Here is a 144,179-nt window from a genome sequence, read left to right on the forward strand (position 1 = left end):
AAGACCTGCAGTGGGTAGCTCCGATCTGCAGGCAGGTTGTTCACACATCCCAACATCTGTGTGAGTCTGGCTGAATATGGGGGTTTTATGGGCTCAGAAGGGAGGAAGTGCATGCTGATTGGCCCATGGGTGGCCCAGAAAAAGCACCATCTGCGCCACAGACTCCACCCAGAACTGGCAGCCCAGCCCCCAGGCTTCAGGCCCTCCCTGGCTTGAAGGTGTTTCACCAAAGATCCACCCCTTTCTGCCCAGGAACCTATCTGCCTCCTGCCATCAACATGCTGTCCAAAGCACCCAGGCTGTTCCTGCCAAGGGGCACCTGCAGGCCCACACAGAGCTGCCCTCAGTCCCCCACCTCAGCCTCCCTCCCATGCTCATGGGTGCCCAAAGTCCACAAGGGGCCAAGGCAACAGAGGGTTGGTGTATCAGCACCACCCCTAGTATGCACACACCCAGCAGGGTTGTGACAGCACTCGGGCTTGGCCACAACTTTGCTTCACCCCAGGGTGGGCACCAGGAGCAGGGAGAGACCAGGCAGTGGGAGCAGGCACTTTCAAGCCTGTGGGGGAAAGAAGCTTCCTGGGCCCCCAAGAGCACAGGGATGCCCAGGTCTGTAGCATGCACCCAGGGAGCACGGGGCTCCCACCCCACCCACTCAGCAGCGGGGCAGGGCTCCCACCAGTTCCCGGCTCCTGCTGGCTCTTTCGCACGGACTCTTTCACACAGAGTCCACAGCCCCAGCCGCACCTCCCCCACTGCAGCTGGTGTCTTCGCAGCGGCCACTACAGATAGGCCACTGCTGCCATCACTTTAGAGCCATGCCTGGCACACAGTAGTTACTCGATACCTGAAAGCAAGAGCCATATCTGGGATCGAACATAGGCAATCTGGCCTCACAGCCCATACGTTTAACACAATGTAAGATTTTTTTCTGAGATTCCATCAATGGAGTGCTGAATTCATTGGATAATAATCATAGGTGACATCAGAGGAATTCTTGAGATGCAATTCTCTCACTCTCTCTGCATGTATACACACTCACACAAACACATACATATACAGAGAGAGATAATCAGAGATATGGAGCCCAAAACTGGGTAATTTATAAAGAGAAGAGGTTTAATTGACTCACAGTTTCACATGGCTGGGGAGGCCTCAGAAAATTTATAATCATGGTGGAAGGTGAAGGAGAAGCAAGCACCTTCTTCATAAGGCAGCAGGAGAGAGAGCATGCAGGGGAAACTGCCCTTTTTAAAACCATCAGATCTCGTGAGAACTCTCTCACTATCATGAGAACAGCATGGAGGAAACCACCCTCATGATCCAATTACCTCCCACCAGGTCCCTCCCTTGACATGAGGGTATTACAATTTGAGATGAGATTTGAGTGGGGACACAGAGCCAAACCATATGACCAGGCGCCAATTAGAAGCTCTGATTGGCTATCGGGGCCATCATAAGAAATTCTAAAATGTAATTTTATTGCATAATCAAACATATCTGAATCATAAATAGCAGAAAAATAACAGTAGTCATTAGCAAATGATATATTCAGAAGATAATGTCTTTGAAAACATGGATAGAAAAGGAATAAGAGGTCAGGCATGCTGGCTCATGCTTGTAATCGCAGCACTTTGGGAGACCGAGGCAGGAGGATCACTTGAGGCCAGGAGTTTGAGACCAGCCTGGGCAACATAGCAAAATCTCATCTCTACTAAAAATAAAAGATAAAAATTTGAAAATTAGCCCAGCACGGTGGTGCATGCCTGTAGTCCAGCCTACTTTAAGGCTGAGGTGGGATAATTGCTTGAGCCCAGGAGTTTGAGGTTACGGTGAGCTATGATTACACCACTGTACTCAGCCTAGGCAGCAGAGCAAGATTGTCTCAAGAAAATAAAGGCCCAGGCATTGAAAAGTGTGGGACACTGCTGCAGCCCAAACTAGTTGCTTTTAACAGAGGTGAGAAATGACGGGAGCCTAATTAGATAAAACCACAAAAGGAGAAACTCGATTTCTCTAAATTCTCATCAGAAATTCATAGTCCTGAGGACAAAACCAGAGGATGATGTACCCATCCAACTATATTTCTTTTTCTCTAACTGCATGTGGATTGAGCTTTCCAAAGAACTTATTAACATGGCAGACTAGTTGGCCAACATTTCTAGATGTGGAAACATTCCCACAAAGCCTTATAAAATGAGCCTGTGACCAGCAGAGGAATCTGGTGAAGCAAAAGAGCAAAATTACTCTTCATCCTGTTCAGACTTGGCCAAGAGTCAGAAGAAAGGCTGGCTTGGCCACTTCACACAGACCACCCACGTGACATATGCACACTTGCAGATGGAGATACACAAATCTTGCCTGTTGCTATTTGATTATTTACTGATCTCCCAGCTCCACACCTTAAGACTATAATCTCCTCCTTATATCTCCAGTACCCAGAACCTTTCTTGCTGTACAGTGAGCACTCCATAAATGTTTGTTGAATTAATTCATTTTTATTGAATATGACATTAGTCAACAATGATTAATGCAGACTGAAGGATCAAGGTTCAAATCTTGGCTCTTACTGGCTAAATTTATGATCCATCTAGGCCACACTGCCTTATCTGTAACATGAGTAAATTTGAAGTAAAAATTCTTATGCCATGTTGGTGGAAGGGTAGACGGTTACAGATATTTCAGAAACATCTGTCAGCCCTGAGTGAAATTAAATGTGCAAATGTCCTCCTAGATGCATATCCCAGAGAAATTATCTCTCCCCATGTTTTATGGTAATGGTTTATGGTAATGGAAGATGCTAGGAAAAATAACCAAGTTAAAGTTATATGTAATGAATGTAGTCTATGGAATGCAATGGAGCAAAAGGCAAAACAAACCATATATCCACAGAGCAATGTGGATAGATTTCAAAGGTACAGTATTAACATGCAAAACAAGCAAGCAATCCAGAAACACATGAAAAGATGTACCACCTCTCTCGTAACGAGAAAAAAATGCAAATTAAATCTGTACTGAAATACTATTTCTCACCTATTCAATTGTTAAAAATATAAAAGTTCAACTTCACTGTTGGCAGGACTATGGATTAACAGGCATCTTATACATTGCTGAGGAGATGCAAATGACACATCCCCTATAGAGGGGAATTTGAAAATATCTCTGTATTAGTCCATTCTCATGCTGCTATGAAGAAATATCCAAGACTGGGTAATTTATAAAGAAAAGAGGTTTAATTGACTCACAGTTCCATATGGCTGGGGAGGCCTCAGGAAACTTACAGGCGGAAGATACCTCTTCACAGGGCAGCAGGAGAGAGAATGAGTGCCAGCAGGGGAAATGCCAGACGCCTATAAAACCATCAGATCTTGTGAGAACTCACTCACTATCATGAGAACAGCACAGGGGAAACATCCCCATGATTCAGTTGCCTCCCACCATGCCCCTCCCACGACACGTGGGGATTACAGGGATTAAGATTCAAGATGAGATTGGATGGGGACACAACAAAACCATATTAATTTCATAAAGTGAGGTAGCATTTGTGCTTTGACCCTGCAAGTCCATTACCAGGAATCCGCCCTGGAAATGCATCTCCACAAATACAACATGCATCCAGGGTTATCCACAATGGTATTGTCTGTAATAAAAGAATGGAAGCAACTTAAATTTCAAACAATAGGAAATTAGTTGAAGAAACTATTGTACATTGTCACAATGGAGTACCATGCAAATGTAAAAAGAATTTTAAAAATTTCTATTTACTGATTTGGAATAATTTCAGCATATATTCTGGGTAATAATTCCAGCATATATGTTTGGAATAACTCCAGCATATATATGCCCAGGTATAGAACACTGTTTATATGTGCACTATATTTCATGAAATAAGAAAGAGAAATGAGAATATGTATGTGCTTACTTTTGATCCAAAAAAAGCCAGAAAGATAAACCAGAATCCAGTAATAATGATTATGTTTCTGGTTATGAGGGGAAAGAAATAGGAAGGAGGGGTAGGGATGGGAAGAAGCCATCTCTGAGTAGAATTTTTAATTTAGTTTTGTCTTTTGAACTATGTTTATTTATGTTTATTTAATTTATTTAAAATAAATTAAACCAAAAAGAGGGGAGAAAAGACTAACTCCAAAATTAAAAACAAATGTTTGAACACAGTATCCTAACTATTCATCCTTAGTGGGATATACTCTACAAACCAACACAACAAAAATTTTTGCAGAGAAATCTTAAACTTCATTCAGTAGTTTTATTGTTAGTAATATATTTGTATTAGAAAAATAGTATTAAGTGAAAAAAATTAAAAAGAATTAGGTTTATAGCATATTATCATTTGTGAAAATTACAGACTTATAGACTGTTAATATTTTACAAGAACACAACTTATTGTTTATATGTGTGTGTGTGTGTGTGTGTATGTACAATATATACACTTTAGGGTTAGTACTTATTGTAGGGAGAGAGGGACACAGAAGTCAGAAAAAAGGGAAAAAATAAAATGAGAAAGAGCCTTTACAGGGACTAATGATGACTATGTGCTATGAGCTGAGAAAAATGACTTACAAAATTTTCTGAGGCAAAAAGCAGTACAGATATTAAATATATAAAATGAATGAATTGATTTGAGAAGTTGCTGAGGTTGCTCCTGGCTCTGATCTAAATTTTAAATAAAGAAAGTTTGAAAAGACCTTGAGCTACATAATGGCATTCTTTTACTTCCACAATCCATTACAATGTCTGGCTTATAATAGGTACACATGAAATATTTACTGGATAATGCATATCAGTTATGAATTACATTTGACTGCTACTAACAGAGATCAGACTTCATAAGAAGAAGGCTGTTTCTGTCATGCACAAAAGATGTCTAGAGATAGGCAGTCCCTGGCAAGGATAGTGGATCCATGGTCATTAGGAAGGGATACAGGCATCTGTCTTTCTGCTTCACTGACCTCATGCAATGGCTTCATCCTCAAGGTCAACTTATGGTCCAAGATGACTGGCCAGATGCCAGTCATTCCATGTACATTACATTACAGGCAAGATAAAGGGAGAAATGGGAAAGACCAAAAGAAGGAAGACAAGTTTGTCCCCTCCCTTTTAAGGAAACTTTCTAACTTTCTAAAAGCTTTCTGAACTTTCTAAAACTCTAAGTCACACTTGTGATTGCATTTCATTTAAAATAACTTAGTCACTTGGCTGCACCTAGTTATAAGGAAGCAATAAGGGCGGCTGGTAAACATAATCAAAGGATGTACCCGGCTGGAAATAAGGATTTTATATTGAAGAGTCATAGATATCAGAGTTGGGTAGGAACTAGCAGTCTGACATAAGAGAAGGAAATGAGGCTTTTTGAACACCAACTATGTGCCTGGTGTTTAACGGACTCTACACACGTTATCACATGGCCATGTCTCATGGGAGACTCTTATACTAAAAAAATTACTTGTCACTTATGTAAATCCAAGTTTAATTAGGCATTCTATACTTTTATGAGTGAAGTCTAGCAATCCTACACATTTGCTGAAATGTGACTAAGGCTGGTGGTAGAGCAATGAGCTCATTGGCTTAGTGATAAAGCCAGCAGGCTCCGAAGTCTGCCAGGGTGCAAATCTCCATTGACTATATGAACTTGAACAACTGCCTACTCTTTTTCTCCAGGTCAATTTCTTCCATTGTAAAAGAAGAATGATTGTCTCTATCTCTTATGGCAGTTGTAGGATCAGATGAGTTATACGAGCAAAACACCTAGGACTGAGTGTGCCTAAATAGATACAGGGAGTGAGTTTTGGTCTCACTTGGACAGGAATGACCCTGTCCTTCAACTTTCAGTCCCTCCTGACTGACACCCTGGTTGGCTGTGGCCTAGTAACATGGGTTAACATCAACCCTCTCTATTTCAGTAATTATTAAAACTAATAATAATGATTAATCATAATAGCAGTAATTGTAGTCAACCATCCCACTGTGCTTTATAATGTATGAAAACAATCTCCCTTACATTATCTCTGCTATTATTTTCCATTTTGCTACCTGTAAAATATCAGTGATATTCACAATGATATCCTCTTCGGAGAATGATGGGAACACTAAGTGAGATCATGTGTGTCAGATGCCTAGCACACAGCAGGTGATCAAGAGTTCACGTGCCTAATTCCTAAACTCTACTGCATAGGCCTACATGTGTGCAAAACTAGTGAATATTTATATATCGAATATTTATTTTCTATATTTGAATATTGAATGTATATCTATATTGAGTATACGTATATACTGCATATTTATCATAAATAATGTCTAAATGAACCAATTCTTGTCAGTGCTCATAAGTCACCCTCACAGATGGTTTTTGTTGGAGGTCATCCCAGGGAACTTTTGAATTGGGGTTTCCTCTCTGTGGAGCCTGAGCTTGGCTTGTTTCCATTTAGCCTGGTCCTCACACCAGTGACAGTAACTAAACCACTTTTAATCAGTGGCCTATGACTGGACCTGCTCCAGATATCTCAAATCAGGAAATAGATTACAAACGAGGTCTTCTTTTTGTTCTTTCTGTCACTGGCCTGGCTCAGAGCTGGGAGGATAATGGGGCAGGAGAAGGAAGAGAGCTGTGTCAAGGATGCTAGATAGGGCTCAGAATACTGGGTGCACTGGGTGGAGCCCCTAGCCCACAGACTGATCTCTATGATTAGCGTCCATAATACCCAGGCAGAGTCCCCGGTGGGTGGGATTCCGTCTCATTTCCTTTGCAATGCTTGGTGGAGAAGGACAGTAAAGAGGGAAAGGAGAGGCAAGACAGAAGATGAGGTTCCCCAGTGGTGGTCTCATCAGCAGAGCCTCAACGTCCCTTGTCTAAATTTCAAGTTGAGAGAGAGTAGGCCATGCCACACAATATATACTAACAAAAGGGGACCAACTCAGAACAGATGTCTGAAAGCATATTTCACTAAAAAGGGAAAAATAATTAAAGTTCTGCCATGCCCAAGCCTCAAAAGCAAATGGGTCAGAGCTGTTTGGCCAGCTACTGCTCCCATTCAACCTGTCTCCCCAGAGTTCTCTGAACCACGCACCAGATAGAATCCACCTGCCTCTTCTTTCCTCAAAAAGGATCTGAACCTTGACTGTCACTGCAAGAAGAGGCCACAGGATGTGCATATAAAGTAGGTGACCTGAGTTCAAGTTTTAGCTCTGCCCTGTACAAGCTCAGGATCTTGGGAAAGGAGCTTCACCTCCCTGGCAGCCTTGGTTTCCTTATCTATTAAGTGGGGATAATAGTAGTTCCCTGCTGGGTTGTTTTTGGATTAAATGAGATGGTACAGGATGATTTGCCATTTTCTGTGAGTCATTTTTTGGCTGCACAGCAGTTGAACCTTCTAAGCCTGTGACCCAGCCAGACTCACCTGCTCAGAGTGTCAAAGTAACTATCCACAGACGCAGGGACGAGGCAGGATCCATTTTGGCAATACTGTATTCACCAGAACCATCCCATTTTCTAGAGCAGTGGTACCCCTAGCAATGCCCAATGGCCAAAGGCCAGAGCTGGCTGTGGTAGCAAAGCAGCCACAATGCCAGGGGACAGCCAGGGTAGCTGTGGTCTACCCAACACCCTGACTCTATGGTCCAATTTTGGCTGAGTTCTGGCCACCTTGCTTCCTTTATATTCCCAACTATTTCCCAAGCCTTGTTTTCCAGCCTTCTTGGAGTTTCTGGGAGATGCCTTATATTCTTTCATAAATTTTCTTTCTGGCTTAGATTAGCCAAAGACCCTTTCTATTCCTTACAACTCAGATCCCGGTCTGGTATAGCAGTCAAAGGACTTGGCATGGTGTCTGGTCCGCAGCAAATGTTCAGTGTATGCTAATTTCCCTGTGTGTCAGTGATGTCTCCTTCCTATTTCTGTCCCCTCATAACCATAAACATAATCATTAGTATTGGTTTCTGATTTATCTTTCTGGCTTTTTTGTGTGTGTTAGTTTTCTATTTGTATTAGTTTGTATTGGGGCTGCCACAACAAAGTACCACTAATTTAGGGGCTTACAAACAAAAACCATTCATTATATCAGGGTTCTGTAGCTCAGATGTCTGGCACGGCATGGCTGAACTCTGCTCAGGATCTAACAAGGCTGAAAAGGTGCCTGCAGAGCTGCATTCTCTTCCAGAGGCTCTAGGCTGAAGCCCCTTCCAAGCTCATTCGGGTTGCTGAAAGAATTCAGCTCCTTCCAGCTGTAGCACTGAGGTTCCCATTTCCTTGACCTGGGACCCCCTCCATCTTCAAGCCAGCAACAGAGCTTTGAATCCTTCCCATTCTTAAAATCTCTCTGACTTTCCCTTCTGCATTCCCCTTCTGCAATTAAGGGCTTGCGTGATTACACTGAGCCTACCTGGCTAATCCAGGATAATGTCCCTATCTTAAGTCAACTCATTGCTAACCTAGATTTCCTCTGCAAAGTCCCTTTTGCCATGGAAGTAACTAACATGCAATGCCCCCAGAATTAGGGCTGGAGTCTTGTGGGGGCTGTGAGCCTGCCCACTATACCCTCCTTCCCAAATGCACCTGGAAAATGCCTCCATTTTCTCTTCTTGCTAAAACTGTTAGTATCACCTGGACAATGTTTTCAAGTGATATTGTGGCAATGTGCTGGAGGAAGCAGAGAAGAGACCAAGCAGTCGGGGACTCGGCTCCAAAAATATCTAAAGAGCTTCGGTGAAAGATGAAGAGGGTGGAAACCAGGCAGAGGAAGCAGAAGGGGCACCAAGAGCGATGGGGAAACCAACTGGAGATGGAGGGAGGGAAAGGAGAGGGGAGGCAGGAAGCAAAGCTGGCTCTTCCCAGCTTTCCATCCGGGCATCCGGTGCCAGAAGGCAAAATGCAAAACCAGCAACGAGGAGAGGCAGATTTGCTAAGTGAGAAGAAAGGGATCTTTACTTGAACACATTGAATTTGAGAGGCCTGAAGAACAAAGTGAAGATGTGTCTCCATGTCCAGGAAAGAGGCAGAGGAAACTTGAGAAAACTCAGGCTAAAATAAAATTTAAAAATATATAAAATAAAATTTTAATAGTGAAAGCAAAGGAGAGAGAGGGAGGAGAAACTCAGAGTGGAAAGGACAGGCAGGGGAGGAAGGACGAGAAGCAGTGTCTCAGACATACTGACAGCACCGCATGGGAGTCAGAGCTCCTGGCTCTGGCTGCTCACAACACGTGATTTCAAATTCCCATCTGCTGCAGAATGCCTTTATGCTTTCATGTGAATCTGCGGCCCAGCACAGGCCTGCAGATAGAAAGGCTGCTTAGGGATGTTCTGGAACTCCAGATGGCACTCTGGGATTCCTGCCTACATGCCTTATGCTTCCTGGGCCCAAGAAAGATGCTGCCACCTGAATTCTCCCCCGTTCCTACCCACCATCTTGAAATGACTCGCACAACAGCCTCTCCCTCCCTCCCTCTCCTTTCCCCTTTCTGCTCCTTAGGTTTCTGCCCCAGGATATAATGGAAAGATCATGGATTCTGGAATCTGACCTCTGGAACCTAGGTCAGTATCTTCACCAGCTGTGTACCCTTGAGCAAGTTACTTAGCCTCTCTGAGGCTCAGATTGTTCACATATAGAATGGAATCAGCAACACCTATCTCAATAGGCCTGTTGTGGGTTAAATGCCTAGCACTGTGCCTGGCAAGAAGGAGAAGCCCAATTAATGTCCGTCCCCATCCTCCAGCCTGGCACACAGGCCTGTGGGTCTCTTTTCAGAGGCAAACAGGTCCAGCCAAAAGCCCCAGGGCCAGGATGACTGCAGTGAGCACAGCTTTATGGTCAGGGGAACTGAGTTGCCGCCTGTCTTTGCCACTGATTGATACAATCTTTGCCCCGTTATCACTGTGGCCTCACTGAGGCCTGATTTCCTCATCTATAATATAGGGACAGTGACAGCATGCACCTCCACTGAGGATCTCTTATTTGCCCTCTATTAGTCTGTTCTCATGCTGCTAATAAGGACATACCCATGACTGTTTAATTTATAAAGGAAAGAGGTTTAATTGACTCACAGTTCCATATGGCCGTGGAGGTCTCACAATCATGGCAGAAGGCAAGGAGGAGTAAGGTCTCATCTCACATGGTGGCAGGCAAGAAGAGAGCGTACGCAGGGGAACTCCCCTTTATAAAACCATCAGCTCAGCTCTCGTGAGACTTACTCACTATCACCAGAACATCATGGGAAAAACCTGTGCCCATTATTCAATTACCTTCCACCAAGTTCCTCCCAGACATGTGAGAACTATAAGAGCTACAATTCAAGATGAGATTTGGGTGGAGACACAGCCAAACCATATCATGCCCCTTCAGGTGCATTCTCCACCTGCTCTGAGCCTTGGAAGCTGACCCGTGTCAACTACAGGAAGGGATATCCTCCCTCTGACTTCAGCAGAGGTTCAGCAGTCATTTCCCAGGCTCCCTCCCTGCAAGGTCACCTCTGGCTGGCTGCTTTCCCTGGTGACAGCTCCTCTAGACAGAGCTCTCTCCTTCTAGAGTCCAGCAACTGCTGCCTTCATCACACTGTCATTACTATCTGTGTAGGGAAAAACTCTCTCAAACTTTGCTTTTCTTCTGCTTTCACACCACCACAACAATCATCAACACAGAAGACTTTTGTAACAAAGATGTGGAGATTTGTCCCCACACACCAAGCAGCAGACACCAGTTGGGCATCCCCCAATTCAATTCCAACACTATCTACCTGGAGATAGGGTCAGTCCCCAAGACGCCCTTTCTCTCCTGCACCAAGACACCAGTCAGAAGTCTGGACCTCTAGAAGTTCTGACCAAGCGGCTTCAAGTTGGGGTTCCCACGACCCCTGTTTTGGGTTTAATTAATTTGTTAAGGCAGCTCCTAGAACTCAGGGAAATAACTTAAGTTGACTGGTTTATTATAAAGGATATTGCAAAGGATACAGATGTAGAGATACTAGGGTGAGGAATGACGGGAAGGGGTGCAGAGTTTCCATGCTTTCTCCTGCTTGGAACATGTGGAAGTTCCTGGGTGCACCACCCTCCAGGAACTTCCACATGTTCAGGTATCCAGAAGCTGTTCTTCTGTTGCAAGTGGCAGAAACCCAAATCAAACTAATGCAGCCCAAAAAAGGAGAGTAACTCTCATCACTGTGAAGTCTCAGGTTAGTGTTTGCTTTGGGGGCAACCTGGCTCAGAAGATCAAATGATGCTACAATACACATTTCACTTACTCTCTTAGTTCTGTGGTGCTCTTTCTTGGCTTCATTCTCAGGCCATCTCTGTTATCACTTGGTGATAAAATTGGCCACCAGTAGTATCTCTAGGTTTACATCATCCTCATGGTGATTCCAGAAGAAAAAAAAAAAAAGAGAAAGAAAGAGAAGATGATGACAACAGTCATCACAAATCCCTCCCCCTCAACATCCATACTTGATCACCCAAATGGCATTGATTGGTCCTGTCTGGGCTTTAGAATGAACACTGAACCAATTATTAGGTCCAGAAGAAAAAAAAAATTGAACTAGTCAGAGTGAGTGAACAGCTTGTCCCTATAGTGTGAAAGGTAATTACAGCCAGGTGAGGTCCCACTGAATCACATTGGGCCTTGGGAGAAACAGAATCCCAAAAGAAGTGATGGAGAACTGACACAAAGCAGATTTCCATACAGGATCATATAGATTTCCACTACAGGACCATTGGGGCACAGACTATATAGTCAATAAATGCTATCAGAATGGAAACTAAGAGTTCTATGAGATTAATACTTTCTCCTCTCTCTGCCCCCTCACCCCCATATCTTTCTCCCTCTCCCCCGAGTTTTCTCTGTCTCACATATATATTCACACACACACACAAAGAAGTAGTTTCAAATAGTCCCTGGGGCACTAACAGAGGAAAATGGCCATAAGGATGAATTCCAGTATTACTCACAGGATAAATTCTCTCGTTACATCAAGAGGAAAAGAAAAACCATTAACTGAGGCATAAACTTCCTAATTGTGAAGACCATGATTGGCAGGCAGTGAATACCTCATCGTTATCAAATAGACCATAAGCTTCAGGAAGCCTTCAATAATAACCTATTATATTGACATGAATAAGGTTGAGATGGAGCAGGCTATGCTGAAGTGGTAGAGGCTGAAAGAGAAAGAGAGAAAAAAAGATTGTTCCTGATGTCCCTTTGTATCTCACCCTTATCCAGATACTGAAATTGAACCACCATAATGAGCCAAGTATCATATTCCAAAAAATCTGCCAGACATTCTTGCCATTTCAGCTTTATTGAATTACTATGTAGTGCAGCCTTAGAAATATAAATCATGGAGAAGCAGGAAATGCATTTATTTCATTAACCCATCTAGACTTCATTGAATGCCTGCTAGTGCCTCTCTTGAAAATAGCCTTAGAGTCTCACCCTGCAAATACATTTGAATTCTGTTTACCAGCAGCAGTAAACCTGATGATAGACTATTGTTTAATTCCTATTTCTCCCCAAAAGCCCTTTCATTCCCATTTAGTTGGCCACATGTTGTACAGAGCTTTAAAGAAGAACATCCTTGTGTCCTTTGTCATTTCTTGGTCTTCCACGAAGTAGCTGGCCAGACTTGCTTTTTTGCTCCCATTCCAATCAACCAGCCACAAAGAGGAAGAAATAGTTCCTGAGGTTGGCAACAGATATCTGGATGCATGCAAAAAGCCCAAATCACCTTGGACACCAAACTTGGTGCTCTGTGAAGGAGTTGCACAGGAAAATGCTGAACTGATAGAACCAGTAATGAAGACAGAGATGATTTGGGCATAGCAAGCAGCTTCGCAAGCTTAGATGGCAGAGCAGAATTAGGACCAGAAGCTCTGGAGTTAGATGGCCTGGGTTCAAATTCAGACCAGAGCACTTATCAGCTGAGCAACTTGAGCCAGTGAATTTCCTTCTTCCAATTTCCATTTCATCAACAGTACTAATGTTTACCTCCAAGAGCTATTGAGAGGTGGCTTCAAGAAAAACAAATGAGTGGGCAGGGGGGACCTGTAACCTACAAAGCATCACTCAACTTTGTTATCATTATGACACTCAGACCAAAGAAGACAAGGGACATGTATGTCTCAGCTTGAGACAAAAGATGTAAAGAAACTTCTGGCCCGGCACAGTGGCTCATGCCTGTAATCCCAGCATTTTGAGAGGCCAAGAGGTGGGTGGATAACCTGAGGTCAGGAGTTCGAGATCAGCCTGGCCATCATGGTGAAACCCCATCTCTACTAAAAATACAAAAATTAGCTGGGCGTATTGGTGGGCCCCTGTAATCCCAGCTGCTTGGGAGCCTGAGGCAGGAGAATCCCTTGACCCCAGGAGGTGGAGGTTTCAGTGAGCCAAGATCTCACCACTGCACTCCAGCCTGGGTGACAGAGCCAGACTCCGTTTCGAAAAGAAAAGAAACTTCCTCTACTTGGTAGAAGACATTTATAACTAACATTATACATAATCGTGAAAGACTGAATATTTCTCACTAAGTTCAGAATGAGGAAAGACATTTGCCCATTCTAGGTCTATTCAACATCATACTGGATATCCTAGCGCTAGGTGTGTTTTGTTGTAATGAGGCGAGGAAAAGAAATGCAAACATACAAATTAAAAAGGAAGATGTAGAACAGATTTTATACACAGAGAACCTAAAATGGAAAATCCACACACATGGAAAGTCCTACTAGATCTTTAAAAACAACTACTAGGTAGGACTACTAAGTGAATTTAACCAATTCATAAAATTCAACTATATTTCTAAATACTAGCCACAAAAAAACTTGGAAAATAAATTTGTAAAGAATTCCATTTATAATAGTTCAAAAGTATAACATACATAGGAATAAATTTAACAAAAACTGTGTAATTCCTGCATACTGAAAATAAAAAATAGTGCTGAGAGAAATAAAAGAAGACCTAAATAAATACATACACTCTGTCCATGAGTTGGGAGACTTAGTATTGTTAACATGTCAGTTCTCCCCAGATGATTTATAGATTTATTGTAATTGCAATCAAAATCTTAGCAGTCTGCTTTGTTGAAATGCACAACTGATTCTAAAATTTATTTGGAAATGCAAAGGACCCAAAATATCCAAAATAATTTTTAAAATAGGAACAAAGTTATATGATTTCAAAAGTTACTAAAAGCTACAATAATCAAGGCAGTGCGATTTTGGCAAAATGATTGACCAATTAATGGGAAGGAATACAGGGTCAGAAATAGATCCACACATCCATAATTAATTTTTTTACAAGAGTGCTATGTCAATTTAACAGAGAAAGAATGATGTTTTCAATAAATAGCATTCCAACAACTAACATCTCATACAGAAAAAAATAAGTAAAATTCAATCTTTCCCCACATAGTAAACAAAAATTACCTTAAAATAGATCATACACCTAAATGCAAAAACTTAAACATAAAGCTTTTAAAAGTCAACATAAAGAAAATATTTGCAACGCGAACGTAGGCAAAAATTTCTGAGATAGGACACAAAAAGCTTAACCATTAAAAAATTTATAAAATTGACTTTATCAAAATTCAAAGCCTCTGCTTTTCAAAGCACTCTATTAATCAAAAATAAAAGGCAAATTCAACAACTGGGGAAATATTTATAAAAATGTATCTCACGAAATCCCTGTGTCTGGTATATACAAAAAACTCTTGGAACTCAATAATGTGAAGATGACTATCTTAGTCCATTTTCTGTTGCTATAATTGAATATAGCAACACTATATTCAATGAGTGAATATATTATATTACCCAGTCTCAGTGTAATTCAATATTACACTGAGACTGGGTAACTTACAACAAAAATAAATGTATTTCTTACTCTTCTGGGGCAAGAATAGGAAAAATCTCAGATGAAACTAGTCAAAGCACTGACATGCCATGACTGCACTGCAAACTTGAAGGATAACTCACCTCTTTCAATCTGTTTCTTCACTTTGAAATCCCCTTCTCAATAGGGAGCACTCCTATTAGCTCCAACGCAGCTTCATGGGCAACATGATCCCACCACTCTAGATCCCCAAAGGACCTGAGAATGTGATTGTAAGTTATTTCTCTAAAATGGGAGGCAACTTTTCCCCAGCCAGCCATGTCTCTCTCCTTCATCAAAATAGTGCTCAGCTACACGTGTTTATAAGAAGCCAGTCTAAGCAGAGCCCATTTCCAGGGACCATCTGTACTTCCTAGCAACTGAACCCACAACCATGCCTTTGGAGATGACCAGCAGGACTGGGTAAGAGGTCTGCATCTGGCTTTCTGCTCCGCACACATGCTTTTGTCCGGACTCCAAAGCCTGACAGCTGAAACTTCTGGAACGCCCTAGGCACTGCTGAATCAGATGTTTTTCAGCTTCAGTGATTCACAACTTCCAACTTGCAGAACATTCTCAAGCTAGCTATTTGTTGGAGTCCCTTTTCTCCAGCTGCCTCCAAAATGAACTGTCCCCAACCCTGAATTTCACTGACACTGAGGTATTTCTCTGAAAGTCTGGTTGGGGGCCATGCCAGTGTCATCGCCCTGTACTGGGCTTTGAAGACATGATGACCCACAGATTTTTATGTGATGAAGTTGTTCTTGTGGTGCCTGACCCCAGGCAAGTCCTTGCAACATAGCCTGGCATCCTGTGTTTCAATATAGCCCCAACCAGGTTGCTTTGAGCTCTCAGTCCTCTAGAAGCAGGGTCCCCTGAGGCACCACAACACAGAAGAGACCATATTGAGCCCTGTTGGAATATGTGTATGCACAGTTTTGGACAGCCACTGGAGGTCTGCTGTCTCCTTTACTGAATTCTGAGCCATTGCACGTGCTCAGGATGGAGTCACCTCCATCCCATCCCACAGTAGAGTAGTTAAGAAACATGAATCATTCTATTAATCCCATCTGCTGAGACTGGAGCTTCTAGAACTTCACATCAATGGGGAATTGGGGACAGTTGCTCTCTTCTCCATGTTTGTTTGGAGAATGCATTGATTTGGGAAACTGTCTTTGTTCCTGATATCTGCTCAGCTCCTGCAGGAAAATGCTGTTTGTATCAACAGAGATGGCAATAGACTGGGCTTACTATCAAGGAGACTGAGTTGCAGAATCATCATCCCTGATTCCCAACAGAGCAACTAAGAGCTTGGGCTTGAAAATCAGTCACCCAGGCCCATATTTGAATCCAGATGCATATTTAGCAGTTGGTTGACTTGGGCAAGTTACTGCACTTTTCCAAAAGTGTTTCCTCATCTGTAAAAATGGAGATAAAGGAACATGAGGAACATTCAAACAGATATGCAAAGGGTAGGCACACAGACTGCTGCCTGGTAAGCACTTGGTTAATACTAACAATAATTATTTTTCTTAATGATGAGAGTTCCCCTGGGGAAGCAAAAATAAGCTGTGGCAGAAACATTGCTAAGTGTTCATCTGATTCCATCTTACTTTTCACTTTTTATAGACTTGAGGACTGTCTATGATTAGGTCGAGGTCAGATGGCTGAGTTCTGACCAATGGGAGGTGGGCACAAATGATTCACACCACATCTAAGCCTGATCTTTAAAAGGTTCCAACTTCTGCTCTCTCCTTCATTTGCACAGCTAGAAATGAAGAACCTGAAGATGTCAGAACCACAGAATAGAAGAAGCTCAGGTGTTTGAGCACCTGCTTGAAGGTGACATGAAAAGAGAACAGCCCTGTACTGGACTTAGTGGGAATGAGAAATTGTTGTTTATTATATTGAGCCATTGACATTTCAGGGTTTATTTGTTACTTCAGCATAACATAGTATCTCCAGACTAATTCACAAACAAACACTAGTACAGGGAGTGGATGGGGAACCAGCTGGTCAAGATACAATGGATATTCCCAGTCAGGTAGAGAAGCTCAGTGTAAATTTTTCATCAGGATGAAAATAACTCACGACTTTACAACAAAGTTGATTGCAAATTTCCCAGGCAACCCCCCACTGGAACCAGACAGTTGTGCCAGAAGGAGACAAGCCTTGTGACGTGAAAACCCTTTCGTCTGCACTTTCTGGTCTTCATATAGCAACACTGCTGTTCCACTTCCATACCCCAAACTTTGCATGATTCTGTAGATTAAAAACATCCTCTCCATAAATTTCAATAAATTGGCAGTGAATTTCTGCAGCGGAAACACATTCTTATTTGAAACTGCACATCATGACGTGTATATTTGTCTAGGAACCACCTGTCGAAGGAAGCAGCCATCTGTACACAAAGTCACAAATGATCACATTCAGTCCATGTTAGAATGTGGCCACACATGTTTAACAAAACCTCACGTTCCCTGGATCATGGCTGTCCTATGCCAATGGAACCAGAAACTAATCCTGTAAAGCTCTCATGTGAAGACCCCAGGGCCTTTGCAGATACTGTTCTTTCTGCCCAGAATGCTCACTTTACATATGGCTAGTCTTCGTCTTCAGATCTCTGCCCAAAAGTCACCTCTTTAGAGATGCCTTCCCTGAATGCTCTTTCTGCAGGAGGTAGCTCCCACCCTTACTTCTCTATCTCTGCACCATATCCATTTCTTCCACAGAACTTACTATATGTAATTGTGGGGGGTGTATATGTAACTTCTTTCACTAGACCCAAGTAACTGGGAAACTCCCCAACCTCTAGAATTCCAAGTGTATGAGCTGATAAAGCCCTTGTAGTGTTTAAGCCAATTTCAGCTGAATTTTCTGATATTATAGCTGATTTTACATCTAAAATCTTCCTAACAAATATATCTGCTCTCTAATGTATTACTATTGTTGTCTTTCCTGAGATTATCTGTATAAATTAAAAATCCACTATATGCCAGGCACCGCATTAGGTACTTTATTTCATTTAATCTTCACAATAACTCTGAAAATTAGCGATTATTTAATGCTGTTATATGGGTGAGGGAATTGAAGCCCAAAAAGTGTAACTAACATCGTTGGCTCTGCATTCCTTCCTTTGGGGAGCTGTCCTCCCACATTCTGTGTGATTCCGTGTCATTCAAATATACCACAAGGTGCATACATGATCCAGGCTGGCCAATCAGAGCACTTCTCCACCCAGACTCTGTGATGGGCCGGAAGGAGACACATGATCTAAACAAAGCCAATCACAGTCCTTCCTTGTTACATAAATGCTAGGACATTAAGAAACTTTCTGGTTCGAGGATCACACTCTAAAATAACATCATAACCCTGCTTTGGCCAGGAGCTATCTTGCTGCCATGTGGAGAGGGCCTGCCTAAGAATAAAGCCTCATCCAGGGAAAGTGAGTGAAAAAGAGGCCAATGAGATCCCTTGAACTCCTGGATCCTACTGTGCCTGAGACACACACTTGGGCTTCTCAGTTCCATGAAGCAGTAGATTAATCATTACTTAACATAGTCTGAGTGGATTTCTGCCATTTGCTACTGAATAAAGATGGAGCGGGCATTATGTAGAAGTTAAATACGTGTTAGTTCTCTCAGCTTTCCTCCTTAAAGTGACCACTGCCCATTAACCCCACAATAGTTGACAACATGTCAATTGCTGCCACTACAGGCACCCCTATTTTTTCACTACCCTTACTATGTCACATTTGGTCCAGCCTCTAGGCCACGCACAGGCTATTCTTTCTGCCTGGATACAGAATTATGTCTTTTCCAAGGGCCACACTTATAACCAAATGCACTCCACAAATGACCTACAGCCCCTCTAACTGCAACTTACTGCCCATTTCCTAGCGGTGGCAGGGGCTGTAGCAAGAATTAAAAGCCCACAGGCCTTTAAATGTCCTACTTTAAGTCAGTGAATATTGCCCAGCACAGAAAGAACTATTGTTTCTCATTCATATTGAGTTTTATACTTAAGGTAACTTCACAGAATTTCTCTCATTCCTTCTTTTTCGTAGCCATGTTAGAGTTGGATAAGACAGCAATTAATATACCCATTAGACAGCTGAGAAAGCTGAGTTCCAAAAAGGTGTAGCAACTTAATTGCAATTATCAAGTCCAGACTGAACTTGGAATTCTTCCCACCTCAGCCCAACCTGAGAGGCACCAACATGTTCTAATTTGGCAAGCCACAATTATAAGCATCCATTCCCCAACCTCCTACTTTACCGAGCACCTGGTCAATTTGGACAACTAAGCCCTATCAGATTAGGTTGCCAGATAGTATACAGTATGCCCAGCTCAATTTGAATTTCAAATTTTTTTTTTTTAGTATAAGCATGACCCAAATATTGTCTGGAACACACTTACATTGAAAAATTATTCATAGTATATGTGAAGTTCAAATGTAACTAGGCATTCTACAGTTTTTTTTGCTAAATGTGACAGTGCTACATCAGATGTTCTTCCTGTAAACTAGAAAAGCAGTGCAAGTTGTAATTTCTTTGGAAAGTCATACTTTTCTGGCATGGATCCTGTAACACTACTATTCTGTGCATAGCATCACTCTCTAATGTTTGATACTAGGGTAGGGTTTGATGTCACTTGATATTATGGCCAGGATCCAGGAACTCTTCAATCTTGCTCTATGATGCACCTCTCCTTCCAAGAGCTTCCTGGAGGGTCTATTCGTACAAGAAACAGTGGCAAAATGGGACTCAAGATACTGTCATTCTAGGCAGAGCCGTGAGTGGCCTTCCCCATTAGGAAATCATGACCCACTGATTTCGGACTCAGATTAATCCCAATCAGATTAGCAACTTCCTGCCCTTGGGATAGAGGGGAGTGCCTAGGCAAAGGGCAGGCACAGGAAACTGCTATGTGGGGAAAGAGCGTGGCTGAGTGTTAGCCTTTGATGACGTCTCCAGTTCAGAACTAAGGAACCTGGTGAGTAGTCTCTTTTGGAAACCAAGACCGAGAACATGTAAATTTGGAAGCTACGGGATAAGCCAAGGTAGGTTCCACAGTCAGGGAGAGGAAAGCCAGGCTATGAAAGGAGAAGAAAGCTGATATGCAAAGAGAAGCAGAAAAGAGGGTATACTGTCCTCGTCAATCCACCACTCCAATTCTTAATTCCAGCTGCACTGCAAGCTGCATTTCCTCTTCTGAGAACTTCGAATAAATTCCTTTTGTGCTTAAGCTCATTTGGGTAGGTCTCTGTTAACTTACATTGATTCTGTCACTTACTTGACTAAGAAAAACCACCAAATAAAGAAGCAAGGTCTCTGGTTCAGTTCATTGCAATTTATTTAATTTAAAAATAAAAACAGAAACAAAAACCAAAATGAAACAAAAATCAGTTTCCAACGAAAATACAAACACTTTGGGTGGTTATCCAGCTTGTTTTTCCCCTGTAGGCTGTTCTGGGCTCAAACCAATCAAATGAGTGAAAACCAATTTTGACAGGAGCCATAAAGCATGTTGCACCAATTAAATTACACCAATATATTATTATAATACCTTTGAAATGCCTTTCAGACCAATAAATAAAAAAGACAAATTCAAATAAAAAAGTCAACTTTTTATTACCAAAAAAAAAATAGAAATTAAATAAAAGTCACAACATGGATTTTTTTTTTTTTAAATGTGCAGTCAAGTTTCTCTCTTTTTTTCTTCTAGGAATGATACCATGCCAGTAAATCCCTACAGAACATTTCCAGTTTGGCAACAAGCAGTTAGTCGATCATTCACATTTGTACTCAAGACAGCAGGCCTGGGCAAAACTCACCTGAATTTCACCCTGAAAAGTGCTCCCCATCATCTGAAGAAGCAGCACCTGGTAACAGGGATGGCAATTCAGAGGGTACTTAGCATTTTCATTTCACCTGGGGTCTTGAAGCACTTCCTGAAAACTGATTGTGCCTTGAAATTTACCTGTAAAAAGAAATGTAATTCTACCCCTTTGGCAGATGTGTAAACTAAGACGGTGCAAGGCCCACAGAAGCAAGGAGAGGACCAGGAAAGCTGACAGTGAATCTCCTGCTTTGTCGATCAGGTCCTAAAAGTGTCTCTCACTTGTAATTCCACAGAAGCGAATAAAGCATAACTTCTTTGACTGGGATTGGCTGGTAGGGATGACAGGACTTAATGATGAAGCAGGGAGCTGCTTTAACGGCTTTTCCCTCTATTGCAAGTTTTTCCTTGAAAGGACAGACAACATCACACCTAGAATCAGAGGATGTTGGCAGAGTGTCAGAGCTAAGCACGGCTTCAGGCACCAGCTAATTCATCCCTCCAGCCCTCACTGGAAGGAAAACTTAATCCCATAATGCAGATGCCTAAGGCCACCTATGACTTAACTCAGTCTCTGCCTCTGAGTGGAGGACTTTCTCTGCCACAGTCCACTGGCTGAGTTTCCTGACAAAAGAGAACACATGTTTGGGGGGAGGAAGAAGGGAGTAGACTGACTTTCCTCAATAGTGTCATTTTTACTTAAAGGCTAGAACGATGGAAACTACTAAACAGACTCAATCACTTGGCAAAAGGAAAAACACATCAACCAGTAGGTAGGATCTAAGTCATACTGACAGCTACGGACACGGCCAGCTGCCATGTGCAAGGGGCCAGCAGGGCAGCAGCATAGGCTGTTCAGAAAAGACTGCATGAAATGAGGCAGGAAGTAGGGAGCTCAGAGTTGCAGGTTGCCCTCCATGCACCCACACCCCCACCCCCCCCCCACACACAATTTGCTATCTACAGATTTTTTTTTTTTCCCTTTTAACCTCTATTAGAGTTCAGGAAGGAGGTGGAATTGAATGAAAGGAAACTGAGCAGCTTCCCATAACACACTGCTCAGCTCAACCTGAAGGAATGCATAAGACAAAACACCAGAGCCGGTGGCAAGGGGAGAAACCAAACTGTCTCCTTAAGGAAAGGGCAATTCCATTCTAATGCACTTTCTTAGCACTGTAAGGTTAATTTTTTCTCATCTCCCTAGAACTATTGTTTGTTGGTTTTTCCAAAGATGTTCCCAAGACCAGTCCTCCTTTCTATCTACACGGCTACCAGTGGTGGCCATCTTGAAATGAGTTCAATTTGCCTTGGCCAGCAGAATCTGAAGTCATCCCAAAGAGACCAGGAAGTCCAAACCTAGTATCCTGAAGGTGTCCCATGGTTGGAGTGGCATCTTGTCATTGTGATCTGGGTGTTTAGAAATTACATATCTAGCGTGTGTGTTTTTTGTTGTTGTTGTTTTTTTACTTTTTAAGAGTCCTGCTGCACCTCTTTTCTGCCTCCCCCAGAACCATCTGGGTGACATCTAAGAAAATGTTCCCTCTCTTACATGCTTCCTCCCAACCCCCTGCACTCTTTCAACACCTTATTCATTTAAATGAATGAAACTTTCTTTTCCCCCAAAGCCCAGGAGTTCATGTCAAAGTTTAAAACCATGACACAGAATACTTAGATTTGGGGGAAAAAAGCACCATCTACCTGATTTTCCTTTCCTCATCCCAATATTACATCTATGTGCTAACTCCCTAGAAGCAAACTTGTCTACCTCTGAGGATGCTACACTCAGTGGTTGGGGAAACCATTTGTCACTGGTGAACAGAGCCAATGGTTGAGCCAGGTAACCCTCTGGAGAATATGGACAGTATCACGTCCAACTCAAAGCATCCATGCAGGTGAGAACCCAAGAGGCAGCATTCCAGTTAATATTGAGAAAGAAAGTGACAAGTTGCCTCTTGTTGGTGCGCATCAACTTCCATTCATCTGCGCAAAGATCACAGACCATCTTGTGCCCTGTCATATATAATAGTTTTGACCTCTGACACCATCATCTTTCTCCCTGTCCACCCTCAAGAGGTTGTGCTGTAGAGCAAGGCAGACATCAGGAAAGAGGAGGTGAACAGCAAGGAGCTAAATCACCATGAGCTGACTCTATGTCCTTAGCAGAGTTCAGAGCATTCTCTCTCTGACCAAGGCCCTGTCTTTCCTCAAAGTTGAGTAGCAAATTAACAAATGCCTCACCAGTGGCATGAAAGAGTTAACATAGATCCCACAGGATGACTAAACCCGATTCCCAGGGCCTAGCCAGATCAAAGATGACAACTACATAGCATTAGTGCTACTGCTTCCCCTTCCCTTTCCCGTGGTAGCCATTACTAGTCAATCACAGCACTCCTTCCCCATGATGTGGGCCACTTACACCAGCACAACTGGCAGCCACTATTAATTGATCATCAACTCAAGCTCAAGTTGCTGAAATCTATTTGCCAGCTCCATGCAGCCAGACCTAGCTTGCTAATGCAAGGATAAAAGGAGCAAGTTCTTTGGGCTCACCCAAGGCAAACAGGCCAAGTGTCTCCTGCCCCTCCTCCAGAAGCATTTGGATGACTTCTAAGGAAATGCTCCTTCCCCATACGCTTCCTCTCCACCCACTGAGTGCCAGTCAACACCACCTCCCCTGGACAGCTGGTCCTCTAGGAGGTGCCATAAAGCAAATGCCAAATAGGGCCCAAATTCTGACTGACAATTGGCAGAACTGGCAGAAGAGCCCACCTCTCCGTTTTAGGTGTTGGCTCAAGGCTGCAAACTTGGCCAAGTGAGACAGTGCCAATCCTTTTTCAGTCTGTTGTCATGGCCAGCAAAGAGGTAACCAGCCTGTGAGTTCAAGTCTTGCTCCCCTTCCTCCCTCGTACCCCTGCCCGCCCCCAGCACCCTGGAGTGCTAGTTAAGCTTGCTGCAGATCTCCAGCGCTTGCTTGTAGACCTGAGTCACATCATCCATGTCTGTGAGCAGGGAGAAGCTGCTGTCTGCCAGCCGGTTCCGGTACCGCTTCAGGTACTGGGGCCGGGGTCGGTTCTGGAGCCCCTCAAAGTCCTGGATCTGGAGGAAGTTTTCTGCAGAGACACAGCTGCGGATGCGCTGGCGGGCAGGGCGATTCTCCTGTAAATCCAGCAAGTCGAAAGAGTCGCTGGACAGCACACTGTCATCGCTGATGACACTGGAAGGACGGCTGTAGCTCCGGGAGAGGCCCTCGGCAGGGACACCAGGCTCTGACAGGGATTCCAGTGTGGGCGTTTCAGGGCTGACCAGGGCCGGGTCCATGGCGCCCCCTGAGTATTTGCTGCTGTGTTTCAAGATGCCCTTCCTCCGGCAGGAGAGGCTGTGGGAGGTCACCCTAGCTGGGTCCGGGGGGCTGGGGGAGGGGATGCTGCTGCCCATCACATCATTACTGTCCAATAGCTCTGAAGACTCACTGCGCTCTGGGGAAGAGTAGTAACCTGATTCTCTCTGCTGGGTCTTTTTCAAGATGCCTTTCTTGGGCATCGTGGCCGACTGCTTGGGGCTGAGTTTTCCCGGCACCTCTGCCTCTGGTGAGCTTGGGAGGAGCACACCAGTCCTGCACAAGTCCTGTTCCATCTTGAAAGTAGAGGGTAAGGCAGGACCAACTACACCTTCAATGAAGCCAGTGCTGTGAGAGCGATGCTCGCTGTTGCTTCGCTTCTTCAGGATCCCCTTGGGCCTCTTAGAACTCAACTTGGATGGGCTTTCAGGCACTGAGTCCTGACCAGACTGAGCAAAGTCATTCTCTTTCTTGGATTTCTTCAGTGACCGCTGCCGCTCTAGCATGACCTCAGAGGTCGTGGGTTTGGCCAGGCCCTTCATTTTGGCTTCAGTGTCAGTCTGCAGCCCTGTGGAACGGTGGTGCCAGTCAATGATCCGAGCCAGGAGTGGGGACTCAGAGTCATGGAGGGCATCGCAGTCACACACGCTGCTCTTATAGCCCCAGTTCACCCACCAGTGGTTGGCAATGTCCTCAATAGTGGCCCGGCGATCGGGGTTCACCATCAGCATCCACCGTATGAGTCCTCGAGCATCTAAGGGACAAGGGACAAAAAGAATCGGGCATTATGTGGGAGCTTCTGGCTTTGCAATAGTGGAACCCTCCAGGAGTGATGAAAGACACACACTCCCTCTAGGAAGAATCCATCTGGAGACCTGGTCCAGCCACATTATGGAGCAGGAAGCCCCAGCCTTTCAGACCATCCATCAAAAGCATAATCAAGACTCGGAACCACAGGCCAGGGTGCCATCGCATCATGACATGTTTTCCCTGTAAGTGAGGAAACGTCATAGAACTACTAAGCTTTTCATCATCTTGAATCTTTAGAAAATGTGGAAGGTCAGGTAACCAAGAAAAAATCCAGACTTGACCCTGAGAGGTGCCCCACCATTCCTTTGGCGAATATCATTTTACCAGAGGAAAAACAGGTGTAGATGACCATGGCTTTCTTTATTCCTCCAAAGGTGGGCTTGTATAAACATACAGCACCTGCAGTCACTGGGAAAGCATGCCAGAGGCAGAACATGGAGTGTGGCTCAGAGGCACTTACCTGACACACCTGGGCAGTAAGCGTGGCCGTCTCCAAAGCTGGCCTCGCCCCAAGGTCCTGGCCAGGTTCTGAGACCAACACTCAGTGAGCTGGCCTCCTTTCCCTCTCTGACATAAGCCATCTTCTACTGAGCTGTCAGATCAGAGAAGTGATCTATATCTGCTTCCCATTCACAGCCTGTCTGAAAATTCTACTTGCAAATTTCTGCTGCCAGAGAATTACGGAAAACCCCTAAAGGGATGCTGAGAAGGCCACAGGAACCAACTGACTCTCAAAGCTTATAAACTGACTTTTAGGTTCAAACTGTGTTCCCCCAATTGGGGTGAATTATATTCTTGGAAGCTGCCACCTCCCCTCAGCTGCTTATCTAGGCGAATGAGAAGCTGGCAAGGGCCTGGTAATAGGGACTGGGGCAAGAAACACCCCTGAAAAGTACCAAGATGATCATCCTCAGTCATTCAATAAATATTTCTTGAACGCCTACAATGTGCCAGGAACCGCATTGGCATCAGTTAGCTGGTGAGGCAAAGAAGACCACTTTAGAGGTCACTCTGAATTTCTCCAAAAAGAACAGGCTGGCTTGTTGAATAAATTATATATATAGAGAGAGATAATGCATATCTCTCTCTATATATATACATACAACAGTCTAGCCTCATTATCCATAGAGTCTGTATTTGCAAATTTGCCTACTTGCTAAAATTTATTGGTAACCTCAAAATCAATATTCACAGCTCTTTTGCAGTCATTTTTGCATATACACAGAGCAGCAAAAAATTTGAGTCACCCCAACACACATATGTATTCACAGCTGTGGTCAAACAAGGCAACACTCTGCCTTCTTATTTCAGTTCTCATACTATTATACAAACTGTCCTTTTCTCAGTCTATTTAGTGCTGTATTTCTCACACTTTTTGGAATTTTTATTGGTGATTCCTCTTTTTAAATGCCCCCCCAAAACAGTGCTGAAGCACTGTTCAGTGTTCCTAAGCTCAAGAAGGCTGTGATGTGCCTTATGGAGAAGATAAGTGTGTTAGATCAGTTTTGTTCAGGCATGAGTTACAGTGCTGTTGGCTGTTGAGTTTGATGTTAATGAATTAATAATACAGATTAAATAAGGTGTCTTTAAACAGAGACACACATAAAACAAAGTTATATATCAATCAGTTAACAAAAATATTGTGAGCAGAGGCTCTCAGGAACCTAACCCTCTATTTCCCCTAGGAGCAATAGTTCAGTATTCACAAATTCAGTGTTTGTAGCAACTTTGTAAAACATAACTACTATGAATGGGAATCAACTGTGTATGTGTAGGTATACAGATAAACATATATATATATATGCATGTGTATAGTATGTATATAAATGAAGTGCCAATGTTAACTTTATTTGTTAACAAAAATGACCAATGATGGCCAGCTGTACACACTCTCTATACAGGCATGATGTTCCCCATCAAGAGATGAAGCTCATGACCGTGGTTTTCTTGACCAATAGAACACAGCAGATGTGACACAATCTGGGTACAAGCATGGACATGGCACTGGCACTCCAGCCTGGGCAACAGAGCGAGACACTCTCTCAAGAAAAATTTTAAAAAAAGAAAGAAAGCTCGGCAACTTTTTATTCCTCCTTCTTAGAACCCCAAGCTGCCACTGTGGGGTGGCACCTCTGAGAGCACCAAGGAAGGTCCACCGTTCAGCCCCAGCAGCAGCCCCAGCTGCCAGCTGCTTACAACTGTAGGAGAGGAAGGCCATAAGAGCACTTCCCAACCCACAGGGGTGAAAGAGATGATTTCATGGTTGTGTAAGCCACTGAGTTTGTTTTGTAGGGGCAGATGGGGTAGAGTTGTTATGCAGAAATCAGTAATGAGACAGTACCCATGAGCCGTGTCCCATGCCAGTGGCACAGTAATGAGAGACAGAGCAGTGGCCACCCTCACAGTATTTACATTCTCAGGTGGGTGGTTTCCATGTCTACTCAGACTGGGAGAGACCTCATCTAATACCTTTTCCAAAGTATTTATGGTGGAGAATCTGAATCCAAAGAGATTAAGTGACTTGCCCAGATCCACACAGCAAGCAAACAGGATTCCTAGAACGTGTGCTCTGAAAATTTCCTTTGGGAAGGTTTGGGGAAAGCAGCCTAATAAGCCAGCTTTGCCAAGGATGACACTTCTGAGAAGAAGGAAGAGGAAAACCCAGTGACTCCAGATAGACATACTAAAACAAAAGCAGAAAATGAGAGTTGGGTAAACAGATCTCTCTCCCCTCCACCTCTGACCCTCCCTCCACAGGGCACTCACCTGAGGGCTGCGTGGGCTCCCGGTACTCTCCGCTGCTGATCTGCCGAATGAGGTTTTTGTGATCGAAACCATCGAAGGGCATTGTTCCATAAACGAGAGTGTAAAGCAACACACCCAGGGCCCAGCTGTCCACCTGGAGCAGAGAGACAGCACATATAGGAGAGCTGGGAAACAGATCCCAAGATGCCTTCCAAACCATTAGCATCACAGCCCGTGAGCAGCCACCCCCGACACCCCCAGGAACTGACTTTAGCACCCGGAAGACAGGTTCCCAGTGCAGCCTGACACCTGACAGCAATGCAGCTGGGACCTGCTACAGGCCCTGACCTTTCCATTCTGAACAGAGGCCAGTGGCCCCAACTAGTAAAGAACTTTCTTAAACAGATTATCTTCTTTAATTCTCACTACAATTTTGTGAAGCAGTTAGGGCCAGGACTATTTTCAGCCCCACTTAACAGATGAGAATACTGAGGCAGGAAGAACCTAAATGGTTTCTCCAGAGCCCCTGCCCTAGTGACAGAGGTAAAACTGGGATGTGGGGCTCTTCATTCCTAATCCAGGAATCAATTCCTTCCTGCACTTTCTTCAAACGAATCAGGAATTACAAACTGAAATCTTGTAAGAGCCAAGCAAACAACAGATATACACAAAGCAAGAAAGAATTGGGGTTATGACATAGAGTGTTGGGGATGGAGACAAACTGTACAGTACATTCACCCGTCTTAGGCAGACAGCCTCTCCTTAGCTAATTGCTGCCAGGTAGTAATGTGGGCCCAGCACTGCTCGATTCTTTGGTTTTACAAGAGAAATCAGAAACCAAATTTTTACATGAAATCTCCCAATTAATACATGTTTGTTCAATTTTTTTAATAAAAACTAAGGTGGCCAAATAAAGGAGTTTGCTGACCAGATCACAGACTGCCAGCCTGGAACCTCAAAAACAGGTCATCAAAGACCAAAATATTCATTATCTATGAGAAATTTAGTGTCGAGTTTCTACAAGTTTGTAAATTGAGTTCTAGGCTCCTCCCTCACATTCTTATTTTAGAAAGACTTTCTCTTCATTGCAGTTAATAGATGGTCTTGGCATCCTTCTCTTTAGCCTTCAGCCCTGCCCCCAAACACTCTCAAACACATAAATATTTGAAAGAAAACATTTCAACACACTGAGCAGCTGCTATTTAAAGGATACTGAGTGGATGAACTTCTCTGAAAAGAGAACCATCTTTCAAAAAGAGAATCATCACTCACAACTCACTCATTTTCAAAATAAAATTTCCACATACCCATATCTTACAGTGGCCCTTGAAAGCACTAGCATGTAAGGAAATGTATTTCTCATGAGTTAGAAGATGTCATTAAAATGTATTTCCTTAGTCAGATATGCATGCTGCCAAAAATGTATACAAAAAAGATATTTACTCCAGAGTGAGGCAATTTTTTGTTTGTTTGTTTTGTCTGTTTTGATATAATAGGGAAAAAACTAAATGTTCACATCTAGACATTATTAAATAAATTTTGGTGTATTCATCGATAAAATGTCATTAAAATCATGTTTTTAATAACGAATTTGGAAATTGTCACAAGATAGTTTTGACGGTAAAGGGCAAGATATACGTGTGTGTCACATACATATGTATATCTTGCCTTTTATTAACTTATCTCAATTATTTTCAAAGTGCAGAGATCTACATTGGGAAAAGTTTAAAAGTCACAGAAGTATTAAGTGATTATTTTTTCTAGGGGGATGGCAGGTACCTTTATTTTCTCTTTTAGGCTCTTCTGGGTTTCCCAAATTTCCTCCCAGGAGTATATATTACTGCTTTTATAATTGCACGAGGAAACGTTTTCCTTGCTTGCTTTTTTAGGCTCTGTTTTTTTAAGCATTTCTCGAATCCAGTTTTTGCCCTTCCTCCCTCTTCTCCCTCCCCTCCCCTGCCCTATACACATTGGGCAAGTTGCTCACCTCTGGCCCTCGGTAAGGTCTCCCATTGACAATCTCAGGAGATGCATAGAGTGGACTCCCACAAAACGTCTGTAAGAACTTATCCTTCTGGTACAGGTTGGAAAGCCCAAAGTCAGCAATCTACAAAGAGAAGCAAGACCCAGGGAGACTTGTTAGCATTCCGGATTATGTCTGTATTGGTTCAATTCACACCACACAGCACACAGAGTGGATGAAGGGCACCTGGGTGGGTCTGCTGGCTGGATCGCCATTTTCTCTCCAGCCCTGAGTCTTCATAAAGGACCACTCAGCCCAAGCAGGTCAGTGTTTCCTAGCTGCAGTCCCTGGCATCCATCACAAGTTCTACCAAAACTGCAGACTACAAGCTCTGTGACTTACTTAGAAATTACTCTTTAAATGGACGCTCTATTTAAACTTTAATTTAGACTTGCTCTGAGAAATAACATTCACAAAATCACTGGCTTGATGTTTCTGATGAACATTAAGGTGTGTAACTATTAATTTAAGAATTCTCCCTCTGTGCTCTACCCAATTATACTGCATCTGCGGTGGTGTGCATATCACACTGCAGAAAAACCCTGACCTACGCAACTGGTGATACCACCTCTGTATCCACTCACACACTGATCGGAACTGTATTTTGCCTGTCTTGTGACTCAAGATGAAATGGACTAATTGACTCACAGCATTGGGTTTTGAGGCATCATATTTCAGCCCCAACTCTGCTCCTATCTGTTACTTAATGACCTTCAGCCTCAGTTTACCCACCAGAAAATGGAAATCCATGATCCCTTTCCTGTTCTAGCTCACAGGATTATCATGAGAATAATAAGAAAAAGAAATCAATCGACATGAGACCTTGGCTGGGCGGATCATTTGAGGTCAAGAATTTGAGACCAGCCTGGCCAACATGGAGAAACCCTGTCTCTACTAAAAATACAAAAATTAGCCGGGCGTGGTGGTGCGTGCCTGTAATCTCAGCTACTCAGGAGGCTGAGGCATGAGAATCACTTGAACCCGAGGGGCGGAGATTGCAGTGAGCCAAAATCACACCACTGCATTCCAGCCTGGGCGATAGAGCGAGACTCTGTCTCAAAAAAAAAAAAAAAAAAAAGATGAGACCATGAGTGTAACAGTGCTTCATAACCTTCAAGTCTGATGCAAGTGTTTCACCTAGCCTTGTTTCCATTGTACTCCACACTCCTTGGAATCATTCTCTTCTCCTTTGGTTTCTTGAAGTGTTTTATGTGTTATCATTTATGACAGCACTTTTACATATATATGTATATGTACACATATGTACATATATACACATATACACATATATACATACATATACATATATATATTTGCTTTCCCTACCAGACTCTGTTTCCTGAGGCAGTTGGCAGGTTCCACATCCTCCCCTTATCTTTGTATCATCCACTGCTTAGCACCTGCCTACACCCAAGAAACACTCGTCACTGGAACAGGCATTATATTTTGAAAAGCACAAGATAATTAATATATAATGCAAAATAATATTAATAATAATAAACTTAGTTGCCACTTTTTGAACAACTTCCAATTATCAGGTACTGCTCCAAACACTTTACGTTGTTTAATCTAATCTTAACAAAAACCTGGTTTACACAGCAATGTGAATGCATTTCATGCCTAAAAAAGGTTAAAATAGTCAGTTTTATGTTATGTCCACTTTACCACAAATTTTTTGAAAAACTCATTTAACAGATGAGGAAATTGAGGTTTAAGGAGTTGAGGTTACTCATTTAAGGAGATGAGTAACTAATATGCAGCAATATAAACCCCCGTCTCTCTAAAGCTTCAAACCACAGTGCCACCCTGCCCCTGGGTCACCTGCATATTTCACTCCACTCTAAGTCAGCCTTGCAAGCTGAGCCCCTGTAGGTTTCCGTCATTCTCCAAGCTGATTTCCATTTGAGGCTTGGAAATGAGCTGCATGATTCGCATGCCCAGAGACAGCCCAGCCTGAATACCACTGAAGCTCTGTGGTGGTCACAGCCCCTAGAAGCAGCCTATTTTGTAAAAGTCATCCCTGAATGAATGGAATGTCATTGAAAGCAGCTGGTGTACAACCAGCCTCAGAAAATGCATTCTCCGGGCTCAGACTGCACTTCATTGCCCTGAATTCCATTTTCTTATCAAGGCCCCTGACTTGCTTGCAGGAAGTTCCTTGGAAGCTTTATGAAGTGTGCCCTGTCAATCAGAAGAGGCATGGAATGGCTACACACAGGAAAATGCATTCTCTTCCCTCCTGGCAGTGCCTGGGGCACCATATGAGCTTCCAAATACATGTGCATGTGAGAGGCACCCACTGCAAATGCGCACACTTATGCCAGGAGTTTTCACTCTGAGTCTGGGCAGCCTCATTTGCTCTGTAGCCGTTCTGGAGAAGTGTGTTTATGTTATGGCCCACTCCTATCCTCACAGACTGATGTTTATCAGCCTCTCCCAGTAAAACTGTCATTGCCACTGACACAAGATTAATAGAAATCTAGATTAGCCTGTGTTCTTGGCACTTCGATGGGAAAGCAGTATTAACACACACACACACACACACACACACAGAGAGAGAGAGAGAGAGAGAGAGAGAAAGAGAGAGAGAGCGTTCTCAAATCTTGAGCCATTCAAACTTAGGCTTCAGCTCTAAGATTTAATGCCATATGGAACTTATATCAACTATTGATAAGAGGGGAAATGGCCACTGGTTATGAAACCTCTCTGAAGCTTCAGTTTTCTTATCTGTAAAATAGCGTTAGGAAGAGTGTCTATCCCTACTGTGTCATGGTGGAGATTAAATGACATAAAGTATGTAAAGTCCTTACAACAGTAATTGGCCCAGAGTTGGAGCTCAATATATATTTGCTTTCCAACTTTAAATCTAGGGAGTTAATTACCTTCATTATACTAGAAGCAGAGTTTATCCCAATGCCAGGGACTCTTGACAGTGAAGAAATAGAGAAATTTTAGATGCCAAATAATAATGGAATTAAATAACTTTCAATAATAAAATGCAAAATTCATTCCTTTCTAGATTCACCTTCAGTTCTTTGGATTAAGTCAAGAAGAAGGTCTCAGTTGGGCACTGGCGTGTCTTCAGTATCTCTTTAGTATTTACCAAAGAGAGCAGGCCTCGGGCCTAGCCTGCAGCAGCAACCAACATCAAGCTGGAACTTCATAATGCTATTTGGTTTCCATTATACTTAGTTTTGAGCTTATCTTCTATTCATGGTAAGTGATACTGGTTTTCCACTTAAGGTAATTATTTAGGGCTTCTTTTTCAAATAGACAGAACTTTAAAAAGTGACCTGAACTCAACAAAAATATTAAGTAAAATAGCAGTGAGGATACTGCGGAAAGGCAAAAATCCATGAAAAGGATGACAAACTGAAAATTTGAGAAATATTGATTTTAAACACCATAAAACAAAAATACTCGCATCTCAGAATTACTTTGACCTGAAAGAGCCCCGAGAGATGTTAATCCTGCCCCCTCACTCTAAAAGTGAAGCAGCTGAAGGTTCCAGGGCATAAGAAGTTTTGCTGAAGGTTGCAAAGAACGGCAGCAAGTACATGAAGGAGCACATGGGTCTTCCCAAGCCGTACAGTTTCTCCAACGGAACATCAGCTGCAAATGGAGAGGATGACTTTCCAGCAAGGAGGCAACTGGGCTGCAGAATTTTGCTGACACACTAGCAGGCAAGCTTTGGAGAAAGGTACCTAGCTGGCATTTTTGCTTGATGTTTTGACTGCTCCCCTGCCCCGTACTGATTCAGAACCACCTTCTGCCCCTGCCCTGTGCTCTTCAGTTCAGCCTCAGTGCTCGAAAGAAGCCCTGGAACTCAAGGCTCGGGTCTTTAATATTTGGAGTTTTTATTGTTATCAAGCTTTTCCAGAGGTGTTCCCCACTGCATGAAAACTGGGGTTAGAAAGACAAATGAGGAAGTAATTATTCATTCACATTTCAAAAGGATTAACCTCACTCACTACAACACGGATGAACCCTGAAGATGTTATGCTAAGTGAAATAAGCCAGACACAAAAGGACATACATGATTCCATGTACATGAGGTTCCTAGAGTAGTCAAATTCACAGAGATGGAAAATAGAATGGAGGTTGCCAATGGCTGGGAGGAGGGGGAAAGGGGAGTTACTGTTCAGTGGGGACAGAGTTTCAGCTGGGGAAGGTGAAAACATTCTAGAGATGGATGATGGTAATGCTTACACAATATGAGCATACTTAATGCCACTGAACGGTGTACCTAAAACTGGTAAGTCTGATGTTACATATATTTTACCACCATAAAAGGATTAACTCCAGAACACTGTTTATAATGAGCTCATCTGGTGAAAACTGAAGTGTCACCTTGCTGACATTAACTGATAGGAAAGGATGCTGATGGCAATGATAATAATTAGTGATGGTCTAACAGTCATCTGCAGTGTTTAAGAGAAGTGTGGTGCACTCCACAGATCAGACATTCTGGGTCCAGGAGAACCTGGGGCTAACCGTGGCTTTGTCGTTACTAGGTGATGGGTGGGACCTGCCAAATCACTCGAGTTCCTCATCTGCAAAATGGAACTCAGACTAGAACCCACCTCACATTGGTAAGAAGAGTAGAGAATACGTATGTAAAGCTCCTGGAATAGTCCTGGGACCAGCTGACGCTATAAATTACAGCCATTATGGTAAGGCTGATGGTTTGGCCGACTTAACAGTCGTTTGTTAGACCAGGCAAACAGGGAACCAAAAACATTAAAGCCACTGCCCATTAAAGAGCCAGGAGATCTTATCACTCATTTATGATACAGGCATGTTCAGAGTGAGAAGCTGCATCACAGGATGGGAAAAGGAAAGGATTCAGGGTTTGAGTACTTGAGTTCAAATCTCAGCCTCACCTCTTACCACCATCTAACCCAAGGCACTTTAGTTAATCCCACCCCACTCCAATCTGGCCCACGGACCAGCAGCATTAGCATCACCTGGGAACATTTCAGAACCTGAGGAACTCAGGCCCTGCCCCAGATCCACTAAAACTGCATTTTCACGAGAGCCCCAGTGTATAATACGCACTTGCACATTAGCCATTCGGAGCCTGCATTTCCTCATCTGTAAAGTGGGGTTGATGATAATAATGTCACCTACCTGGAAGTGCTGGTATCAAACCAAATAAACTGCTTCATAGAAGTGCTTACACCATGCCTACCTAGCACACAGTAGGCCTTCAGTAAATGTTAGCTATGACTATTTAACCTCTCTGAGTCTCAGATTCCTTTGTTGGAAAATGGAATTGCAATACCGCCAATCACTTGGTGCTGTGAACATCAAAGCCAGATTAAACAAGAAAAGAATTAAAATAGGCCGGGTGTGGTGGCTCATGCCTGCAATCCCAGTGTTTTTCAAGGTTAAGGCAGGGGGACTGCTTGAGGCCAGGAGTTTAAGGCTGCTGTGAGCTATGATGGTGCCACTGCACTCCAGTCTATGCGACAGAGCAAGACCCTGTCTCTAAAAATAAAAGTAACAGTAGCAGCATTGCTACGTGCCAGACACGGTTCTGTGAGTGCTACATATATTGATGTAGTAAATTCTCACAACAACCCTATCTGGAAGATTGCAGATAGTGGAATTCTAAAATTATCCTTATTTTGCAGATAAGAAAACTGAGGCACAGGGTGGTGAAGTGGCTTGCCTGAGACATTGGTGAACAGCTGCCTTAGCTGTAAAGTGCTACATAAAGGGGAGTTATTGCTGTCAGGTGGCTGACGAGGAAATGCACTTTCTGCGTAACTCTTCGGGAAGACAGCAATTCCATCCAGGAAGGTACACTCCATAACTCCTTTCCGGCCTTGGAGTTGATCACTGTGGCTTCACTCAAGACAGCCTCACTCCTGAGTTACCAGGAAGTGAAGGCAGGGAGTGGAACAAGGAGCAGAAGTGAGTGGGGTCGGCTTCTGTCTTCAGAGGATCTAAGCTCACGCTGCCTCTCTTAAAAGAAAAGAAATTCCCACCAGGAACAATGTGAGGAGGCTCTTAAAAGAGGGCGCGTCCAAGCAGCAGCTCCCATGGATGCTAATGAGCAGCCAGTGCCAGCTCACAGCACACAGCCCTGGCATCCCCGCATGGCTACTCTGGCCACCATGACTCAGCCTGGCCATCAGCCACCATTAGCACTTGGAGAGTCTCCCACAGGGATAGCTGTCTGCAAGCTTGCCTGCAGACAAGGTAAGGCTGACCAAAGCATGGACCAAACAGTGCCCTCATTTGATATGCTCTTAGAGGTAGGACAAATTTGGATAGTAAGAGTAGAGGGTAGAATTCATCAGGTGTCTGGTCTTTAGAGTCAAATAGCCATAGGTTTGTAGCCAGTCCCATCACTTATTAGCTGCAAGAGCTTCCTCGTCTGTAAAATGATGTAATCACACCCACCCTGGTGGAGACATTCTGAGGACCAAATGAAATAGGTGTGGAAGGTCTGGCATGGGGCTCTAGCTTCTAGCAAGGGCTCAGTAAGCATTACTTTCCTTTTCTAGTCGTCATGCTGTGTTCCTGTGCTTGCTGTTTCTTCCTCTTGAAAAGCCATCATCATGTTCCTTACTATCAAACTCCTACCCATCCCTCAAAACCCAGTTCAATCCCTCTTCCTCCATGAAAGCTTTCTGGTCCATCCAGCCAGACAGACCCACTGCTTCCTGCTCAGCACTTCCAGAATACATTACACAGGGCCATCTGGCCCTGCCAAGGGAGGAGGATCAGGGAAGGCTTCCTGGAAGAAGAGGCATTCAAGCAGAGAGCCCAAAGAAGGAGCGGGCAAAAAGGAATGAGCAGAGCATTCCAGACAGTGTGAACCATGTGTGCCAAGGTCAAGAAGCCAGAGAGAGCTTGGTGGATGACAGGAATTCAAGTCCTATACCAGGGGCCTTCCCTGACCACTCTAGCTAAAAGAGTAACTCTATTCTTCATTCTCATCCTGCGTGGATTTTCTTCACTACCAGCCAATCACATTATGTGTTTATTTGTTTACTGCTGTGTCTCCAACTGGAATTTTAAGCTCACTAGAGCAGGTACCTTCTCTTCTTCACTGACTTCTGTATCCTCCTCATGGCTCATTATCACTGCTAGTTTAACAACTGCTAGATCCTGAGTTCCAAGACAGAAATTTGGCCATCTAGTTCACTGTTAAATCCCCAGCACAGGGCCAAGTACACAGTAGGACCTTAATGAATATTTCTGATCAAATAAATATTGCCCAGAAAAGATGTTCAATTCCTCAGTGAATAAATGCAGGAATGGATGAGCAAATGCAGGTATGCATGGATATATACACACAACACATGAATTGATTAATTCATGCATGAACACAGAGCTCTCCCATTCATATCATCAAAGCCCAGAGGCTGACTCTCAGCTGCCCCACTTGGTCTTGTTAAGCTTCAGAGGTTTCTATCTCATCTTGGCCCTGGCCATTCAAAGCTTCTTTTCTTATCCACAGCAGCTGCATTTCCATTGTCATAAGGGGCAGCAGGCCATTTCCCCTATGCCCCTCTACTCTGAGCCCTGGGAGCTCACCAGATTCCCAGCCCTCTTGGAGGAGGTCAGCTGACCCTGGTGCCTGAACCTCTTCTCATTGTAAGACATTTTTACAGGAGCCTTCTATGGGAATTGTCAGCATTCCATTCTCCCAGAGAGTGGGCTGTGAATTTGGCCCGTTTTGTATTAATTGCAAATTAGTGCTGTTCTGGGTGTCTATTTTAGTAGACATGCTTCCAGAGTACGGAATGCAGCCCAAAGCAGCACATTGCTCTCATTCTTTCTGCTGACCGACTGTGTGAATATTTTTAGAAGCCACACCCTCTCGCAGTGGCCAGATAAATAATTTCCAATGCCAGATGTGCTCTCTGCAAATCAACATCAGGCAGGGAAGGGGAGAGGAATGAGCTACATGGCTCTCCCCACCACTGCAGCGACATGTGACAAGTTTAAACCAGTAGCATTTATATAGGCTTCCTAGGCCAAAGTCCTCCACCCTTGAAACGTGGAAAATGGATCCACATTTAGAGAGGCACCAGAGGGGGCTCCAACAGAGGACCTTGCTGCTCATGTCCCACTGGTTGGTGGCTCTTGTGTCCGTGGTCCCCCAGGTCCAGACACCGATGGCAGGGGCTCTCTTGAGCACAGAGGCCAGCTTGTGGCCATGTGTCTGCCTGCCTTTGTCAGCAAGGGTCCTTTCTAAATATGTTTCAGCAAAATGCTGAGTCAGGAAGAGTTGAGAATATACCAGAAGACAAATCAAGACCAGCTGAATCACATTTTTTTAAAACCTTGCAAGTGGATGGGAGATGATTTAAAGATAATTTGCCTGGAAGTCAAACACATGAGTTCTAATCCTGGCTCGTCATTCCTTTATTCCAAAGTCAAACCATTTTGAAGTACCTACTGTGTGCCAAGCACTAGTCTACACTCTGGGGATGCAAAGACACAGTAATTTAGTCTAGACTGATTCACTGTGTGATCGTAGGCATTATTCTCTAGACTTTCTGGGTCTAATCATTAAAACAAGGGGTTGGAAAATGACCCCCAAAGTTCTTTAAAGATGTAGGATTCTCAGATCTGAGTAAGGATTCCTTGAACAAAGAGGAAAGGAATTTAAAAGTGTTGATAATGGGAAGATCTGGTTTCTCTTTGGGACGTATGTGTGCATGCGCATCCGTGCTTTACCTTGGGAAATGCCAGGATTAGAAATTCTTAAGGAAAGGTATATGCCTAAGCCTTAATTGATAATACTGTTTTGTGTGTGTGCTGTTCCCCTCCATCAGGCACAGGGACCCTAGGCTGAAGAACTTGGTGCAGGGGAACTGTCAGGCCCAACATCATTGCCCTTTTGCTTACACAAATGAAGCCATTCTCCTGGGCTCCTGCCTCACTGTTGCCCTGCACAATTGCTTTCAGAATTCTAATCATTCTGTTCCTCCATTAGGGAATTCTATGATTTCATAGAAAGCTATGTGTCTTATCACTTCTGGGAATACATCATGGGACCAAGAGGTCACACTGCACCATAGAACCCAACCCCTAGGCAAGAGGCTCACATTCCAGGCCTTGTAAAGACGACATTTAGTTTTGAGCTCTGGGGGCAGGTGGCAGGAAGAATCTGGAGAGGAAGTCAATAAGGTTGATGACACAAACCCTTAGAAAAACGTGGCGGCCCTCAAACCAGGACCAATTTTTCAGCCATGGCCTGACCACCACTCCCCAGGACCTAGGTAGGCACCTTCAGAGCAGCTGACTTCCGGTTCAATTCCCTCTCCAGTGGCCAGCCACTTAAGAAAGCTCCCAGTATAGTGACAGTTAAGCATGAATTGCTTTGATTGTAGTATTGTCTAAAATCTTCACATTTATTATTGACTCCCCAGGACTGGGCACAGGGCATTGCACACAGTAACAGTTCAGAAAATACTCATTGAAAAAGAAACGAACAAATAAACAATAATCTGCAGAGACAGGAACCGGCATCCCTACTTGACAGATGAGGAAACTAAAGCCTAAGTCATCAAGAAACTTACCCCAAATCCTGCCATTACTAAGGGGCAGGGTTGCAATATCTAACTCCAAAGCCACTGCTTTTAACTTTGACTCATTTGGACATGAGTGCTTAGCAGTTTACAAAACTAAACACAGAGTGTCTCATTCACTACTCTAAGCAGGCCTATGAGTAGTACTGTTACCCCATTTTACAGTTGAGGAAACAGGGTTAAGTGGTTTTCCCAGTGTCAAGAAGCTAGTAAGCCATACAGCCCAGAATTTCCTAACTGTACAACCAGTGCTCCTTCTAGAATAATCCAACCACTTTGCCAGAAATAGACCCTGAGGTTCCACTTCCTATTCCCATGGAGAACTACTTTGACCAACTATTTCCTGCTTATTCTATGGACTACATGTGACTACAGTCAACCACTCTGCAAGAGCAAGAGGTCACTGGGTCATGGCTTCCAGGGGCCTCTCAAAGGATGATGGTGACTAACAGTTGCCGCCATGATCTGTACAGAGAATCCCAACACCAAAGCAACTCCATCCTTCCAAGCAAGGAAACAAGTCTCATCATACGCTCCTCCGCTGATAGCAGCGACAACAAAAAAAATCATTCCCATGCTTTGTCCAGGGACCAGGGATAAGCCACTAACGTCACCAGCGGCCAATTGGAGGGCTCCTGCTGGTGCCGGGAGTACTAAGGCTGTTTCATAATGAAACCCATGCAGCGAGCTCCGTTTATTTTGAAACCGTATTTGCTTATTTTGTAGACGTGGTCAAAAGGACATTCAGAGGGCTCCCCGGGAGGCACTTGAACCCTGTGGGCCAGGAGAGCTTTCTCTAGCTCCAGCAGCAGCCGGCAATAATACTCTCAGTGCGAGTAAACTCCAGCACTTGCTATTTCCCAACAGCAAGCACCATCCCCATTTTGGTCAGCTTCGCAGGTCCACGGCTGGTTTCAGGGGTGGGAAGGTAGAGAGGGAGAAGTAGGAGACAGGGTGGAGAGTGACAAAGAAATATCCAGGAAAAGAGTTCCAGCTCTAAAATAATTTAGGATCCTGCTAGCAAATCAAGCAAAGCAACTTGAATTTGGGCTCGTGAAATCAGACAGACATGGGTTCAAATCCCAACTCCACTCTTTACCACTGCATTACCTTGGGCAAATTACTTAGTTGTTCTGTGCCTCAGTTTCCCTATCTGTGAAATTATGTAACTAACAGTACCTACCTTGTAGGGTTGTTGTAAAGATTGAATTCAAGGATACCAGGCAAAAATATAAAATACATATGAAATATGTATTGGTTGCTGAAAGTATTGTTATGGTGATGATTTTAGACTATGAGCTTCCTGAGGAGAGACACTGTATCTTAGTCATCTCATCTTACCCAGGGAGGAAGAACAATGCCCAGCATATAGTAGGAGGTCAATAACTGCTTGTCGAATTTAATTGTTTGAACTGGACTTAGAGCTCAAGCAAAGAGACTCTTCCCCACCGGCCTGCCAGGTAGGAAGTGGCTGCCTTAATTCCAGGCTGCGGCTTGGAGCAGGTTAAGCCTCCATCCGGCTGCAAGACCCAGGCCCTGCATATCAATCAATGCGGAAAGGGCTTTACCTTAATATTGCAGTTGTCATCGAGCAGTATATTTTCCAGCTTCAAGTCCCGGTGGACCACACCGTTCTGAAATGAGAAGACAAAGAGGGAATTGAATGGGAACGGCTGGGATGAGAACAAGAGAGAAAGAAGAAGGAGGAGGGTGCGCAAAGGGAAATGTCTGGCAGATTAAAGAAATGCACCAGCCCGGTGGTCTTCGCCTCCATCCTTCAGGCTGCTCTCACTGTCTTGACGCTCCCCCGCCAGCGACCGACCAGCGACAGGAGAGCATTAGTCACTTGCTGTGTGGTTAAGGGAAAAATGACTGGAATCTGTTCTCCCCCAGAGCCTGTAAAACAGCAGGGGGATTCTTTGTCGGAATGTAATTCCACTGTGTGAAAGCAATATCATCCCAGGCAGCGGCAAACAATGTCTGTCTGGATGGGATTCCCAGGGAAGAAGCAGATTTCTCTGCCGGGGACTCAAGACTTGTGGGGCTCACAGGCACTCCTCATCTGTCTGTCTGTGTGCCTGCCTGCCTACCCAATGCTGGAAAGACATCTGGCTCAATCTATTCCAACCCGTTTTGATCTGTCCTGAGGATAACATTTCCTAAGCAACCTGGAGAGAAGACTCAGAAAGTCCCTCTCTGCTCAGCAGGACTCAGGGCTGGGTGAAAGGTGAAGCATGAGAGCAGACCAATGAGACCGGGACCACTGGCCTGACCAAAGCAGGTGGCTGCCATCCTGCCTGACCTTTCCATTCAGGCAAACTCTGGCAAGGCTGGAGGCTGAACTTCAACGACCATCAGCCAGCCAGCTGAAACGTGAAAAGCAGTCATCAGCCAATAGGCTGTCGGTCTACACAGCAGTAAACACTAGCCTTCTTCATTCTTTTTTAAGACCCGATTATCTTTTTAGGTGGTGGGTGGGCATGGGAAGAGCAGTGGGCCCGAAAGAACTGGCTATTCCGGGGTGAGTGGACAAGTAGCGGGGGACATTGAATGATTCTGAACATCATTCAGCATAAACGACAACTGCAATCAAAGCTGCTCTTTTGAGCAAACCAACAGGCATGTTTATGGGTGGTTCTTTCTTGTTTATTTTCCTTTTCATTTGACCATTCTTAACATCTCCAAAAGCACTGCTCAGAGGGAGAAATGAAAACATGTATTTCTACTAATCTTTTTCTAATTCAAGCCTGCAAGGAGGCCTTCTGAATTCAGAAATGCACAAAACCAAGTCTGTTAGAAGAAAGATGTGGACTACAAGGCACCTGATTCCATTAATTTTAAACATCAAGAGCAGTTTGGTTTGGTTTACATTGCTGCATTCCTGGTTTTCATAATAAGATGGAATGAGTCTAATAAAGCCTCATTCATACAGAATCCAAGTGTTCACACACTTCAAATAACAAAAATATCATCTCTGTGGTGATTTACAATGATAACTCATGAGGAAATACAAAATATTATACGATTCAAATCATGAGCACATTTTGAGTCAACAAAGAGAGGTCAAATAATGTTCACATGGGTTAAGGGTTTTAGATTTGAGTAACTGTTCTCTAATTACTTACAGAGCCACTCTCAATTAAACACAATATTTAACAAACCAGGAGGCCCCATGTTGCGATCATTTATATGAAGAAGTTGACTCTGTTTTGGATGCCCTGTTGGACTCAAGTCACATTATCCTCAAAGTAAATGACTGTTCAGGGTGTGACAGATCTGGAGAAAGTCTGAATGAGATGAAAACCATGGCCAAAATGATTAATAACAATAATGGCTGAGACATGGCTTGTAATTATCTGTGTACTTTATGCCTTTTCTAGAAACCAAGAGTGGCTCTACTGTGACTATATTCTTATTCTTATTCTTATTATTATTATTATGGAGATGGGGTCTCACTTTGTCACCCAGGCTGGAGAGCAGTGGCACCATCATAGCTCACTACAGCCACTACAGCCCCAAACTGCTGTGCTCAAGGGATCCTCCTGTCTCAGCCTCCCAAACAGCTGGGACTACAGGTGTGCAACCTCATGCCTGGTTACTTTTAAAACAAATTTTTAAAGATGGATCTTGCTCTGTTGCCCTGGCTGGTCTTGAACTCCCGGGCTCAAGCAATCCTCCCCCCTCAGCCTCCCAACTAGCTTGGATTACAGGCATGAGCCTGGCTGTGGCTATCTTCTGAGCACATGCCATCGAGGTGTGCTGCAATAAGATGTACGTGCATGTTGGTAACCTATGCAAGAAAAGGTACCAAGAGCATAGAAAGGTTTCAAGAACATTTCTCCCAGTAATTCTACTTCTGGAATCTCTCTTAATTATTCACATGAGAGGAAAATATTCATATATAAAGACACTGATCGCTATTTGTAATAATCAGAAATTAGAAACAGCCTCAATGTCCAACAATCAAGAATTACAAAGAATTTTTAATAATATAGGAAAACATTTAGATTAAAGTATTAAGTAAAAAAGCATGACACAAACGATGTAAAAATGAATCCACTGTGGTACCCTAGATTGGATGCTGGAACAGAAAAAGATCATTGGTGTCTCCATTTTGACAAATGTACCACAGAAATGTAAGATGTTAATACTAGGGTAAACTAAGTAAGGCATAGATAGGAACTCTCTGTACTACCTTTGAAACTTTCCTGTAAATCTAAAATTATTCAAAATTAAAAGTTTACATAAAAAAATAAATGTGAGAAGGAGGAGGAAGAAGACTGAAAGGAAACAAGCAAAAATGTCAAAAATGGATTATCCCTGGATTCCAGAATCGTGGGTGATGGTAATTTTCTTCTTTCTAGTTCATAAATTCTCCACACATGCTCCCATGAACAGATATCACTTTTATAATAGGAAAAAAAATCATGCAGTGCCATAAAAACCATCTACGGCCAAAGCTGCGGGCCAGGCGCAGCCGTACCTTGTGACAATAGTGCACGGCGGAGACGATCTGCCGGAAGAAGTGCCGGGTCTCCCTCTCACTGAGGCGTCGCCGCTCACTGATGTAATCGTACAGCTCCCCTTTGCTGGCATATTCCATGATGATCACAATCTTATCTTTGTTCTCAAACACTGCAGAGGGAAAACAGCAACACACAAACACCCTGTTTAGCCAACAAGCTCACTTGTGCTGCAGAGAATGCGAGAGAGGACAACGGAGATGTCGCCAGGCAGAGGACCCACTGACGGGTCAGAACACAAATCAGCCAATTCAGCATCACGAGGCGTGGGGCGTGCTGTCCCGCCAGGTGGGAAATGGTGTGTGTCACCACCATTGTCCCTGGACACGCCTTTGCCATGCTAAGGGAAATGTGCATCCCTTTTCTGAGGACCCCACTCTCCTTGTCAAGATCATTTCTCACACCCTCTCCCAGAATGGCTTTCCTGTAGACAGGATGATGGGTAACAACAAACACAACCAATAATTTATTACCCATTGGATACAGACCAGGTACCCGGCCCTGACAGAGCTACTCTGACCCCAAAATGGGTGCTCAACGTTGTCATATCTTTATAACTTCCCATCTCAGGCAAATAAAACCCAAAGCTTTTAATGTGGCCCACCAGGTCGTGCACGATCCCGTGGGCCCCTCTCAGCCCTACTACACACCCATTTCATGTATTTATTTATTCTGTCTCCCCCAGTCGAATGTAAAAGGGGGTTGTCCTGTTTCACTCACTGGTGTATCCTCGGCACCCAGAACAGTATTTGGCACATAGTAACATAGTAGGAGCTCAGCTAATGTTTATTAAACGAGTCAACTCAAACTACATAAAGGCATTTTTGAACATTAATAATAAATAACAATATAGCACTTACTATGCACCAAGTTTGTGTGTAAGGTTTTAAGTACCTCACAAGTACTGACTCATTTAAACCCTACAACAAATGATCAGGGAAATATCTGTAATTTTACCATTTGAAAGATGAAAACACTGAGGCCTAGGGAGGTTAAGAAACTGGCACAGCCTGCAGTCAGGCAGTTTGGCTTCAAAGATCAAGTGCAGAACTACTAGATGAGACGGCCTCCCAAAGAGCTGGCTGGAATCAGCAGGGCTCCAGTCCCCAGCATGGATGGGGAACTAACGCCGCAGGCTGCAGGGCTGCTGCTACTATGATCTCAAGCTGGTTCCCTGCCACCAGGTCCAGCCCCTTCTCACTCAACCTCCACACCACCAAGGAAACAGTCTTCCCAAATGCTTGTAAATGCTTCTTTCTCCCCAGTGCTGATGCTCTCTAGCCGTGATGTTCAAAGTCAGGGTTCCAGGCAGATGGCCAGGGACCCATGCATGGAGTCAGGGAGAAGGGAGGCCACAAATGACAGGCTGTCCAAAGCCACTCCATTGCCACCTGTTTCATACTTTGGACTTTCACATAAGATGTCCTCTGAGCAAGGATAAAATAAGCAACATTTGTTTTGACATCCATCATCACTCTTGAGGGATATAGTACAAAAACCTTTGTAGGGTACCCAAGACCCTCCCTGAAGGTCCCCTGCCTACCTCCCTCCATCTCATCCACTTTTCTAACATTTCCATCAGGCCCCCTATGCCCAGCACCCTAATTCATTAGCCAAGACTGTGCTCATATGTGGTTTCCACAGCACCCCTCCCACTGCACTAGTCAATACTTGCCTCACAGCACGTGCAAACTGTGCGGGTTTATTTCCTGATTTACATATCCATGTCCTCTGCCTAGACGGACAGAGCTAAAAACTATAGTGTTGAAATGAGATACTCCTAGGGCTGTGTGATTCTAGGGATGTTGCTTGCCCTCTCTGGGCCTCAGTTTAGTCAACTATAAAACGTGAATAATATTAGCAAGTACTTAGAACTGCTGGGAGGACTTATTGATACCAGGTATGTTCAGTGTTTACAAGGCCTTCCCCTTACAGCATACACTCAATAATGTTAGCTATTATTGTTGCTATCAATACTAACTCATCCCCAGAATCTAGCACCAAGGCAGACACACATTCAATGAAGAACTGAGTTGACCTGGAACCTACCCTAGGCCTGGGTCCCCTGTCCTCCCATACCTTGCTGCTGGCTGCTAGAAGCTCAGACTCCTCCAGTTCCTTTTTGGCTCCTTCAAGTCCAGCCAAACCTCCCTGATAAAATGAAGGGGGAAGGAGGAGGGTAGGGAGGAGAAGGAGGAGAGAACATCCAGATAAAATTGGCTGCTCCAGCGTCTGCTGGCCTCGGTGTACCCTGCAGCTTTGGCTCCTGACAGGGACTTCAGCCTGTTGTGCACTTTTCATTAACAATAAACCTTGGAAACTGGCAACACCCCGACTGCCTCAGGATGCATGGCTCAGGCCCCAAAAATGAAAGAGTGATAGGCCCTGAAGAGGGCAGCGGGTTTTCTAATTTTAAAAAGGAGGGATGTAGGAAGAAGGAAAGTACTTTGACAGGTAAATAAACAAGAAGCCTCACACCCCAAAGAGTCTGGCACGTCTTTAAGGGAGCCAAAGCCTCTGGCCCTTCAGCGACAGTCAGGAGGTGTGGGCCACTTGCCTCACACAGACAGAAGGGCTGTTTCAGTGGCTGGATTCTTCCCTCTCCAACTGGCTGATTTGGTATCAAGGAGACATAAACACAATTCGGTTCAATACAGTCCAATACACCAAATATTTTACTAAGCAGCTTCCATCAATCAGTCCTACTGATCCTGTCTCTACAATATATCCCGAGTCTGGCCAGGCACGGTGGCTCACGCCTGTAATCCCAGCCCTTTGGGAGGCTGAAGCAGGTGGATCACTTGAGGTCTTAAGTTACCAGACTGGCCAACATGGTGAAACCCCACCTCTACCAAAAATATAAAAAATTAGCCGGGTGTGATGGCAGGTGCCTGTAATCCCAGTTACTGGGGAGGCTGAGGCAGGACAATAGCTTGAACCCAGGAGGTGGAGGTTGCAGTGAGCCGAGATCGCACCACTGCACTCCAGCCTGGGCAACTGAGTGAGACTTCATCTCAAAAATAAAATAAAATATATCGCAGATCTGTCCACCTGTCTCACCTCCAAGGACACGCCTTACCCCCATCCTTACTGGTTGCCAGCCTTCACACCTGCCTCCCTGCTGACTGCATTTGGAGGGGTCAAGAAATAGTTCCAAATGCATATTCCATGGAGTACTCATTCTGCAAACTATCTTGAAGAAGAGAAAATTCCATGGTCAAACCCAAGCCAAACATTAATACTTGATGGTCCTCGGAGAGCCTGGTTTCCTTAACTCAGTTCTGCCAGTTGATTGGGCCATTTCAATCCTCCTATTGGCATCCAGAAGAACTCATATGGATCCAGTTTGGGAAACACTGGATGAACGAGATGGTACCCGAGGGATAAAACTGGCCCCTCATTCTCTCAGGCAGGGCCAGTGAGCAGTCTGGTCAGAGAACTGTCCGAGCGGCCAGGCCTGGCTCTGGGACACCATCCCCCAGTCCCCCATAGGGAGAAGCCCAAGTCTCACGATCAAGGCCCTGACTGTCAAATTAATTGAGAGCAAACAAGATTTCTAGACTTCAAGCCTCAGTGTTTCATCGAGGAGGCCAGGGCTGTTACAGATGAAGCTTCTTGAAGCCTTTCTTAATAACAGCAAAATTTGCTGTAGGCTTACCATGTGCAGGCACCATGCTAATAAGCATTCTGCATGAATTACATCATAAGGATTCGGTACTATGAGGATCCCCGTTTTACAGATGAGAACACCTGGGGACAAGGTGAATAATAATTCCTGTAACTACAAAGAGTACGAGGCCCAGCCAGCACTGGGCCCAGCAGTCTGACTGCTGTCCCCAAGCTCTCAGCCATTCCATTACTACTAATATATATCAACCCCTCTGACCCTCGGCCTCCTCATCAGTCCAATGAGACTAGTAATTTCTTCACAGGTCTATCGCCCTCAGCACGGTGCCTCGGCCAGTGCTCAACAAATGAAAGCTGTTCTCATAATTACTTCATCAGCCACTTAGGCAGCTCTAGCAAAACAAAACCCTAAGACTTTCCTCTGCCTGCTGGCATCGCTCTTTAAAACATGTTGTGGCTGCCGCAGAATCACAGGATTTTCGAGCAGGAAAGGACTTTAGAGATCGAGTGTTATTTTTCCAGAATAGTCCAGGATTTATAATGTATAAGAGCAAGGCCTTGGGAATTAATACTGAAGAATGAGCAGCTTCCGCACCACTGGCCCAACGCTCCTTTGCCCGTGCTTAAGGTCACTATCTACAAGGTGACAGGGATACTCTTGGCCATTCTTCTAGCAAAAAAAGGCTGCTTCCCTTGGGCACTTTTACAACTGGTTATTTATAAGCCCAGAAATCTTGTCTGTGTTTATGTTATTAGTCACTAAGCAAAAGCTTATTTTCCACCAGTTGGGAAGGGTTTCCTTTCTGAAAAATGAAAGCCTGTGTCTCTTGGCCAGACAGTTTTACCCAGAAGCCCGGTGGCTCCAGAATGGTAAGGAAAACTATGGCCCTTGACATGCCAGGCCTACCAGGAAAATTAAATCCCTGAATAGAAACTTAGCTCAGCCTGAGTCAGCCCACAGCACTGGGGCCATGGCCAGGTGGTGCAGAGCCTAGTTTTTAGCACAGCAGAAAGCACCTACTATGCAGACGGCACTGGGGATACTGAAAGAAGACTTTTCCCAGTTTGGAGGGGAAGGAAAGGCAGGCCAGGTAGAAAGGTCAGCATGAGGAAGGGAACAGAGCAGAAACAGAACCACCAGCAGCTGGCAGGGCCAGGGACTAGGAGGAGAGAAAGAAGAGGGCGATGAATAAAACACAAGACCTTGAAGGCCCACAAGGAGCTGCAGGTGAGTCACACAGGCAACCAAACATCGCCGAGAACAATCTAAGAGACAGGTGCAAGGCACAGGACGGCATCCAGGATCCTGGACCTATGAAATTGTTCGGGGCTCACTTTTTTCCAGGAGACTTCCCAGACAGGGATCTCTCCTTCCCTAGAAAGCTTGTAATAAGAATAGTTAACATTTATTGAACAGTTACTACATGTCATGGATTAAAATATTTATTCCTCACAACAATCTTATGAGATAGGGATCCATTTTATCCCTACTTTATAAATAGGGAACCAAGCCAGGCATGGTGGCTCACACCTGTAATCTCAGCACTTTGGAAGGCTGAGATGGGAGGATTGCTTGAGGCTGGGAGTTTGAGACCAACCTGGTCAACATAGCGAGACCTCATCTCTAAAACAAAAAATAAAATAAATAAATAAATAAAATAAATAGGGCACCAGCACTCACATCAAGAAACAATATTGCCAGCCCCCTGCAAGCACCCCTGCCATGTCCTCTTTCTGTCATTAATCATCTCCCCAAAGATACAGATACACCAATACCATGAATATGAGGAAAATGAACCAAAATCATAGATGAGTTTTGAAGTTCTAAAAAATGGAGTCATAGCCGGGTGCGATGGCTCATGCCTGTAATCCCAGCACTTTGGGAGGCTGAGGTGGGTGGATCACGAGGTCAGGAGACCGAGACCAGCCTGGTCAACATGGTGAAACCCCGTCTCTACTAAATATACAAAAAATTAGCTGGGCGTGGTAGTGGGCACCTGTAATCCCAGCTACTCAGGAGGTTGAGGGACAAGAATCGCTTGAACCCAGAAGAAGGAGGTTGCAGTGAGCCAGCCTGGTGACAGAGTGAGACTCTGTCTCAAAAAAAAAAAAAAACATGGAATCATGTAGTATACTTTCTTTTGTCATTAATTCAACATGTTTGTGAGAATAATCTACGTTGCTCAATGTCGCCAAAGATTGTTCATTCTCACTGCTCTAGAGTACTCCATTATGTGAATGTATCACGTGGTTTATTTATCCATTCTACTGTTGATAGACATTTGGGCTGTTTCCAGTTGAGGGTTGTTATGAATAGTATTACTGTGGATATCCTTGTGCATGTCTTTTGATGCATATCTGTATGCATTTTTGTTGGGTAGATACCCAGTAAGATTGGATGGCAAATTTGTGCACCTCCAAAGCGCGTGTTCTTGCCACGACTCTCCACCCCCTTCCTCCATCATCCAGTTCTGCTTTTTGCATTACATCCAGTAAAGGTTCTCCTTCATTAAATGGAGCCAACCTCACCGATTTTTCTGAAATGGCTTTATTATCAGCCTATTTGAGGCATTTATCTGAGCATTTTGGTACGTGTTAAAGGGAATACAAAAGAGGAGAAGGCACAGTCATTAACCCCAAGGAGTTGCTTTCGAGTTGGAAATGACCAGTACTTAAAAAATAATTCAAGAGCTAACCTGTACAGTACAGACTTTAAGTACCTGGACAATCAGAAAGATCAGTGAGGTCAGCCAGAAGGGACCTGAAAAGATTTCTAGAAAAAGCAGGCATGGAACTGAACCACCACAAATGACTTGGGTTTTGCTTTTGAGATAGTTTCACCATTGTTTCAACATATCCTAAAATACCCGAACTCTCCTTTTTCTTCGACTGTTCCACTGGCAGGCCTTCCTTCTTCCCAGACACCAACTTAAATTATTTTTCTTGTTTGCTGTTTATTTTCCATTTCAAAGGATAGTAGGGATTGGTTGCTATAACAACAGCTACTTCTCCACATTACTCCTGAATTTCATCAGATGTTCAGTTTGACAGTCCCGTTCTGCCCTCTGATCATCTGGCTTTCACAACCAGGCTAATGACCCAGCTCCCAGAGATTGCCTCCTGCAGCTCTCGAGGTTAATAACACAACTTGTAGAACTTGAGAAAATGTGTATTATAAAAACAGTGCTCTGGTCTGAGGGAAACACTGATGAGTGAGGAGATCCTGGGATTTTAAGCATCCACTGGCCACGTGACAGCCGAATATACTGGGCTGTTTTGGAAGAAAGAGGCCTGGAAAGCAGAGAGGATGAGGACCAATTTACAGGATGCCCCAGGAAGGGTCAGTTTTTAAAAAGGGAGAATTTCTTTCTGTAACCTCCAGGGAGGAAGAGTCCTTTGTTGAATTTTTTGGTTTGTTTGTTTGTTTGTTTGTTGAGACAGGGTCTTGCTCTGTCACACAGGTGGGAGTGCAGTGGCAAGATCTCAGCTCACTGCAACCTCCGCCTCCCACGCTTAAGTGATCCTCCTGCCTCAGTCTCCCAAGTAGCTGGCACTACAGGCACGTGCCACCACTCCTGGCTAATCTTTGTAAATTTTCTTTTCTTGGTAGAGACAGGGTTTCGCCATGTTGCCCAGGCTGGTCTCAAACTCCTGAACTCAAGCCATCCACCCACCTCGGCCTCCCAAAGTGCTGGGATTACAGGTGTGAGCCTCTGCACCCAGCCCATCTGTTGATTTTAATAAAAAAAGGCCCAGGGCCTAGGAGTAGCCCCATGAGAATTCTCTCCACACCTTTGCCTTCTATCAGCTCCGTCTCCTAGGTGACATCCAGGGTGCTGTCATTTATTCCACAGCATTGCCTCCCTAAGCAGCAGCATTTTTGTCATTTTCCCAAAATCTTGGACCAAAGTACCTTTCCACTCCTCAAGGGTGCTCTTTTATTAAAGGTCAGTACAATCCTCACAGAAAGTAGCTTATCACTTCAAAAATGAAGTGATCTTTCCTTTGAAAGGACTGTCTGCAAACCAATTGAGTCATTTAGTCAACACAAGATTCGTTCTTCAAAACTTTCCTCCCTAGAAGTCAATTTCAAACACCTCGTGGGCTCACGGCTTCACTAAATCGTCCTCTGATCTCCTGAATCTGAAAGCCCAGAGCAGTGAGGATGAGAAATTTAAACTGGCATCTCCCTGTCCATAAATTGGTCCAAGCTGATTCAGTGCAGTTCCTGGTTTGCACAACAAAAGGCTTTTTTGTTCACTCACTGTCTTTTCTTGAACCAAAACTCTTTCTGGATGTTGGCTGGCATGCCCGAAGAAAACCACAGCCAACGAGGCCACCCACTGCCAGAAGTGGACTCCACGGAAGGCAGAAGAAATGGTAAGAAAGTGTAGAAGCCACCTGCAGAAGAGGGGATGCAGAAGCCTTGACAAGACCCATCTGTGCCTGCCAGGATTAATAGTGCCAATGGGGCCCAATATCCAATTCTAGGAAGGCAGGGGATGTGGCCAGGATAGAGAGAGAAGTTGTGTGGGAGAGGAGACTTGACAATACCACACTGGATGAGCCACTGGACTCCACCCTCCTTCCACAACCATCCCTGGGGAGTATTTCTAGAAACCAAGCAGGGCCCTAAAGTGGAAATGGGCTCTATCAGCCATCACCACAGGCTCATGATACACACTCCATATCACACACACTCCACAGCCTCCCTGATCATTCCCTCTATGCTCTGTCTCAGCCTTTATGTCATACACAACACACACACACCACTCTCTCTCTCTCTCAAAAAAAACACACTCACTCACACAATCCTGAATGTGAGAAAGCCCCGGCAATTCATCAGAACCTCTCACAACTACCCCCAGAAAGAAGCAAGGGTTCTTGTACTTGATGCCGTAAACTTCTGAAAAAGCATGCTCCCCAATTCTGGCAGTGATGGGGGTAGAAATACCTCTGTGAAGACAGCCTTAGTCTTCCACCCCTGGAAACCCTGGTAGAGGGCTTTGGTACAGGGGTTCGTCTCACCGTCACCACCTCACGAAGGTGGAAAGGCCAGGCCCATGGTCATCACACCTCTGGCTCCAGCCACTTCCCAGTTGGGTGACCTTGGCAAGTTACTTAGCCTTTCCACACCCGCAGGCTCTTCCTCTGCTAAAACGAAGCCTCTACCTTACTTCTCATTGTGAATATTATCACAGCACACAGCAGCACGTGTAAGCAGAAGTGTTAGCTGTTCCGATTCAGCAGCAAAGGGGAACTAAGGAAGCCATCAACTCCAGAATTATGGGTGTGCACTGGCAGAGTCCACACCCAAGGCTGCATTCGAGCCCTTGAGGTATGTGTGTGATGGGTTGGAGGTGGAGGAATGGCAGAAATAGTGAATGAACACTTAAAGACATCAGAGGATTCGAGTGACCCCCAGTAAAAGCTGAGGTGAAGACAAGCCTAGCTCTCTTTCATTCTTTTTGGTCCCTAGGGCTGTTCCACGCATGGGTGTCAATCTCTGAGCCATATCCTACCAGAGGCACCTGCTGTCAGAAGTCATGGTGGGGAGCACAATCAAAAAAAAATCCCAGACTCTGCAGGTTAAAAGTTACGGTTCATCTAATCTGACCCCCCTTTCAATATCCAAATCCCCGCTGTTGTACATTTTCTTTAAAAATTAGTGTCAAGTATAAGTGTCATTATTTAAGGCACTAGAAAATACTGAATTCCAGGAAACCAAGGAGGGCGAGGCAGGACAGCCTAGGAGTAGTGTTAGTTTGTAGCTATTTTGTTTCTGATCTCCAGCCTCTAGAAAAATGACTTGGGTGTAATCAAAAGAAAACAATGAAAATAATAACTTGAAGGTCAAATAGTTAACTTAATAGGAAACTTATTAGAAACGTGGCTGGACAGGCTCACAGCTGAAGCACTCGTTCACATGATTACACGTGAAGAGAACTCTCCGGTGCTTTGTTACGAATAAGGGCGAGTCCTCAGTTTGGATCCAGTCTGCAGGGACTTCATATGGAACGTGTGAATCTGGCGGCAGAGGGAGTGTGTTAAAATGCTCAACTATTTGCCATGGGTTCAAAAGAGTAAACACAAGCACAATACACTACTTTGCCAAGTTCAACAAACTGTTTCACGGGGCTCTGGGTCTCTGATGAGGGCAGCAACCCAACGGCTAAGTAAGTAAACCCAAGCCCGAAGGTATCACTCACTGCTCACTGGTGACCGCAGCCAGACACACGTTCTTCCCTGGAATTCACTGATGACAAACGATCAGACCAAGACAAGTTTCCAGAGCAGGGCTTGTTTTCTCTTTGTTGCAGGATTAAACCTGTATTTCTCAGCCTGGTCAATTAAACTGGAATCTTTGTGGGTGAGACCTAGGCATCAGCATTTTTTACAAACTCCTCATGAGATTTTAATGTGCCTCCATCATTCAGAATCACTGATAGGCAAGCTGGCCTCAATCTTCTCTTCTCCAATCTCCCGACAGAAGTTTCTACTCCAGCCAGAAAGGACATCACACTGATCCCTAGACATCACATCAGGAATAATCAATTCCATTTCTTGAGCATGGCCCTGGCACGGTGCTTAGCAATTTTATTCATTAGCTCATTTAACCATACATTATCTATAAAGCAGCTAGCTACTGGCCCCATTTTCTAGACAGGGAAACAGCCTCAGAGAGCTTAGTCACTAGCCCAAGGTCACACAGCAGTAACTGGCAGTGCTCACTCAAATCTCAGCCTACATGGATGACAAATTTATACTCTTGCCCTACTATGAGGTTGGTGCAAAAGTGATTGTGGTTTTCACCATTACTTTAATGAATGGTACCTGAAACAAAAGTGGTAACAGAACAGTTCCTGGAACAAAAGTGCTCAATACATTTTTGTCAAACACATGAATGATTCAATGACAAAATAAGCAAATGAATGAATGAGAACAGTGGGTAATGCTAAGGACCACTGATCTTGTTAGATCAGTTCAGCCATTCCCTGCCTTCAAAAGAACCTAAATCAGGACCTGCTTGCAAATCTTCCTGCCTGAGAACCCTGGAGTAGCACAGTTGTGTCTGAGAAGAGAAACATAAACTATTTGTAGATATTTCCAAGTAACTGATGCTAGAAATACAGCCCTGCTTTTGTTTCTAAGGAAACAAGAATCAATTATTTGGAAGGTTTTGCTCTAACCTTCTATGGAGGGGTTTTTATAGTACAGTGGGGTTGTCAAATTTGGGTGTACATCAGAGCCACGTGGAGGCTAATGATTACTCTGGGTGCTGTAGCCCACCCCAAGAGTTTCCAATTCAGCAGGTCTGGGGCTACCCTTTGAGAACTGCTGCTCAAATGCATTATTAAGCAGTTTACCAGGGTCCTGCCATTCTCAAGAGGTGATTTTCCAGGGGCACAGGATGGAGCAGCAACACTTTCTGATTCCAGGACCTCTGCTGGGTTCTGCGGAAACATCTTACACAAGCCCCACTGACCCTGGCCACGAGCTGGGGATCAGGGTGGGGGCTGGGGGCGATGCCGTGTACAATAAGGAATACAGGCTTTTCCACAGCCCCTGTCTCTTGATTTCTCTTCTGCTTCTCTGGATTTTTAGAGCAGTGATTTTCGCCAAGAGTGGTATCTCCTCCCAGAAAGACCTGTCCAGATCTCAGGGAGCACAGGTAGCTTGCAAAAGCATATTGTAGTGCAATTTCTCTAGTAAGATGAGAGGAGCTTTTAACTGATAGTGCACTCATACCAAGTGTCTTCATGGTGGGAATTCAGAGAATATTTGAGAATACAGACTTATTATAACTTATCTTCCCGTGGGCAGCATGCTTAAGGCTCACAGGGTGGGGGCATGAGATTCAAATGCTTATCAAAGAACGTGTTTGTCTATTTCATTTCTTTTCAAGTTGAAGAAACACTTCCAACGGATGAGAGATCACAGCTAACAAATGCCAAAGAGGCTTCCTACTTTGTCCCAGAAAGCCAGGATCACCCTTACCTAAAATAGGAGAAGTGATGAAAGGGTTGGCCAGTTCCAGCGTATCACAATGCAAAGAACCCATAAAGAGATGCAATCTTGCATGGCCAAGAGGAGAGATTTCCAGAAACCAAAACCAAGGGTGTCAAAGGGAAGTCACGGGCCGAATCTCCCCGACCCCTCCACCCACCTTTTCAATTTTATATGCCGGACTGTTACCAGATGGGATGCTAAAGATGTTTGTTCTCAGTGGTTTCGCAGATCGGCTCTCCTAGGCTTTCAAAGGGGAAGTGGGGGTGAGACAGTGCGCCTTTGATGTTTGAACTTCGGTCCTGAAATCAGAACCTCAGGCAAAAACTGTTTTTATCTCTTCCATCCTAGGCAACCCAGTTGAAAGCTCCAGTGGGCACTTCCTTTTCAGCTGTTTTTTCCATATTGTCAATTACCTCCCTGCTGAGAGAATGGAATTCCTTTGACTGGAAACAGGGGTCCCTCTTTGAGATGGTGCCAGAGATTTCTTTCTTTTCTCTTGATTAGGCTCTCCTTAGTATCACATACTGAAAAGCGTACGTCTATCCTCTTTTATTTACTTAGCATTAGAAGCCAGTTACGTTTGTATTTACACAGAGTTGACAAATTTGAGGGTTAATCACCTTCACCCACAGGTCAACAGGAGAGTTAACCCCAGGGTTTGGTTCAAGAAAGACACATTTGAAAGGAATTATTTTAGAGATTTGGCAAACAGCAGCATCGCTTCAGTGAAGTCACAGATTTTATGGGCCTGGGGGTATTGTGATTATATAAAAATCAAATTTTCATGGTGTTCTGCAGTTTAGAAAACACTTGACCTATGAGCTTCACAGATTTGAACCCCAACCTTCTTCCTCGGATGCTGGCAGAAGTATTTTCTAAAATGCCTGCAAAGCTAGGATTGAATGCTGTCAGATATGTAAGACAGTAACCTCTATGAAGACTGGGAATTCTCCATATCGCAGGGCTTAGAACAATACTTCCCTCCAATTAGGGGTCTCTGCAGACCACCAAATGACCTGGTTAGTATCGGGGTCACTGAGTTCTGAGTGTTGCTGCCTGGGTTCAACTCTTGGATCCACCACTTATTAGTTGGTAACCTTAGAAAATGGACTTTGCCTCTAAAGCTGAATTTTCCTTACCATAAAATAGGGATCTTAACATTTCATATTTCCCAGATACAAGGGTTAAGTGAGATAGTACATGCACACCTCCTAGCCTAAGGTAAACACTCAATAACTCCTAGCTGTTATTAGTACTATTTTATTTTATTTATTTTTGTGAAATGGGGTCTCACTCTGTCATCCAGGCTGGAGTGCAGTGGCACAAACTTGGCTCATTGCAACCTCCACCTTCCGGTGATTCTCCCACTTTAGCCTGAGTAGCTGGGACCACAGGCATGCACCACCACGTCCAGCTTATTTTTTGTATTTTTGGTAGAGACGGGGTTTCACCATGTTGCCCAAGCTGGTCTCGAACTCTTGAGCTCAAGTGAGGCCAGAGGAACTACCAAAAATACCTCACTTGAGCTCTACCAACATGACCTCCCAGAGTGCTGGGATTACAGGCCTGAGCCACCACGCCCGGCCCTAGTATTATTTTAAAGGTATAAATCAAAAAGTGCTACTTCCTCCTTTCAGCAGTTTCCCATCATTCCTGATAGAGAATCCACACTCCCTCCTCTGGCCAATGTGGTCCAGATCTAGCCCTCTCCACCTCCTTCTCCTGCTACCTTTCTCCTCACCCCTGCCAACCTCCCAGATCCTTTGTCTCTTCTACCCATACCAGCGCCTTCTCTCCTCTGAGCATTTGCGCATGCTGTTCCCTTTGTATGGAATTCCCAGGACTCTGAAGGGTTTAGTCTCTGCTTCATTCAGGTCTTTACTCAATAACCACTTACTCAAAAGTCCTTCAGCTCAAGGCTCAGTCCTAAAGGGACCGCCTGGTCTGTTCACTTTGTTGACTCTCTGTCTCCTCTCTCTAATGGCAGCTCCAAGAGGGACAGGAGCTTGTTTTATTGGCCCTTGTATTCCTAGTGCCTAGAATAGGGCCTGGCACATAGTAAGCACTTTGTTAGCATTTTTGTTAATGAATAAATCGCTTTTTCTCTAGAACTAGTATTTCAATATCACCGGTTAGTACAGCTCAAGATGATGGCTTCCTTTCATTAAAACCCACACTTTCTAAACATACAGGGTTAGGCATATCATTGCATTGTCATGTTGCTATTGTTGTTTTGTTGATGTTGTTGTTGTTGCTGTCACTATGTGTGTCAGCATTTGGCTCTTTATTTTAATCATAAAGATCTTTGCTAAAGAAGACATTGGCAAGTTCTTTAACAGCTTCTACTCATTTGGCTAGTATCCAAATAGCCACTTTGGTGCCTTAGCATCAATTTCTTTCTAAGCAAATTAATGCATTTCTGCACCGAGCTAAGGCTCTTGATTGGCCTGTCGACCAACTGGCTTCCAGAGAGAAGGTTCCCCTGTCGTTCTGTGAGTAGCAGGGAGACCAGCAGATGGGCTCACAGACTGGGGTCCCACCACCACTGCTGCCACACTCCTTGCCCCCACCACGCCCCCAGGTTGCAGCAGGGGCAGGCAGGGGCAGCATGGAAAAGGCCAGGCTGAGGTGGCCTGCAGAGCCAGCAAGAGAAGACACAGGATCAGAAATACAGGGATGAGGCACGACAGAGCAAGAAAACAAAGGGGACCAGGAGACCCATATGTCAGGGTCACCACGTAGCCGTGACACCCAGTGTGATGAGCTGAACTGCATCCCCACAAAAACTCAGGCGCTGAAGCCCTAACACCAAGTACTTCAGAATGTGACCCCATTTGGAGACAGGGTCTTTACGGAGATAAGTTAAAATGAGGTCCTTAGCACAGGCCCTAATCCAATATGACTGGCGTTCTCATGAGAAGAGGAAATTTGGACACAGACACATGTGGTAGGAAGACGTATGAAGACACAGTTAAAAGTCGGCCATCTATAAGCCAAGGAGAGAAGCCTGGAACAGACCCTTCCCTCACCACACTCAGACCAGAATTGTAGGAATATGCATTTCTGTTGCTTAAGTCACCAGTCTATGGTATTTTCTTACGACAGCCCTAACAAACTAATACATCCAGCAAGTCGTTAAACCTTCCAGAGCCTCAGTTTCCACAACTGCAAAATGAGAATCCCTGGCCTGCCCACCTCACAGGTTTGCTGTGGGGATAAAAGGAGACCAGATGGGAGAGACCTTTGTAAACTATGAAGAGTTCTACAGATGGCAGGATGTCTAACTTCACCTTCAGCGCTGGATCTTTGGGTCCTGCTGGGCAGGAAAGCAGATAAAGTCATGGGATCCTGGGACTGTGGTTCCCAGTGAGAGGTGTAGGAGCTGGAATACAGCCTTGGCAATCTCCTGCTCCCAACCCCCAGGGAAGGGAGGGGAGCTGCCCTCCTCCACAGTTATTTAGTGGATGTGGGAGAAACAGAACTTGCGTGGGAGAAGGGAAAGGGAACAGAACAGAAACTGGAGAGCTCTAAGAAATTAAAAGAAAGAAAAAGGACACATGTAAGACCCCGGGAGTTTTCTGGATAAAAACAATACCTTTTATTTGCATGATACCCTGTAGGTCACAAAACATTTGGAGGCACTGGGTTCTCGTTAACCTACTTGAGCTCAGGAATGCCTTTGAGAGTCTGATGAAAGCTACATACCCTCTGTCAGAAAAAAGTAACTCATGCGCACAGCACATAAAACATTATATAACAGCACTGTCCAGCGGAACTTTCTATGAGGATGACAATGTTCTGTAGCTATGCTGTCCCATATGGTAGCCACTAGCCTCGTGTGGCTACTGAGCACATGAAATGTGGCTGGTGTGACTGGGGAACTGAATTTTAAATTATTTTGTTTTAATTATTTTCCATTTAAGTATCCACCTGTGGCTAGTGGCTTCTGTGTTGGACAGCACAGTTACATACTATTCCAAGGGATTCACAGATCCCTGCAGCTCATCCATGAAATACCTTGTCAATGGACCCCACGTTATGAACTATTTGTGATGATTACAGTGTCCTCATAATAATTATCTTTTTTGAGCTTACCAGATACAGGTATCATGCCATTTAATCCTATTGAAAACCCCATGACAGAGCTAGAATGGTCATCCCCATTTTATAGATGTGATTACTGAGGCACTGAGAAGCCTACCATCTTACCCCAAGTGTTGTGTCTAGGTCACAGTGGAGGACTGGGGGCTGAAGCTCAAGATCTCCTGATGTGAGACCTCAAGTCTTCCCTAACTCCCTAAAACCTGTCCTAAGGGTTTCACCAATTGAAGCCCCAGCTCCCTCCTGAGGCCTTGATAGAAATTATTTCTAGTAACCTAAAGACCTTCCTCACACTGCTATGCATCTTTAAAGTGACAAGCAAGAGCTTTGGGGGCTTCTCTTCTCCTTAAAGCCTCCAGCCCGGTCTCTACTGAGGCCAACTTCACGTTGGTAACTAAATATTCTTCCATTAAGGTTTGTCTCTGATCTTCTCTGTGCCAGGGGGATGGTTTCCTGTTCTCCATTCGTCCTGTCTGATTCCCAAGGCCAGAGAAGGCATGGTGCTGGTGAAGAAGTCGGGTTTCTCCACGTGGGATACCAGCAACCACAGACTGCCTCTAAACTAAAGAATCTGGAACCTTCATGCTGGGAATGCACTCTCTTTGCCTTCCTGATAAAGAAGGCTCCTGCTCTGGGCCAAGAAATCCCAAAAACACAATAGTGTTCACAGGGCACAGGACCAGATGGGTCCACACCCTACAGGTCAATCCTTCACCATGGCCTATGGAGCTTAACGAAACTCACTTCCACATTGTGTCTTTGTCTCTACTCACTTCCAACTTCTAGAAATTCCCCTCATTCACCGGGCATATTCAGATTTTATCTTATCAGCCTGGAATTCTATTTTCCACAATTCTTCCCCCATCAAAAAATTCCTTCAAGGCCCAGCCCAAATGCCACACATCTCCATGAAAACTTCCAATCTCCAAGCTTCCAGAACATGGTCCCAGAATATACTGCTTACTTGTCTACTGATATGGTTTGGCTGTCTCCCCACCCAAATCTCATCTTGAATTGTAGTTCCCATAATCCCTACATGTTGTGGGAGGGACCCGGTGGGAGGTAATTTAATCATGGGGACAGTTACCCTCATGCTGTTCTCGTGATAGTGAGTGAGTTCTCACAAGATCTGATGATTCTATAAGGGGCTTTTCCCCCTTTTACTCGGCACTTATCCTTCCTCTGTCCATGTGAAGAAGGACATGTTTGCTTCCCCTTCCACCATGATTGTAAGTTTCCTGAGGCCTCCCCAGCCTTGCAGAACTGTGAGTCAATTAAATCTCTTTCCTTTATAAATTACCACTCTTGGGCAGTTCCTTATAGCAGAGTGAGAACAAACTACATCTACACTACATAGCACTCTTTCCATACTGCCTTGTATTGCTTCTTTTTTTGTTTGTTTTGTTTTTTGTTTTTGTTTTTAGGACAGAGTCTCACTTGGTTGCCCAGGCTGGAATGCAATGGCACAATCTCAACTCACTGAAACCTCTGCCTCCTGGGTTCAAGCTATTGTCTGGCCTCAGCCTTCCAAATAGCTGGGATTACAGGCACATGCCACCACACCCAGGTAATTTTTGTATTTTTAGGAGAGATGGGGTTTCACCATGTTGGCCAGGCTGGTCTCAAACTCCCGACCTCAAGTGATCCTCCTGCCTCGGCCTCTCAGACTGCTGGGATTACAGGCGTGAGCCATCGAGTCCGGCCTGTATTGCTTCTTGAGTGTGGGATCTATGTTGCTTCTTGAGTGTGGGGTCCATATCACATTCAGCTTCAAATTTCTAACCTCATTGAACAGAGTGCTTAACATGAAGTAGACACTCAGTAGACTAGTGGTTCTCAAACTTGTTAAAACACAGATTGCTGAGCCCCACCCAGAGAGTTTCAGATTCAGAGGTCCTGGGTGAGGCCTGAGAATCTGCATTTCTAATCATCTCAAGTGACGCTGACGCCACTAGCCTAGGCACTTTGAGAAGCACTGTAAGAGGTGTTTGTGACATAAATAAAAGATGGAATGGATAAAAATTTCCCTTAAAAATCCTATCACCAAGGGCTCCAAAAATGAGCCTTCAAATGACCAGGATAAAAGAAGTATATTACCAACATTTACCTCTAGATAAGAGGCAAAAATAGAAGCAGCAGAAGAAAAGAATGGCAAAAAAAGATCAGGGAACCAGATGAAAAACGAAAACTATCAGAAAAACTTTAGGGGCACCACTGGTTGGTTTCCTTTTAGCCCAAACTGATAACTTCTTATAATCTGACCAGAAATTAAAAATAAGTTCATTTTTCTTTTCTTTTTTTTTTTTTAAACAGAGTCTCACTCTGTCACCCAGGCTGGAATGCAGTGGCACCATCTCAGCTCACTGCAACCTCCATCTCCCTAGCTCAAGTGATTCTCATGCCTCAGCCTCCTGAGTAGCTGGGACTACAGGCACGCACCACTACACCTGACTACTTTTTGTATTTTTAGTAGAGATGGGTTTTGCCATGTTGGCCAGGCTGGTCTCGAACTCCTGACTTCAAGCCATCTGCCCGCCTCAGCCTCCCAAAGTGCCAGGATCACAGGCATAAGCCACCGCACCTGGTAATAAGTTCATTTTTCAGCCATATATTTTTAAATATTCTAGGGAAACACTCTGACTCAGTAAAACCAAAATTGGGAAATTTTCATAAGAAAATAATCAGAAATGAATGTCAAAATGATGCACAAGGAGAGTTGTGAAGCCCTGTTTATAATAACCAGAAATTTGGAACAACCTAAATGTTTGGCAAAAGAAATTAAATTCAATAAATTATGGTATGTCCATAAACAGAATGCTATAAAACCTTTTCAAATGTCCTTACAGGGGAATATTTATTGATACAGAAAAGATGCATTAGACAACAAATGAAAAAAGAATCAAGCTAAAAAATAGTTTAAATAGCAAGATCTAACTGGACAAAAACCACAAACAGATACAGAGAAATAGATACAAATAGAGATATGGATAGAGAGCTATTTATCAAATTGGGAGTTAGAACAGAAATTATTTAATTTTAACATTTCTATTTCAATCATTTCTACGATAAACACATACTGCTGTGTAATTTATTTACAGGGTCTTAAAAGATAAATGATAGTCTGTGGGCGGTTTATTCTCTCCATTTCTTCTCATGAAGGACCAAGGAGTTGAACTGAAGCCTGAGCGGTTGTAGAAGCTTTTCCCCACGCTGCTCTTTTGCAAACACCAACACAATTTGGGCTCCACGTATAAGGCATCTGCTGCACCAACCCTCTTTCTTGGTGCTTACTGGACCTGCTCAGGGTTAATTTCTAACTCAAAGAACCTAACTTGGAATAACTCCGTACCACCAGCAAAGCGACTGGCTTTGGAGAATGACATTTACAATGTATCCACTGTTATTTGGTCACCCAGCAAACTGTCATTTTTCAGAAACCAGGGCTGTCTCATAGACTGGCTTTCAATAAGGTGGGTTGCTTAGCAACTGCCAAGGAATTAAGAAGACAGAATAAGGCATCCGCCAGAGACATTTTATGACCAAAATGAGCTGCACTCATGTGTCTGGTTGTGTTCAAGGTAACCAAGTAAGAGATAACACCCGACTATTTTTGCATCATGAGGAAAAATACTTGGCTTCTGCCCAGAAGGGCAATTATCTCAAAGTCTTGGCAAGCCCCATGGTATGAGAAATGGTAACTGATACAAGGGTGAAAAAAAAAAAATCACTGACCTTCATAAATACTGATGATATGAGGATGGTTGAGAGATGACATGATCTCAATCTCTCGTCTGATGTGAACCATGTCTTGTTCATCCTTAATTTTGTCCTTACGAATGGATTTTATAGCAACCTATAAAGTCAGGAAATGAAATGTTATTCAGAGAACTAAACAGATGCAAATCAGCCATTGGGGGAGTTTGGAAAATAAATACAGATGTTACTTGTTGGCAGAACCGACAATAACCAAAACAAAGCTTGGAAATATCCCCTTGTCATGTCTTTCATACATAGCAAAAACACCCTTCTCCCGGCAACAGAAGACATCAAGTTTTGACAGCCTGGGATTTGTGATGGTGGTATTGTTTTTGTTTTTGTTTTGTTTTGTTTTTGTTTTCTCATAAAGCAGAGGCTGCTTAACATGGCCAGAGTCATTTACTCGAGGAACCCTGATGCTTTGAAAAAAGAAAAAAAGGCAAGTTCAGTTTACAGGGTATTGATGATTAAACATGGTTAGGTGAAATTGGTACCACTCAGTTCCACTGTGCAGCTGCCACAGCAGTGGCTATAAAAAATCATTACTGCCTGGCCAACCTCGAGGCCAGCTCTGCCTCAAGCCTTGGCTTTTAAGACTCCAGGCTGTGCTGTGTTTACGCGAGGGCTCAGAAGCGAATTCCTCCCTACATCCTTCCTCTTGCCCAAGGCACCTTCAATAGCACATGGTATGACCAGAGGGCTCTTCTGGAGACAAATCAGGGTAAAACAAAGGTAGCGACAGCTCATCTCCCTGCCCGGCGCCTGTCAATTCCCAAAGCTCAGTGCCAATGTTGCAAATCCAAACTGCAGAGACCTGCCAGGGCCAACACACGGAGCAATTACTCAAAAGAAACACACCACACCGAGAAAAAGGCAATGAATGACAATAGGAACCTAATAAGGAAAAGTGTGTTTGCCAGTGGGTTCATCTTTGCTCATAAACGAGCTGGTCAGTAACTTAATCAGATTCGCTCTAAGGGGGCCAAAAACTACTTCAGGAAGGGAGTATCCACGGGTAACAAAGAAGCCCACCAATCAATTTGCTGCCAGATCAGAAAGCCTGCCTAGTTCCCTTCCAGGCTGGTCCTCTTGTGACCTCAACTCTCACCTGTGGAGGTCAGGTAAACTTTCCTAGGGGAAAGGCAGCTAAACCATCCTTCTGGATTATAAAGGCATAGAGTTATCTGGAGCAAAGAAAGTCCTCGTTATCAGCAGCCCATGGCCACACCTTGCCTATCACACAGTCAACCCCAGCCAGCCTCAGCAGGGATATATTCACTTTTAGGAGCACATGCTACTTCTGACTTGTACCAACAGCTCTCCACCAAGCACTACAAACGGAAACATTTCTAAAATACATCAGTCCATCTATGACTCAACAAGAATTGGGTAGCTGTTATGACTGTTTTTGCTATGTGCTGACCTCCCAAAAGACAGGTTATGTCTGACTAGCAGCTCCCGGGATTTCTCCTTTGCAGTCCTTACCCCAGTTGTGATTAAATCAGCATTTGTGTCTTTACTTGACTCTACACTGGTAGGGATCTTATTCACTGCTTTATTTAACCTCCAGTCCTTAACACCATGCTTGGCATATGGTAGACCTGAGAAAACATTTAGTGTAGGCAGGTAGGCAAGGCAGGTAGATAAAAAAGGAAGGAAAGACGAAGGGAAGGAGGAAAGGAGAGAAGCTAGAGGGAGGGGAGGGTTGATGTTATTAATTGATGCAAGCTCAGACCAGAGAAGTGGTAACAGAACTGGGGCAAAAAAGGGGGCAACCAACCCAGTTAAATAATACTGCCAAGACAAGCATAAAAGTAAGAAGATTAAGAATTTCTTTAACGTCTGTCTACACAGGCAATAGAGGAATAGATAAACAAATAAAAAACACAGGAGGCCCTGCTGTAAACCCAGGGGCAGGCTCCACCTCCCTTCGACCCTGGGTAGACCCATGGCTGGAGAGAAGGAGGCTGCATGGAGATGAATGAGCCTTCCAGCTTAAAGGCCCCTTTTCAGCAGAGAGCCAGACTCAGAGCTACCCCAAGTTCTCACGACAGCCCCATTCAGTATAGGGCAAGAAAAACTTCCCTTTGCTTACGTCAAATGTAAAGATATGACTGGATGGCTTTATTTTATCTGAGGAAGGGCTGTAATCCTGGGACCTTGTTCTGGGAGGAAGCAGACAGTGAACACACACAGGCTGTGGAGGGTGTGGGTGGCTGCTGGAACAACTCCTACATTCCTCCATAAGCTAACGATGGCCAGGGTAGAAACCACCCCTTGATTATGCAGCAAGCTGAACTTGGCCTCAAGGAGGCTCTATTGTCAAGTTACAATAGGCATAAATTCTTCAGCACGCAGGGTCAGAGGAGGGTAGCAACATTCTAAAGGGTAAGAAAATAAGCCCACTTGCTGATTCCCCCTAACAGTCCAGCGAGGCGGAGGGTCCCACGGTGCAATTACCAGGGGATGCTTCCAGCTGGGTGTGAAAAGGAAAGTGCCCACATTCTCATCAAGCCTTGCCCAGCACTGAGGAAACTAAAAGGGCTCCATAAATGTTAATAAGCATAGTGGCTGTCTCTCCACAAAAATTTTCCCTTTTCCTACAATGACTTTTCCAGTGAAAATGTAAAAGAGGGTGCATTCTGCTCCCCTGTTTCAAAGGGGTGACAGGAAGTCAGGAGGAGACAAATGCTAGAAATCACTCTCATCTGTGCACCTGCCAAGGCTGGAGGGAAGACTTTCAGCTCTACTCCCAGAGTGGTGGCAGACCGATCCAAGGTTCAGACAGCCGGTTAATGACAAAACAAAAAAGCAGTACTACTACTAATAATAATGGCCAGCATTCATTAGCCACTTAATATATGGAGCAGAAACCCTGCTGAATGCTTTACACGCCAGGATCTTTGCACCCTTCTCATTCAAGCCTCAGCTTCACACCACCCTCTTAGGGAGATCCTTCCTGATCCCTCTAGCTGATAAGGCCACCCTTATGGCCACCTCCCTCTCTCTATACCCTTCCCATTTTATCTTCTCTGGAGCATTTCACATCAACTACTTTATTAGCTGCATATTGAGCCTGTTTTTATAGGACCCAGGGAGCTAAGAATGATTGTCATATTGTTTGAGGGTTGTTTTGTTAAGGAAAAAAAAAAAAAAAGAAAATCTCTAAATGCAGCTCCTGCAAAAGTGTCTGCTTCAGGAAGTTGAAGGATACACTGAGCCAGTGCACAGACAGTATTGCATAACGCTTAGGAACATGGCTTTAAGTCCAGGCTAAAACCACTCTCTAGCTGTGTGACCCTGGGCAGGTTACATAACCTCTCCGTGTGCCAGTTTTCTCATTCATCTAGTAGAGAAATAATAGTACCTGCCTCATAGGTCCTGGTGAGGATTACATGTCAGGTGCTCAAGAATACGCCTGGGCTAGGGGGTAACTGCTCAATAAGTGTCAGTCTTTTTTAACCCAGAGTGAGTGTTCTATAAGTAGAACCTTCCTTTCTTCCTTTCTTTTTCAGAGCAAACTTGAATTCCTCCTGGCTCCTCAAGAGATGGTGAGTGGAGGTTTTAGGGACATGTTTCCAAAGTACATAAAGGACAAGAGCATCTCCATCCTGGGTCTTTACATTGCAACCTCATCTGAAATCAGGAAGATCTGATCAGCTGGTCACACACCATTATCAGCAGGGCTCCTGAGTCCAAACCAGACAGGAGGATGAACACCTTGAACCCAAAAAGCAATCCCAGGAGCATTTCTCCATCCGGCGACATCCCACACTGTCTCCTTTGACCATTCAGCTGAACAGGGCACAAATATCTTCCTACTTAAAATCAAAACTCAGCCTCAAGATATTCACACTTCAGCCTTTACGAAATTTGATTGTTCATCCACTTGTTCTTTTTGAAAACCTACCATGTACCAGGCTACACAGGAGGGAGCCAGCGCGACTGCTCAGCCCTCAAGGTGGGAGGTGGGGTGGTGAGGGTACGGGCAATAAGCAAAACTCACACCAGTAATTACATAATTACCCTCATGGCCAGGGCTACCAAAGAAATGCACAGACATGCCCAGCATTGCAGAGGAAACGTCCTCTCCAGTTTTCCTCAATTCTCACATCTACAAAGAAACACAGAGGTAAGGAAGGGGCCCAGCAGGAAGAGATTACCAAATGTCTGAAATCACACACCCTCCACCCCCAAAAATCCCATTTGTTCCTGCACAAGTTAGACAGCCTGCAAGGAGGAGGGAACTCAGGTGTTTGAGCCCGACTCACAGTACAGCCACGTTCATAAATGTTCCCAAGTCTAGACAGTACCCTGTGCCTTATAAAATGGTCTGCTTTTAAATAAGGCCACCCTATGGCTTAATGTTTAAACCTTCTGCAGCAGCAGGTTTGGTGGTGCAGAGAACCTGTGAATCCCGCCCTGCAGTGCCTGCCTGTTTCAGAGGCAAACTCAGCCCAGCCAATTCTGTTACATGCAACAGGCACAGCCTCCTCTTGAGGGCTGGAGGTTTTTCCTTTTTTGAATGATCCCCAAAAACCACCTGCTCTGCGGCCTGCTGGGCATCCTCTCCCACACTGGCTGCTGTGGGTGTTCAGAGCTTGGTGACCTAGGAAAGGCTGGGGGACGCAGAGTAGAAGAGTAATTGCTCAGACTGTCACCGGCTGGGTGACCTCAGGCAAGCCCAAATTTCCCAGGTCTGTTTCCTCACCTGTAAAATGGGGTTACAAAATCCTGTTTCTTGGGGTTGTTGTGAGGAGTGGAAACTAGGTAAGTAAAGGCCCCAGCACACAGTATTCACCGAATGGCAGTGATTATAAACCACACTTAAGAGGTAATGAGCCCACAGCAAATCATATCATAGGTCTCTTGGCTCCTCTCCACCCCCACACATATCCTCCCCTCCCCACATTTGCACAGTGGCAAAAGCAGGTTAAAATTAATATCCCGCCAGCCCCAGGGTGTCTGGTGTCTTATGGAGAGGACACCTGTGTAGTGTAGGACCAGCCTTGGGGGCATGGCAGAGAGTCTGGGCAGGTTGTATGTCGTCGAGGCTCTAACCACGAGAACCCCTGCCCTCCTCCTTCTGCAACCATCTCCCTGCATGCTCATTCATTGATATAAGCTGGCCTTCGAGGAGTATTCTTGAAGTGCCTCTCAAATAGGAGTCAGCTGTGCATCTTGTAAAAGTGCAGACTCTGAATCCATAGGTGTGGGTATCCAGCCTGGGATTCTGCATTTCCAGCAAGGTCCCAGGTGATGCCAGGCCCAGGGACCACACTTGGAGTAGCCAGGTCTTAGTGCTTTGTCTTTGATCCTCAACATTTTTAAATCAGTGGCAATATTCTTAATAATAACAATAATTAATATTTCTTAGGTGTTAATCATGTGCCAGTGGACCTTATCTCATTTAAGCCTACCTACAATCCCATTTTACAGATGAGAACATTGAGGCCAGGAAAGATAAATATTTCCCAAAGTTACATAGCCTGTTAAAAAAAAAAAAAAAAAAAAAAAAAAGTGGAGCTAGATTTTGAGCCCAGAGGCTGCTGATTTTTAAGCCTATGAATAAAGTTGGGATGAATAGAAAACATCACAGGGAATAGAATCTCCTGTAGGATCCGAAAGGGTCCCTAAAGCCTAGTGACATGGACCCCCATCCAAGCAGATGAAGTTTTACAGGGTCATATGTGAGGTCCCAAAAGGAGGGACTGGAGGGCTGAGCAGCAGGGAAGAAACACAGTCATAAATATGGCATTAGCATCACTTAGTGAGAACAAGTTTGCATCCTAATTCCAGCAACACGAGCTGGCAACTTCCCTGCCATTCACAAGGTGTGATCTCATACCCAGGCATGTTCCACGGGAGCTGCAGGGCACGAAGTCAGAGGCAGCTCAGGGGATCTCTCCTTACCTAGGAGCCCAAATGCCACCTGCAGCAGGAGCAGGCAGCCAAGCCCAGCTGGAGGCCGTAAAGTGCTCCTGCTCTTGCCTGGGAGATGGACAGAGTGTGGGGCAAGGCAGCCCCACTGAGGCCACACCGGTCCAAAGCTCCCACGATCACCAAGTGGCTTTCACTCAGAAAGCCTCTGGCCGAGGACAGTCACCACGGTGATGCCACCCATCTTGCAAACAAAGCCCCTAATTAATTAAATGACCCCCGGCTCTTTATGGAGGGGCCTGGCCAACTCAGAACAACATCCCAGCAGGTTGCTGTGATGCAACAGGCCCCATGGGAACCAAGCCAGCTCTGCCTGGGGGCTCATGGGCCTCTTCTTCCCTTCCTCTTTGGCCTGTTGGTTCATGTCCTACATGAATGTATTTCAGAAAGAAATGGATTGGAAGCCAAGAGTTGTATCAACAGGCTCTGAGGCGAGGCACTGAAGCCAGGGAGCGCGGCATGTGTAGCTAGGAGCTTTTCCTTCAAAGAGTGGCATCCCCTCACTGGCCCTCATCAGCCCTTTAATCTTGTAAGAGGTTCTGAAAATTTAATCCTCTGTAACTTGGTTCTCAAACCTCTATTTCTCAAAATTCTACATAAAAGAGATGATGATTCCTGTGATGATATTGATTTCTCTCCTGCCATGAAAAATGCATTCTATTTTCAGAACATAAAAAACAAAGCAGATTCGTGCTTGACTGGGCCTGGACCAGCTCAGGAGGACCTCAGGGCTGGGACATTTTTATCTACAGGGACAGTCATTCCTTGGTCTCTAAGACTCACCCCCACCCCTCTCCCCTTCAAAGACTGAGCTAAGAATGTCATTATTGCAAGTGGTGATGCCACAAGGGAAGTGGAATTAATGACTAAGAAATCGTAGGCAGATTTACACTCCTTGTTGAGGTTTGTAAACATAAGATACAAACCGTGGCTGACCAGGCAAGAACCAAAGAAATAGCAAAAAGGCCACTGGAAAGTTCGTGCTGGGTGGGCACGCCAAAAGTGAGCCACAAACCAGCCTGAAAAGGACAGTCAGAGACTCTACAGCACTATCTGTCCAAGGGTGGTGAGCAGATCACCTGCCTCCGATCCCCTGGTTAGGGGGAAAGGGGAAACTGATTGCTAAAATGCAGATTCCTGGGCCCGTCCCAGAGCTAGTGAATGAAGGTGGTGGTGTTCAGGGTAGGGGGCAGACCTGGTATCAGCATTCTTTACAGCCTCCCAGGTGATTCTGCCGCACTCTGAGGTTTGAGGGTAGTCACATTTAAAGCGGGGTAAATGTGGTCCTGACGACACCTATTGTTCTGTAGCTGAAACAGGAAGCAGTTATATTACATACTAGATGACTGATGAAAATTAATGAACCTTCCATTTATACAGAGAGGAATTAAACACAGGCTTCCTTGAGGGGGCCCAGTGAATTCAATGCATTGAATTAATTTACCCCTGGTAAATGGAAAGTTTGCTTCCAACGGGTATCTCCCTAGTCCCAGCCCAAGGAGGGCCTGTGGATGAAGTGAGGCCAGGGAAGCTGGGTGTGGATGGGTTACTTCACAGTCTACACACACAACCTGGAGCACGAAAAAGCCTCTGGTAACACAAGAGACGCTAACACAGGCAATATCAGATTCAAAGAAAGACTGAAAATGCCAGGCTGTTTAGCTGAGACTGGAGTTGCCAAGCAGCTGTTTATTTTCGGACTTTCACGTCTCTGAAGCCAAATGCAACACCAAATCAGAATTCTAAAGTGCAACTGTTTTTCTTCCAGGTTACAACTGCCCTGGGGAGGGAGAGAAAGGGCTGGGCCAGAGGGCTGAGGTTGCTTACAACTTGGACAGCCTCAACTGGTAGCATCTGATCACTCTGACACTGTTTATAACAAGGCTTGGATAAGCTTAAGGTTGTGCAACTTTTATTTATCAACCTCCAAACCCAGAAGAACCCGAGCCAGCACTGCTAAGAAATCCAGCATCTGCACCTTGGGCTTGTCATCAGTCACAGCAACTCAGCCAAGGCGACTCCTATAAGGAGAGGGACTCGGATAATCACGCCACCGGCTCAGTTTCCTCACCTGCAAATGAGGATGATGATGGTACCAACCTCACAAGGTTGCTGTGGCAACATGGCAGATTGTGTATACGATGGAAGGCAGAGAAGGCAAATAGTACCCATGGCAGAAGCCAAAATGAGCACTGTTATCATGAGTAGATGTTAGAGCTGTAAGGACTTAGAATGCTCTACGCCAGTCTCCTCATGTTACAGATGGGGAAATTGAGTCCCAGGGAGGTTAAAGTACATACAGGCCCCAAGTTCATGAAGTTATCAGCAGCACTGGAATTGCAATAAGAGAGTCCTGATTCCCACTCCAGGAGGGATAAACACTCTGAGCAAGGGGTCCTTCCTAACCAAATACTAAGCCACAGTGAGCAGCAGGGCTGAAACTGCCACAAAAAAATTCAGCATTTGCATGGGAGGCTGGCTCCAGTCACAGCCAAGTCCCCAGAACTGTTGCATCATTAATAAACCGAGATGGGAGTGGCAGATACTCTTCAGGGTGCTGACAAATCATGACTTGTGTTGCAGCGTGGTGCCTTTCACTTCCATCTAATGTCTGTCCTCACATAGCTATACCAGAAACGCTGTTTTCAGTTCAGTTCTATCCAAACCTTCCTCCAATTTCTGAAGACTGATTTAGTATCACCCATGAATATGCATACTTGGGAAGTTTTCATCCCATTATTTCTTAATTCATTGCAAACGCTGCTTTTAAATGATAACTTCAGGCCACTACTGAATCACTAACCTTGGGGACAATGAGCTAGGAACACAAGGACCTAAGAAGCAAAATTAGTTTTCCAAAGGGAAAGGAAATTAGTCAGTTGAGTTTAGCTGATCCAGGTGAGCAGAACTAAAAAAACTGTTCTTCATTTCTTAATATGGTAAAATACAACAAGCAAAAAAGAGGCATGACTTTCTATCTTATTTTATATTTTAATCATGAATGGTTTTATAAATAAGTGAAAGAGAAGATTCTGCAGAAGTTATTTTTATCCAGACAGAATCTATTCTGTTTAGAAAACTGATTTATAGCAATGTACGAGACCTATCAGATAGGGCAGGAGCAACCGTGCAGGCTGCAGTCCGTCCCCCAAAGCCTCCAGAGAGCACTCAGGAGCCCCCGAGGCCTCTCTCATTATCTCCTCACAAGCATCTTTTCCCTTCCAAAAGAAGCTCTCATTGTCCATTATTCCTAGAGTTAAAAGGCTGGTCCCTGCACCCCAGCCCATTGCAAGATCCATCGGGAGGCTTGTCATCTCCCTCATGAGTGCTCCACAAGCCTGCCTGCCGGGATGCTCTTGCTCATTGCACATGCACAGCCCCAAGAAACCGCAGGCTGAGCTCAGAGGAGTGTGTTCGGCCCCAGACGAGCATTTCCTGCCATCCTATCATGGGGATGAGCCTTGTCCAGTACTCAACTCTCAGTTCCTACCCTGAAGGAAGCTGGGGCAGGGGTCTGTGGTCATCTCGGAGACCCAAGTTGTGCCCTCGGTTGGGGAGTGTGCTCATGCCCCTGCCATCCCAGACATGGCACCTGCCATTTTCTCTGCCAGGATCCTCCACATCCTGTCCTCGCCATTAACATTTTCGGTTGACCAACTCCTCTGCATCCATCTGCTGCAGACGTGGCCGATCCCCTGCAATGACCCCTTTGCAGATATGGGTCCCCTTTTATAACCTCGCTCACCATTGCTCATAAGCTTCGTTTGCACGAAAACCATTTCTGTTTTATGCACCACGGCATCTCCAGTACGGAGCATGTGCCTAATGTATAGTATATACAAAAAAGCTGTTGCTAAAATGGAGCCCAAGTATTAAGAAGGACCCTTGACAAACAGAAAACCATAGTGGGACATCTCATCATTCCAGCCAACCTAAACCCCAGCCATCTGCCGCTGAGCCTTCTTTTACTTGCTCACCTTTCAAATGCGGAATCCCTTCTTGTCCCAAAATCACTGAGCCTGAACTTCCTCATCTTCCAAATGGAGACAATAACAGTGCCCACTCCAGAGGGGTTGGGGGTGATTCACAATAACAGCTAGCAGTCATAATAATTACCAGTTATCAAGCCCTCACTATGTGCCAGGCCCTCAGTACCTTTCTGTTAAGCCTCTCAACCTCTCACTCATGAAATTCTTACAAAAACGTTATTATTTCTGCCTTCTCAATGAATATAAACTGAGTCTGAGGGAAGTTAAGTAACGTGCCCTAAGGGACATAAATAAATAGGAGATCTGGGTCTCCATATGCTGAAAGACCATACTCTTAACCTCTGAAGCACACTGACAAAGCAATCAGCACAGTCCCTGGCACATAGTAGGTGTTACATGAATATGAGCTGAATCAGAACCTCTGGACACGAAGGCCCCAGCAAGGCCACACTGCCTTGTCCCCACTAGAAGTCCTTTTGTTAGCTAATATTTAAACCACTTCCATCTTCAAAAGCACATCTATCATTCAGCGTTCCTGCTGCTTTCCGTGGGACCAGGTGGGCAAAAGGCAGAATTGTACGGCAGGGGCTGGCAGGCATGTCCCTAAAACGATGTGGGAATGAGTCAATTCCACAGCAAGCAATTTTGGAAAATCTGTTCTGGATAAGGCATTGATCCAGTCCTAGAGAACATGACCTAGAGCTACCCTTCAAGTTGCCTACCATCCAACTGGAGAGGCCAGTAGACACAGGGGCTCCTCCCTGCCCAGCCCCTATTCACCCTCCTTTTGGGAGGAGCACCCTGACTTCACTGTGAGGACTATTCCTAACCCCCAGATGCCTTTTGAAAGAGACCAAGATACTTCACCCTCCCCCATGCCAACAGTCAGGCACATGACTCTAGAGCTGGCCCTGGAGATGCTCTTTCTAAGGTTTCAAGAACTGTCCCAGCAAAGTGTTCTTTTGGGAGCCCACAGGCACATGATGTGTATGCACAGAGATGGGGCCTCCTGAGAAGTCATTCCATGCATGGCTTCCCCATTTCTATCCCTGTGTCTTTCTCATGCTCCTAAATAAGAATCAACTCAAACCAGAAAACCAAGTCTCACTTTGCTCAGCTATTCATTTCCCCATATCCAAAAAGAGCCAAGGCAGTGTTGCTGCTGCCTCTCTCTCATACTGCGTGCCTTACACTCAGTCATCTCCTCCATAAAATGGGCCTATTTCACTTGACCGGTACTAGTTGAAATGTAGTCTTCAGGGCCCACCACAAAAATGCAATATTAAATTATTGTGGAGCTTCGTCCCATTTTGGGGGAGGGATTCAGTAAGGATAACACTGACCTACTTTGCACAAAGGTGCAGGAAGTCCAGCCTCATTCTCTGCCAAATAATGTTCACACCTACAATATTTACCTGTCACTGTCCATGCGACATAATGACAGTCAGTATATAGCCTAACAAAAAGGAAGGTCATTCACTGTCAGTGCCCTAGACATAGCAAGCAGAGACTGCAAGCCAGGAACTGCCGTGTTTCCCTCTGTGTCCTCAATATCTAGGAAAGAATCTGGCCAGTAGTAGACTTCCAATAAATACTCATTGAGCTTAATTTTATCAAAAATGATGACTACCATAAGTCTTAATTTGTATAAGAATTATTCCTTTCTTACCCATCCACCCACTACCACCAACCTGGCCCAATATCTACAAGTTGCCGAAGTCGGGCAATCTACCCAGATTCCACTCTGGTCCAAGTTGCCTCTGTACTTGTGGCTAAGACCACAAATCCATGGAGGCAATACCATGTTGTATGAATGGCCTCCCACCTGTAGACACAAGGTCATCCCACTTTATTTTATTGCCCCCCACCACCACCCCATGAGATAAGCTAGAAATTTTGCAGGAGAGGAAAACAGAAACCAGCAAGAACTCCCCAAGTTTCCACAGGTCACAAAGGCCCCACCCAAGTTTCAACCCAAGTACTTGGACCCGGTGGCCAATGCTGCTTCCACTGGACCACGCCTGTTTCCACATTTGTCAAATCTATGGAAATGTGTGGTAAGGAAGAAAACACTCTTAGCCCTGGCATTGTGATGCTTCCTTTCTCTGGAGTGTAAAGCTTTGGGGGAAAACTAGCTCAGATAGCAGATTGCTCAAATGTCGTGGAAGGTCTGGTTGGGGAGCTAATCAGAACAATTTGAATGTGCAGCTAAGCAAGGACACTCCTTCCTGGATCAAGCGTTGCTTTGATGGCAATACTTTATAAGAACCATTCCCTTACAACAAAACTGTCAAATCCAGCAACCACAGGCCAGAAACATCCCTGCGGAACCCCGCCAAGCTGCTTTCTGATGTACTGTACACACAAATACCAATATTCCCCAGATGTTCTCCATGTAAAACATTTGGTTTGAGACACTGCTCTTCTTTCCCAAAAACTCTTACATTTGTTTAATGGACTCATACAGTTCAGCTAAAATATCCTGGGGCAGACATCTGAAGCCAGCCCAGCTCTAATGTGAGCATCCCATCTGCAGAAAAGACGAACAAGTAAATAAGACCGTCCTTCCCAAGATTTATGCTCCTTGCATCTTTAAGCAGGTCATAAAATGTAAGCTATGTAAGGATAATAATGCAAGTTGCTTTCAAGTGTGTTTCTGAGTCCATCTCAGTATTAATCTAAGACTGATGTTCCAACAGAGACTGGGTCTGGCATGCTAACAAGGGGACTAAATTCTACTTCTTACTCCCTCAAAAAAGAAATCTAAAAATCTGTCACTTGAGCAACATAGATGGCTGAGATAAAGGTAGGTCTTTCCTGGTTTTAATTATCCAAATATAGCAATAGCTTCTTTTTGCCAAAACCACTATCCCTTAACCTGTAGTGTAAAACACAGGTAAGAGGTAGCAAAATAGGAAATGCACTTGACCTTGAGTCAAGAGACCCATCTCAGCCACATCCTAACTGAGTGACCCCGACCAGCCCTATTTACTCCAAGGTGCCTCATCTTGTTACCCAGAAAACACGACTTTATGCTTGGAGCACCATTCAGCCCTGAAGACTTTGGGGAAGGGAAATAAGCCCTTAGAAACGCCACTTAGAGAAATGCCATGGATTCTACGCACAGAGCCCCTGCAGATGGTCACCCATAGTTTTCCTACTATCACAATTACGAGGAAAGCTTAGTCACAGAAAATCTGTAGGGAAGCTGGAAAAATGGAACTAGAAAGCTGCTAGACACAGCCTCACTGACAGAAGCAAGACATGACAACTCACTTTCCCCTTAATCTTTAACTTTTCTGTATCTGGCGAGTTTTCGGTATTGAGCATGCACTATTTTCGCTAAGGGAAAAGAAGAATTTTATTTTTTAAAAAGGTCACAAAGAGGAATGAAAGTTAATAAGGGAGATGACAGACACAAATTATAAATAGCAGACATGAGAACTCCAAAACACAGTACAGAGGACCATTGAGGAGAATTTTCTCAAACTCATCAAGAAAAAGTTTTCACTACCTTCAAGGAACTTTGTTTTAAGAAGGCAGGAAAGTGTGCATCCCGATGAGAAAGATTTCCTGAAGAAATGCCTACAATGTTTAAGAGGATTGGCTCTTAAATGGGTGAGCTTCAATTATCTGGAGAAAAATATATTTCGAGCTCTCTATTATAACTTGTTAGTATTTCCACTTAACCAAAGCATCCGATTAACCAGCATTCTCCGTTCCCTTAACCGAGGCTCATGGCAGGCTGAACACTAGGGGCTGTTGGGCTACTCTCTGCTTTTCCCACACCGGTCCACACAATGAGCCAACTACCCACCCTCATCTCAGTCAAGTCTACCGCTTCCAGTATGGCAGTCTCTACAGACCATGGCCTCCAACAGGACCAGAAACTTACAGCACCACTGCAACTGGCCCTTTGCTAAGGATAAGAAGTCCAATTTCAGACTCAGATTTGCCCTCATCATTGCCAGGAAAGGCAAAGTGATGTGAGATGGCACAGAGAAAATGCCCAATATTGTGCCCAACATCCAGTATATGCTCCAAAAATGCTGGCTGTTCTTATCATTTTTATTATTACAATAATAACAAATAGACCTTATGCAGAGACGTGTGCAAATACAAACACCACAATGAGAACTTCAAAATCTGAGACTCAGAGGACGATGTCGGGGGCAAAGCGAGAAGGGGGCTGGGAGAAAAGGAGCAGCTGTCACCTCTTCTGAGAAGCCATTTCAGGTCACCCCAGTAACAGAAGTCCCTCCAAATGTACTTCTGTAGCCCCCAGGGAATTGATTTCGCAGGATGGAATTATTTCCCTGAAATAAACAGACAGTCAAAGGTCACTACAACTGGGGCCTAAAAGGAAAACAAGGCAGCTGCCGATTTACAGGCAGCCTATGATGCAAGATAGCAAGAGGTCTCGGCCCAGGTCCAGTGCAATGGCTTCGGACACACCAGTCCCACAGGGGCGAGGATGGAGGAGGGGGCACGCTCTAGCCAGTGGCTCTCAGCCCTAGCAGTGCATTACAGTGACCTATGGGTCTGTTTAAAAATACTGATACCTGAGTTCCTTCCCCAGACAGCCTCCTTTAGTTAGCCTGGGGTAAAGTACAGACATCAGTGTTTTGAAAAGATCCCAGGTGATTCTCATGCTCAGCCGGGCCTGAGAACTAGCCACATAGTGGAAAGAACCCACAGCAGGGTCAGGCAGACCCAAGCTTTTAACTCCAATGCTCTCTTGCTTCTTGAGCAGATCAGCCATTCTGTCTGAGCATTGGTTTCTTTAACCCTAAAGTGAGGACGATCATCACTCCCCATCACAGAGTTGCTGTGAAGACCGTACAAGATAATGCATGTAAACTGCCTCATTTAGTGTATCTTGCACAAGGTGGTTTCTAAATGTTAACCCCTCCTCATTTCAGGCTTCTCTTTTCAAGGTTCTCCCATGTGGGTCAGGAGTTCGAAGCAGCTCTCAGTTCTAAGGGGTCTCTTGTCTTTCTAAGTGGTTAAAAAAGGGTGGGAGGCTGTGCGTGGTAGCCCACACCTGTAATTCCAGCACTTCGGGAGGCCAAGGCCAGCAGATCACTTGAGGCCAGGCATTCAAGACCAGCCTGGCCAACAAGGCAAAACCCCATCTCTACTAAAAATACAAAAATTAGCCGGGCATGGTGGCGGGTGCCTGCAATCCCAGCTACTTGGGTGGCTGAGGCACTGGAATCACTTGAACCCGGGAGGCAGAGGTTACAGTGAGCCGAGATTGTGCCACTGCATTCCAGCCTGGGGTACAGAGCGAGACCCTGTCTTGGGAAAAAAAAAAAGGTGGGGGGGTGTGGGGAGGGAGGAATATCCCTCCTGAAAAGCATGAATGAACAGGAGTGCTGACAGAACGGGTTGGTGGATCCCTACACACGCAAAACACACACACACGCACACACCCCTATTGGGTGAAACAGCAAAACTATGTAAAAACTGAGTCACAAGCAGCAAAAGTGAGGAAAACCCAATCTTAAAGATTTGCTTTGCTTTTCCCATCTAGAAGAAAACCTATCTTGTGTGACACTTTCTCAGAAATTCTTTGCCTGTGCCTCTGTCTCCTCCATTAGACCAGGTGCAAGTCTTATGCCTGGGTGTACTACACAGGGCTGGCGCACAGTAGGCCCAAGGGAATGTCCATCGAACAGTTAACCTCCTTGGGGGCAGGGCTGGATATTTGTAGACCAACAGTGCTCATAACATCCATACGTGGTAATCCCCTCAACAGGCATTTCGCAAGTATACCGGAACTTTGATTCCAAGCAACCAGCAGAAAAGGATAAAAAGGCACACTGGGCATTCAGGAGGCAGCTGCCCCAAGTCCAGTGGCCACGAGTGGCAGTATCACAGCAGTTCAGGATTTTCAGATCTTACAAGGAGTGTAAACATGGGCAAGTGACTTAGTTTTCTGTGCCTGTTTATCCACCTGAAAAATGGGGATGATAACGGTGTTCACCTCTTAGGGTTACCATGGGGATGAATTCAGGTCAGTGACTGACATGCTTAGACTATCACCTGGCATGTAATTCCTGCTATGTAATTGTTTGCCATTATTATTACTCCATGATTGGATAACAAGAAAAGAAACCTCAAGTTTCAGGCCCAAATAGGAGCCCTCCATTTATCACAAGAGAAGGTATAGACGAGAGAAAATGGTGTGGTGTATCCCCAAATGAATACAGCAACTAGCTTCCCATTGTCCAGAGCTGTGTTCTTAAAATAAAGACCATGGACTCGAGGCCGGGCGCAGTGGCTCACGCCTGTAATCCCAGCACTTTGGGAGGCAGAGGCAGGCGGATCACGAGGTCAGGAGATCGAGACCATCCTGGCTAACACAGTGAAACCCCGTCTCTACTAAAAACACAAAAAATTAGCCGGGCATGGTGGCGGGCGCCTGTAGTCCCATCTACTCCGGAGGCTGAGGCAGGACAATGGCGTGAACCCGGGAGGCGGAGCTTGCAGTGAGCCGAGATTGCGCCACTGCACTCCAGCCTGGGCGACAGAGCGAGACTCCGTCTCAAAAAAAAAAAAAAAAAAGACCATGGACTTCCCCCATCACATTCACTTGAGTTGCTTGGTTAAAATGCAGAAGATACTCAGGTGTCCCTGAGTCCCACTCCAACCCTGTTGAATCAGAATCAGACTCTCTGAAGTCAGTGCCAAGGATGGTATATTTTAACAGGTGCACCTAGGAGATTCCTACATCCCTGAAAACTTAAGAGCCACTGGATTGAATAAGCTCCTTACCCAGAGGATCTATGTCTGTTTGCTCATCACTATATACCCAGAGCCTCGCATAACACCCAACCTGTAGTCCATGCTCGACAAATATCAGATGAATCCATTCCATGTGAAACCTCTAGAAGTATGTGTTCCATTTGTTTGAAGACTCACTATGTGTTAGTCTCATGCAAAGCAATGCTGATTCAGGCAACTTCATTCATTCTGAAAATCGTTACTGGATGCTTAGTGCATACCAGGAACTGTTCTAGACACTGGAGATACGAAAAATGTGATGAACGAGGTTGTCAGAGACATAATACTTTATAGATCATAATGCGTGCTATGGAGCTAATAAAGCAAGGTAAGGGGCCAAGTCTGTGCCACGTCCTCATTCAACCCAGTGTCTAGAGAAGCACTAGTCCTGCCCAGCAGAACTTTCTATGATAGTGGAAATGATCTATTCTGCAACATCCCATGATAGCCACTAGCCACATGTGGCTACTGGGCACTTGAAATGTGGCTGGTGCCACCGAGGAACTGAATGTTTTATTTTATTTAATTATAATTAATTTTAACTTTAATAGCCATATGTGCCCATATTAGACCGTGTAGGTCGAGAGGCAAAGAGGCAGATATGTGAGCTGGAAATTACAACACAAGGCAATATGAGCTATGAGGAGGGGAAGACAGAGCACCATGTGCTATATCAAATGACTCTCACCCAATTACCAGATGCCCTAATGTTCTCTGGCTCTAGGAATTGAAAGAACAAGGTCAGGTACGAGGCATTGTGCTTGGGCTGGAATTTTTATAGCCCATGATCAGTTGAAAATGGTATGCAGCCCGGCCAAGCCCCAGAGACTGCAGCTCAGGATCACACCATCATCTGCAAAGCCAGGCCACAGCTGCCAAAGAGACCTCTTTCCTCCCCGTCATTCTGCTGATGGTCATTTTGTCCTTGGCTACAACGTCCCACTGGGCCCGAGACACTGCAAGGATTTTATGAGATTTCTTCACTTCAAGCGTAAGTACGAGTACAAGCCTCCTAAATTCCACCGGAAAATTGGTGGCTAATCCAAACATTTCATAAAATTAGAACTCATTGTGGGGCTGAATGGAATTCAGACTGTGCCGCCACCAGAGAAATGCAAAATATTCGTTATAATTTTTTCCTTCATGAGCTGTTTTAAGAAGCAAGTGCTTTTTCTGCTTGAAGCAAAGGGGTTGGGGGAAAGGAAGAGTTTTTGTTTTTGTTTTGTTTTCTCTGTGGTTTGCAAAAAGCATCACCAGATGAAAAAGTAAGGAATCCTGCCTGACTCCCTAATCCCTCAACTAGCAGGAATAATAATAAACCATCCCAATCTTAACTGTTCTTGCCTTTATAAAGACAGTGTTTTTCCTGGAAAATGGGATTTTTTCCTGGAAAATTTGATTTTTGCTCCTTAATTTTTTTCTTAGGCTTCAGCCCTAGAATTTTTATATCCTGGGATCTCATTAGCAGAGGAGATATTGCAATCATTCATGCATGCATGCATGTCAGCAATATTTACTTGCCAAGCACTGTCCTAGGCACTTGGGGTACATCAGTAGGCAAAACTGATGAAAACCTCTGCCCTGGCTTGCCTTTTAGTAGGGGAAGGGAAACAGAAGAGAATCCAGCAACTGCCACTTTGAAACAATTTTGGGGCAAGACATGAAGATTCACAAAATGCAGTTTCTAGAAGCGGCTGGAATGTAAGCTGCAAGTAAGGGAGCAGAAACATCATCTGTCTGACCATGGCTGTCTCCCTACCATCCAGAGCGGTATCTCACACAGAGAACGCAATCAATAAATATCTGTTAAATGGCCAGGTGTGGTGGCTTATGACTGTAACCCCAGCACTATAGGAGGCTGAGGCAGGAGAAATCACTTGAACCCGGGAGGTGGAGGTGCAATGAGCTGAGATCACGCCACCGCACTTCAGCCTGAGCGACAGAGCCAGACTCCATCTAAATAAATAAATAAATAAGTATCTGTTGAATGAATAATAAATTGTAAAACAAAAATCCGACGCAGAGCGCTCATCTTACAGATAAGTTAGCTGAAGCCATGGAGGGGCATGTCTTGCCCAAGGTCACACTGCTTAAGTTGTGGCAGTGACAGAACCAGCAGCCAAGTCTCCCAACATACCCAGACTCTTAACAATCTACAGCCATTTGACAAATATTTATTGCATTCTGACTGCGTGCCAGGCACTGAACTAGGCACTGGGAGGATACAAATGAGTAAGACATAGAACAACTGGCATCATGAAATTAAGTTCTTCATATTGCTATTTTCCCAAGCATGGAGGCAACTTCTCTGTGCTTTAAGTCCGGCTCCAACAGTGGTTGTAATCATGAACCCTGAAGTCAGACGGTCCAGCCCTACATCCTGTGATCCCGGCTCTCTGACTTTGGGCAAGTTGTTGGACTTCCTCTAAGCCTCTGCTTTCTCATAGACGAAATGAATGTGATAATAATACAGGTTCGAAGGTGAAAAAGCACGTAAATAGTTAGAATAGTGCCTGGCACACACCGATCATTCAATGATTCCTGCTATTAGGGTTGTTAAGGGAAAAATGCTCCCTCTGCTCTGGACCTCCCTACACAACCAAATAAGCGGAGATTTCCACTTCATTTTTCTCCTCTTCAGGATCTCTACTACCTGCTTCACTCCCACACACTCATTCGTTTCCTCCCTCAGTGTTCCATTTGGTCCTGCCTGAAAAACAGATACCCACTAACCACGAGGATGATGCAAAATGAGGTTCTCCCCAGGGCAGCAAGCACATCACTGCCCTGTCTTTCCAGGCAAACCCATTCACAGCTGGGCTTTGAGCTCACCAGAGAAACAGACCATTAGCCTCCTCCCTGCATGGCTTCTGCTAATGGAAGAAAGAGTTCACTTTCAAATCTACTAAGAATCACACAAGGTAATTATCTTGCCTCAAGGACCACTGAGAGCTTCTAAGGTTTGCTGGCATCTGTCTTAATTGATACTGAGAAAGCTGAGGCTGCCTAACGGATGTGTTTGATAGAAAGTAATAAAATCCTGAGAGATTAAAGAAGAAAAAAAATACAAGAAGAAATCAGTCTCCTTAAAAGGACCAGCAAGGAGGGATAAACGTGGACCACAAAGACTGAGGATCATCAAATGTCAGGGTTAGATGCATATTCTAGAATCAAGAGGTGGGTGAACTCAATGGGACAATATCTTACTCCCTGTTGCCTCCCCCAGTGCCTAGCACAGTGCTATTTGAATAAATATTTTTAAACCAGCTACCTGGGAGAGGCAGAAGGGAACACCTGCCACAAGGAAAAATGACAGAGATATTTCTACTCTTTCTTGGGAAGCAGTCTAGGCTCATAATTTCGAGCTCAGACAGACATGGGTTGCCTTCCTGCCATGATCCCCAAGTTACAAACAGTGGGGCCCTGGGCCTCAGTTACCTCTGGGCAAAGTCAGGGGACAGCATCTATCTCATAGAATGGTTCTAAGAGTTCAGTGAGATGACACAGGCAACGCACTCAGCACAGAGCCTGGCAAAGTGCTCAGTAAAGGTTAGCTTTATTTGTTCATCTTCAAGGATGAAATAGTAGTAAACATATGAGTCAAGTCTTCCCTCTAAGTGAGATTGCAAAAACATCCCTTCCCCTGGGGACAGAGCTCTCTTAGGTCTTTTCCTCATCCTTGGAATCTTGCCTCTAGCCTACCTGTCACCCAGGATCAAGAAGCCAAGCTCTCCTGGGTGCTCAATGTGCCCAATCACTGCTAAAGCCTTGGGAAGAATAAGTGGTGTCCACAGGGAGATCCTGAGAGCAGAGGCAGCCACGAGCCTCTGGCCTCATTGGGACCAAAAGCAAAGCCCCTTTAAAGTCTAAGCATCTAAGATGAGCAAAGATTCCTCTGAGCAGCCCAGCAGAACATGAGCTTACCCTCCTCTGAATCGCAAATAATAACAAATAACACTGCTTGACAACTGGCTTCATGCCAGGCACTGTTCTCAATGTGTGTGTGGTCCATGAGTCCTTGTGACAACCTAGAAGTTAAGCTCTATTACCAACCCATTTTACAGATGAGAAAACTGAGAGGTTCTTTGAGGACAAGCACTTTCTTTTTATTTTCTTTTATTTGAGACAACTCCTCGCTCTGTTGCCCAGGCTGGAGTGCAGTGGTGTGATCGTAGATCACTGTGGCCTCCAACTCCTGGGCTCAAGCAATCCTCCCATCTTGGCCCCCCAAGTAGCCAGGACTACAGGTGCAGGCCACTATGGCCGGCTAACTTTTTAATTTTTTTGTAGAGACGGGGGAGTCTCACTGCGTTGACCAGGCTGATCTAGAGCTCCTGGCCTCAAGCGATCCCCCTGCCTCCCAAAGTGTGGGATTACAGGCAGAAGCAACCACACCCAGCATGGGTGAACATTTTCTGTCTCACCTAGAGTCTAGTTCAGAAGCCACCTCATATACATGTTTAAGAAAGCCTCGGCTGCCTTGAGCTGAACAGAATGCATTCACATCCCACAGAACCAGAGAGCAGAGAAGGTGAGCAGACCTCCCTAAACATAGGCTGACAGTCTACACGGGGAGACTCTCCGTACACTTGCAAAGTGGGTATGAGAATTGAAGATACTTCCCGCTTTCCCCAGCAAGGAGTCCTTCTGCCAAAAAACAAGCAATAGGAAATGAAGCCTTTCGGTGAATCCTAGGATTCTCTTCCTATGAGCTGGAAGGGACCCTTAAGGACAGTTTTGTCTCAGCCCCTCAATTTACAAGTGAAGCAAGTGCACTCGACACAGCAGCACCTACTGTGTGCAATGCCCTATGCCCAGGCTGCTGCAGGGACAGACACGGCCGAGACCCCATCCTGCCTTTCCAAAGAGGCCTCCTTCCAAAACTTAGATTTACAGACCATTCACTGTGGGCGACACACTTTTCTAAGAACTCGACATACAGTTTGTTAACACTGCAACTCCCATTCCATAGATGAAGAAACCGAGTCACAGCTGATTATCTCAAGGTTACATTGGAGGTTCATGTTCTTTCAAACCCAGGAAGCCTAGCTCCAAATTCTCTCGTTTCTTCTTTTTTTTTTTTTTTTTTTTTTGACACAGAGACTCATTCTGTCGCCTAGGCTGAAGTGCAATTGTGCAATCTCAGCTCACTGCAACCTCCGCCTCCCAGGTTCAAGTGATTCTCCTGCCTCAGCCTACTGAGTAGTTGGGATTACAGGTGTGCACCACCGTGCCCGGCCAATTTTGTATTTTTAGTAGAGACAGGGTTTCGCCATGTTGGTCAGGCTGGTCTCGAACTCCTGACCTCAAGTAATCCACCCACCTCGGCCTCTCAAAGTGCTGGGATTTACAGGAATGAGCCACCACTCCCGCTTCCCTTTTTAATGTGTAGATTGGACGGTCCACTTCCCTTCCATGATCCTGCAGAAGACTGGGACATGATTGACCTTTGGCAGTTGGGGTGAACCACACGTGAGCTGAGCCCAGTTCATAGTGAAATGGCAGCAGCCAGCAAGGCTTCATTTGAACCTGCTGCAATCAAGCACTTTTGTGGCCCGTCAGCCACATAAATAATGGGAGCCTGACACAGACAGAATTGAATGGGGTCCCGCTGGAGATACTAAGAGAAGCAGCCGCTACCTTTTTCAAACGGAGAAATTGTCCTTCAGCCAAATAGATGAAAGTTGAGCCCTAAGCCACTCACCATTCCCCGCCCTTCCAGGGAAGGAGCTAACACCTACCACAGCCTCCTCTTAGCACCTTCCCCCTGGAAATCTCAGTATCTCTAATGAAAGTAAGGGAAGTGGAATTCTTTTCTCAAATTTAAAAGGCAAATCATGATGGTGTTTTTTCCAAGACATACATTAACTCCGCACCCCAGCCGGTTTACAATTCTTAAAGTACTTGATTTACAACCCAGAAAGAAATGTTTTGAAAACCTTGTAGATGTATTTTGCATCTAAACCTTGCACGCTCTGCAGAGCTGATTACCTGGGCTTCTCAGATGGAGGGCTGGACTCTCTGAAGGAAGCCAGGCCAGTGTGAGCAGCCCGAGGAGGCTGCTGAGCTCTGAAAAACTACCCGCCTGGAGCAGCCTCCAAGGGTGGGAAATGGGTTTGGGATGGGCTTGAGCCGCCTCTCCGGCTGCTGCGGGGCAGAGCTGTCACTGAGACGCACCCAGCAATGCTGTGCATACAATGCTAAGGGGAGGAGTGACCCAGAGAAGGAGGAGGATGGAGCCCCAGGGCCTTCCCTGCTGACTCCCGCCCTCACAGAACTCTATCTTCTCAGGATTGCCGGTGCTTCTTCCGGCAATTGTTCATTCGATCATTCATTCATTCATTCTTACTGAGCACCCACTAGATGCCTAGCACTGGGCTACAGGCTGGGCTGCAGTGATGAGTGAGGCAGACAGCAGCCCTGCTGCCTTTCTAATAGACAAGGAAGAATGGAGTCTACAAATAGTCCAACACACACTCTCCATGTGCTCACAAGGACACGAGACACGGGGCTGAAACAAAGGAGTAAGGAAGTGGTGGTCTGAACATCCATGCATGAGCCTTGAAGGACATGGTAAATTCAGACTTTGGGTCCCATGCAACCATGGGAGGATTTTAAGCATGGAGAGCCATGAGCCAAGATAAGAAGGTCACTGGGTACTCCACCCTAGTACTTCTCCCTGAAACAGTAATATTAGCTCTAGCTTTCAAGAGTCTACTATGCACCAGGCTCTGTGCTGGAAGCTTCCAAATCCTATTTCTGATGGCAATCTCACTTGGTAGGATATTTCGCACTTGGTAGGATATTTCATAGCTGCATTTTCCAGATGAGTAAACAGAAGCCAGAGAAAATGAGCAGCTTGCCTGGGACCATCTAGCTCTTGGGTAGCAGGATAGAATTTGAACCCAAGTCTGTCTGATTCGACAGCTGGGATTTCTTCCTCCATACCTCATTCCTTTTTTTTTTTTTTCTCTCTTTGAGACACAGTCTGCCTCTGTCGCCCAGACTGGAGTGCAGTGGCGCGATCCTGACTCACTGCAACCTCCGCCTGGCAGGTTCAAGTGATTCTCCTGCCTCAGCCTCCTGAGTAGCTGGGATTACAGGCGTGCACCACCACGCCTGACTAATTTTTGGACTTTTAGTAGAGATGGGGTTTCACCACATTGTCCAGGCTAGTCTCAAACTCCTGACCTCCAGTGATCCACCCGCTTTGGCCTCCCCAAGTCCTGGGATTGCAGGCGTGAACCACCGCGCCCAGCCTTGACACCTCATTTCTATACTCAGATTATTGCATTGTTCTCAGATTATTCCAGATGTCTGAATCTAACAGCCTCAACTAAATTCTAGGTATCTCAAGGGTAGGACTTGTAATATCCTCCTCTGAAAGTCCCTATGGACTTAGAGTGCTGGACACATTGTTAAGCACACATTAAATACATCTATCTGGTTTATGGCTAGATTGAAAAGAAGAGCAGGTGTGTTGAGCCCCAATGTGGGGATGTCAGGTCTTTCTAATGGGGAAGCTTCAGCCACAGAGTATTGACAAGTGGTAGCTAAGAAGAAGAAGAAAGCAAGCTACCACCAGGGCTGCCAAGCAGGGATGTGCAGATCATACACACACAAGGCACCAGCCGATGGGCAGGTAAATGGGCCCCAGCCCGCGTCGTTCTCACAGAGCCACTGGTCAGAGAGGGGCTGCTTCTGGCCAGGATAGAAGCCTTTTTATATGTATCCACCTAGAGGAGGCCTTTTTTTAATTTGCACAAAGGTGCCTCGTAGACTAGCAATGGCCCTGGCTGCATCTATTGTGCACCTACTGTGTGCCAGGCACCAGGCAAAAGGCTTAGCTATGTCACCTTGGTGCTTCCTCTCAACAATCCATAAAAGGACTATTGTGAGCCCCAGCAAAGAATCCAAAGGTTAAAAATTAGTCACTACTCCAAGGTCACACAGCTGTCAAGGGGTGGGCTGGCATATGGACACGGGCAGCCTGGCCCTGGGGCTCTCTATGTTGACCATGGTTGGCAGGATATTGTCTTCGCTTCTTTCACAAAATGAGCATGAGATTTCTGTGGAACCAGAGGTTGGAATCTTAGAGGCCTGAGAGATACAGGCTTCCACCCCTTTCCCACTCTCCACCCTGAGCTCCCCGCCTTTTTAAGTTATTACCAGCTTTATTGAGATGTAATTCACATATCATATAATTCACCCATTTAAAGTGCACAATTCAGGGGTTTTTAGTATATTCAGAGTGGTGCAACCATCATCACAATTTTAGAACATTTTCAGCACCCCCCAAAAAACTCCATACCCATTAGCAGCTACTCCCTATTTACTCCCAACCCCACCCGCAGGCCCACTCATCTAAGCTCTGTCTCTATGGATTTGTCTCTTGTGGACATTACATACAAATGGAATCATACAATCCGTGGTCTTTTGTGTCTGGCTTCTTTCACTGAGCATAATGTTTTCAAGGTTCATCCATGCTGTCACATGTATTAAGTACTTCATTTCTTTTTACTGCTGAATAACAGTCCAAAAATATTCCATAAATAAAATGATGGAATAGATCATAAATAATATTCCACAAATGAAATGGATGTGCCACATTTTATTTATCCATTCATAAGTTCCTTCCACTTTGGGGCTCTTATTAATAATAATGCTGTATGGACATTTGTGTATAAGTTTCTGTGCGGACATATGTTTACATTTCTCCTGGGTAAACCTAGAAGTGGAACTGCCCAGCCCTGGTTTTCACATGCAGTTAAAAGTTTACCGAAGAGTTTCGCTGTAAAGCCAACATCTGGCTGCTCCTGGGCTGTTTCCAGGGAATTTTATCAATTCAGCCAGACTCCATTCACGGTGGGTCATCCGGCCCGGCCCCTCCTACTCTGAGGCCTGGGATCCTCTCATTCCTGCACTCTACAATGTCGTCTGGGCCAGTACGATGATAAATGCATTCTGCTTTAAAGCAGATACTTCACAAATCATAACTTACAGATGCTCCAGGACTTTCATGTGGGAAAGACAAATGAGACTTCTGCTGTCTGACTCTGGAGCCACTGAGGACAAGAAGCCACGGCCAGAAACCTGACAAACCCTGGATATACGTCTCTCCCTAACAAATGCATGTGCAAACGTAACAGAAGGGGAATTCGTGCAGAAAAGGGTCTGCCTGTCTTTACAGACTTTGCTCTGTAACCTGCCATTCATTTCCAACCATTGTCTTTCCTTCCCTACAAATCTGAAGTTCCTTGAGGTCAGGAAAGATAACGTACAACTTCTACACCTCCCAAGATACTCTCTCGTTCAATGTATTCACTTCAGTTCCATCCTACAAGCCTCTGTTGAGGACCTACTATGTGCTTGGCACCATGTGAGGCATTGACAATAAGTATCTATGCAGGATGGATTCAAGACACACAGGACACAGCGACAGACAAGATACCTTGACTCAAACCCTTATCTCCTGCTGCTTCCCAGGAGGAAGCAAGATCAACACATACTGGCATGGTGTGGGGGCATTTTTGTCTGCAGGCAGGGAAGTGAACCAGCTTACCCCTCAAAGCCCCCTAAGGACTCCAGGGTCTGAGGCTGCTTGGGAAGCAAAGGACTCTGTGTGTGTCCAGGTGAAGAGCTCCCTGACCTGATTCATTAAAAAACAAACTCCTCGAGGTCCAACAAACAGACCAACAAACAGATGGCTCACCAGAAGCAGGCACATCTCTTCTCCCTAACTTGGCTCTGATTCTTATCTTCCCAACCTCAACTCTTGCAAAAACTCCCTGCTCCATGCCAGCACACCAAACTGACGGGCTCAATGCCCCACTGTGATCAGAACCCAGCTCAGACACCTCTAGAGAGAGAGTTAAGGTCAAGCTTTCTGCATTCACATTGCCTGGGTCCAGACCTGGCTCTGCTGCTGCCTGTGACCTTGAGCAAGCTAGTTAACCTCTCTGTGACTCAGGTTCTTCATCTGGAAAATGGAATGATAGCAGAATTGTTATCAAGATTAAATCAGTTAACATGCACCTAGCATGTTATAAGCACTCAAGAAGTATTAGTTGCTATTATTCGCATTAGCATCAATTAGTATTATTACCCCCATCCTACCTTACCAATCCTGCCCTCCCATTGTGTCCCAGCACAAACCCTGCATTCCAAGCCACCTGGAATATTCACCTTCCCCCAAACACAAGTGAATGAATGCCTTGGAATGCCCCACATTCCAATCCTCTGAAACCCAAATCAAGGGTCATTTTCAACAGTACTTGTCCTCCCATTAGCCAGAGAACATTTTCTAATCCCACGGTATGCCCTGGCCCCCTCCTCTAGATCCCCTTCCGGAAGGGTGGGCGATCACCCCATGGCTGCTCTTCTGGCACCATTAGCAAAGAACCACACCCAAATCCAGAGGTCACCAGCTGTGCAACATTAAGGAAGGTTCCCAATTCCTCTAGCAGCATTGGGTTTCCAAACAAACTCGTTTGGAAACTGATCAGACACCATCCAGCTGTCTGACCCTTGGCAAGTTACCTAAGCTCCCTATGCGTCATTTTCCCCATCTGTAAAATGGGTCTCACTATTTTACACCTCACAGGGTTGCTGTGAAGATTAAGTGAGGGAAAATGTCTCTAAAGTACTTAGCACAGCGGGATGCACCACAAGCTCTCAAAAATATCAGCTGGTAGTAAATAATGGTAGCAGTAGAAATATGATTCTGTCCAGGATCAAACTCAGTTTCATGAGCTAAGCTTCAATGAGCTGTTGTCCAACTTGAAAATCACCTGAAACAATCAAATCCTCTATGAAAGAGTTACTCGTGCCTAGTAACTACTTCCGCCTTCTCTTTCACCAGGCTGGAAGCTCCCTGGGTCTTACTCATTTCTATGTCTCAGCATTTAACATAGTGAGTAGCATATGGCAGATGGCAATAAATCTTCATCGAACTGAATAGAATTAGTTTGTAAGTACATTTCATCTTTGCTACTAGATTATAAGTTCTTTAACAGTGAGGCCCATGTCTTTCTCTAGTAAAGATTTATTAAATGAGTGATGGAAAAATGCCAAATCAAGAATCGGGTTTCTGAGATCCAGTTCCGTCATTCAAGAGCTGTGCAACCTCAACAAAGTCACTTAACATTTCTGCGCCTTATTGGTCCCACCTCGAAGATGAGAAGTTTGAACCACATGTTTGCCATGGTCCCTTACACTCTAAAACTGGGTTTGGGCCTTAGCTGCAACATGGTACTTCTGCCACCGTGCATATGATGCCAACACATCCCCTGGCTTGGCAGGCCAGCTTGCTAATTTGCCTCCCTGATTTGCAGTTTTCCAGCAGGAGGCTATGAATAGCTTTGGGTGCTTAAAACACCCATTTTTGGTCAAAACACTTGGCTTGCTAGGTGAGGATGCCCCATCCTCTGCTGCCAGGGGCACCAGAGCAGACTGTGGGGGAGGGGCACACACTGCCCACCGGTCCTGCCGCTCCCATCCCAGACTCCCCCCGAGGGACCCTGCCTCCAGCTCACACCACACCACCTACTGCTCGCTAGAGATAACCTAGTGAGGAAGTTGAACTTGGCCCCTTGACATCGAGGTGATCACAGGACATAAAATTGTGTGGTTTTGGTTTTGGGTTTTTTGGCAATGCTTTGTGTGGCCTGTAGGTCCAGGGAGCTTAGCTCAAAGAAAATGCATGCCGAATTATGACACAGAGGCTCACCCAATAGGCCTACCCAAAACTGTATCAAAACAAAAGTTGTGCAATAAACAAGGCCCAAATTCAAGACTTGAGAAATGCATTCAGATCCTATCTGAATCTGGCTAATTATCTCATCTTCCTATGGACACACCTCCCTAATTAATTTGGTATTTATTTTATTACTCTGAAAAGTTGATTATTTCTTCCATCTCTCTCTGCATAATACAATGCATCATGTCTCTCTGATGGTCTTAAAATCTAATGAAATCCTAAAATGAGATGAGAAAAAAAAATCTGCTAAAAGGAGGAACTAAATTGATTAATGTCCCCTTTTGAGGTTTTATATAGATCACTGTATTCAGTTCTCACAAGTCCATGAAGTTGGTACTCTTAGTAGCTCATTTTACCGATGAAGAAGCTGAGGTTTCAAAAAGTCGCTTAGCTTGCCAAAAGACACAAAGCTAGTAGGGGATAGATCAAGGATTTGAATGTAAGCCAGGGCTCTTTGCCTTTCTGCAAGAGTGCCTCATTTTTGAGCTTGTTCATCTCTGGAACAAGCCACTCTGAGTCCTGGTCTCATGGACATGCTTTAGCAGAGGCTGCAAGACTGCAGGAGGATGCCTGGACGGCGCACAGGGTTGCACCAGCTGACTCCAAGCATCTCATTCTGCACTTCTCTTCAGAACTGCCTTTCGCGGCACATAGAAAATGATGCTGTGTTGTGTTTTGTTTTACTCAGAAGGTCCTTCCAGGTATGCAATTAAAAACCACCACATCCTCATTTTTTAGAAACTTCTCTCCTCTCTGAGAAGAGCCCCTGCTTTCAACAGGGATGTTGATTTCACAGCATTTCATACAGCCCCATACCCGGCACCTGTCTTGGGCCACTCACATTAGTAAAACACGATAGAACCACTGCTCCGCTTGAGAGATGCTGTAAAAGGCACTGGTGCAAATGAAAATAAAGCATCACTTCAAAATCCTACCCAAAGATCAAAAGGCTAAATTAAGATAGTGCCCTTTCAGTTCTCCTCAACTGCACCTTCAAAGCAAGTTGTGAATGTTTAGCACATCACTGGTTCCAGAAGAAAACTCCAAGTTCATATTTTAGATGAAAATTTCTTGCTGCTCTTAACAGGTTCTGAGTCACCAGGCACTGTATGGGCAAGAACAACTCGTTGACCAATTTTTTGTTTGCTGTTATTTTCTGTTCAGCCAGTCACAGGAAATTTTCCACTTGACAATTCCTGTTTCTCACTTAAGTTCTTAACACCATCTGTGAGCAGTGTGCTCAGCACGGGGAGGACAGGGGGGCCAAGGAGGACTTTCCTTCCCCAAACCTCAGTTTTCCCATCTGTTTTATGCAAGGTTTTCACCCAGGGATCTGGCTAACATTCTATAAGCTTAGCTATCAAGGAGAAGGCAGCCCCGTGAACAAACGAAGCATTTTAGAGACTGTCAGTTTCTGGGCATGGGTCTGCTGCCAGATTTAAAAGCTTTACATAATTTGGGGGTAAAACAAGAGATTTAGCTGAAATTAATAGCACAATGGGAAAATGAACTAGGGCTGAACAATAACACAGCGGGACTTCAGACTTGCGGCTGGTAAAGAAGCCTCTCTCGTTCTCAGGGCGCCCCCTCGTGGCCACTTTACTAAATCCTCACGGAATGTTCAGTTTCTGCAAATACAGAGAAAGACATCCCCCAAAAGAGAAAGGCGGACTCCTGCCTACTGATGCAAATCCCTTTCACTCTAACCTAGTCTGTGGATCTGGCAGCTCGAAGAACGCCTGACAGGAAGTCCCACTGACGCTCAGAAAGGCGTCTGCCATAAGACAAGGGTTCGTTCTTTAGAAAGGTCTGAAGCAGTGCCCCAGCATTTAGACTTTGGGATCCCTTCACACACCCCAGACATACCCTTACCACTTCAACAACCCCTCATAGTCTCATATTCTCAACCTGCAGCTCGAACTGGGTCTGTTTTTCATTATTCTGCTTCCCACCTTCCCAGTGCGATTCTTCAGCAGCTATTAAGACAACATGAGCAGGGAGCTAAGCTTAGTTTTTGCTTATTCAACATCCAGCCTGGGGAATATCACCTCAGAAGAAAAGCATGAATGAAGTGCACGTTTCCCAGCCTCTTCTTCCACAAACCTGAAAGTGCCTACAACCCTGCCCTTTAACAATTTCATCCTACAAAAATGGCACCTGCCCAGAGTGAATTCTCAACTACTTGCTTGCTGTAGAATTTATTACAGAGCCAGCTTTAGAAAGAAATGTACAACATCTCAAATTTCCAACTAATTGATAACAGATTTTTTTTTAAATAACGTTATGGGATGAAGTTATATAGACTCAAACATCGAATCTGAGAAATGGGTTGGGAGGGCGTTATCCGGGTATCCAGATATTTGAGAATTTGGGGACTGAACTTTGCTGACTGGCACTCCCATTTTTTTTCACAGAACTGTCCCTGCCCAAATGCAAAAGAAACATGTCAATACTAAGCTGCTATTTTATTTGACAGCTCACTTTCCTTTCTCCCTGCAGTCATTTGTTGTTTATAAGCAAAGCTGAGCCCCCAAAACACGCCCAAAAATGCACACAAGGAGTCCCATAATTAGTTTCTGACTTTGGCCCTAAATCGATTAGAATACATCTGATCTGCTTCAAATCAAAGAACCATGTTAATTTTCTGCCACACACCACACAAAATCTTTCTGCAACAGTCAGTCACTTTGAACCCAACTCTCTAGCCACAAGCAGTGTGGATTTCAAGGGCCTGTTCTGCAGAAGTGAAAATAACAACAAACCAAGGCTGGGACAAGACAGACAGACCCCAAGGCACTCAAAGCACTTTTTGGAGCTGTGCAAATGGTGCCAGGACCCTGGCACGGTGTCAGCTGTCACAAGAGCAGGGGGGCCAGACCCCTTCAGCAGTTTGGTAGCCCTGCAACCAGGAGCTGAAACACAATTGAGCCTGCTGCAACTAAGCACAGCTATCTCTGTAGCTACCCATGCCCTGGACATTTCAGTCCTCCCAAATCCACGATGCAAACTGTTAGAATCCTCAGGCTTGCAGTAGTCTTTATTTTTGCTCCCTAACCTTGTCTCAGAAACAGGCAAGAGTCGCCCTCCCTTGCAGCCACAGCAGCATCAGGGCGATGCAGAGTCTGAGTGGGAGGATGCAGAGCAAGGAGCTGCGGGCCGATGGGTGGAAGGGGGTAGGGACACCTACAAAACACAGGACTTGAGGGGCTAGCTCCCAGCTGGGAATGTGGTTCTTTGGAGAGTTGTGGAAATAAGGCGTTTCGGGGCATGGTCTAAATGTGTGTCTACGAGGGAGACCCCGGCCGTCCCAACGCTGCAAAGTGTTTGCAAATCTAAAACATTCCTTTGCTGCTAGGATTAAATTTTTAAAAGCAAACCAAAATAAAATAAAATATGTGCAGACAGGATGTAACAAGTGTTTCAGGACAGAGACACGCCTGAGTCACGGGGTGCTGGGGAAAGAGTGAGGAGTCTGTCTCGGGGTTTCCCAATGAGCCCCCTCTCTGTCAAGAGAGCCCCAAGGCGCACAGACCCCCGCCTCACACGCCCTCAGTCCCCGGCCGCGTCCACCCAGCGCCCCCCGCACCCTCCAGGATTGCCCCACTCACCACTCGGCCCGAAAACCTCTCGGTGGCCCTCTTGACTTTGCCGTAGGTGCCTTTGCCCAGGGTCTCCTGCAGCTCGTAGCGGTGCTTCAAGTTGTGCTTGTGGTGATGCCGCTTCACCCCGTGCGGCTTCCTGGGCTCCGGGGCTGCTGCCGCCGCAGGGGCTGCAGTCGCCCCCGCCACTGCCTCTCGGGGAGAGCCCGGCGCCCCCAGCCCCAAGTCGGGGCGGTCCCCCGCCACGGGCGCGGCGGCCCCTTCCATGTCCAAGCGCGGGGCGAGCCGGGCTGCAGAGGGCAAGACCGGGCACAGCGCTGGGGTGTCGGGGTCCCCACCAAGGGAAGCCGCTGTACGCTCAAGGTCGCCCCCGCAGCATTAGGGAGGCGGCCCGATACCGCGCGGGCTGCGGCTCGGTCACTGGCGGCGGCGGGGACTGCACATCTGGCGCCCGCGGCGCGCACGGTCCGCGCACCGCCCCCCGGCCGCGGCGAGCTGTGGAGCGTCGGGCGAGGTGGCGGCGGTGGCAGGGGAGGCGGTGGTGTTTGCAGGAGGGAGGGGAGAGGGTGGCTCGCAGCGCAGGAGGGGGAGTGTTATGTGGGGCGCCGCGCCCCCCAACCCCTCCCCGGGAGGACGCGCAGACGGGGCGGGGGCGGTGCTCGCGCGGCCCCAGGGGAGGGGGAGCGAGGGGCGGCGCAGCCAGGGCTTCCCCCACCTCCCCGCAGCCACCCGGGGCCGGGGCCGCCGTGAGCGTGGAGGGGGATGGGAGCGTGTCGCGACTCGCTCTTTGTGCGGCGCCGCGTAGGCCACGGCGGCGGCGGCGGCGGCCAGGGGTGCTTTGTCCTCGCTGGGCCAGAAGGGACGGGGAAATTCCAAGCCGGGCGCCCCCTCCCCGGGCGCTCGCGGGCTCGCCAGTCGCAGCTACCGCGGGCCCTCCGCCGCCTCGGGCTCCGGGGCCGGCCCCTCGGCCTGGATTCCTGCTCGCTCTGGGGCGGCGGTTGCGGCTGGCCCAGCCCCGGGGCCGGGGAAGCGAGAGCGCCGCGAGCCGGGGGCCGCCGGGACCTGCTAGCGATACGGCCGGGGGCGCCGCGGGCCCGGGCGCCCCTTCATTTTCTTGTAGGTGTCGCCGCGGCCTGGTGGCCGGAGCTGGGGGAGGGGGCAGGGAGGCCTGGTGTTGGGTTACAGGCGGTGACTCACGGACCTTGCCCGCCGAGGCTGGCACCCCGCGGGGCAGAGCTGCGCCCGCCTGGGGCAACTCCGAGTCCAGGAGAACCCCAAGAGCGGCGTTTTGGCCCCAGCCCCCGCGCCCACTCCGAAGAAAGGAGAGTCAGGGACGGAGGGAGGCCGGGAGGCTGAACCCCGGGCCCGCCGTCGAACCGCCGGCCCTCAGACACCATCTGGACCCCGGCGGGGACAGCAGCCTGGAAGGGGAGGAAGGCCGGGGACGTGGAAGAGATGGGGCTCTAAAGGCGCCGGGACGGAGCTGGCTCCCCAGAGACACCCACCCTGCCAGCGAAGGCCGCCATCGGAGGTGGGCAAACCAGGGACCTGGGGTGGACCAGGACCCCGGGCCTGCTGAGCAGCCCGTTTACTGAGCAGGAGGCGATTTGCAGGCCTCTTGCCTTCTTAGGCCTTGGGAGATTTCCTTTCACTAGAAGGGCCAGATCCTGGCGATGGTGACAGGAACGGTACCCCGCACGGTAAGGGTCAGGCAGGAAGGGCCTCCCACCGCGGCGTGGCTGCCCCCGTTCTAAGAAGAGACCATGAAAAATAAGGAGGAAGGCTAGAGAAAAAGAGGTCTTAGGGAAATTTTTTTGTTTTTTTTTTTTTGAACAAGTGGTGCAATGTACCAGACTGGGGTGGGAAGAGTGAAGGTTGAAGAAGGTCTGGTGTTCTGAAAATCGCATGGCGGTTTTTTTCCACCAGTGGACCTCACTGGAGCCTCCTTTGCAGCTCTCAGGTCCAGCCCTTCCTCTACATTCCCGCCGCCTTCATTCCTGTCTACCCCTGGTCACCTTACCCCGGACTCCTGCAACAGCCCGCCATCCCCAACCCTTCCCTGGGAACCACCTCACTGCTGCCAAAGTAATGGCCTGAAACACTGCCCTCATCCTCCACACATGTCTCTGCTGCACTCTGACGCGTGATATTCTTACCTGTCCAAACTTTTCTTCTACTGATATTTCACACAAACTCCCCTGCCCCTTCTTCCCTTCCCCAGGAGAAATCACAGAACACAAACACAAAGGCCCATCATGCCTATTCAATTCCTGTTCTGTCCACCGCATTTGCAGGGCCTCTCTGCCCCCCATCCTGAAACTGTTCTGCTTCTGTACAAAGTTTGTGGACGTTGTGCCTATAGATCCAACAGTCAGGATGAGTGGCATGCAGGTTGAGTCCTGGCTTCTCAGAGGATTGGCTTTGTGACCTTGGTCAAATGACATAGCCTCTCAGAGCTTCGGTTTCCTCTTAAGATATGGATTAGCAGATCTATTGTAGAGATAAACACATTGTGTCTACGGTAGTATTTTAAAATATTTTCTACTTCTTCCCCACCCCTGGGATGTGGTAGAAATCCACTACCCCATCCTCTTGAAGTTAGATGTGACCATAGGACTTGCTTAGGCCAGTGGAATGAGAGCAGAAGTGATTGTGTTGCTTTCACTTGGAACCTTTAGGAGCCAGTGAGCAAATCCCCATGTCTTCTTTTTCCTACCTTGACAATCATGGTGGTACAAAATTGGAGCCTCCCCAAGCCAGCCTGAGTCTCTGTGTAAAGATGGCAGAAAATCTCAGCCAATCTGCATTGGAAAAGTAGTGTCAGCAAATATTAAACTTTATTGAAGTCAGTGGGATTTGTTAAAGCAGCATAACCTGGCTAATTCTGGCTGATAGTGTTACTTCCAGATATGTGGGACTTCATCAGTATCTATTGAATCAACAGCATCTACCATAGGCTGGTACTGTTTTATGACAGCAAACCCTCGTCTGTAAAGTAGCTGTTTACAATCCCTATTTTCAGTTGAAGAAACCGTATCAGAAAGGTTAAGTAATTTCCCAGAGTTTACGCAGTTTGTAAATGGCAGCACCAGGATTTAAACCCTACCTGTCCAGTTCCAAAGCTCCCCCTCTTCTCCTTCCATATATGCCATGCCCCATCTCCTTAAATGGGAAGGATGAAAAACACACACAGTCATGCCCAGGCACTGGGAGTTCCTCTCCAGACTGAATTCCTACCACGTTTATAATTGGAACCACACTTCAGCACAATGCTATCAGGCATTGTGTGTGAATGTTTTCACATCGATAAAGCATCTTCTCCAACAAGAGCCCAGGCTCCTTGATTAAGAGCTTCAGATCTAGAGGCAGAGTGACTGGGTTCAAATCCCTGTTCCACCACTCATGATCATCTTGGATAATTGTTTTTCCCCTCTATGCCTCAATTCTCTAATCTGCAAAGTGGTGATGGTAACTTTCATGCGTGTCCGTGTGAAGAGACCACCAAACAGGCTTTGTGTGAGCAATAAAGCTTCTAATCACCTGGGTGCAGGCCGGCTGAGTCCATAAAGAGAGTCAGCAAAGGGAGATAGGGGTGGGGCCGTTTTATAAGATTTGGGTCGGTAAAGGAAAATTACAGTCAAACGGGAGTTCTCTGGCGGGCAGGAGTGGGGGTCGCAAGGAGCTCAGTGGGGGAGCTTTTTGAGCCAGGATGAGCCGGGAAAAGGACTTTCACAAGGTATTGTCATCACTTAAGGCAAGGGCTGGCCATTTTCACTTCTTTTGTGGTGGAATGTCATCAGTTAAGGCAAGGACCGGCCATTTTCACTTCTTTTGTGGTGGAATGTCATCAGTTAAGGCAGGGCAGGGCATTTTCAGGCCATCTGGGCGTATACGTGCAAGTCACAGGGGATGCGATGGCTTAGCTTGGGCTCAGAGGCCTGACAGTAACAATGTATGTGGTATTAGCAATTACACCAATAACACATCCCACAGGGTGGGTATGAGGATTAAGGGCTAGACTATATCCACCCAATAAATCGTGGATATTAATAAGATGCTTTTCATCTTCCATGGCTCTTACTAGAATTTGGAGCCTTTTTTTTTTTTTTTTTTGAGATGGAATTTCACTTTTGTCACCCAGGCTGGAGTGCAATGGCACAATCTTGGCTCACTGCAACCTCCGCCTCCCTAGTTCAAGCAATTCCCCTGCTTCAGCCTCCCAAGTAGCTGGAATTACAGGCATGTGCCACCACGCCCAGCTAATTTTTTTGTATTTTTAGTAGAGACGAGGTTTCACCATGTCGGTCAGGCTGGTCTCAAACTCCTGACCACAGGTGACCCACCCGCCTAGGCCTCCCAAAGTGCTGGGATTACAGGAATGAGCCACCGTGCCTGGCCTGGGGCAATTTTAAGCAGTTTAATCATACTGCTTGGTTAGACTCTGATTTCTGGTTTTGTTCTTGGATACAGGACAGATGTAATAACATTGGCACTTGAAAGTGTGACATCCACACTATCCCACATCTTTTATTTACATAAGGCTCATTACTGGTCCTTCACTGCACTTTCTATTTTCAAAGCAATTTAAAAGAAAGAAGGTATGTTCGCTTTCTCTAGAAATCGTTGTTCACGAATTCTGTCATTCAGGCAGCATAGATGAGCTTGGAGGACATTATGTTGAGTGAAATAAGCCAGGCACAGCAAGACAAATACCACATGTTCTCACTCATATGTGGAAGCTAAAAAAGTTAATCTCATTGAAGTAGAGAGTAGAATTGTGGTTACTAGAGGTTGGGGGTGGGGACGGGGATAGCCAGAGATTGGTTAACGAGTACAAAATTACAGCTAGATAAGACAAATAAGTGCTCATGTTTGATAGCACTGCAGGGTGACTACAATTAATAATTTAATTGGGAGGATACAATAAATTAGTAATTTATATTGTGTATTTAAGAATATACAGTAGAATATTGTATATATTCATTTATTATATGTATTTATAATTTATTGTATATAAATTATATACAATATATTGTATATATTAATAATTTGTTGTATATATTCAGATAGCTAGAAGAGCAGATTTTGAATGTTCCCAACACAACAAAGTGATATGTGTTTGCTATGCGAATAACCCTGATTTGATCGTTAAACGTTGTATGCATGTATCGAAATATCACACTGTGCCCCATAAATATGTACAATGATGTGTCAGTTAAAAATAAAAGAAAAAAAAGAAACATTTGTTCAGAAATCATCGTAATAGCAGTCATTATGTATTTACTACCTACTATTTATTTACTACCTAGGACCCTTACATATGCATATTGCCCTGCTAAAACTGCAAGGTGGGTGTTATGTTGCCCATTTCGCTACTGAGAAATCTGAGTCTCAAAGAGGCTAAGTTGCCTGTGATCAAACAGTAACTGCAGTCAGGATTTGAACGCGAGCCTCCGACTCGAAGGCTTTGCTCCAACCCCTATCCCGAGCTCATGTCAATTAATGCCTGTGCTTTGGCTGATAACTGTTCTTCCACTTTGCTAGATGAAGTTTTGAAAAGTTGCCTAAGACTGTGACATTTCTAACTTAAACATGTGGTCTGGTGGACAATTTACATTAAATAGCAAGCTAAATAAGTGCTTAGTCTTCACTGTAGTGGAAGGAAGATAATTGCAACCAAAAATTCATGCTGCTTCATCCATAGAGCTGACAGACGGCTGTTCAGCCAGGGACACGTTGCCCAGCCTCCCATACATCCAAGTGCGGCCATGAGACTAGGTCTCTCTAATGGAACATGAGCAAAAGTGATGTTTTTTGCTTCCAATCCAGGGTGTTTAAAAAGTGGGTGTGCCTTCTCCGCATTGCCCAGCTGGAAACAGAGGACTTGGAGGCCCTAAGTGAATGGTGAAGCTACAAGATAAAAGAAACCTGGGCCGCTACTTCACCTTGAAAAATAAAGTCAGTCTCTGACCAGGACATTGGACTGGTGCATCAGTGAATAATAAACTTAACTGTATTGTGTTAAGCCCATGCAATTTGAGGGTTTATATGTCATGACAGCTAGTACTACCCTAAATAATACATACGATTTACACCAAATCTGTATTTACACAGAGAAAGCAAAATGCAATATTATAACAAGTACCTGAATAGTTGGAACCCAAAATGACATTTTTATTCTCTCTCTATCTGTTTATTCAAGGAGATAGCAGATTATTTAGGGTCTTGAGTTTTTCTTTTATTTTTCCTGCATTGCTTGTGTCACAGATTAAATAAGAGTAGTATTCAACAGTCATAAAACAGGAAGAAACAAATTTATTCACTCCACAGTTTTTTCCCATACATGCCAGGCACCCGGGGCTGAGAATGGGCTAGGACAAGACAGGTCTGATCTCATCTTCATGCGGCTTCCAGCCTACGAGTAGTAAGTACAGTTGATAGCATTCAACTGACCTCTAGCCATCAAACTTCTTGGGAGAACCCAGGCTACTTGAGTGTGGACTAGATAACTAAAATAAAACTAAAGCTTACAAGTCCAACGGAAAGCTGTTTCTTCCCCCTGCTAAGTGGCTAGAGAAACAATAAGAATGATGACTAAGGGCAGAGACTCCAGAATCAGAACAATCCCGAGTACAAATGCTGACTCTCCCACTTTCTAGCTGTGTTCCCTTGATCAACTTCCTCTTTTTTTTCTCAGTTTTCTCAGCTTTAAGATGGGGGCATTAGAAATACCTGTCTCAAAGGGTTTTTTGTTGTTGTTGTTGTTGTTGAGGATTAGATGAGTTAATTTAAAAAAAAAAAAAAAAACACAAGATCAGCAAGATATGAGTAGTAGCACCCAATAAATGTAGGCTGTTTTTTGGGGTTTTTTTGTTTGTTTGTTTTGTTTTTTTGCCACCTGCCCACTGGTATTCTATTCTGTGTATAAAAGGATGTAAGAGAAGGCATTTCCATGGGGGTTGACGGGTGACATCAGGAAACAGAAGTATAAATAGAATCCGTGGATATTTACAAGGGTCAACAGAAATAGCCCAGATGGAGTTTTAGTTTTAATTTATCTCATGCATTTGATGGTTGAGAGGGCCCACTGAACCTGCTGGGAAGAGTGTCAGTTTGGGGAGCCACCTCAGTGGGTAGCCGATGGAGCAGGAGATGACTGATGACACCCTCCGACACTGACATTCTTGATTCCTTTTTTTTTTTTTTTTGAGACACAGTCTCGCTCTGTCGCCCAGGCTGGAGTGCAGTGGCGCAATCTCGGCTCACTGCAAGCTCCGCCCCCCGGGTTCACGCCATTCTCCTGCCTCAGCCTCTCCGAGTAGCTGGGACTACAGGCGCCCGCCACCACGCCCGGCTAATTTTTTGTATTTTTTTTTTTTTTAGTAGAGACGGGGTTTCACTGTGGTCTCGATCTCCTGACCTCGTGATCTGCCCGCCTCGGCCTCCCAAAGTGCTGGGATTACAAGCGTGAGCCACCGCGCCCGGCCGACATTCTTGATTCCTTTTGGAGATGTCAGGCTTCCGTTGCTTGCACATTCCTTCCTCCTTTCCTCCTGCACATGTGAATGGGATGGAGCACGTGGACAGCTGGCAGCAGTCCCATTTGCCTTGTTTTCTCTGTTCTAAACCCTGTACTGAAAAATAAGATAGCTTCTTCCTGGGGAATAAAACAGCAGGGATTTGTTGGAAGTTTCTGTTATCAAAAAAAGAAACTGAAAGGTGATAAATTCCTGTCAACAGAGAAGGCACTGGCAGGACTCCAGAGCAGAAACAACACCGTGCCACCCTGGAAAGAGTGGCTGCCAGAAAGTCACAAGAGTAAAAATGTCACGTGCAGGGACGTGCTGGGGTCAGGAGGGAGAAAAAGTCTAATTGGCTACAATGGAAGAGGCTTAGGCTTTCAATGAGGTTAAATAGGGTTCTGGGCAGGGTGGGGTCCTTTCTCTCACTGAATAATGCACATTCCTTTCCCTTCATGGTTCTCAGGGTTTCGTGTCTCTTGGCCTTTGCACATGCTATACCCAATTCCTGGGACACCTCATTTCCTGGCCTCCAGATGACAAACATCTACCGTCTCAGAGACCTAGCTGAGGACATCACCTCTCCCCTGATCCTGGGCTGGGCAGAACTGAAGACTCAGTTCTCTGTCCCCAGAGCACTCGGTTCCTGGGTCTATTATAGCACTTGCCACATGGTATTACAATTACTCAATTGTGTGCCCAGCTCCCTGCAGTTGCCTGGAAGCTCCGGAATGGCAAGGTCTAGAACAGCACTATCCAATAGAAATATAATGCGAGCCACATAAATAATTTTAACTTTTCTGGCAGCCGTGTTAAAAACAAGTCAAAAACAAGAGAAATTAACTTTAATCATATAATATTCGGAATAGTAATAATAAACATATTACTATATTACTATAAAATAAATAGTAATAAAATATTTGGAATAGTACCATTTCAATATGTAATTAATATAAACAACTCACTGATAAGATATTTTACATTTTTCTGTGCTCAATCTTCAAAATTCATTATGCATTTCACACTTAGAGTATTCTCAATTCAGAGATAAATTTTCAATGATTAAACTGAAATGCAACTCTAACAAAACAATAAAGTTGTATTTAATAAAATTTTCATTTGAAAATTTAAATTTAAAAAATCTGAAGCAGTGTAAAATATATTTACCGTTGATTATATAAAATTATATAAAATTTATATATTATTTATATTTATTTTTTACATATATATTTTATATATCCAACAGTATAGAGCTAGATCTTATTCTTCTAAGAGAAGCATAGTCCTGGCTTCTGGTGGGTGCCTTAGAAATGTTGAACAGATGTATGGATGGGTGGGCGGGTGGGTGGATGGATGGATGGATGGATGGATGGATGAATTTATTTGATACCTTTACTTTCTCCCTAGTTTACCATTCAATTTCCTATTCTGGAAATGCATAGCCCAGAAAAGAGAGTGAGAATGAACTTAAGAAAAAAAGTGAATTCACAGAAATCTTCCTTGGACTTCAATTTGCCTGTTTGCCCCATTGGGCAAAGTTCATACAAAACAAAGTTCTACTTTCTGATCCACACAGTTCAGCAACTGAGTACCTTCAACTCTGCTCAGATGTCACCCTGTCACCCTCTCCATGGGGCCTTTCCTGACCATCCTGTCTACAATTGCAGCCCACCTTCTCCACCTCCCATTCCACTACTGGCGCTGCTTTCCTTCCCTGGATGCTTTATTTTTCACCATTGCATTTACTACCATATATTATAAAATTTCTTTATTTGTTGTGTTTGTTCCCACATAGCAGGAGTTTTTATTGGTATTATTCACACATGAATCTCTAGTACCTGCTATATAGTAAGTGCCCAATCATTATGTAATGAATGAATGGGTGGATGAATGGTTTGAGTTGAGTTCTAGCAGCTCTTCCACCGTTCAGCTCTGTGACCCCAGGAAGTGACTGAACTTCAATCCCTCCATACGTAAGGTAGGTATAGTAATAATACTTAGTTCATAGGATTGACGGGATACAATCCTACAGAGTTAGTGCTTACCTTGTAGAACTATGAAAATGTCTATGAAGTGTTTAACATAGTACTACATAGGCACGTGGTAAACACAGACAAAACAGTAGCTGCTATTATTATTGTTTAAATAATATTATTATTAGATTTATTCTATCAGGTCTATAGCAAGCATGTAAAATAATTACCATCTCCCAAGTAATTATGTCTCAAACAAACAAACAAAAAAACTAGGTCAGCAAAAAATAGCCCTGGGACCTAGATTTCCTATATAACTGCCTACATTGATCTGCGCTGTGTTTATTTGTATTCTTTTAACTCTGGAAAACAAGTCTCTCAGACCCACCCTGCCAAGACCCAGGGTAGCTCAGTGTCAGGCCCTGCGTCCGTTCTGTTTACTGTCACCGGGGACTAAGGCTCTAAAAGCAGGCACGAGAGGGAAGGCATTCCAGGCGGGTCACCAGCCCGCCCGTGACGACAGACACTCCTGGCCCACCTGCTCTGGGACACTCACACAAGCCTTAGATGGCCTGGGGTCTGGCAGCTTGCCCAGTGGAGCCAGCCTGCCCGGCAGCCGGCTAGCTGGCAACGGATGCATTAGCTGCCTTCCTGGCAGACAAGCCACGTGCCCTGGATTCCTCTCAAGGGCCTGCTTCTCCTGCTCCTCCCAGCCTCATCCTTTGAAACCCTTAATTTAACAGGCATATTTCCAGTCTGCCAACCCCTTCATGATGCTCTTCATTCACCTGTTCACTCATTCATTCAACAGATGTTAATTGAGCATCTATGATGCTGTAGTCATTCTGCAGATAAATAGCAATACAAGATGGTCCTCTGCCCTCAAGGAGTTTCTAATACCTCACATCAGCATGATTCTTTACAGTTTGCAAAACACTTTCCCACAAGTGGTCTTTTTTAATTCTCAAAATGATACTTTACTTGGGATTAGATATTTTTATTTCCCGCGTTTTTCATGGGATATGCTAAGAGATCGAGAGACTACCCTGTGGTCTCGCAACTTACAAACTCAGGTAATTTGGCTACATAATAGCTAATACCTGAACAACCAAAAACTTCTCCAAGAAAGGGAGAAGAAATCACATCTCACCAATAGTTTTTATATAAAAGTCACAAAAAGTCAGCTCCTTGAAAGATAAAGTCTATTTGATTGTACATCTGATGTCTCCAAAAAGAAATTGCATGTTTTACATACATAAAAGTCACAAAAAGTCAGCTCCTTGAAAGATAAAGGCTATTTGATCGTACATCTAATGGCTCCAAAAAGAAAGTGCATGTTTTACATGGTGAGGAGAGAGACTGATTTCCTCCATGACAGAACCAGGGACAACTGGGAAACTTCCAGGAATTTGGATTGGGAACCTCGCCAGATCTAGGATCTATCTGTCCCTGGCCTCTCCCATACAAATGCCCCACTCAGGACTCTTGAAACATCTGAACTCAAAACCCTGACTGCCCAAATTAACTGGATGTGGACAGATGCTGGAAACATGCACACAGGTATGAGCAACACCTCTTTCCCCCAGAAGCACCATTTCCAGCGTCCCCACCTTTAAACCTGAAGTTCTCCAGGGGAAACATCAGGTACCTTTATAAGGAAAAACATCTCCCCACAGCTCCACCAAAGTGGCTGGGTCTGCCCACTGAAAACTTCTCCAAGAAATGGAGAAGAAATGTAGTTCACTTCAGTGCAAGCCAAGGTACAAAATAACGACTAGGACCAAGAAAGAGAAGTTGGCCAAATGGAAATGGGGTAGAGAAATTCTGGGGAGACCCAGGAGGCATGGATGTCCTCAGGGCAGGGAGAAGGAAGGCGGTTGAAGCTCTTTAGCAAAAGGTAATTTGGCAAAAATATATAGACTCAGAGCTAGAAGTAGCCAACACTTCCCTTCTAATAGATAAGAGAACTGAAACCCAGAGACGTTCATGCTGTCATCATGTGATAGAAGGGCAATGGTGGACCCTGTGCAAAACATGGTACTGGTGTGATCTTATTTAATCCATGTGAATCTAAGGCAGATGTATTACTACTTCCCAATTTTACAGACAAAGATAGGGCAAGAGTCAGCACTCTATGTTCCCTGCCTGTTTTTGTGCCATACACAAGCTAAGAATGGTTTTTACACTTTTGAGTTGCTTTTGAAAATCAAATAATAATATTTCATGATTCATGAAAATTATATGAAATTCAGATTTCAGGACCATAAATAGAGATTTATTTGAACATAGTAACATCCACTTTTTTACATACATCTATGGCTGCTTTTGAACTAGAAGGGCAGAATTGAGTAGTTTCAACAGAGATCATATGGCCATCAAAGCCTAAAATATTTACTATCTGGCTCTTTACAGAAAAAAATACCAGCTCCTAAAATAGAGACTCAGAGAAGTCAAGGAACCCAAGAAGAAGTGATACGATGGAAAGAGAACAGAAGGACGGGAAGGAGTTAGAAGGCCAGGTCTGTCACTAACTGATCTGTAAGACCAGGGATAACAATAAAATGTCCTCCTGGGTTTGTTGGATGGATGGATTAAAAAGTTTAAAACATGCAAATACTCTCTCAGCTGCGAAGGGCTCTACATGTTGTGTCTATTATTTATCAGACTAGAGCCAGCTTATAGTCTCAGTTTCCCAACATTTCCCATCACATCACACAGTCTCTCCTGGCCTTAGTTTCCCCATCTAGAAAATGGGGATAATGATACCCTCCAATGTAGAGACATCATCAAAATGAAAAGAAAAAAAAGAGCATGTTTGTGAAAGCCACTTCTAAAATAATTTGTAGATACTTAGTTTAAGGGTTCCAATCTCCTTTTTAAAATGAAACTGAATGCCATGAGTTTTCAGCCTCCAAGGTAGAATATCGTGAGCCAGAGAAAGGACAGGACAAAGAAATCCAGCCTGGCTTCAGCTTGGAGTCCCGCTTTTTCAAAAACAGCAGCTGTCTCACTGTTCTTTCAAAAGGGCAACTGATTGGATTCTCTGCACCTTCATTAAGCTGGAAGGTCGTTTAGAGAAATCAATGTGTCCTCGGGGGATTGCTATCCAGCAGTCCCCTCCAGCCTTGCACTTCGCTCTCACCCCTGGCTTCTCACTTTACCAGCTGGAGAACTCTTCAGAGGTGGTACCAGCCACTCATAGCAGACAGACAGCAGGTGATGAGTGGACTCTGGCCATAGGGACCAATCTCTGTACTGACAGAGTGAATGAGAGGCCAGGCGGGGTGGCTCACTCCTGTAATCCCAGCACTTTGAGAGGCCAAGGCTGGTGGATCACTTGAGGTGAGGAGTTTGGGACCAGCCTGGCCAATTTGGTGAAACCCCATCTCTACCAAAAATATAAAAAATTAGCCGGGAGTGGTGGCTTGTGCCTGTAATCCCAGCTACTTGGGAGGCTGAGTCATGAGAATCACTTGAACCCAGGAGGTGGAAGTTGCAGTGAGCTGAGACTGCGCCATTGCACTCCAGGCTAGCCTGGGAGACAGAGCAGGACTCCCTCTCAAAAAAATAATAAAAATAAAAATAATTTTTAAAAAAAGAGTGGATGAGTAGTCCCTAGGGCAGTTCTAGAAGAGAAGCAAAGACCTACTGCTGAGGCAGGAGCCGGTGAGCAGCCCACTCGGTCCGCACCTGGCCGCAGCACAGATACAGCAATTTTCCAGAGAAAATTTAGATAAACACCTTTACCTAAATGTCCCAGTAGCTCTCACCAAAATACTTGGGTCATCGGCCTACCTGCTGGCTCAGACTTTAGTATCCAGTGTAGCCCCTTAGAGTCCAGCTACATCCGTCTAAAATAAGTCCAGCCAAAGTTGAAGGGAATAAGGCACAGAGAAATTCCAATGTGAGAGAGGCTGTTTATATTGAGAATGAAAGCTCTTATAGTCTGATCTGGGTCAAACTCCAGCTCCCTCCATTTCTAGCTGCGTGACTTTAGGCAACTTGCTTAATCTCTCTGGGTCTCAGTTTCTGCATCTACAAGATGGGAAGAGTGCCTAACAAATATAGTTATTTGGGGAAGATTATATTAAAATATGCCTGGTATCTGGAAAATAATAAGGGCTCAGTTAAAGGGGAGTTAGGACAGCAAGTTCTCCTAGGCATCTTGTAGCCCTTTGTCCCTTAGATCAAGACTGCAAAGAACCACTTGCTGAATGTGAATGAATGAACAAATGAACTAACACGGAAAAGAGCAGTGTGCCTCATTCTGGCTTCCTGATAATGCCCAGGAGAACCATGATATCACATTCTTGTGTCCAATTTACAGATGAACAATGTGAGTCCCAACAGTCTACATTATCCATAGAAATCTGGAATTCAAGCCAAGAGTTTACATTTTGGCTTCCATTTGGGCCTCTGTTTGCTCATCAGGTAAACAGGTAAAATCGTCAAACCTATATTACTGAGCTATCAAGGGAATCCAGTGAGAGGAGGGGATGTGAGAACATCACACTTGTGGCTATTAAGCATAAAGTCTCACTCTCCAGGTAGAAATGTCCTTGAATAAGACACAGATTTCCTGTTTGGCTTTAGCCAAAAGGATGAAATTCTAATTATGGAATTTGAGGCATCGTCAGATGAGTTTGACAAGTGTCAATGCAGATGAAATGGGAACTTCCCATCACCTTTGCAAAAAAGTGGCATATGGTGGTGTGGCCACGGGTGACCTTGTCCTCTGAGGGTGTTACCCTGAATTTGTAGAGTCCAGCCTCGACTGTGGCTCTGGCTCCTGAGTGAAACCTGCAGGCTGCAGAAGACACTGACATACTCCACAAATCCATCCTTGTTCCTTCAGCAGAAGCATCTGGCATAGTTCCCATTTATGAGCACCTGCCAAAATTTCAGGGGTCAAAGGTTACAGTGAGCTGTGCTTCATGCACTCCACTGGCTCTGTCACAGGTAGAAACCCATTGGAGGAAGCCTTTTCAGATTACACACACGCACATACATGCACATACACACATACACAAAATTAGGAGTATTTAATAATAAAAGAATCATCTAATATAAAATTATCTAAACTGTCTCGACTAAACCTTCCCATTAATGCACACACATAAATTCTTTGGCAATAAAAGGCCTTATCTCTTGGCTCAAATTCCAAATTTCTATTGATAATGTAGGCTGTTGGGACTCACATTGTTCATCTGTAAATTGGACACAAAGAATGTGATATCATGGTTCTCCTGGGCATTATTAGGAAGCCAGAATGTCCAAGGAGGTACCTGTAGGAATCACTCACCTGTAGGAATGAATGCTGTGTCACCTCAGTCTTCATCTCAGCCATCACCATAGGTTGGATCTAGGAGAAAAGTTCTTATTGGAGCATGACCCAGAGCCTCTAGACAAAGAGCTCCACAAGTTACTTAGGAAAGTGGGAAAACAGAATGAGGAAGCACAGTACAGTCCCTGCCATCTAGCCATCTGCCCTCAGGGTCCGTGGGCTTTGTCCTGAGGAACTCCTTTTTGTGATTGGTTTCTTTGGGGTGTTGCTGTTCACCCTCTTGCTCTGATTGGCTACATGCGAATAAGCAAGGCCAAATATGTTGATCCTAGATATGTTAATTAGTGCCTGCTGACTGTATTTCCTCCCCACCTATCTTTCTATTTTGTACAGATGTGTAGATAAGGCTACCTTAAAATGCTGATGATGGTCCTTGCTGGGAGACAGACAGACCTCCTGTGCTGATATATTGGTGCCAGAAGTGAGACTTCTAGTTAAAAATCACATACGCATACACTTAACACACCCATGGTAGGTGCTCAATAAATATTCTCTTTCCTGGTGTGCTTTGCTCCCAACTTTCCCCCCTGCCTTATGGCTGAGTTCCTCTTCTTTGTCCTTCCACAGCATCATAGCTCTTTCCATTGTGTGTTGGGGTCCTCTGTTTATCTATTTCTTCTTCCCTCTAGACTACAAGCTCTTTGAAGGCAATGCCTGGGTCTCCTCTTTATTGTGCGTCATTGGCACTATTACTGTTCTTGATATAGCTGATGATAAGTAAATATTGAACTTAGCTGAGCCGAAGCCCAGAATTGTAACTATGAAGGAATGAGACTGTTTTTTTAAAAAAATAAATATATCAGAATGCATACATACAAAATGAATGGTGTCCATTTCAGGGAAGTCACCATAAGAGAGGGCGCACTTGCTGTGCCCTTTTGGGGAAACAGCCTTTTTAGTGGGTGGTACATTCTTTTGAACAGCTTTAGTGAGGGAGCATTTTCCTCTCCTAATGGGAGGATTTATATGAGAATCCTTTTAGCGATAAGAAAAAAACAACTAATAAAAGTGCCTTAAACAATGAAAATGTGGCCAGGTGCGGTGGCTCACACCTCTAATCCTAGCACTTTGGGAGGCTGAGGCGCATCATCTGAGGTCAGGAGTTCAAGACCAGCCTGGCCAACATGGTGAAACCCCGTCTCTAATAAAAATACAAAAAGCATGGTGGCACACACCTGTAGTCCCAGCTACTTGGGAGGCTGAGGCAGGAGAATCGCTTGAACCCAGGAGGCAGAGGTTGCAGTGAGCTGAGATCGTGCCATTGCACTCCAGCCTGGGTGACAGAGTGAGACTGTGTCTCGAAACAACAACAACAACAACAACAAAAAAAAAAAAAACAGTGAAAATGTTATTATCTCACACAACAAGATGACTGGGGTTAATAGTTCCAAGGTTGGCTCAGCAGCTCGACAAAGTCATCAAAGATCCAGGCTCTTTCTATTCTTCTCTACCATTTAGCTTTCTAGAATCCACTAGGTTGTGACCCAGTAATCACAGATGGTTGCCTTTGTTCCGATATCACACTCTCATACTATTATTTTTGAAGGAAGTAAGAAGGAATGAAGTGGAGGCTCGGCCAGGGGAAAAGGGCAGTTCCCTTCATGTGTCTTTCTCTCCTTTTATGACAGATGGAAATACCTCCCTAAACACCCCATCACCTAGCTACCCTTAGCTGCAAAGCAGGCTGAGTACCTGGCACATTCAGTCTCTGAAGTGAAAGGCAGGGAGAGAAGAAAGATTGAGGATGGCTGCTGGGAGGCAACCAAGAAGGATTCTCAGAGATTTTATTTCTGATAAAAGCCAAAAGTCAGTTGGAATCTGAGCTTTAACCTCAAGGTGGGACCATAAATCATGACAACATGTTGAACACTAACTATATGCCAGATTAGTAATAAGTCCTCGGCATATGTTATCTTAATTAATCTTCCCAACACCCTTGAGGTAGCTACTATTGTTAGCCCTATTTTATCTTTGAGGAAACTGATACCAGAAAGGTGAAATTACTCACCCCAGGGCACACAAATAATAAATGGTAAACCCCTGCCAACTCCAATATAAGGCTTTTAATTCCAAAACTAGACTGAAAACTATTCATAAGAAGGTTTCATGGCTCATAAAACCGAGGAAGGCTGAGGTGAACAGTTATATTGTGCTTTCCATTTTCGCCTGCCCCGACCAGGTCATTTGATCCTCAGAACAATTTGTAGGAAATATTATACTGCAGGAGGATTTTCAGTTGGCCTGCACCATTTAGCCACACCATTTAATCTGCTTCTCCCTTTCTTCGGTAGTAGCAGAACTCCCAATTTTTAACTGAGATTATGGCCACCCAGAATAGAGACTATATTTCCCGGCCTTCCTTATATGTAACTAAGTTCTCTTATACATATAACTAAGTTCTATTATAAACGAAAAGATCTGGCCAACTTCTGAGTCATGCCCTTAAAGAGAATGGCCTTCCCTCTCTCTTCCCCTTCCCCTGTCTTGCTACCTGGAAGGTGAATCTGATGGAGAACCATGGAGAACCATAATGAACATCAGAGATGAGAGTGAAAGCCTAGGGATGGTGGACATCAAAATAGGACTCCACCATCAGTACGGCCCAGTGTGGTGGCATTGTGGCTTTAATCTCTCAATCCTACATTTCTGGGTTTTTTTTTTTTTTTTGGTGTTTTGTTTTGTTTTGTTTTGTTTGAGATAGAGTCTTGCTCCGTCACCCAGGCTGGAGTGCAGGGGTGTGATCTCGGCTCACTGCAAACTCCACCTCCCAGGTTCACGCCATTCTCCTGCCTCAGCCTCCCGAGTAGCTGGGACTACAGGTGCCGGCCACCACACCCAGCTAATTTTTTTTTTGTATTTTTAGTAGAGATGGGGTTCACTGTGTTAGCCAGGATGGTCTCGATCTCCTGACCTCATGATCCGCCCGTCTCGGCCTCCCAAAGTGCTGGGATTACAGGCATGAGCCACTGCGCCCAGCCTCTCAATCCTACATTTCTTATCACTGGAGTGTTACAAGAGGAATATACTTCCTATTTAAACCACTGTATTTGAAGTTTCTGTTAAACCAGTGAACTTGTGTTCTAAGATACCCCACAGATAAAATTTGGCGTAACTACCCAGGCTATAGCAGTGCCCTTGTCCTCCCACTTCACCAATAAGTATGAGCTCCCCTAATTAAATATGTGCCCCCTGACCTTGACCTGATGGCCACCAGAGTGAACAATTAACCCAAAATTGGTCAGAGTCCTATTTCTATGTCTATTTGCAATGAGGATTAAGTGATTCTAGTTTGGTCTGAGCTGATGACTTGAGTAGAGGTGATGTAAGCTCCAGAGCTGTGGACCAAGAAGCAGAAAAAGTCAGTCTATAAACAGAGATTGAAGCAGATGAGCAGAGAGAAGCTGTATGGTCCCTGATGGCTTTTACAACCCTGATCCCAGTCTTAGCCAAAGGTTCAACTGCATCTCTTTCCTTAAATTCTGCAAACCATCTCTATATTTTTACAGCAAATCTTCCACACTGAGCTTCCCTAGCTCAAATAGGTGTTTGTTATACTTGCAAGCAGAGTTGCAAATAATATCATGAGATGCAGTGAAGCTAAGCAAGTGGCAGGACCAAGCCACAGGCTCAGATTCTGTCATTCTGTGCCCACTGGTCTTCTCTCAGTAGACATACTTCACAGCTTGACGGGGAAAGCTGGTCTCGCCTCTCTTTTCTTTTTCAATGGACACATCTGGGAAAGACAAGATTCAGGAAACCAAGCTCCTAAATTCCAATCTGGCCTAGGCCCCCTAAGTTCCACCTAATATTTGAAATAGGAGTTGAGTCTCCACCATCTCACTTCTTTTCAGAAAGCCCAAATGTATCTCTGGACCTTCTATAATTATAGTCATGCATCAATTAATGACAGGGGTACATTCGGGGAAATTCATCATTTGGTAATTTCATTGTGTGAACATCAGAGTATGCTTACATAAACCTAGATGGTGTCAGCTACTCCAAACCGAGGCTATATGGTAGAGCAGGGGTGTTCAATCTTTCAGCTTCCCTAGGCCACATTGGAGGAAAAATTGTCTTTGGCCACACATAAAATACAATACACTAACACTAACGATAGCTGATGAGCTAAAAAAAAAAAAAATTGCAAAAAAAAATTCTCATAATGTTTTAAGAAAGTTTACACATTTGTGTTGGGCAGTATTCAAAGCTGTCCTGGGCCACATGCAGCCTGTGGGCCATGTGTTGACAAGCTTGTGTAGAACCTATTGCTCCTAGATTACAAACCTGTACAGCACGTAACTGTACTGAATACTGTAGGCAATTCTAACACAATGGGAAGTATTCTTGCATCTAAATATATCTAAACATAAAAAGGTACAGTAAAAATACAGTATATAAGATTAGAAAATGGTACCCCTGTATAGGGCACTTCCCATGAGTGGAGCAGGACTGGAAGTTGCTTTGGGTGAGTCAGTGAGTGAGTGGTGAGTGAAGGTGAAGGTTGAGAACAGTACTGGATACGACTGTAGACTTTAGAAATACTGTACACTTAAGCTACACTAAATTTCCTTTTTAAAATGTTTTTCTTTCTTCGATCAATGATCCTTGATAATAAAGCTTACTGTAACCTTTTTACTTTATAAACTTTTTAATGTTTTCAACTTTATGACTCATGTAATAACACTTAGCTTAAAATACAAACATTGTGCAACTGTATATAAATATTTTCTTTCTTTATATCCTTATTCTATAAGCTTTTCCACTTTTTAAATTTTTTATTTTTATTTTTTAAACTTTTTTTGCTAAAAACTATACAAACACACACATTGGCCTCGTCCTACACAGTCAGGATCATCAATATCACCATCTTCCACCTCCACATCTTGCCCCGCTGGAAGGACTTCAGGGGTAGTAACACGCATGGGGCAGTCATCTCTTATGATAACAATGCCTTCTTCTGGAATGACCTCCCTGGGGCTGTTTTACAGCTAACTCCTTCTTTTTATAAGTAGAAGGAATGCACTCTAAAATAACAGAAAGTACAGTATACTGACTGCATGCACCCATAACATGGTCATTTGTTATCATTATTAAGCATTATCTGCTGTGCATCCTTGTATGTGCCGGACTTCTATATGACTGGCAGTACAGTGCTTTGTTTACACCAGCATCACCACAGATATGTGAGTAATGCATTGTACTACAACAACTCCTGGATGAGTTAAAGTTCACATCTTATTCAAGTCACCCCTATGCTTAAAACTCTTCAATGTCTTCCATTTCTTTGGTGTTAAAGTTCACAGGCCTTGGCCACGGGACCCATCCTTCTTAGCCTGTCCCCTGCCTACTCTCCATCTGTCTTCCAGGCCACGGTGATGCTCCAGCAGCCCTGACAGCTTGGAGCTTCTCTCCTTGCCTCTCTGACTTCGCTCTTGCCCTTTTCTCATTTAACGGTCAAGGAACATGCCAATTACTCACCTTTAGTATTAGGTTGGTGCAAAAGTAATGCAGTTTTTGCCATTAAAAATAATCTTTGCCGTTAAAAGTTATCTTTCCCTGCGGTAACAACCAACCTCCGAAATCTCAGGGGTTTATGATGAGAAATTATTTCTCAAGTGTGGGTTTACCAGTCTTCTGTGGCTCTGCTGGGTGTAGTTGGGTTTGGCACCAGTTCAAGTGTGAGCCTTTTGTCTACAGATCACAGGACCCAGGCTGGAAGAGAAGCCACTCTCTGGGGCAGGTTGATCTCATGATGGACATAGACGCTCAAGAGGCCAAGCCAACCACGAGAGCACATGTCAAGCCTCTGACCAGATCTGGTATACGTCAACTCTGTTCCATTGCATTGCCGAGGGCAAGTCACATTAGGGGGCCAAAGACCAATGAGGCAAGGGTGTATACCCCTTACACTGCAAAGTGGGAGGGACAGTGAATATCTGAAATGCAATAATACAATCTACTCCACTTCTGTTTCCATGGGATCACCATTCAGGAGAAAACAATATTAAGAGATTATTTCCTCTCTCAACAATCTCTTGCTATCCAAGTGGGGAGATGGAAGAGGGGACTGTCCCACTTAAGGTCTCTCCCTAGAAAACTGCCTGCCTATTTTCTCCTTTCCTTGTGCCCTGTGATAAGTTCACCAGGGCAGGACTTAGCCCCCAACAAAAGGTAAGTCTGTCTATTAATAGGGCAAAGGAGCAGGAAGACCATACCAACTTCAGAGAGACCCAAGCTGAGATCCACCTTTACCAGCATGAAACTGATCAGCAAACTATCACAAGGACAAAAAAACTGAACACCGCATGTTCTCACTCATAGGTGGGAATTGAACAATGAGAACACATGGACACAGGAAGGGGAACACCACACAATGGCGCCTGTTGTGGGGTGGGGGAAGTGGGGAGGGATAGCATTAGGAGATATACCTAATGTTAAATGACGAGTTAACGGGTGCAGCACACCACCACGGCGCATGTATACATATGTAACTAAATATAACCAACCTGCACATTGTGCACATGTACCCTAAAACTTAAAGTATATTAAAAAAAGACAAAATGAATAAGACCTACTATTTGATCGCAAAAAAGAAACTGATCCTTTCACCTCCATCTGACTCCTGTGTCCATTTCTCAGTTGGGTTACAGTATGAAGGAGAGGAGAACTGACTAAGGTTTCACCAAACCCCCAATACTTAGAATGCACTAACCTCTGTCAGGCTCCATCTGGCTAACATCTACTCATTCTTGAACAATAGTAATAAAAAATAATAATAATAATAATAACTAACACTCATGTAATACTTACTATGTGTTAGTCACTGTCATAAGTGTTTTTCAAATATTTGTTAATTTAAAACTCATGCAGCCTGGGCACGGTGGCTTATGTCTATAATCTCAGTGCATTGGAAGGCTGAGGCAGGAGAATTGCTTGAAGTCAGGAGTTCAAGACCAGCCTGGCCAACATAGCAAGACCTCTAAAAAAAAATTAGCCAGGCATGGTGGCACATGCCTGTAGTCCCAGCTACTCAGGAGGCTGAGGAGGGACGATCCCTGGAGCCCAGGAGTTTGAGGCTACAGTGAGCTATGATTGTGCCACTGCACTCCAGCCTGGACAACAGAGTGAGATCCTGTCTCAATCATAATAATAATAATTAATTAATTAAATTCATGTAAACACTATAAGGTAGGCACTACTATTTTTAACATCCACAAATTAAAGATGAAGGAACTGAGGCACAGAGAGCTCAAGCGACTTGACCCAGGTCACATAACTAGTATCAGAGCCAGATTCCAACATTGGCAACATGGTAGGAAACCATGCCCCGAACCACTGTGCTTTACTGCCTCTAGCTCCCCTGCACACTGTCTCCCAGGCTGGATGAGTGGAGTCCTTCTCTTATTGGTGTCTGCAATGCACCATACAAACTCCTATCACAGCACTGACCACTGTTACAGAGTAATCTGTTTACGAGTCTGTCTTCTCCTCTTGGCTCTGAGATTTATTATTTATTTATTTATTTATTTTTAAGAGATAGGGTCTAGCTCTGTCACCCATGCTGGAGGCCAGGGGCATCATTATAGCTCACTGTATCCTCGAACTCCTGGCTTCAAACAATCCTCCCACCTCAGCCTCCCAATTAGCTTGCCCAGGTCTCGAACTCCTCACTTCAAGTGATCCTCCTGCCTTGGCCTCCCAAACTGCTGGGATTATAGGCGTGAGACACCATGCCCAGCTGGCTCTGAGATTCTTGAGGACATGAAATGCATCTTGTTCTTACTTTATCTCTTCAGCCTAAGAAGATGCTTTTCTTTATTCACTCAATATTACCTGAACATGACTAATGGCAAGCACTGTACTAAGTGCTATTTCATTATTTCTTCAATCCACATGCTGTTCCAGATGACCCCAAACTTGTAAAGTTAGAATAGTAGACTGCAAAAAAAAAAAAAAAAGCCCTGCAATAATTCCCCTCCATGAATCAATTTCCCCACTCCTTGAATCTAGGCTGGTTTTATTACTTGCTTTGACCAATAAAATGAAGTGGAAATGATGTCCAGCCAGTTCCAAGCTTGGACCTCAAGAGGCCTTGCCCACTGCTGCTCACTCCCTTGAGGCCCTGGGTACTACTACAGGAATAAGCCTGGGCTAGGCCAGCCCACTGGAGAATGGGAGACCATATGAAGCAGAGATAAGCCAGCCTAGCTGAGGCCATCCTAGATCAGCCTGGCCTTGGGTCATCTTACAACTGACTGCAGACACATGAGCCCAGCAGACATAAGTCCCACCTGGCCCAGATAAGAGAAACAGCCAGTCAAAACAGTCTCATGAGCGAAACAAGTGGCTGTTGTTATAAGCTACTAAGTTTTGGAACTATTTGTTACCCAGCAAAAGCTAACTAATACAATGGCAACCTAGGTTTGTCCAAGAATGGTGGTGAGAGTTGCAGTGACTGTGCACAGACTCTCCTAAGGATGAAAAAGTGAGACAGCAACCAGCCCACATGCTGCCCTTGTCAATTAAGCCAAAGACCCCAGTTCTGCCTCTTCCTTTTTCCTCTCACTCCAAAGACTAATCACATGGTCTGCAAAATGAGAAAGGACCATGAATGGTCCAAATACCGAATGTAAATAAGCCAGACAGGCCAACAGACCCCTCATTCCAGTCTCCAAGGGTTTTAACACACCATGGATTTTTGCTTCTTCAGTTTGCGTATTTCATTTTGTTTTAAGCTTTTGTATATTGAGACCCTGGCACCGTGCTAGGCTCAGGGAAGAAAAGTGTGTTAAGAAAATAAACAGGATCTGCTTTCAGAAAGATAATAGTAATTATTGTTAATAACATTGCTATGATAACTTCCTTGGTTTTATTTGCTCTTACTTGTTTGTTGTCAAATCTTATAACATTTGCTATTTTAACCCATTTTTTAGTGTACAGTTCAGTGGCATCAAGTACATCCCCATTGTTGTGCAATCATCACCACTATCCACCTCCACAACTTTTTCATCTTCCACAACTGAAACTGCATGTCCATTAACCACTAATTTTCTATGTCCCCTTCCCCCAGCCCCTGGCAACCAAGGCAGAGATTTTCTGTCTCTATAGATTTGACTGCTCTTAGATATGATAAAATAGAAACTTCAGCTGAATTAAATTTCAAGGAGTTTAATTGAGCAATGAACAATTTGAGAATTGGAGAGTCCCCAGAATCACAGCAGATTCACAGAGACTCCGGCACAGCCACGTGGTGGAAGAAGATTTACAGACAAAAAAATGGGAAATGACGTACAGAAATTAGAAGTGAGGTACAAAATGACTAGATTGGTTACAGCTCAGCATATGTCTTATTTGAACATTGTTTGAACACTCAGCAGTGTATGAATGGTTGAAGTGTGGCCACTGGGATTGGCCAAGACTTAACTAGTGTTACAGGTGTGTACTACTAAGTTAGGTTTTCAGTTTTGTCTGCCTATTAAGCTAGGTTACAGTTCATCACAAGGACTCAAATATAGAAATATGGAGTCCTTCTCAGTCCATACTTAGTTTGCTTTAACAGGTATATAAGTGGAATCATACAATATTTGTCCTTTTGTATCTGGATTATTTCACTGAGCATAATGTCTTCAGGTTTCATCCATGCTATAGCATTGGTCAGAATTCCCTCCCACTTTAAGGCTGGATAATATTCCATTGTTGGATGTACCCCATTTGTTTACCCATTCGTCCTTCAGTGGATACTTGAGTTGCTTCCACGTGGTGATTGCTGTGAATAATGCTGCTCTGAACATGGGTATGCAAATCTCTCTCCAAGTTCCTGCTTTCGTTTCTCCTGGGTATGCTCTCAGAAGTGGAAACACTGGATCACATGGTGATTCTGTTTCATATTTTGAGGAGATGCCATACTGTCTTCCACAGTGGCTGAGCCATTTTACATTCCCGCCAACAGTGCACAAGGGTTCCAATGTCTCCACATCTTCACCTACATTTGTTATGCTGTGTTTCCTTTTTTTTAAATAATAATGGCTGTGTGTGTGTCGGTGTGTGTATCTTCTTTTGGTTATAATTTGCATCTCCCTGATGATTAATAATATTGAGCACAGAGCATATTGCCGTGTGCTTATTGGCCACTTGTATATCTTCTTTGGAGAAATGTCTATTCAAGGCCCTTGGTTTTATTTTTCCTGACCAAATGTTGCTTTCACGTTTTGTTCCAGGCACTCTAGCAAGTGCCACAGATGCCTTATTGGATTTAACCTCCCTACAAGCAAATGAGGGGGTTATTGTCCTTATTTTACAGGTAAGGAAACCAAGGCTTTTTTCGTGGCTTGCCCCAGGGGCCACCTCAGAAGGGGCAGAGACGGATTTGAGGCAGGCCTGGCTGACCCCACTAAGTCACACTGCGGTCCAGGTGGAGAAGAGCTGCGGAAGGGAGTGGAAGGGGAAACCCAGTATCCACTTGCCCCCGTGGGACTTGTCTTTGGGTCCCACATATCCCCTTTGGTGCCTTTTGCTGCAGTTTCCTACCCCTCTTTTTTCCCTCCCTTCCCTATTCTCTCCTTTCTGGGTCTGGCTAAATATCTCCTTCTTGCCCGCCAGGAGGTAATAAATTCTTAGTACCCCAGTGAGAATCACTCCCTCCCATTTTCAAAGGAATGAACTGGAAGAGAAAGTCCCCAGAAAGACCTCCTAGAGGATCACCTCTGGGTCTCTGACTGAGAACCTGAATCTAACCTGGGGCAAGCAGACCCCAGACCCACCTCCATAACCTGGTGAATGGCACTTTTTTTTTTTTTTTTTAACTAGGAAGTATTACCCAACTATTTGCTAGTTCTTCATGAAAATGAATTGTTGGGAACTCACGACAGCGTGGCAAAGTGGCTGTGGCCAGACTGCCTCTCTAGGTTCCTCCTCTCTGGGAAAGGCATCTCTGAAAGAAAGGCAGCAGCCCCAGTCAGGGGCTTATAGATAAAACTCCCATCTCCCTGGGACAGAGCACCTGGGGGAATGGGCAGCTGTGGGCATGGGCACAGCTTTAGCGGGCATAAATGTCCCTGCCTGCCGGCTCTGAAGAGAGCAGTGGATCTCCCAGCACAGTGCTCGAGCTCTGCTAAGGTATATAAGTGGAATTCTCCTCAAGTGGGTCCCTGGCTCCCATGCCTCCTGACTGGGTGACACCTCCCAGCAGGGTTCAACAGACACCTCATACATGAGAGCTCCGGCTGGCATCAGGTGGGTGCCCCTCTGGGATGAAGCGACCAAAGGAAGGAGCAGACAGCAATCTTTGCTATTCTGAAGCCTCCACTGGTGATACCCAGGTAAACAGGGTCTGGAGTGGACCTCCAGCAAACTCCACCAGATCTGCAGAGAAGGGCCTGACTATTAGAAGAAAAACTGACAAACAGGAAGCAATAACATCAACATCAACAAAAAGGACCCCAACACAAAAACCCCATCCAAAGGTCATCAGCATCAAAGATCAAGGTAGATAAGTCCACGAAGATGAGGAAAAACCAGCCCCCAAATGCTGAGAATTTCAAAAACCAGAATGACTCTTCTCCTCCAAATGATCACAACAATCTTTCCAGCAAGGACAAAGAACTGGGTGAAGAATGAGTCTGACGAATTGACAGAAGTAGGCTTCACAAGGTGAGTAATAACACACTCCTCTGAGCTAAAGGAGCAGGTTCTAACCCAATGCAAGGAAGCTAAGAACCTTGATAAAGTTCAGGAGATCGAGACCATCCTGGCTAACATGGTGAAACCCCGTCTCTACTAAAAATACAAAAAAAATTAGCCGGGCGTGGTGGCGGGTGCCTGTAATCCCAGCTACTCGGGAGGCTGAGGCAGGAGAATGGCGTGAACCCAGGAGGTGGAGCTTGCAGTGAGCCGAGATCACGCCACTGCCCTCCAGCCTGGGCAACAGAGCCAGACTCTGTCTCAAAAAAAAAAAAAGAACCTTGAAACCTTGATAAAAGGTGACAGGAGCTGCTAACTAGAACAACCAGTTTAGAGAAGAACATAAATTACCTGATGGAGCTGAAAAACACAGCACAAGAACTTTGTGAAGCATACACAAGTATCAACAGCCAAATTGATCAAGTGGAAGAAAAGATATCAAAGATTGAAGATCAACTTAATGAAATAAGGCGTAAAAACAAGATTAGAGAAAAAAGAATGAAAAGAAACAAACAAAGCCTCCAAGAAATATGGGACTATGTGAAAAGACCAAACCTATGATTGATTGGTGTACCTGAAAGTGACAGGGAGAATGGAACCAAGTTGGAAAACACTCCTCAGTATATTATCCAGGAAAACTTCCCCAACCTAGCAAGACAGGCCAACATTCAAATTCAGGAAATACAGAGAACACCACTAAGATACTCCTTGAGAAGAGCAACCCCAAGACACATAATTGTCAGATTCTCCAAGGTTGAAATGAAGGAAAAAAATGCTAAGGGCAGCCAGAGAGAAAGGTCAGGTTATCTACAAAAGGAAGCCCATCAGACTAACAGTGGATGTCTCTGTAGAAATCCTACAAGCCAGAAGAGAGTTGTGCCAATATTCAATATTCTTAAAGAAAAGAATTTTCAACCCAGAATTTCATATCCAGCCAAACTAAAGTTCATAAGCGAAGGAGAAATAAAATCCTCTACAGACAAGGAAATTTTGAAGGATTTTGTCACCACCAGGCCTGTCTTACAAGAGCTCATGAAGGAAGCATTAAATATGGAAAGGAAAAACTGGTACCAGCAACTGTAAAAACACACCACAATATAAAGACCAATGACATTATGAAGAAACTGCATCAACTAATGTGCAAAATAACCAGCTAACATCATGATGACAGGATCAAATTCACATATAACAATATTAACCTTAAATGTAAATGGGCTAAATGCCCCAATTAAAAGACACAGACTGGCAAACTGGATCAAGAGTCAAGACCCATTGGTGTATTGTATTAAGGAGACCCACCTCACATGCAAAGACACACATAGGCTCAAAATAAAGGGATGGAGGAATATTTACCAAGGAAATGGGAAGAAAAAAAAAGGAGGGGTTGCAATCCTATTCTCTGATACAACAAACTTTAAACCAGCAAAGATCAAAAGAGACAAATAAGTGCATTACATAGCAGTAAAGGGATAAATGCCACAAGAAAAGCTAACTCTCCTAAATATGCACCCAATACAGGAGCACCCAGATTCATAAAACAAGTTCTTAGAGACCTACAAAGAGACTTAGACTCCCATGCAATAATAATGGGAGACTTTAACACCCCACTGTCAATATTAGACAGATCAATGAGACAGAAAATTAACACGGACATTCAAGACTTGAACTCAGCTCTGGACCAAGCGGACTTAATAGACATCTACAGAACTCTCCACCCCAAATCAACAGAATATACATTCTTCTCAGCACCACATAGTACTTATTCTAAAATTGACCACATAATTGGAAGTAAAATACTCCTCAGCAAATGTGAAAGAACAGAAATCATAACCAACAGTCTCTCAAACCACAGTGCAACCAAATTAGAACTCTGGATTAAGAAAGTCACTCAAAACTACACAACTACATGAAAACTGAACAACCTGGTCCTGAATGACTACTGGGTATATAAGGAAATTAAGGCAGAAATAAAGTTCTTTGAAACCAATGAGAACAAAGAGACAACATACCAGAATCTCTGGGACACAGCTAAAGCAGTGTTAAGAGACAAATTTATGCACTAAATGCCCACATCAGAAAGCGGGAAAGATCTAAAATCGGCATCCTAACATCACAATTAAAAGAACTAGAGAGACAAGGGCAAACAAATTCACAAGCTAGCAGAAGACAAGAAATATCTAAGATCAGAGCAAAACTGAAGGAGATAGATACACGAAAAACCCTTCAAAAAATCAATGAATCCAGCAGTTGGTTTTTTGAAAAGATTAACAAAATAGATCACTAGCCAGACTAATAAACAAGAAAAGAGAGAAGAATCAAATAGAGACAATAAAAAGTGATAAAGGGGATATCATCACTGATCCCACAGAAATACAAACTACCATCAGAGAATACTATAAACACCTCTATGCAACTAAGCTAGAAAATCTAGAAGAAATGGATAAATTCCTGGACACATATGCCCTCCCAAGACAAAACCAGGAAGAAGTTGAATCCCTGAATAGACTGATGATAAGTTCTGAAATTGAGGCAGTAATTAATATCCTACCAACCAAAAAAAGTCCAGGACCAGACAGATTCACAGCTGAATTCTACCAGAGTTACAAAGAGGAGCTGGTACCATTCCTTTTGAAACTATTCCAAGCAATAGAAAAAGAGGAACTCCTCCCTAACTCATTTTATGAGGCCAGCATCATCCTGATACCAAAAGCCGGCAGAGACACAACAAAAAAAGAAAATTTCAGGCCAATATCCCTGATGAACACCAGTGCAAAAATCCTCAGTAAAATACTAGCAAACCAAATCCAGCAGCACATCAAAAAGTTTATCCACCATGACCAAGTTGGCTTCATCCCTGGGATGCAAGGCTGGTTCAACATATGCAAATCAATAAATTTAATCCATCATATAAACAGAACCAATGACAAAAAACACACGATTATCTCAATAGATGCAGAAAAGGCCTTCAATAAAATTCAACACCGCTTCATGCTAAAAACTCTCAATAAACTAGGTATTGATGGAACATATCTCAAAATAATAAGAGCTATTTATGACAAAATTGTAGCCAATATCATACTGAATGGGCAAAAGCTGGAACTATTCCCTTTGAAAACCAGCACAAGACAAGGATGCCCTCTCTCACCACTCCTATTCAACATAGTATTGGAAGTTCTGGCCAGGGCAATCAGGCAAGAGAAAGAAATAAAGCATATTCAAATAGGAAGAGAGGAAGTCAAATTGTCCCTGTTTGCAGATGACATGATTGTATACTTAGAAAACCCCATCATCTTAGCCCAAAATCTCCTTAAGCTGATAAGCAACTTCAGCAAAGTCTCAGGATACAAAATCAATGTACAAAAATTACAAACATTGCTATACACCAATAATAAGACAAACAGAGAGCCAAATAATGAGTGAACTCCCATTCACAATTACTACAAAGAGAATAAAATACCTAGGAATACAACTTACTAGGGATGTGAAGGACCTTTTCAAGGAAAACTACAAACCACAGCTCAAGGAAATAAGAGAGGACACAAACAAATGGAAAAAAAATTTCATGCTCATGGATAGGAGGAATTAATATTGTGAAAATGGTCACACTAACCAAACTAATTTATAGATTCACTGCTATTCCCATCAAGCTACCATTGACTTTCTTCATAGAATTAGAAAAAAACTACTTTAAATTTCATATGAAACCAAAAAAGAGCCCATATAGCCAAGACAATCCTAAGCAAAAAGAACAAAGCTGGAGGCATCACACTACCTGACTTCAAACTATACTACAAGGCTACAGTAACCAAAACAGCATGGTACTGGTGCCAAAACAGAGATATCGACCAATGGAACAGAACAGAGCCTTCAGAAATAATGCCACATATCTGCAACTATCTGATCTTTGACAAACCTGGCAAAAACAAGCAATGGGGAAAGGATTCCCTATTTAATAAATGGTGCTGGGAAAACTGGCTAGCCATATGCAGAAAACAGAAACTGAACCCCTTCCTTACACCTTATACAAAAAATAACTCAAGATGAATTAAAGACTGAAACTTAAAACCTAAAACCATAAAAACCTGGGCAATACCATTCAGGACATAGGCACGGGCAAAGACTTCATGACTGAAATACCAAAAGCAATTGCAACAAAAGCCAAAATTGACAAATGAGATCTAATCAAACTAAAGAGTTTCTGCACAGCAAGAGAAACTATCATCAGAGTGAACAGGCAACCTACAGAATGGGAGAAAATTTTTGCAATCTATCCATCTGACAAAGGTCTAATTTCCAGAATCTACAAGGAACTTAAACAAATTCACAAGAAAAAAACAACCCCATCAAAAAGTGGACAAAGGATATGAACAAACACTTCTCAAAAGAAGACATTTATGTAGCCAACAAACATACGAAAAAAAGCTCATCATCACTGGTCATTAGATAAATGCAAGTCAAAACCACAATGAGATACCATCTCACGCCAGTGAGAATGGTGATCATCAAAAAGTCAGGAAACAACAGATATGCTAGAGAGGGTGTGGAGAAATAGGAACGCTTTTACACTGTTAGTGGGAGTGTAAATTAGTTCAATCATTGTGGAGGACAGTGTGGTGATTCCTCAAGGATCTAGAACCAGAAATACCATTTGCCCAGTAATCCCATTACTGGGTATATACCCAAAGGATTATAAATCATTTCACTATAAAGACACATGCACATGTATGTTTATTGTGGCACTATTCACAATAGCAAAGACTTGGAACCAACCCAAATGCCCATCAATGATAGACTAGATAAAGAAAATGTGGCACATATACACCGTGGAATACTATGCAGCCATAAAAAAGGATTAGTTCATGTCCTTTGCAGGGACATGACTGAAGCTAGAAACCACCATTCTCAGAAAACTAACACAACAAAAAGAGGTAGAAATCAGACATCTTAAAGCCAGACACATCGCGCTCCAGGTCAGCTGCTCAGTCAGTACCTTCAACAGCTGGCAATGTATCAGCAACCACTGCAGCTTCATTCGTTTATGTGATTAGTCATCATTCTTCAGCTTTCCATGATGATGACATGGACTTTGATGACACAATTTTGTCCCAACAAGAAATAAACTGACTCTTAAATGAAGTTTCAAGGCTTGACTCTGAAGTTGGCTGTTGGAGGCATATTGCTCAGACTTTGAAAGCATGAGGAACACATAGCTCTGCCCAAAGTGAAACATGCAAACTACAAAATATCATTAAGGAACTGAAACAGAATCAAAGTCAGGAAATTGATGATCATCAACATGAAATATCAGTACTGCACAATGCACACCAACAGAAATAAGTCAACGACATCGAAAAGAATTAAGTAACTATGAAGAACGGACTGAAGAACTCAAAAATCTGTTACAACAAGGTGGCTCTGGAGTTACAGAAATTGATCACTCCAAAGTCTATGAGAAGCAAACAACTATTCAACCTCTACAAACAGAAAAAGTGGAGTCTACCAAAAAAATTGAGGAACTTGAGGATAAAATAAAAGATACAAATAAAAAATTATCTTCTGCAGAAAATGGTAGAGATATTTTGAGGAGAGAACAAGAACAGCTTTTAAATGCAGTTAAATCAGTGCAGGAGAAGACAGTTGTGTTTCAACAGGAGAGACCAAGTCATGTTGGCCCTGAAACAAAAACAAATGGAAAACACTGCCCTACAGAGAGGTTCAACGTTGACGTGACCAAGAATTTCAGTCAAACCAGGAGCTAGAGAGATTGCGTAATCATCTTTTAGAATCAGAAGGTTCTTATACCAATGAAGCTTTGGCCTCAGAAGATAGAGAGGCTAAACTAAGAAAGAAAGTCACAGTATTGGAGGAAAAGCTAGTTTCATCCTCTAACGCAATGGAAAATGCAAGTCATCAAGCCAGTGTGCAGGTAGAGTCATTGCAAGAAAAATTGAATGTAGTCTCCAAGCAAAGGGATGAAACTGTGCTGCTGCTTTCTGCCTCTCAGGAACAAGTAAAGCAGTATGCTCTGTCACTGGCCAACCTGCAGATGGTACTACAGCATTTCCAACAAGAGGAAAAAGCTATGTATTCTGCTGAACTACAAAAGCAAAAACAGCTTATAGCTGAATGGAAGAAAAAGGCAGAAAGTCTGGAAGGAAAAGTGATATCATTACAGGAACATTTGGATGAAGCAAATGCTGCACTGGATTCAGCATCAAGACTTACAGAAACAGTTAGATCTAAAAGAAGAACAAATTGAAGAACTTAAAAAACAAAATTAGTTCCAACAAGAAATGCTGGATGATGTACAAAAGAAATCGGTGAACTTAGCAAACAGCTTAGAAGGAAAAGTGGACGACATCCTAATGAGAAATCTCTTCATCAGTCATTTCCACATGCCAAAAAATCAGCGTCACAAAGTGTTATGGTTGATGGGGAGCATCCTGGGGGTCAGAAGGGAGGAGATGGAGCAGTTGTTTCCTGATGATCAGGGCAGTGTTACCAGGTGGATGACTAGGTGGCTTGGAGGAGGATCAAAAAGTGTTCCCAACACACCTTTGAGACCAAATCAGCAATCTGTGCTTAATAGTTCTTTTTCAGAACGTTTTGTTAAATTTCTAGAAACAGAATCTCATTCATCTGTTCCACCACCAAAGCTTTCTATTCATGATATGAAACCTCTAGAATCACCAGGAAGGAGAAAACTAGATACAAATGCACCAGAAAGTTTTAAAGATACAGAATCCAGGTCGGGTAGCAGACGAGAGGTAAATCCAGTTTTGGCTCCTCGCTCGGCAGCTGTACCTCTTATTAACCCAGCTGGACTTGGACCTGGTGGGCCCTGGCATCTTCTTTTGAAATCCATCTCAGATGTTTGGCCCAGATTTACACCTTTGCCAGTGTTACCTGACAACAGCGCTGAAGTTGTGTTGAAAGACCTTGTAAAACAATAGATGATTCTCAAGCCAGAGACAATCTAGCACTTTAAAGAAACCATGAACATTGTAGGTATGTACTTTATCACAAAGTGGCCTTTTAGAAAACGTCATGTATTTATTTGTAGTTAATGCTTTCTCTGAATTTAATAAAAATATTCCTAATGCTTTTAGAAATTGCAGGTGTCAAGAGGAAGTGTTTGCTATATCATCTGATTTATTCCTTCTGATTTGACTTAATTTAAGCTAGGAACATTTATCTTTTATCTTAATTTACAAAAATACAGACAGACAAAAATACTAGTAGCTATATGTTAGCTTTCTATTTCCTTCTGTGATTTCCAAGCCCATTTAAGCTGGAGATTGTGGTTTGTCAAGACAGTTTTTTTTTTAAATGAAGAATAAAAAAATACTAGTAGTGCCTTCTCTGCATAGTGTGGAAAGTTGATCTGAAGCATATAGTGAGCATCTTTGGAGGACTTTGTGGAAACAGGCCAACAAGATGGTCCCTGGAAGGTCATTGGTGCCCTGAGATGAAGTGTGTATTTGGTCCTTTGCAATGTCATCATGTGTGTAAATTCTTTTGTTGTTGTTGTTGTTGTTTTAAATAGAGATGGGGGTCTCACTATGTTGCCAAGCTGGTGTCGAACTACTGGGCTCAAGTGATCCTCTCACCTCGGCCTCCCTAAGTGCTGGGATTACAGGCATGAGCCACTGCGCCCGGCCCTGGGTGTAGATTCTTGTGACTACCACCACAGTCAAGATACAGAACACTTCCATCACAAACATCCTGTGTTGCCGTCTCATAATCATAGCCACCTCCCTGTCCCTCTCTTGAATCCCTGACAATCACTAACTGTTCTCTATCTCAGTCATTTTGTTATTTCAAGAATGTTATATAAATGAAATCAGTATGCAACCTCTGGAGACTGGCGTTTTTTCATTCAGCATAACTCCCTTGAGATCCATCAAAGTTTTTGGATATATCACTAGTTTGTTCCTTTTTATTGTTGGGTATATAGTGCAGATATATCACTTAGTTGTAACAGCTAAGATATCTATTTAAAGACATTATCTTAAAACTACATGTTTCTTTACACAAATTCATACAACTTTCATATAACTGTTAAACCATACACCTGCATCTACGTAAGTATAATTAGCAATATCACTGAACATGCCACTTCCTGATATATGAGGTACAGCAATCTGAGACTCAACTGTTCTCATCACAGTAGCGACTGAGGACAGTGAAATCGCTTTGATAGCACCAGTACCCAGATGTCCGAAAGTGAAGAGAGTATTTATTTAATTTTTTATAAACCCATCATAAAAAAATCCTGACTTGAAACTTAACTGTATCTGGATATTCATATTTTTATTAGTTGTTGAAGTTGTACATTTAAAAAGACATTTCTTGCAAATTTTGTAAATTTCTATATGCCTTTAAAATAGAAACATTTGTGTGACAAAGAAAGGTGAAAGTGAGACAAATTCAAATATGTAAATAGGCCTGGCTCAGGCCAGAACTAAATTTGGTTGTTTGCCAAGTTTTGCTGTGATTAACTGTACTTTCTAACATATTTGGAAGACTAGAAGTCTTAATTAGACGTTGATGGGTGAAACTTGTTGTTCTGAAAAATGAAGTAACTGAGAATGCTGCTTCAGAATGTCTCCTATCTCCTTGGATAACTAATTTATATTGCCATTCTTTATTTAGTATACTTTAAAGGAAGTGTTCATACAAGTTCTGTATTAGAACTGTCAAGCTGCCTCCTCTTGGTTTTTTGCCCATTATTATTTTTCTATGAGTTGTTACCCCTTGGTTTATTGGGAGGGTTTTTTGTTTTTGAGACGGAATTTCACTCTTGTCACCCAGGCTGGGGTGCAATGGCATGATGCCGGCTTACTGCAACCTCCGCCTCCCGGGTTCAAGTGATTCTCCTGCCTCAGCCTCCCAAGTAGCTGGGATTACAGGTGTGCACCACCATGCCAGGCTAATTTTTGTAATTTTAGTAGACACAGGGTTTCGCCATGTTGGCCAGGCTGGTCTCAAACTCCTGACCTCAAGGGATCCACCTACCTCAGCCTCCCAGAGTGCTGTGATTACAGGCATGAGCCACTGCACCCAGCCTACTCCTTGGTTTTTATATGCTCCTAACAAAGATACTTTCACTGACTATTCTACAATATTTGCTGCTTGCCATTGAAATTTCATTTCAGTGTGGAGCAAATGAAATACTAGTTTCTAAGTTAAACACACACACACACACACACACACACACACACACACACATGGTCCTTTATTTTTAAGACATAGAATATGGAAAAAGTTTTCTCTTTTAATTTGAAAAAGATATGCATGGTATTTAGGTAGTATGTCATCATATTTGAAATGCCTTTTGTGACATTTTTTAGTATTTCCTTCTCCGACCAAAACAACCTGTCCCCCTCTCATCCCATAGTTTAACATAATTTTAAAAGCTGTTGCGGGCGGATTGCATAGCTAAATATCACAGAGCATGATATTAAATGGCTGCTATTTAAATAAGTATGTGACCTTGTTCTACAGCTATACTACCTAATGTTTCCATTGTGTCATTGAAACTATAGCTGACTGGTAGGCATACTTAGCGTTCACTGATCTAAACCAGATATAACGCATTGATTTTTCTGAAACTTAGTTGTGTCAGAGATGAACCACCTGCTCACAGAACCGTCTTAGTAACCAGACAGTGATGAAGCATATAATTCTAATGTCGGCAATAGGACATTGCTAACAGTGCGTTTAACTGCAACATTTTAACTACAGTAATTTTTCTGTTTATTTCTCTATCCACTCAGAATTTGTGGTTGAATTCCACCTTCTCTGCCATAGTTTTTCACCACATTCCTAATGGTTTTCAACCTCTATACTGTAGTAGAAAATTCATCCAGCCATTGAACTTAATTTTAGCATAATACTGGATCAAATTGTCTGAATTTTCATTCCTGCCATTCTTGATTTTTAAAAAATGAAAGGAAGAAAAAACAAAACTAAACAAAACTTTAGGAAAAAAGGAATGGCTTCTTTCCAACTAGCCAATTTAAACGTCCAATATTCCCCCAAATAAAGCCTTTGGTTCCTTTTAACCTCTTAATGGTTAATTGAAAAGAGTACAGAAACTATCAAAACACTTATCCAATCAATAAATGGGGTGGAGGGAAAGCTATGTCTTCAGGGACAGAAGAGTAATGAGAATTATTTAGAAAATGTTATCATGCATCAAACTTGAAAGCATTTGAATCTGATTTTTAAAGATAATGAAGTTTTCCACATATCAAAGTATTTAAAACATCTTCCATCAACAAAAATTTATATTTAATTTTGTAAATATCCAGTAAGGATAGGTGATATTTATTTTATATATACCTATGGAAAAAAAAGGCTACTTTATTTTTCTTTATTATTTATTTGTTTATTTTTTTTATTATTATACTTTAGGTTTTAGGGTACATGTGCACAATGTGCAGGTTTGTTACATATGTATCCATGTGCCATGTTGTTTTGCTGCACCCATTAACTCATCATTTAGCATTAGGTATATCTCCTAATGCTGTCCCTCCCCCCTCCCCCCAACCCACAACAGTCCCCGGAGTCTGATGTTCCCCTTCCTGTGTCCATGAGTTCTCATTGTTCAATTCCCACCTATGAGTGAGAACATGCGGTGTTTGGTTTTTGTCCTTGCGATAGTTCACAGAGAATGATGTTTTCCAGTTTCATCCATGTCCCTACAAAGGACATGAACTCATCATTTTTTATGGCTGCATAGTATTCCATGGTGTATATGTGCCACATTTTCTTAATCCAGTCTATCGTTGTTGGACATTTGGGTTGGTTCCAACTTTTCGCTATTGTGAATAGTGCCGCAATAAACATACGTGCCCATGTGTCTTTATAGCAGCATGATTTATAGTCCTTTGGGTATATACCCAGTAATGGGATGGCTGGGTCAAATGGTATTTCTAGTTCTAGATCCCTGAGGAATCGCCACACTGACTTCCACAATGGTTGAACTAGTTTACACTCCCACCAACAGTGTAAAAGTGTTCCTATTTCTCCACATCCTCTCCAGCACCTGTTGTTTCCTGACTTTTGAATGATGGCCATTCTAACTGGTGTGAGATGGTATCTCACTGTGGTTTTGATTTGCATTTCTCTGATGGCCAGTGATGATGAGCATTTTTTCATGTGTTTTTTGGCTGCATAAATGTCTTCTTTTGAGAAGTGTCTGTTCATGTCCTTTGCCCACTTTTTGATGGGGTGGTTTGTTTTTTTCTTGTAAATTTGTTTGAGTTCATTGTAGATTCTGGATATTAGCCCCTTGTCAGGTGAGTAGGTTGCAAAAATTTTCTCCCATTCTGTAGGTTGCCTGTTCACTCTGATGGTAGCTTCTTTTGCTGTGCAGAAGCTCTTTAGTTTAATTAGATCCCATTTGTCAATTTTGGCTTTTGTTGCCATTGCTTTTGGTGTTTTAAACATGAAGTCCTTGCCCACGCCTATGTCCTGAATGGTACTGCCTAGGTTTTCTTGTAGGATTTTAATGGTTTTAGGTCTAACATGTAAGTCTTTAATCCATCTTGAATTAATTTTTGTATGAGGTGTAAGGAAGGGATCCAGTTTCAACTTTCTACATATGGCTAGCCAGGTTTCCCAGCACCATTTATTAAATAGGGAATCCTTTCCCCATTGCTTGTTTTTGTCAGGTTTGTCAAAGATCAGATAGTTGTAGATATGCATCATTATTTCTGAGGACTCTGTTCTGTTCCATTGATCTATGTCTCTGTTGTGGTACCAGTACCATGCTGTTTTGGTTACTGTAACCTTGTAGTATAGTTTGAAGTCAGGTAGCGTGATGCTTCCAGCTTTGTTCTTTTGGCTTAGTATTGACTTGGCGATGCGGGCTCTTTTTTGGTTCCATATGAACTTTAAAGTAGTTTTTTTCCAATTCTGTGAAGAAAGTCATTGGTAGCTTGATGGGGATGGCATTGAATCTATAAATTACCTTGGGCAGTATGGCCATTTTCATGATATTGATTCTTCCAACCCATGAGCATGGAATGTTCTTCCATTTGTTTGTATCCTCTTTTATTTCATTGAGCAGTGGTTTGTAGTTCTCCTCGAAGAGGTCCTTCACATCCCTCGTAAGTTGGATTCCTAGGTATTTTATTCTCTTTGAAGCAATTGTGAATGGGAGTTCACTCATGATTTGGCTCTCTGTTTGTCTGTGATTGGTGTACAAGAATGCTTGTGATTTTTGTACATTGATTTTGTATCCTGAGACTTTGCTGAAGTTGCTAATCAGCTTAAGGAGATTTTGGGCTGAGACAATGGGGTTTTCTAGATATACAATCATGTCATCTGCAAACAGGGACAATTTGACTTCCTCTTTTCCTAATTGAATAACCTTTATTTCCTTCTCCTGCCTGATTGCTCTGGCCAGAACTTCCAGCACTATGTTGAATAGGAGTGGTGAGAAAGGGCATCCCTGTCTTGTGCCAGTTTTCAATGGGGATGCTTCCAGTTTTTGCCCATTCAGTATGATATTGGCTGTGGGTTTGTCATAGATAGCTCTTATTATTTTGAGATACATCCCATCAATACCTAATTTATTGAGAGTTTTTAGCATGAAGGGTTGTTGAATTTTGTCAAAGGCCTTTTCTGCATCTATTGAGATAATCATGTGGTTTTTGTCTTTGGTTCTGTTTATATGCTGGATTACATTTATTGATTTGCATATGTTGAACCAGCCTTGCATCCCAGGGATGAAGCCCACTTGATCATGGTGTATAAGCTTTTTGATGTGCTGCTGGATTCGGTTTGCCAGTATTTTATTGAGGATTTTTGCATCAATGTTCATCAAGGATATTGGTCTGAAATTCTCTTTTTTGGTTATGTCTCTGCCAGGCTTTGGTATCAGGTCGATGCTGGCTTCATAAAATGTGTTAGGGAGGATTCCCTCTTTTTCTATCAATTGGAATAGTTTCAGAAGGAATGGTACCAGTTCCTCCTTGTACCTCTGGTAGAATTTGGCTGTGAATCCATCAGGTCCTGGACTCTTTTTGGTTGGTAAGCTATTGATTATTGCCACAATTTCAGAACCTGTTATTGGTCTATTCAGAGATTCAATTTCTTCCTGGTTTAGTCTTGGGAGGGTGTATTTGTCGAGGAATTTATCCATTTCTTCTAGATTTTCTAGTTTATTTGCATAGAGGTGTTTGTAGTATTCTCTGATGGTAGATTGTATTTCTGTGGGATCAGTGGTGATATCCTCTTTTTCATTTTTTATTGCTTCTATTTGATTCTTCTCTCTTTTCTTCTTTATTAGTCTTGCTAGCAGTCTATCAATTTTGCTGATCTTTTCAAAAAACCAGCTCCTGGATTCATTAATTTTTTGAAGGGTTTTTTGTGTCTCTATTTCCTTCAGTTCTGCTCTGATTTTAGTTATTTCTAGCCTTCTGCTAGCTTTTGAATGTGTTTGCTCTTGCTTTTCTAGTTCTTTTAATTGTGATGTTAGGGTGTCAATTTTGGATCTTTCTTGCTTTCTCTTGTGGGCATTTAGTGCTATCAATTTCCCTCTACACACTGCTTTGAACGTGTCCCAGAGATTCTGGTATGTTGTGTCTTTGTTCTCGTTGGTTTCAAAGAACATCTTTATTTCTGCCTTCATTTCATTATGTACTCAATAGTCATTCAGGAGCAGGTTGTTCAGTTTCCATGTAGTTGAGCGGTTTTGAGTGAGTTTCTTAATCCTGAGTTCTAGTTTGATTGCACTGTGGTCTGAAAGACAGTTTGTTATAATTTCTGTTCTTTTACATTTGCTGAGGAGAGCTTTACTTCCAACTATGTGGTCAATTTTGGAATAGGTGTGGTGTGGTGCTGAAAAAAATGTATATTCTGTTGATTTGGGGTGGACAGTTCTGTAGATGTCTATTAGGTCCACTTTGTTTAGAGCTGAGTTCAATTCCTGGATATCCTTGCTAACTTTCTGTCTCGTTGATCTGTCTAATGTTGACAGTGGGGTGTTAAAATCTCCCATTATTATTGTGTGGGAGTTTAAGTCCCTTTGTAGGTCACTCAGGACTTGCTTTATGAATCTGGGTGCTCCCGTGTTGGGTGCATATATATTTAGGATAGTTAGCTCTTCTTGTTGAATTGATCCCTTTACCATTATGTAATGGCCTTCTTTGTCTCTTTTGATCTTTGTTGGTTTAAAGTCTTTTTTATCAGAGACTAGGATTGCAACCTCTGCCTTTTTTTGTTTTCCATTTCCTTGATAGATCTTCCTCCATCCCTTTATTTTGAGTCTATGTGTGTCTCTGCATGTGAGATGGGTTTCCTGAATACAGCACACTGATGGGTCCTGACTCCTTATCCAGTTTGCCAGTCTGTGTCTTTTAATTGGAGCATTTAGCCCATTTACATTTAAAGTTAATATTGTTATGTGTGAATCTGATCCTGTTATTATGATGTTAGTTGGTTATTTTTCTCGTTAGTTGATGCAGTTTCTTCCTAGCTTCAATGGTCTTTACAATTTGGCATGTTTTTGCAGGAGCTGGTACCGGTTGTTCCTTTCCATGTTTAGTGCTTCCTTCAGCAGCTCTTTTAGGGCAGGCCTGGTGGTGACAAAATCACTCAGTGTTTGCTTGTCTGTAAAGTATTTTATTTCTCCTTCACTTATGAAGCTTAGTTTGGCTGGATATGAAATTCTGGGTTGAAAATTCTTTTCTTTAAGAATGTTGAATATCAGCCCCCACTCTCTTCTGGCTTGTAGAGTTTCTGCCAAGAGATCAGCTGTTACTCTGATGGGCTTCCCTTTGTGGGTAACCCGACCTTTCTCTCTGGCTGCCCTTAACATTTTTTCCTTCATTTCAACTTTGGTGAATCTGACAATTATGTGTCTTGGAGTTGCTCTTCTCGAGGAGTATCTTTGTGGCGTTCTCTGTATTTCCTGAATCTGAATGTTGGCCTGCCTTGCTAGATTGGGGAAGTTCCTGGATAATATCTTGCAGAGTGTTTTCCAACTTGGTTCCATTCTCCCCGTCATTTTCAGGTACACCAATCAGACGTAGGTTTGGTCTTTTCACATAGTCCCAAATTTCTTGGAGGCTTTGTTCATTTTTTCTTTTTATTCTTTTTTCTCTAAACTTCCCTTCTCGCTTCATTTCATTCATTTCATCTTCCATCAGCGATACCCTTTCTTCCAGTTGATCGCATCTGCTACCGAGGCTTCTGCAATCTTCGCGTAGTTCTCGATACTTGGCTTTCAGCTCCATCAGCTCCTTTAAGCCCTTCTCTCCATTGGTTATTCTAGTTATCCATTGTTCTAATTTTTTTTCAAAGTTTTTAACTTCTTTGCTATTGTTCTGAATTTCCTCCCGTAGCTCGGAGTAGTTTGATCGTCTGAAGCCTTCTCTCAACTCGTCAAAGTCATCCTCCATCCAGCTTTGTTCTGTTGCTGGTGAGGAACTGCGTTCCTTTGGAGGAGGAGAGGTGCTCTGCTTTTTAGAGTTTCCAGTTTTTCTGCTCTGTTTTTTCCCCATCTTTGTGGTTTTATCTACTTTTGGTCTTTGATGATGGTGATGTACAGATGGGTTTTTGGTGTGAATGTCCTTTCTGTTTGTTAGTTTTCCTTCTACCAGACAGGACCCTCAGCTGCAGGTCTGTTGGAGTTTACTAGAGGTCCACTCCAGACCCTGTCTGGCTGGGTGTCAGCAGCGGTGGCTGCAGAACAGCGGATTTTCACGAGACCACAAATTCAGCTGTCTGATAGTTCCTCTGGAAGTTTTGTCTCAGAGGAGTACCTGGCCGAGTGAGGTGTCAGTCTGTCCCTACTGGGGGGTGCCTACCAGTTAGGCTGCTCGGGGATGAGGGACCCACTTTAGGAGGCAGCCTGTCCATTCTCAGATCTCCAGCTGCGTGCTGGGAGAACCACTACTCTCTTCAAAGCTGTCAGTCAGACAGGGACATTGAAGTCTGCAGAGGTTCCTGCTGAATTTTTGTTTGTCTGTGTCCTGCCCCCAGAGGTGGAGCCTAGAGAGGCAGGCAGGCCTCCTTGAGCTGTGGTGGGCTCCACCCAGTTCGAGCTTCCTGGCTGTTTTGTTTACCTAAGCAAGCCTGGGCAATGGCGGGCGCCCCTCCCCCATCCTCGCTGCTGCCTTGCAGTTTGATCTCAGACTGCTGTGCTAGCAATCAGCGAGACTCCGTGGGCATAGGACCCTCCGAGCCAGGTGCGGGACACAATCTCCTAGTGTGCCGTTTTCCAGGCCCATTGGAAAAGCCCAGTATTAGGGTGGGACTCTCCCGATTTTCCAGGTGCCGTCTGTTACCCTTTCTTTGACTAGGAAAGGAACTCCCTGACCCCTTGCACTTCCCAAGTGAGGCAATGCCTCGCCCTGCTTCGGCTCGCGCACAGTGCGCTTCACCGACTGTCCTGCACCCACTGTTTGGCACTCCCTAGTGAGATGAAACCGGTACCTCAAACAGAAATGCAGAAATCACCCGTCTTCTGTGTCGCTCAGGCTGGGAGCTGTAGACCGGAGCTATTCCTATTTGGCCATCTTGGCTCCACCCCCCAAAAATGCTACTTTAATGTTCTAACATTTGTGATTATTTGCCAGTCTTTATCTTTTAACTTATTAAAAAGTTAAATACTTAAGATTTCTCTACACAAAACTGATAAATTGTCTTTTGATTTTTAGTGAAATATCTAAATGTGGGAAATTTCCAATCCAACCTTAATATTAAGTTGTGTTATTTATAGAGCTAAAGTTAATGCATTTTTAAATTTCTCAGTACCACTGCAAGGTGAAAAAATACTCCAAATAAAAATGATATATGTAAGTTAGCAATGTCTTCATTCACAATTAAAAAAAAAATTTTAGCAAACAAACAAAAAAAGAATTGTTGACATAGCTACCTACCATGTGCCAGGAACTGTTCTAAACACTTTGCACATATTCACTCATCTAACTCTCCTAACCACCGTTGCTACCATTGCAAAATGAGGAAACTGAGCCTCGGAGAGGTAAAGTAACAGCTCAAACTCACACAGCTGGTGAGTGACCCAGCCAGCACTCAGTGGCCTAGTTCTAAAGCCTGCACTTAGCTGCTACTCTAGACGGTGTCTGATTTTTCCCTAGAATTTACAGACAGATATACATGACAGATAGATAGATAGATAGATAGATAGATAGATAGATAGATAGATAGACAGACAGACAGACAGACAGACAGATACAGAGAAAGATGGGGAAGGGGCTTTTTCTCCACTCCTGACTTTTATTTATAGTCTTTCCCCTCTTATTTGTGGGGAATACCTTCCTGTGGATGGTGCCAAACTCTATATATGCAGTACAATGTTTTTCCTATATATACATACCTATGATGAAGTTTAACTTATAAATTAGGCACAGTTAAGAGCTTAACCACAATAACTAAAAATAAAATTGAACAGTTGTAAAATATACTATAATAAGGGTTGTGTGAATGTGGTGTGTCTCTTTCTTCTCTTTCTCTCAAAATACCTTCTTGTTCTGCACTCACCCTTCTCGTGAAGACATGAGATGATAAAATGCCTACATGATGAGATGAAGTAAGGCGAATGACGCAGGCATCGTGACATAGCATTAGACTGCTACTGACCTTCTGACCATATGTCAAACATGAATCATTTATTTCTGGAACTGTGGTTGATGTAAGTGAAATCATAGAAAGCAAACCCACAGATAAGGGGGGCTTTCTCTACCTGTGGAGTAGCGCCATAATTGGCCTCTGTCTCTCACTCCTTATTTTTTTTGTATTTGTTTATTTTTTGAGACAGAGTCGCACTCTGTTGCTGGGCTGGAGTGCAGTGGTGCGGTCTCGGCTCACTGCAACCTCCGCCTCCCAGGTTCAAGTGATTCTCCTCCCTCAGCCTCCCGAGTAGCTGGGACTACAGGCATGTGACACCATGCCTGGCTAATTTTTGTATTTTTAGTAGAGACAGGGTTTCACCACGTTGGCCCGGACGGTCTTGATCTCTTAACCTCGTGGTCTGCCCACCTCCACGTCCCAAAGTGCTGGGATTACAGGCATGAGCCACTGCACCCAGCCTGTCTCCCATCCTAATGGTGGAGTAGCGCTCCACCATTGCCTCCTCACCCACTCCTCCAGGGAAGGGAAGACTCTGTTGTCTATTCATTTATCTCTGCCCCGCCAGTCCATTCTCTGTTCTTTCTCTGGTCCTAGAAGGCTGACCCCTGGGGACTGCATCCCCTGGGCTCCCCTCACCTCTGGCTTTCTGTTGGGCACAGTCCACGGGAAGCACCAGCAAAGACCAGAGCGTGAGAAGTGCCGTTTGTGTGTCCTCCTGTGGCCGTGGATCTTACCCTGTAGCCCTTTCCATGGCCACAGTCTCTCCAAATCTCTTTGCATTCCTAGGAGAGGTGAGTCTTCCAGCTGTGGGTAGTCTTAGAGTGTTACCGTTGTTTGCTCCTGAACCCTGCCCAGGCCTCCGCAATGCTCCTTTCTCTTCACTTGGATCTGCCCCACCAGCTCTTCACACTCTCAAGAGGTTCAGACTTAGAACAGCCTTTTAACAGAGAATGGACTGGTGGGGCAGGGATAAATGAACAGACAACAGAGTCTTCCTTTCCCTGGAGGAGTGGGTGAGAGGCAATGGCGGAGTGCTACTCCACCATTAGGATGGGAAGATGGCTATTTTTTGTCAGACCCTATTTTTTCAAAGAAATCCATTTGTGGGAAGGCAGAGCCAACAGAGGGAGCAAATTTAGGGGTCAGGTAGTGCTCCTCTTTTCCCCTGAAATCACACAAGAATGAGGAGGGCTTTCCCTGACTTTGCAAAGACTCCCTCCCCACGCTCTCTCAAGGCCGTCATAGCCACTGAGCACCAGCTGTGCACTCTGGCCAGGGCCAACTTGCAGCCTTAAGCATAAAACCCTTAAGAGGCCTTCCATGCCCCAGAAATGGCCAGAAGGAGACCTGGCCCTCTGCCTGGGCCCCTGTTCCCAGCAGCTCCTGCTCCCAGGTGCAGTGCCCCCCAAAACCCTTACCCCACATCTGTGAGAGGAGTCAAAGGCAAGTGAAATTCTGAGGAGAGCCTGGATTTCCCAGGCTGCCTCGGTGAAGTTAGACGTCAGGTCAAGACCATCAGGTGAGAAGGGCAAGTGCCCCCTCGCCCAGGCAGGGGCCAGGCCCACAGAGCCGTCCGGCTGTCACCAGAGTATGGGTAGAAAAGTTTGTTTTCCATAACCCAAGTCCTCGCTTCTACACTGTCTCCTGTCACCCCACCCCACCACACCCCCAAATGTTTTCTGTTTAATCCGCTCTCAGGACCTCTCTCAGGACCTGCTGGAATCCCAAGGCGCTCAGGCAGAGTGGATGGAAAAGTGTCACTGCTCCCAGGGGTATGCACATTCTAAATAGTGAAATCCTAGAGAGGCATCCCCAAAGAGGAGCATTAATAGAGGAATTTCAGGCAGTGGTTGGGGCAGTCTTGGAGGCAGAAATCAGACCGTAATCAAGTTTGTCTTGCATTTCAAAGCGGGTTAGCCAGGGTCAGCCAGGTCACTGACTGTGGCTGCTTCTGCGGAGAATCTCCTCTGACAGAATCTCCTCTGTCCACACCAGAGGGAGAACCAGTCACTGAGATGTGAAATTGGATCCAGTCCTTCCCCCACTCCCCACCTCAGCTGAGGCCCTCAGGTAGCTGTGGTCAACAGCCTCTGTGGGTTGGTAAACAGCCCCGGGCCTAGAGGTTAGAAGTCCTTAGTTCTGTTACTAGCTGTCTTCTAATTTTCTGCGTGATGTTAGGCAGGATACTAAGCTTCTCTGGACTTTCTGTCATGATTAGCAACATGAAGATTAGTTGGATTAGATGGCTGTAAGGTCCCTACAACTGCAATATGCTATGATCCCCCTTCCCCTCCACACCTGCCCAAAAGAAAGCATATCTAGATAAGGCAGAGAAAGTGGCTCAGCTCAGTCCAGAGGCTTCTGGGAACTGCAATAAGCCTGCAGCTCACATTTGGTCAACTGTGGCCAGCTGTCTTTGGGACTGAGCATTTCTCTTCCCAGGTCAACCAAAGGTTGAGGCCTAGATAAAAGGCTTGCCCCATGCTCAGCTAGTTGAGTTGCTCAGCCCGTATCCAGGATTAACCAAGGCTTCTCACTGGCTCTCTGGTTTCAAAACAAAACAGAACTTTGAAAGAGGACTGCATTCAGTGGAAAATCCCACAGTAACAAGGCCCCTGGGAGCGCTCTGGAAGCACCATCTGTCAAGTATTTGTTCGCACAACCTGTGACCAAAACAGCCTTTTAACATCAATACCAATAATGATAATAGCACCTCATGTATTTAGACAGCTCTCCTGACCCTTCAGAACCCCTCATCTGGGCTCAATTTGGCCTCGTACAACTTTCTATAGGAGGCAGAGCACAGGACTTTCAAATAACCTAGTCCTGTTTTAGGCATGAGGAAATTGAAACCCAGAAAGATAGCAGAGCTAGGAAGAGATACACTCATTCCTTCATTCATTCCTGAACATTCAGATGAGCAATAAATGTCTTATAGGCAGGTGGTTACATTGCGCCTGATCTGGAGTCACACAGACCTTGGTTCAAATCTTGGCTCTGCCTCTTATCACCTATGCACTATGCATCTCGGGCAAATGGTTTTATCATCTAAGCCTCAGTTTCTTCATATGTAAAAATTTGGGATTTATTATGCATCCATCAAACGGTTACTGTGAGGATGAAATGAAATCACTGATGCCAAGCACAGTCCCTGACTTACAGAAACACTCAATTAACAGTAGCTTTAAAAATCTGACCTGGTCATGGCAGTAAATACACTGATGGGTACTTAAGGGCCTGTTGAATGCTGTTGACCACTGGACCCATGCCCCCACCATGGCCCTCTCTCCAAGAACCTTGACCCAAGCTAGACCAATTGGATTTTGTTTTTCTAAAATTTGTAATTAGGCCGGGCGCGGTGGCTCACGCTTGTAATCCCAGCACTTTGGGAGGCCAAAGTGGGAGGATTACTTTAGCCCAGGAGTTCAGGACCAGCCTGGACAACATAGTGAGACCCCCATCTCTACAAAAAAAAGAAAAAAAAAGAAATTCCAGTTCTTTACTGTTGCCTCTTGGAGCAAGCTGACAGGTAAGAGCTGAAGCAGCCATTGTATGTCCTGTGTCCACAGAAGTGGGGGAAGACTGCGGGAAGAGGGAAGGATGAAAACAGGCAGAATGAGGAGTGGAGACAAGAGGCCACAGGGTCTGGGGGAGAAGTGGGGAAGGTGGAAAGAGAGAGAGAGAGCACGCACATGCACCCTTAGTTTTCATAAGCCACCCCAGGATCCTCCCAATGAGCCCCACTTTCTGCTAAGTCTGATCTAAGACATCTGTTCTTTCGCAGCTCTCCTAGGCTCACAGATTCTTCTCATATCCCATCTGATACAAGCATCCTAGCTGCTCCTTCCACAGATGAAGACATGAGGCTCAGAGTGGTTAAGTGTCTGGTTAAGGGCACACAGCTGGCCAGCATCAGGGTCAGGATTGAAACCCTAATCAGCCTCCCTGTGGAATGGACACAGATCTGGGAGTCAGAAGACTTTTGTTGGAGGAGCAGTTCTGCCACTCACCAGCCAGGTGCCCTAATCCAGTCCCTCAATCACAGAGCACTCTGCTTGCCTGTTCTGCACAACAGAGATTAGTGTCCCCTCTTCCATCTCACAGGGTTATTGGATGAAATACTCCATGTGAATGAGCTGTTTAAATTGCAAAACACCATAAATACTAGCCATTATTATGAGTTCATACAGCTTTGTATATCTTTGCCCATTTTACAAGTTGTTTTTTTGTTTTGTTTTTTTTTCTGAGACAGAGTCTCACTCTGTCACCCAGGCTGGAGTGCAGTGGCACAATCTTGGCTCACTGCAACCTCCACCTCCTGGGTTCAAATGATTCTCCTGCCTCAGCCTCCCAAGTAGCTGGGATTACAGGTGTGCAACACCACACCCAGCCAATTTTTTATATTTGGTAGAGATGGGGTTTCACCATGTGTGTCAGGCTGGTTTCAAACTCCTGACCTCAGGTGATCCACCCTCCTCAGCCTCCCAAAGTGCTGGGATTGCAGGCGTGAGCCACCGCACCCAGCCTCTTATGAGATTTTAAAGTTGAAAATCCCATAGATAGGAACCATGTCTACTTGAATGCCCCAAAAGCACCTGGAAATCAGCTGTTCCTTGGAAAATGTTAAATAACTCCAAATTATTAAAAAAAAAAAAAAAGCAAGCACATTTACTTTTCTAAAGCAGAGGACACAGATTTCATACAGAGAATAAATATTTTGAGAAATCAGTCATTTTCTTAACTCATGTTCCCTATTATTCTTTGGAAAACTTGGATGGCATTTGGGGTGATTCAC

The 144,179-nt window shown here is 44.3% G+C and overlaps 1 protein-coding gene and 1 pseudogene across 2 annotated transcripts; one reads left to right on the forward strand and one right to left on the reverse strand.

Moving 5' to 3' along the window:
* Window positions 1–20,193: 20,193 nt before the first annotated feature.
* NUAK1 (NUAK family kinase 1) lies at window positions 20,194–98,802 on the reverse strand. 2 transcript variants are annotated; one of them, XM_003269960.4, is made up of 7 exons: window positions 95,268–98,802; window positions 63,160–63,280; window positions 43,650–43,801; window positions 40,735–40,800; window positions 29,577–29,696; window positions 27,611–27,743; window positions 20,194–24,788 (listed from the first exon to the last, which is right to left on the reverse strand). In XM_003269960.4, exons 1-7 carry the CDS (start codon window positions 95,523–95,525, stop codon window positions 23,635–23,637), a joined length of 2,004 nt encoding a protein of 667 aa, XP_003270008.1. In that variant the 5' UTR covers window positions 95,526–98,802; the 3' UTR covers window positions 20,194–23,634. The 2 variants fall into 2 exon arrangements, with proteins under 2 accessions (XP_003270008.1, XP_030677156.1); XM_030821296.1 differs by lacking the exon at window positions 63,160–63,280 and having other exon boundaries at window positions 95,268–95,316.
* A 10,586-nt stretch (window positions 98,803–109,388) lies between these two features.
* Window positions 109,389–128,727, forward strand: LOC100580292 (annotated as a pseudogene).
* Window positions 128,728–144,179: the final 15,452 nt, after the last annotated feature.

The sequence above is a fragment of the Nomascus leucogenys genome, chromosome 10, assembly GCF_006542625.1.
Source record: "Nomascus leucogenys isolate Asia chromosome 10, Asia_NLE_v1, whole genome shotgun sequence".
Taxonomy (NCBI): domain Eukaryota; kingdom Metazoa; phylum Chordata; class Mammalia; order Primates; family Hylobatidae; genus Nomascus; species Nomascus leucogenys.

Excerpts from the sequence above, each read along its gene's own strand:
- NUAK1 (XM_003269960.4), bottom strand. The coding sequence starts at position 95,525 with ATGGAAGGGGCCGCCGCGCCCGTGGCGGGGGACCGCCCCGACTTGGGG. Across the intron at positions 43,802-63,159 it reads TATCATCAGTATTTATGAAG|TGTTTGAGAACAAAGATAAG; the intron begins GTCAGTGATTTT and ends TTCCCTCTGCAG. Across the intron at positions 40,801-43,649 it reads CCGTGCACTATTGTCACAAG|AACGGTGTGGTCCACCGGGA; the intron begins GTACGGCTGCGC and ends TTCTCATTTCAG.